The sequence below is a fragment of the Epinephelus fuscoguttatus genome, linkage group LG7 (genome assembly GCF_011397635.1).
Source record: "Epinephelus fuscoguttatus linkage group LG7, E.fuscoguttatus.final_Chr_v1".
In the NCBI taxonomy this organism is placed as follows: Eukaryota; Metazoa; Chordata; class Actinopteri; order Perciformes; family Serranidae; genus Epinephelus; species Epinephelus fuscoguttatus.
This window is the reverse complement of record NC_064758.1, coordinates 39,898,279-40,017,691: the sequence shown is the minus strand read 5'-3', so window position 1 is coordinate 40,017,691 and position 119,413 is coordinate 39,898,279. Positions and strand designations below refer to the sequence as shown.

The following is a 119,413-nucleotide window of genomic DNA, read 5'->3' as shown; positions in this document are numbered from 1 at the left end:
AGTTATGCTGACAATACTTCTGTGCTGTTACTTAAATTATATTTTAAACGCAAGACTTTAACTTGAAGTGGAGTATTTTGTAGGACTGGGGTTACTGTTGAAAGTCGACCCCAGATTTGCTCGTTTTGGTTTCGCTTAGCTATATTTGCTTTTTTTGGCACTGTGCCTCTTGGATGTGCTGCTGACAGTCTGGCACCTGGTCCCTACATTTTTATAGACCTGACATCAGCTGTGTGCTGCGGGGAACATGTCCCCAAATGTCCCGAACACAGAAAATAAAAAGGAAATAAGAAAATGTAGGCTGAGGGAAAAGTCTCTGCAGGAAAGAACAGCGCAATACACTTTCAGGATCATAAGTGATGTTTGAGAGGCATCACTTCTGTATAAGTCTAAACGTTGTTTGTTTTTTAAAGGAGAATCCTGCACAGTTTATCTCTAAGCAAAGGATCTGAATACTGTTTCCATCTCTGCTAAACTGAGTTTCTCATGTGTTGCTATCTTATTGTGTTAACTGGCGATCTAAAGGGACAAGTGTGCACCCTAGAGGTTACACTTAGAATAGCACAGGCAGTCAAAACCTTTATGTAACTTCAGTGTACCGTGCTGTAGTTATATGAAGGGCCAAGGTTCTGCAGTGACAAACAAAAAACCTGAAATGGCTGGATGTGCACTACTAAAGACCACAGAGCATTATCAGAAACATGAAACCTAAACATCAAAGTGCGTGATCTTTATTTGATATACTGTGAAGTTCCGTCCAGGTGGCACAAAATGGCAGCAGAACAATGAATGTATAAGGCTCCTTTTCACCAACAAACTGCTCTTTGTCTGGATTTCGGCAATTCTGCCAGCACATGAATAGGAACACCTGCAAATGATTAAAGATGGTAATTATAAATAGATGAAGCAGTCCGATAAAGTCTGTTTCTCATTTAACTCCAGATCCCCGTGTGTTTGTATAATACACCACCACTATAAAGAGCAGCCGACTTGTTGAAGGCCATCGGTGAAAAACCCCCAACTCTGACCCAAGAGGACTGAACGGTCGACCCCTGAGATTAACTATCCAACGTGCCAACGGGAAGAGGTCATGGTGAACAGGAGGAAATGCTACAAAATCCAAAATATTCATAAAGGAAAAAGCAACTGGATAATAAAATTAAATCTAATAACGGAATTTAATAGTTCTAATATTCTAACTACCTTAGTTTTTTTCTCCACCGTCATATTTCTAGAATTCAGTGTACAAATATTAAACATAGAATTATGATATGTATATATGTCATTGTGTACTGTAGCACTTATTCATGATGTCACAAGTAAAATAAACAAGAACATCAAAGTATTTTCAAAAACATCCATCCTGTGCTTTCAACCTAGATCTATCTCTAAAGTTCCAGAGCTGCTGCAGGCTCCACACCGCTGTCGTTTCATGCTGCGTAGTCTTGGCTTTGCACTTGAGTCACATGTTTCGGACACCAAAACCAGGTCAAGTCCCAGGCTGGGCAATGATTATTTGCTGTGTGGTTGTTGTTCAATAGTGCAGCACACACTCGGGATCCTTTTTCATTTGTGGTCTGTTGCTGTGACCCCACTATCAGTACAGGCAGGGCTTAGCCGGAGAGTTATTGGACACGTAAACTCAAAGCCTCAGATCCCCAGGCTTATGTCTCCCTCTAGGGGGCGGACTGCAACTGATGCTCACTCAGCCTCTGGCCCATAAGCCTTCACTCTTCCTCCCAGAGGGACCGCTGGTGGTGGGTTTCCCTCCGCAACAATTCTGTATCATCTTTGGCTTTGCAAAAGTTAAGTCTCAAGTCTGAAAGCAGCAAGTCTCATACACAGTAGACGTGAGTGCATCTACTGCACAGTACGTACAGGTACAGGTTCATGCAGCCTTACGCCCAGTGAACCTGAGCTCCTGCCTTTGAGTGCCGTTTGGCCTCCATGATGGAAAAGGCCTCCTGCTCCTCGCTTATCTCCTTCAGCCTCTTCTCCTCCAGGAACGACACCAGGGAGTCCCTCATGTCCACCACGTCAATCATCTGCTGAAGGACACGATCTTCTTCTTTCTGCTGCTCTGGTGTCTTATCTGTCAAACACATATGCACAGATTAAAGGAGCTGTGTGGGACAATCAGCGCATTAATATAGCATCACTTTTTGTTATGCAAGGATGTAATAAAGTAATGGTGTCTGGAGCAGAGAATGAAGTGACCCTGATCACACAGACAGCGTTATAGCAGTTGGAGTCAGCTTTTTTGTAATTGTTTTTAATGACAATGAAGCTTGTTGCTCGCTGTTTTTGTGTTGCAATGTGCCTCACGTTTCTGCGCTGTAGGTACCCGGTGTTTTTGCCAGAGCGCTCTGAACTCCTCGAGTTAAAAAGCTTCAACTCAGAGCAGAGGAGTGCCCCTGTTTTTTTCCCATTGTCCAATTGGATGATTTGCGAGTCGGCCTTCTGTGGTGGTCACGACAACAAGTTTACAGTTACTAAACACTGGAGGAGAAACTGGTGGTAGCAGTTAGTGGATACCCAGAGCTATACGCCCCAACAATAGACAGCAGGTTAAACTGCTCCTGGTCATCCTAAAATATGCCTGGAAACGTCCATGATGGAGGAGAAGCTCCTGGACCAACTGGTGGTGCTCCCCATGATCCAGCCTCTTTTTTAGGGTCTCATGTACCCACACAGATCTCTGTTTATCTGCTGACAGCCTCTCACCCTCAACCAGAGCTACAGACAGTACCCTCTGCCTCAACATTTTAAGAACTAGATACTAGTTACTGTGAGAAAACAAAACAAAAAAAAACAGCAGATTGATTACATGGGAAGAATAGGGTAAGGAGGTGATGAAATGGTTGCCTGGCAACAATAAAAAGACGCAGAAAGTGTTTTTTTGTTTTTTTTTTACTAGTGCCATTCAAGTTCCAATCCTGGCCCAGACTCTATGATTCAGACACTGAATCAAAAATTTGCTCTGACTGACACAAACAGCTCCTTTAAAACAGCTTCAATCAATATTTTTGTAACACTGATCAATGACAGTGTGAAAAAAATATGATGGGTGATGAGAATTATCACCTGAATCTGCAGCTCCGCACAGCTTTCCGGAGCGTTATAGTGTGTTTCACCTCATGGTTCAGCTGTGTGGCCCACAAATGTACTGTTTTGATTCAGTCTTACCACTGTCACAGGATTGTTTTGGCCGTGGCAGGCAGCTGGTTTTAGCGCAAATGCTCTAAAATCTAACTGTACACTACCTGCTCAGCATCAGACAGCAAACAGACACAGTTAGAGGCTAGCTGGTGAACACAGCTGAGAATTTAGCACCTTAAACAGCCAAATATTTCCCTCTGGAGTTGGTACAACCAAAAACAGAGGTAAAGGAGGTGTGAATACTAGACTAACATTCATCAAGTGGACACAAACATCAATACAGATGAATGCTTATGTTGTTCTGTATCTGCTTAAAAAGGTGATAATATGTCAGTGCTGGGTCCACAACTTATTTCAGATGCCCCCATGTGGCTAAAAAGATCAGTGACTGCAAGTTTAAATCACAAATATTACACAGATGTACATTTAACACAGAGGAACTGGTGTAAAGTCTAAAAACCAACTCTGACCCGCATCTCCTCAAGTAGGAAGAGGTCTAACTTATTCTTTTTGAAGATTTAAAGCACCCTCAAAGTAGTCCTGCTGAAAAGTCTCCCAAAGTTAAGTTTCCAAGAGATACTTATTTGTACTGGGATTTATGTATCGATGTCCTCCAAGGCAGAAATACTCTTTAAGGCCCGAAGCTTAGTGCTTTTTAAGTATTTTTTTTCTTGGCATCCCCAAATCACCTGTCCTTAGCTTAACTGCTGTTTGGCTGTGAAGTAATCTGTACCTTAAAATCTGCATAGAAAATGGTCAGGAGGACACTTTGGGACTGGACACAGGGAAATGTGATCCATGTGAGTTTGTGACCCTCATAAAGAGGACAAATCCTTAGATGTGCACTGCAGCTTGCCAAGTAGGGCAACGATAAAAGCAAGCTAACGTTAGCTTAACACAATATATGTACTCATTCTAAACTAGAAAAGCACTCGGAGAGCGCAGACCTCCACCAAGCAGCTCGGATTTCCCGCCATTTTATTATTTTATCCACTTCTGGTCCTTGTCCCATTATCAGCCTTTCCTGAAAATTTCATCAAAATCCGTTCAGAACTTTTTGAGTTATTTTGCAGACAAACAGACGAATGCCGGCGAAAACATAACCTTCCTGGTGGAGGTAATTAGTAATGTGATTAATTAACAGTTAATTAATCACATACATCAATTTTTGCTGTGAAAGTATTTAAAAAATTTCATTCAAATGAATTTTGGCAGATGTGTAGCAGATGTGTTGTAGTAAGGCTGTTGGATTTTGGGCAAAATTATCCTCCTGTCCTCTACCACCGAAACTCGTAAAGGAGTTAGTTAGTTGGTCACAGGCAGACTGACTCAGCTCAGACCTCTGTGTTCGCTGCTAAATGCTTTGCATTGAGGTGATATTTCAGGCTTTAAGTGCTCTGATAGTACAAAATTCCTTACTGGAGAAATAACAGAGAACAGTGCTCCTATCAACAGTTCCATCTGAGCGTTTTTTAAATGTAAATGTTCATTCACAGAGCCAGGCAGCGTCATCTTGTCTCCCTCCATCTTGTGACAAAGCCACTGTGGCCTTCAATGATGCACCAGGTCAAAGGGCACCACGGAACACGATTAATAAGCGTTGATTTTTTAAAGCATTATTTTTTCTGTAATACATTTTGAAAACCTTTCAAAAACCTTCTGTTAATTCCAAACCATTTCCAGGCCTGGAAAACAGTTTTTGTAATTACTTTTTCAGGAATTTCATGACTGTGGGAACCCTGTAATCTTCAAAGTTAATCAAATCAAGTTTTTTTTCCCCCCCAACAAAAGCTGCAGCCATTTGATTCTGCAGCAATGTGTGGGATAGTTTAACTTTCAGCAATAAATTGCAGTCAGAGAATACCAGCAGCCAGTTAGTAGAAAGAGTCCTTTGACTCCTGTGACATGTTGACTGATGTTCCAAAGAATCTCCTCCTGCCTTAAACACATGAACACACCTCCCTGCCACAGAAAAATACTATTATTATGGCAACTCGCACTTGGCTGCTGCTCTGTGTGTTTGAAGCGACTGCTGAGCCTCACATTAGCTTCAACTGACCTTTAGAGAGTGTGTTTGCAGAAGACAGAGACTGAATTTTGTCTTCCATCTCTTATATTGAAATTGCTTCAGAGACAGATGTCTTGTCCCCCCTTTGGCAGCCACAGATTTTGCTCTAGGACGATTCACACTCGTTCCAATGTAACTTCCATGAACAGATATTGTCTTATATTGGGGCCAATATGGTGGACAACAGAATGCAGAGTCTGTCTGCAGGATTGGGTGAACAGGGCCACATTGAAAAAGCACTGATGTTCTCATTAGAAGAGGACACATGCAGTAATTGTCTCAACAGCCTTGGCTAAACACAACTGCTGCTGGTTTCTACGTTGGCTTGCTCTCTGCTTCAAAATCAATAGGCCTGTTCAAGAAGCTTTAACAACAAATGTGCCTATGTGTGTGTGCACACTGAAGTACACACCAGTCAACTCCATGTATTTCCTGAGCTCCAACTCCAGCATGCTCTGCTTGTCTTCGAGCTCCAGCTGTCGGGACCTAGGAGAAAAGCAAACATCAGCTGAGTCATGTCGACATTGCATCCTGCTGTAGCTGCAGGTCATCATGAGGCTTCATGACAAATAGAGTCTGACTGTAAAGAAGATTGGTTGCTGCCGAGGTGAGAACAAACAGTAATCGCAGTGTTTTGATGTGGACGTCTGCTGTTATGTGTCTACACAGCAGCCACATAACAGCTTTGCTTCTACTCGGCACAAAAGCCGTGTTGTGTTCCCAGCGTGACTACACAGGCTTCTACTGTGCATTGCTGTATGAATTCAGAAGGTGTACACTCACGCCACCATGAGGTCAGACTCCTCAGACACCAACGCGTTCTTCTCGTGGACGAGTTGGATCCAGTGCTCTATCATTTCAGGGGAGCCGCTGCTGCCTGGAGGTAGATAAAACACAGTGTTTGGGTTTCTGTGTGTGATGTTTGTTTAGAAAGTTGGGGAAAAAAAACGACAGACAGGTTTTTATGGAAATTCTTCGACACAGTGGTGTGCTGTGTGTGACAATGCATCCATTAGTCAGTGAGTGTATCTATAGAGAAACAGTCCTCAGGCTAATATGCATCTCTACAACACTGGAGGCTGTTTCATATGAATTCAGCTGACTCAGAAAGAAGAGACACATTTTAACCCCATCAATATACATGCATGTATTTTCAGTACAGCATGTTCAGTGTGCATTATAACCAGCTTCTATGAAAACACCCAGTGTTTATGATACAAAAGTTTATTTACCATTTGCAGAGCACACACTCTTCTGTTTATCTTGTGCTTTGAAAAACAAAAACACAAATGAGCTGCTGTTGATTTTTTTGTCCAGAAGAAAGAAGACTTCATTACGGTTAGCTAGAAACGCCACCATCTTCTTCTAGCATTTAACAACTTTTGGTGACGTGGCGGGGACATAAAACCTGCGTTAAAACCAGGGCTGCAAAGGCATTGTGATTAAAAAAGTTATTTAGATGCAGTAACAAGTCAGAAAGCTATTACAAGGCACTGGCTCAAAGAAAAAACCCCAAAACAGGAACACTGGTGGGAAATTGTCCATGAAATTTTAGTGATGGAAAAGAGAATGCATTTAAAAAGAACTGGAAAAAATGGAACATTTATATGAGACATGAGAGACTTATTTAAATACTGAAACCGTCTCAGACAACCATACATGTACAGTTTTTTATTTGGTTTGTGTATTGCACTGTATTATTTTTGTGCCAATGTGTTTGTACTGTTGATATATCTGTGCAGTATACATGGCTTTTTTTAAAATTGTCATCATGATGTCAACATGCACGATAAACACATCACGAAAGGCTGTGATAGTGTAGTTGGGGATTTTTTTAAAATCAGCCCAAAGAGAGTCCATCTATCCATCCATTTTCATCCGCTTATCCGGGGCCAGGTCTCGGGGGCAGCAGGCCAAGCAAAGCACCCCAGACATCCCTCTCCCCAGCAACAATTTCCAGCTCCTCCTGGGGGACCCCAAGGTGTTCCCAGGCCAGATGAGATATATAATCCCTCCAGCGTGTTCTGGTTCTGCCCCGGGGCCTCCTACCAGTGGGATGTGCCCAGAACACCTCTAACAGGAGGCACTCAGGAGGATCCTGATCAGATGCCCGAGCCACCTCAATTGACCCCTTTCGATGTGGAGGAGCAGCGGCTCTACTCCGAGCTCCCTCCGGTTGTCCAAGCTCCTTACCCTATCTCTAACGCTGAGCCCAGACACCCCATGGAGGAAACTCATTTCCACCGCTGTAGCTGCGATCTCATTCTTTCAGTCACTACCCAGAGTTCGTGACCATAGGTGAGGGCTGGGACGTAGATGGAGCAGTAAATTGAAAGCTTTACTTTCTGGCTCAGCTCCCTCTTCATCACGATGGACCGGCGCAGCGCCTGCATCACTGCAGAAGCCGCACCGACCCGCCGATCCATCTCACGCTCCATTCCACCCTCACTGGTGAACAAGACCCCGAGATACTTGAACTCCCTCGCTTGAGGCAGTAACTCTCCCCAACCAGGAGAAGGCTTACGACCCGAAGAGAGTATCAGTAGAAAACTGCACTTTAAAATGTAACTATCATTCTTTTTTTATTGGTGCTGCCTGTCTTGAAGTGAAATGTTTGAGTTGTTCAATAAAAAAAATACTGAAATTAACTTGTTTTCATTACGTTGTAATTTACCAGTAAAATCAGTATGTAAAATCATTGTCACGATAATCCTTTTTTGTGTGTTTTTTTTGCCTTTAATGACAGGACAGTTTTGATGCGTTAACTGGGGAGAAAGGAGTCGTGCAACAGAGGGCTGCAGCAAGGACACTGCCTTTGTACATGGGCACCCAAGCTACCTACTGAGCCACTGGGCACCCCATCATTGTCAAGATACTCAACAACGTTATCGTATGTTCTCCTCATATCGTGCAGCCCTAGTTGCAATCAGTTTAAACCGTTCTGCTGTTTAAAAAAACATAAAGCTATTTCTTTTATTAATTAATGTGAACAAGGAGCCCTTAGTATATCAGGAATGAAAAACCACACATCTTACCAGCCTCTCCTCGCAGAGTTCGCTCCAGCAAAACACCTTTATCCTCCAACTCCTTGAAGGTCACCTCGATCTCCTCCAGTCTCCTCTGGATGGACTGTGGAGCACAGAGACAAGACAGAGTGAGAGAAGCACATTCTGAGGAGTTCATTATATGTCTACTGGGCAGGGATTGTCGTTTACTGTTTGTAAACAGTATCGCCAGCCAAAGTGAAAGCCAAACCCAGATTCACTGTCGTTTTCGGGTAGGTATAACCGCAGCTGGAGCAGCTACATGACTTCCCCACCACACCTACATGTCAGTCCGTGATCAGCCACCTTCGCTCTTTGGCCTGTAAGTTAGCGATTAGCTAGCTATGAAGTATTATGTCGAAAGAGAGGTGGTTGAAGTTAGGATAAGAGTTATATCTTGTTATTTATGAAGTCAGTCATATCTTAAGAATTATAAAGTGGATTACTGCTACATCTGGTCTCATTCATTCACCACAGTGTAGCATTGTAGCAGGGGTCAGACAGCCGTCATTATTGGTGGGTTTGTCTAAGAAGATGTACTTCATTGATCAATTTTTTGACTCTGTTGTCATATACACACAGGCTCAAAATACACACACACGCACAAACAGGACTTAGAGGAGGCCACCATGGATGGGTGACCCGAGCAGTTGGGGGTTCAGTGCCTTACTCAAGGGCACCTCAGCAGTGCCCAGGAGGTGAACTGGCAGCTCTCCAGCCACCAGCCCACACCACATTTTTAGTTCGGACTTCTAGTAGGAAGTGTGTGACGATGATTGAGAGGGATTACTTCTATAAGGGTCTATACATGTTCTTTTCTGTAGGAAAATCCTGCTTAGTATAACTTTAAAGTTAAATCAGTAAATCACACCTGTATTCATGATGGCATTTATGGTCACATTTTTCTGCAGTTGCCATTCAGTATATTTATATTCCATAATCATTTACCATGATGAGTAGATTTTATTGTTTCTTAGTTTTACTGTTTTAATTTTTATCTTATGTTAGTTATTTTACTCTTCCTACTGCCGTATCAGTTTATCAAGTTACTGCTAATGCTAGCTAAACATTCCCCCCTGCTGCAGCTTCACATTATAGCATTCAACTGGTGTAAAAATGGGAGACTTTTATTGTGAAGAAGCCACAGGAATCTAATTTGTCCCAGCAATTGTTCATCAATAGTGTGTCTACAAAACAGGACATGGTCATAATGAGCGTTTCTCAGCAACTCCTGGTAGTATGTTGTTGTGTGGAGAGCTCCTTACACAGTGTGCAGCATGAAATCAGACCATGGTTGCTCATGGTATGATGACAACAGGCTAATTACTGACTGACTTCTTCATTAAAACAACTTGAATTCATTTGGTCTACATGTACTTAATTATACGTTAAAGCAAACTGTGTCTATTTCTACTTTAACAAACAACAAATATTCTGACAACAGGAGAAATTGCTTCACTTAACCTCGATGAGTTGATAAATTTATGAGCAATAAGCGTGTATATTCATCCAGAAGTTCAATGCTTCATTTAGGGAAGTTGAGCAATTAACTGACTAATAAAATATAGATAGATAAGAAAGTTAGCCACTGACCTGGGCTTTGCGCAAGCGCTGTAATTCACTCATCTTGGCTCGCCGCTCCAGCGTCCTCATCTTTATCAACTCCATCTTCTCAGCCTCGACAGGGTCTGATGGCATCGTCTGAAACTACAGACAAAGGGTCAGTATTATAAAATGTAGCAGCTCGCTATCATGTATACTGAAAACATCATCTGTCCTTACTTTCTCATCAAACAAGTCAACATCATCTCGCCCAAACATCTCATCATCGTCGTCATCGTCGTCATCATCTCCATCGACACCCTCCTCTGAGGTGCTGTGAGCGTGTCTGAATGTTGTCTCTGTGGGAAAAATACAAGGAAGATATATAAAGTGTTACACAGCAGAGGTTTTCCCCCTGCAACCTTTTTCTCCACCAGAGATCACAGAGGAGATGAGTTCTTACTTACCCACTCTCCCTGGATGATTAATGAGGACACTGAGCCGGGTGTCTCTGCTGATCCTCGGCGAGGACAGATTCCAGGGAGAAAACTTGGACCGTACCCTGGTCTGCCCACTTGGCATCTCTTTTCTCCTGAAGCAGCGTCGATTCCTCTTCTCCCGAATGTGACTAGCTGTGCTCCCGCTCCAGTAGCCCTCCTCTTCCTGCCCATCCAGGCCTTCTGGCTTGGGAGGACTTGGACCTCCTGCAGTTGCAGAGGAAGAGGAGCAGGAGGAGGATCCACCAGGAGTCTCTGAGTCGGAGTCGGCGCTGAGGCTCTGAAGGTTCACGAGTTGGCTTTTCTCCTCATCGGTCAGCTGAAGCTTTCGGAGTGACTGCTTGGGTCTGGAGTCAGGTGCTGCCTTGGAGATCTCCTTTGTAGGGGTTGGAGATGGATGTTTTTCTGGAGTGGAGGGGTTAAAAAGGTGGACTGTGCGAGGTTTTGGTACTGGAGGGGAGGGCTGAGGGCTGGGCGTGGTCTGCTGAGAGAGGCGGGGCTTGGGGACAGGGTAGGGCACTGTCTCCTCCTCAGTTTTAGATGGAGGATGTGTGGGAGTTTTTGATTTATGCGGTTCTTCCGACTCTTCTTTGGACTCAAGTATATGGTGGTCCTGTCCTTCAGGTTTATGTGACTGTGAGTGAGCAGAGGGACCACAGTCCAGAGTGTGGTCATACTCCTCATCTGATGGAGATGGTGTGTAATCATCACTGGAAAGCCTGTTCTCTACATTTGTCCCTTTGTGGGTTCCTTCGCTATCCTAAATACAGAAACAGCATTGAAAAAATAATTAACAAGGGGAAAAGAAAGAGCACAAATCCCTGTTTAATATTTTTTGCTCCTTTAGACTACACATACTCTGACACAAACATCCTCATTAGTTGTGTGTAACTGCTCTGAGCCCTGCAGGCCGACGACATCAGACCAGACACCGTAAGGATGACATATCATGCAACAGAGGATTGTGTAACATGGGCATTACCAACGCACATGGAGTCTGGAGCAGCGAGCAACAGAACGGCTTACATCTGCTCTGCTCAGTGACCCACCTTACAAGATGTTTCAGCCCCGTTTTCCAGCTCCAGTTCTTCAGAGTGCAGCTCACAGAAAAACCTCCCTGAGGGGACATCACAGGCGAAAACAATGAACGGAGTTGAAAAGTCAGAGACAAGTGAATGTTGACGTGCTAAAGACGAAAAAGCCTGCTGTTGTCATAAATGATTAATGTCCTCTCAGTCTACACGGAAACCCCTTTAAAAAAGGGTCTTAGTGCAAATTATTAATTACACAAATAAATTAATAAGTGGTGCTTCGCTTAGTGCAGCAAACGCAAATTGTAGCAAATATTCAGATTTTGAGAGAACACATTATACCACAGGTGCGATAGCTGTTGAAACCAGAAATACAAGTGCTTTATACTCAGCAACAGAGCATTAAGTGCTTAAATTGAGGATTAAGCAAACAAGAGGCTGCTAAAAAGGGATAATAAAAGAACAGATATTACACCAAACATGGACAGATATTAGGAAATAATTGTGAATTACAATACCTATTGAGGACGTGATTTGTCAAAGATACACTACGACAAAAGATAAGGCAATACAAGATGTGCCAACGATATGAAATGGTACACTTCAGGTCTCCTAAGTGGGTGCAGTTGTCTCTCACCCACATCCCCCCCACCTCATTTTATGTGTTGTTAATGCCGTGTGGAATGGATGAAAACAGATTCAAAGCAATATTATTCTAATTGTTATTATTAGTGTGAGGCAGCAAAATCTGTGCAGCTCCTGAGTCCAGGACAAATTTCCCTACAGAGACTATAAAGTATATCGTATCGTATTGTATCGTATCGTAAAACTCTATATACAAAAAAAATGTAATGTTCGTTCCTTAGTTTGCCCCTGGTTTTTATCTGCTATCTAAATATCTGCTATCAACCCAGTACAACATCATTTTAATTGTTGCCAGATTTGCTGCTGAGACAGAGACAGGTTTCAAACAAAATTAATTCTCTCCTGATTTGTCTGTCCTAAAAATACAGCTATTTGGTGTCAAAATGTTTGTGAGATATGTGAAAATGGGCCAAATATTTACTTTGATTTTGGGAACGATAGATTGGTCATAGTCTGTGCCAACATTCACTTCTCCCATTGAAATGAATGGATGCAAGATGGCCGCTAGTAGCTCGGGCAATGGTGAACCCCAGTTAACACAGATACAAGAAATGACTATGATGTGAGCCGTGTTGTTTATCAGTGGTCTCTGTTTGTGTCCCATTAGATGCTGGAAACATATGATAGATATCCTTTTAGTTTTTTGGCTTTACCACAGCATGTGAGACTAGTCCTATATAGTAAATGTCAAAGTCTGTGTGTGAGTCAGTGATGAAGTTACGCCATTGGTGGGAGTGAATAATGATGTAAATGCCCATGTTCCACTATTGACCATTGCTCTTTCAAAATGAATAGGCAAAACTGAGCCGAGTCAGGGTTATAAATTAGCATCAGCCACCAGCCAAACGCTGGTAAAATATGCAAGTGGCTGCTAAATCTGCATCACTCAACAGCCAAAAAACAGCAATTCTTATCTAATGATTGACTTGTAGATTTTGGAATCCACCAACCACAGTGGCAGGTGGACAAAAAAGTTTGCTGACAGTCCTGTTTTACTGTATTTCTCATTTTCTGTAACCAGTGTAGCATGATAGCATGGTGGAATTAGCCAGCTACCTAGCTGCTACATGAGTAAAATTGAATAAAATGCTTCGTCCACACTCTCTGGTCACAGCGTAGGAAAACACATTGCTATTATCAGATGAGCAACAACTCAGAAGCAGACAGAGGGGTCTACAGTCTGTGTTTGAAGGATATATCCAGGATGTCAAACTGACTCAGCAGCAACAACAGGTTAAAAAGACAAAGATAGTTAGAAGCTAAAGCCGAACTATAGGCTACAGATCACAGTGTAAAAGTGAACCACCACATCACTGCTGATCGCCACACAAGACAATGAATATAAAGGGAAACTTTGCTGATATTGAACCAGCTGTGTGGCATCACAGTGTGTGCAGATGAACTGTGTTTGGCTTCGCCCCATGCTGCTAAAGTCAAACAACATTCATCTGCGCACACTGTGATGACACACAGCTGGTTGAATATCACAAAGTTTCCCTGCTTCCCTTCACTGGTTCCTGTACAGCAGGGTCAGTCTTTGTTTCACTGTTATAATCATTAAAAAGCAAAAGCAGCATGTGTATACATTCAGTAGGCTATATCTTCAGTAGCTAGCTAGCTAACCCTACACTTTTCAGGGTTTGATTTTGGGTTTGGAACAGGGAGGAAACGTATATCTTTTTCCAACCTCTCCACGTAACGAGTATCATTAATACACGACGTGCTCCAGGGACAACATTTAGCTCCAAATCCACAAAACCAGCCTGAAAATGAAGGAAATCTGAAATGACTGCATTAGAGTCAGTCTGGGTCTGGGGGCAGGACTTAGCGAAGGGTCAGTTTGTTTGAGGAAAAGCTGTCTGTATGACACAAGAATAGTTAAATGCATGATTTGATCACAATGTCGGACCAGGTACAGCCACCGTTATAAAGAGAGAAGGTGGAAATAAGATGTCTAAACGGGTGCCACCAGCTTAGTAACGACCTGCAACTAGAAGTCGACCACTGTTATTTTAACATGTATCTACCATGGATGTATAAAGAGACCTGGATACAGCGTAGAGGCAGGGGCCCCTGTTCATTCCTATGAGAGTTGCTCAGTGACACATGAAGCCAATAAGTCTCTATTTTTTTTTTTTTTAATTACCTAGATCGACCACACTGAGGGGCCCATAGAGCAAGCTCACTAGAGACATACAGAAGCTGAGCGGCTGGTTTAGCACTCTGCTAACCTGAATGGCGATAAAATGCCTCAATAGTGCGGTTCTTCTAGACTTTTGAAATGTTACCAGACCAAATGGATCAAATCCTGATGTGAGTTAATTTTGTGGGGGTTGTGATGCTCAAAAATGCTCTCTTTCCCAAAGTAAGTCATTGGAAAAAGTCTTTTTGGGCCCCATTGCATCACGTGACAAACCCAGACAGCGTAATTCCACTTTTGACCTCTATATAAAATTGCCTTCAAAGCCTGGTGCTGTTCCTGGGGGCTTGGTATGGACACGACAGTGGGGCAAAGCCTGTGACTGTGTGAATACCAGCACTTCTAGCGCTTCATACATGATCCAACCATATGCTAGGTTTTGACCTTGTCTTGTCTGATAGTAAGTTCTTACCTGTAGTCTGGTGGAAGGTGTATCCTCCCAGTCTGAGTGTGATGCCGCACTGGTGGCAGGTGAAGCAGCTCCGATGGAAGAACTTGCCCTCGGCACTGATGCGCTCCAGCACATAGACCCTCTGACCACAGAAGTAACACTCCTCACTGTTTGTCATCGGTTCAGGCTCAGGTTCAGGAGCAGGAGCAGGTGTAGGGCTGAGCTGAGGGGACACAGGAGGTACCGCCGTCTGAGGGAAGAAGATAAATTCAGTAAAGCCACATTAGAAAAAGAGAACAAATCAACACAGAGAGCTTCAAACACAACTCACACTGGCCTCATCTTCCATCCTTGTCTCTCTTTCTCTTTTCTCAGCTGCCAGCTTTTCCTGCAGAGCAGATAAGAAAAACTATTAACCTGATTATGTTGATTATATGGAGAACATTCAAACAAGCATTTCACACCCTTTTAATGACTGACTAAAAACCAATTCCCTTGAAATAACATCTATCAAATTGCCCCTGAAATAACAGAAGTGAGTCACAGACAGCGCGAGAACACAGACTGAAGGCCCAGACGTGAACTCCAGCCAACAGGCCAGCGTGTTTGAAAATATCTTTATCAAACATTTCTCTGTGCTGTGTAAACAGTGAACTCGCTGTCACAGTGGGCGTACCTTGCGTCTTTGCAGAGAGTTGTGCTTCAGCTTGTTCAGGAAAAAGACAGCTGACTGTGTCTGGGAGAGAGTCAGAGGCTTGGACGACGGCAGGAAGGCTGCAGGGTCTGTAGCCAACAGAGAATGAGAGTGAGAAAAATGTCAGAGAGGGACACACACCAAATTCAGTTTGTCTAACCATTACGCCAGGCTGCAAACCTGAAGACACCTGAGCGTTATTGTTGGCCTACTTGCATCTCTGCATGCAGCTGCTTCAAATACTCTGATTGTGCCTTCTTATTTAAAATATCTTCAAGGTACATCCTTTTATGTTGGATACTCCAGAAATATAAATAATCCCTCTTACTTGTATTTTCTGTATCGCCACAGCAGCTGAATTTAACTTGTCAATCCACATAAAAACTCTTCAGCTCCTGCTCTGCTCTACCACTCCCACCCTTTCATCATTCAGATAAGGTTACCGGAGAATGACAGCTCCCTCCTGCCTGCACATCAGTCAGCGGATCCCAAGCAGAGCAGCACAGCATCGCAGACACAGAGAGCGTATATCACACCCACTTCAGCTCATTCACTGCCTCATAACGTTGAGCTCACATTCAAGCTGCACAAACTCCTCATGCTTCAAAGACTGTAAAAATACCTCTGCTACAAAGACAATCCTCCTCCAGCGCAGGAATAGTAGATCCCCTGCTAGAGACGCTAGTCCCATCAGACCTGATAAGCCAGGTCCACACGGTGACTGTTTGCTCTGTCTGCTGCTGCTGGGCTGGCTCAGTGCAGGAGAGCAGCACAACCAGTAGAGGCTGGGCTCTGAGCACAGCACTAGCCACTTAAGCCAAATGAATTCTGGGTAATATGCTCTTAAAGAGACAGCAGCGATCTGATCACTTCTCAACAGCAAACACATTTCAGTGGGAAGGCACCTGACCCTTTTAAGGTGATGCTAATGCTGTGCAGTGTCTAAGCAACCAAGTTACGTAAGATAGATGCTGCTGTCACCAAATGCTATATTCAGGAATATATCAGAGCATAAATAGCATTATAAATTATGAAAACATTAACCGTACTAAGTTGCAAAGTGCTTTTTTGGCTTTTATAATTACGCCCCGGTTTGACATTCCCTTTACCCTTGCTGATAATACAGGCTTTACCTTTTGCTGGCACAGTGAAGGCACTTTGGACCTGTGTGAGGTACAGGACCATGGACAACTTGTCTATCTGACCACTTTTGGCCAAGTCACTGGCAGACATGACCGGTGGGACGCCCAGCTCCTTCTCCAAAATACTGAAGGCCAGCTGGTTGTTGTGAACAGTGTTGGACTCATCCAGGGAGGACATGTCACTGTGGAGGAAATAAGAAGCTGGAATAACTTTACAGTTTTAATTATGGGGTCTTTTCACAGCAGAGATGACCATTATATGTGTTAAAGGGACAGTTCACCCCAAAATCAAAAATACATATTCTTCCTCCTACCTGTAGTGCTATTTATCAGTATAGATTGTTTTGGTGTGAGTTGCTGAGTGTTGGAGATATCGGCTGTAGAGATGCCTGCCTTCTCTCCAATATAATGAAACTAGTTGGCACTCAGCTTGTGGTACTCAAAGTGTCAAATACATACATTTGAAAAACTCAACAGCAATGTCTCTTTGCAGACTTCATGACCTGGTTACCCAAGATAATCCACAGACCTGGGGCAGCACGGTGGTGCAGTGGTTAGCATTGTTGCAGCATAATATGGCCCGTTTCCACCGCAGGAACTTCGGGGTAATTTTATGGTGCCGGGGCTGTTGGTGCGTTGGAACTTTTACAGGGGCTAAACAAGTCCCTGCCTCGGAGTAGGTACACAGAACGGCCCTGAAAAACTCCTGGGTGGGGCTTGGGGTTTACTTGGTGCTGTTTGGATATACTCAAGGCGGGATGTGACATCAACAGAAAGCGACAAAATAGCCAGCATTTTTCAAACTCAGCAGACAAGGAGTCACATTTTTATAGCTTCCACCGCCATGTAAACGTGGAGGGACGCCAGAAACCCAGCAACCACCTCAGTTGATAATCATCTTACTTATGTCTTCTTACTTCTGCTTCTTCTTCTTTGTTTGTTTCTTTGCCGCGTCGCCCCGGTCAAAATGGCCGCGCAACGATTACGTCACATCCAGAGCCCGGTAACTTTACAGGAACCTTCCTCCTACTCCGCCCTCTCAATGGAGACACGGCGGTTGAGAGTGCCGAGCGAGAGGACATTCCTGTAAAGTTCCTGCCCCCCAAATAGTACCAGAAACTTCTTCAGTGGAAACGGGCCTATAGCTAGAGGGTTCCTGGTTCAAACCCAGGGAGCCCTTCTGTGCGGAGTTAGCATGTTCTCTCCATGTCAGTGTGAGCGTGAATGGTTGTCTGTCTCTTTGTGTCAGCCCTGTGATAGTCTGGTGACCTGTCCAGGGTGAACCCTGCCTCTCGCCCAATGTCAGCTGGGACAGGCCTCAGCCCCCTGTGACCCCCTAACAGTGCACAAGTGTAAGCAAATATTTTATGGTCAATTTGACTCCTTTGAATATGTTGCCACTCAGTTAAAATCCTCCTGTCGAGCAATTTTAGTGACCATCTACAGACTCCCCAAATATGATGCAAGGTTTTTTGATGAGTTTGCCAAATTGCTGTCTATTGTGTGCATGGATTTTGACTGTGTTGTTTTAGTGGGAGATTTTAACATTCATGTTGATAATCTTACAGATGGGTGTGCTAAGGAACTGTTAAATATTCTGGATAACTTTGGGCTCAGCATGTCACAGAACCAACACATAACAGAGGACACATATTAGATCTAATTATTTCCAAAGGTCTTAATATCTCTGAGGTTGTGGTGAACGATGTCGCTTTATCTGACCATTACTGTGTTTCATTCAAAATAACCACCATTGGTAATCCTATGAAAAGTGAAGCAGAGGTGATCAGAAAGTGTTATATAAATGATAACACCTGTACATTATTCACCCTGGGCTTTATACCATCACAAACCCTGCCCTCAGCTCTAGTTGATGACCTTGTAAGCAGTTTTAGTTCCAATGTTATGACTGTTATTGATTCTATCGCCCCAATTAAGACCAAAGTTATGTCAGGTAGGAAAAAGGCACCCTGGAGAAACGCCATACTGGTTAAAGAATACAAAAGAGTATGTAGACAAGCTGAACGCAGGTGGCGAAAAAACAAACTCCAGGTATATTACGACATTTATAAAGAGAGTCTTCATAACTATAACCAGGAACTGAAGAATGCAAGGCAATCATATTTTTCAGAGATTATCAATAGAAACAGTAATAATGCCCGCGCACTTTATTCTGTAGTGGACAGACTGACCAACCCCACAGCATCACTCCCTCCTGAACTACTGTCTAACAAGTCATGTAATGACTTTGCAGCCTTCTTCACAAACAAAATATTACAGATAAGACAGGCAGTGTGCAGCTCCGGCTCAGGAATGATAACACTTGTGCCTTCCTGTCCTCCGGTTAATCTAGGACATTTTAGCCTCACAACTCTAACAGAAACTGTTTCAAAATTAAAGCCCACAACATGCTGCCTTGATATTCTGCCTTCAAACTTTTTTAAAACCATTTTTAACTGCATAGCTCCAGATGTACTGCAGATAATAAATACTTCTCTTAAAGCAGGCCAGTTCCCCCTTGCCTTGAAGACTGCAGTAATAAAACCTCTCCTAAAAAAAATCAAATCTGGACGCCACAACACAAAATTTTGGGGAAAATCATTGAAAGGGTTGTCTTTCAGCAAATCCATACTTTTATGATGCAAAACAATCTCTTCAACACATTTCAGTCTAGATCTCAGTGCTGCATTTGATACAGTTGATCATAATATACTATTTAGCAGATTGGAAAAGTGGGTGGGACTCATCGGCACTGTGCTACAATGGTTCAAATCTTACTTACAAGGTAGGGACTTTTTTGTGTCAATTGGTAACCATGAATCTGAGCGAACTACGATCACATGTGAGGTTCCTCAAGGGTCCATTCTCGGACCACTTCTATTCAACATCTATATGCTACCCCTAGCCCAGATTATGGAACATCACAACATCTCCTATCATACGTATGCCGACGACACACAACTCTATATCTCAGTGTCATCACAAGACTACAGTCCTTTACTCTCATTGAGTAACTGTATTCATCAAATCAATGACTGGATGTGCCAGAATTTTCTCCAGCTAAATCCAGAAAAGACAGAGGTATTAATTTTTGGCCCTAGAAATGAAAGGGCAAAGATCAGTGCCCACCTTGGCTCTATGTCATTGACAGCTACAAATCAAGCCAGAAATCTTGGTGTTATTATTGACTCAGACCTGAACTTCAACAGCCATTTAAAGTTTATTACTAAATCTGCCTTTTACCACCTGAAAAAATAGCTAGAATTAAGGGGTTTCTGTCTAAACAAGACATGGAAAAACTTATTCATGCATTCATTTTTAGTAGGTTGGATTATTGCAATGGCTTATTTACAGGCCTTAACAAAAAAATCAATCAGACAGCTGCAGGTGATTCAGGACGCTGCCGCTAGAGTCCTTACAAACACCAGGAAACTGAACCATATTACACCGGTCATTAAATCGCTACACTGGCTTCCTGTGAGTCAAAGAATAGATTTTAAAATCTTACTGCTGGTCTACAACGCCCTAAATGGTCTCGGACCAAAATACATTCTTGATCTACTGGTTCCCTACGAAGCATCCAGACCCCTGAGGTCATCTGGAACTGGTTTGTTGTGTGTTCCAAGAACAAGAACCAAGCAAGGTGAGGCAGCATTCAGTTATTATGCTCCTCTCCTGTGGAACAAACTTCCTGTAGATCTGAGGTCTGCTCAAACTGTCAGCTCCTTTAAATCAGGGCTAAAAACACTATTGTTTACTGAAGTGTACTCTTAGATTAATTACTTACCTGCTGTATTCTACTGCCCGTACTTTTTAACTATACACTGCTGATTTATGCCTTTTATTATTCTACTTCTTTTCTTATCCTGACTGTTCAATGTATTGACCCTGTTTTTATTTTATGTTACTGTATTTTCTCAATTTCTATTTCCCTTTTTAATCGACTGTTTTTATTGTTTTAAATTGTGTCTTGTTGCTTTTAATGTCGCTGTAAAGCACTTTGAATTACCTTGTGTTGAATTGTGCTATACAAATAAACTTGCCTTGCCTTGCCTAACAGGATAAGCGGTTGTGGAAAATGAATGAATAATCCACAGACCTTGTTGTGAGCAGTTTCATGCAGTTACTATTTCTTTCATCTGAACCACACCCGCCAACTGTATCATTTTGCAGAAGGAAGCTTGAGAGACAATAGGGCGATGATCACCATATTGCAACACCGCACTATTGACAAGCCAACAGCAAGGGATGGCAAGCCACCACTATGACTGCTATTTGATGTTTTTATTTTTTCTCAGGGGAGCGTCACAAATTAACACTGCCACAAATGCCAGCAATGAGACCAAGTGCTGGGCATCTATTCTGCACTGAGTGCTGCATGTTTGCCCCCTTTTTTCTGGTTGTCAAGAGTTGAAAAATATTCAACTTTGGGTAAAACGCTTCAGCCTCTTGTTACCGTAACTTTTTACCCACAAAGACCAACAGTCAAGTTGCTGAATAACAACATTCATTCATTTTCCGTAACTGCTTATCCTGTTAGAGGTCGCGGGGGTGCTGGAGCCTATCCCGGCTGGCATTGGACGAGAGGCAGGGTTCACCCTGGACAGGTCGCCAGACTATCACAGGGTTAACACATAGAGACAGACAACCAGTCAATCTCACATTCACCAATTAACCTAACATGCATATCTTTGGACTGTGGAAGGAAGCCGGAGAACCCAGAGAACATGCAACTCTCCACAAAAGGGCTCCTCGCCCACAGGTTTGGACCAGGAACCCTCTTGCGGTGAGGCAACAATGCTAACCACTGCACCACCATGCTGCCTGAATAACAACAGTGCAGGAGCAATTAATGAACCCTGAACCCACATAGACTGGTTGGTTTACCCTTTCTCCCTAAGTGCAAGTGTTCTACCTTGTGCCCACATTTTTACTTCCATGGATATTCTGTATCATAGCAACCAGACTCAACTAAACGCTATGCCCCTTACTGTGCCCCACTGTCTTTCTGTATTCTGCATTTAACAATGAACAAGTATTAGCTTAAGACTGTGTCGCCTTTGTCATTTAAAAACAATATGATATCCTCACAATAAAGCCCTTTTATATAGTACTAAAATCAGAACAGATTCATTAATTTGCAAAAAACAAATAAATATGGTGAGATATAAGCTGTAATGGCTTTCTCGGCTGAGCTGTAACGTTAGCTAATTCAGTGGTGCTGGGTGAGCTAGCAGTAGATGCACGCTTCCTTCTGCACAGTGATACAGTTTGTGGATGTAGTTCAATAGAGAGAAAATAGTTCCTACATAAAACTGCATATCTTGAGTAACCAGGTCGCGTTTTCTGGAAAGAGACATGGCTGTTGAGTTTTTCAAATGTATTTTTTTATGCCGCTTTGAGCACCACAAGCCGAGTGCCATCTAGTTGTATTGTATTTGAAAGAAGGTAGACATCTCTACAGCAGATATCTCAAACACTCGCTGACTCACATGCAAACAATTTACAGAGGGACAGAGGGATGTCGTATGCTGTAAAGCCCCGTAAGGCAAATTGTGATTTGTGATATTGGGCTTTATAAATAAAATTGAAGTGATTGATTGACTACTGAACAACACTACAGGTAAGAGTGAAATATGTGTTTTTGATTTGCGAGTGAAATGTCCCTTCAGATGTAAATACCTGTTGCAAAGTTCTTTCAAAGAACCGCCAAATCACACAATTACAGCTTAACATGAATTAACAGCATCTGAGTATGAGACGAAAACCAAGCTAACTCACATGAGATGAGGTCTGAAGTGGTGGATCAGAGCACACAGGGCGAGTCCCGACTTCCAGGACTGCGTAAAATCCTTCACATTCACATTCTCATAACCTGCCGTGTGTTTCTGGCACCATTTCAACAACTCTTCTGAACCACTGACTGAATCTGAGAAGACAAACAGAGACAATTCATCAGACAACACTCACCAACCACAGTGGTTTGGTTTCACAGTCATAAATATATCCCTCTGTGCTGTGTAAATACAGCGTGAGTGATTTGGGTTTTTTCAACTATGTGTCAATGTTGACAACAGAGTGGTTCCTCCTTCACTCAACACAGCTGAATATAACCATCACACAGGCCTCGAGTGGCTGCATAATGAAGAGCAGCTGACCTTGACGCATGTGAGACAACCTGTTCTTCACTTTCTTGCTTGATGGGCTGAGTTTATCGACATCATACAGGTGCTGCACCTAAAGAAATCCAAAGGTAGATCAGTCAATGCATTCAGAGATCACAGACTAAAGCAACCTGTCACCAGTTTATCAAGAAGGAACAAAACAAGATCTGTAAAGCATTCCCTGGACAATACTCTGCTCAAGACTATTTATAAAAATGTAAACATTTTTAAAGTATTTTAAAATGCCTATGGGCAATTGTGCACCAACAATTTAGGTCCATTAAAAGTGCTCATTTTTGTCACTGACAGGCTCAGGTTATTATTAGAAGTGTCTGAAAACATTACAGAAAAGACCCTTCAAAGAATTTAAATGTTTTTCTTTACCCTCCGCTAATCCAGTCTGTTTGTTTTTGTGTGTAACTCAGTGGTTCCAGCCACGGGGTCCAAATTTCTCCTTAGTCATTAGTTCATGGTCCACAGTTTCATATATTCAGTGTTGTGTTTGGTCATGTGGTTGAGCTAGTTTCACTCACTCTACAGCAGGAAACAGCACTTCAAAATAAAAGCTTTGTGCTGGAAATTCAATGAACTTCAAAATAAAGAATGTTTTCACAGACTTGACACGTTCGCAAGTCACTTGCGGTCCATTCAGAATATACCTGCGAACCACTTTTGGACCGCAACCCACCAGTTGGGAACCTTTGGTGTAACCAAGTCTAGCTCAAGGAGAAGTCTCATTCTGAAATCTCACTGACTTTTCTACATTGTTGAAATCAGATAAATATTCAGCCATAACTGTGACAATCTCTTAGAGAACACTAAGCTCCACTTTCTGTACTCCAACACAGGAAACTCTTCCCGACACTCCTCTCTCCAGCTCTCACCAGCACAGACATATCAAAAGTCCAGCCTGGAGGCCGACCGTGGCCAGCTGACCAATTTTCAACAGCCCGCGGCTTGTTGTTCAAAATTTACTATATGTGGCCCACCACACATTATCGGTTCCTCAAGCAAGATCACTTTGCTGTCATACAGTTTGTAGACATGCACCAAGTAGGAACCACGCAGGCTGAACTAATATGTGGTCATAAACAGATGGTAAACAAGCAAATGAATGGTTATTTTACAGCAGAAATTCCCTGCTAGGTTGCAGACATAGCCATTACAAAGAAGTGTAGTCAACAGAGAGGGCTGGTGCATTTAGGAACAGAGGATTGTGTTTGTCTCGTTTGTTTGTGCTTTTCTTTTTTAAATACCTGTATGACGTGAGAAGCAGCTGGTCCAAAAGTTTGGACATCCCTGCACTAGCACCTATGTCTTGCAAGATTTCAGAACGAGACCCCGAAAAAGACATGTTTAATTTCTCAGTAAGGTCATTACCGTAATGTTTTCAGACACTCTGACAATCTGAGCCTGTCAGTGGCAAAAACAAGCACTTTTAATGGATGTAAATTAACGGTGCACAGTTGCCCACAGGGATTATGTTGCAGCCTGGTTGTTGCAGCTCCAGCGGTCACTCTCAGTGCTTAACCATGTTCAAAATTATTGTCTCCATTAGTCATTTAGACTCAACATATGTTACCCTTTAATGCCAAAACACTTTTTTTTTAAATTAACTGTAAACTATGCAAGACCTTCAAATAATTACACTTTTTGTCTACTCGAAGAAATGAACAGCTAAAACTGAAGAAAACAACTCGCAGTTTCACACATTGAGATTGTAAACACTGCTTTACTTTAACGAGCTGTGTCTACCCGACTGTAATCTGCAACCTTGAGTGACCTCCCTGCAGATTAAAGCGACTGTGATTTAAGTCTCTGTTGGGTAAATAAAGGCTAACAGTCCTGACCTGGTTGGGCTTGATGGCGGAGAGGTTGACATGTGTGTACCGCGTTTTGGGGTCGATGCTGTACCCAGCGTAGTTTTTGCTGGTGTTTTCTGGCGTTGTCTGGGACAGGACTTGGTAGATACTCTCTCTGTGTGTTTGTAAAGAAACGAGAATGGAGGCATTTAGAGAAAAGAACAACCTTGAAAATAATCAACAGAGATACATTGAAATGAAACAGGACAAGGAGGAGTGTAATGAGTTCAGAGATCACTCAACAATTCATCTTTTTGACTGAGGCTAGATCAGAGTTAGGCAACCTGTGGATCTCTTTTGCCCTTCTTCAGTGACTCCATGTGGCTTTGACAAAAAGCTATATAAAAATGAATAATGATTTTTTTTTCATTTATCTGTGTCACAGGCCTAAAGTGATTCCTACATTCTCCAACTGTGAGAATGTGTGACCCATATGCCATGTAAAAACAATGTTTTTAAATTTCGTCAAATGAAATGATCGTCATACGTCTACACCCAGGCGCCTTATTCTCTACATTTTGCCGAACCTCCTTAGCAGTGGCTAATCTTGAGTCTCCCTAGCTAGCCTAGGATATGAAATCCAAATCCAAAGAAGGAAAAGTCTCTGAGGAAAATAAAGAATTTAATATTGCATGGACAGATTTGTTGGCTTTCTCCACCAAAGCTGAAATGTTATTTTACCAAAAAATTATGACACGTTAACGAATGCCCATTTAGACCTTTTAGTAATAAAAACTTTATAGGCTGTGCTGCCTTCATTATACGGCTCAAACATTTTTGTGGCTCCAGACAAATTTTTTTGTTGTTATTTGTCCAAAAATGTCTCTTTTGATGGTGAAGGTTACTGACCCGTGGGCTAGATGAACAGAAACAGCACTCTTCAAAGTAACTGGCATGTAAAAAAGGTTTTGAATTGTCCAGTATTTAATTAATCTGCATATACACCCTTTTATTTTGGACTATGTGGAAAAATGACCAGTGTTTATTTAGTTGAAAATAACCAGAGAGGTTCCTGGCACTTTATTCTGTACTCTCATCAGGTTTTGTCATCAGATTTTCTACCTTTAGAGTCTTAAATTTGGCACATTTCACAGGCACACCTGACATCCTTCAAACACCAGAAGCCTCATTGTTTTATTCTTGTCACATCAAGGAATCATGCTGAAATAATTCTTATACTATGCAATCAAAACAACTACTCATCACACTAATTATCTCAGGATGGGAAGTGTTGCTGATGAGGAGATCCACAGGCATACTAATGAATGTTGAAACTATATTTTTACACTTTATATTCAATACCTGCAGTGGCCTCCACTCTTTTTCTAAACGTTTAAATATGTAGTTTTCCTAAAATAGTAATAAAATACTGTACTAAGAGTAGAGCCTGTATTTTTCACTGTGTGTCTGGAAAACAGAAAGTAACACTGTATTGCATTAGCAAACAGAAATATGGCAAGTAGTGAAAAAACAGGAAGTAGCTGCATCATGACGTGAGGATGAAATGTGATTGTCTGTGTCATGTGCTGCTGCAGTTTTATGAAGCCGACTCACCGCTCAGCCAGGACCTTGAGATGTGGGACCCCCATGCCCCAGCTCCTCACCATCCACGCTGTGTCAAAAGAAGCTAGAAACCCACGGGCAATACCTGTACCCAGAGGCCAGAAAGGCTGCAGAGAGCAGAGAGAAGAACTCACTGTAACATGTTAAGATAATTTCAGCATGTCACTCATTAAACAGCCCAGTTGTCAGAGGAAAATGTTAGCATGATATGTTTCTGCAAACCACAGATGTATTACATTTGTTCCCGTCATGCTGATCATACAAATGTTTCTAAAGTGATGTAGTGTATGAGCTGAAAATGCCTGCCAAGCTACCAGTCGAGGTGAACACACAATGAAACCTTTTGTTTGTTGGCAAGTCATTTCTGTGTTTCCAGCGGCTTTTTAGCCGCCACACTTGGGTGTTTTTTAGTGACCTGTTGCTGGGTTTCCAGCCAGGATAGTGCCACCAAAAGCAGGCATTTTAAGCCAAAATGTGATATTTACCGCACCATAACCAAGTGGTATTTGTGCCTAAACATCATCCCATGGTAAGCTAAGCATTTCTGAAATGGAAATTGACTGTTTCAATGTATCCGCTACAATTATAACATATACATGTAATGTAACCATGGTTTGAAGAAACGCACAGAGCCAACATTTATTCTGTCCGTTAAGTTGTAGTAAAACTTATGAGACAGAAAAAGAAAGTTGCCCGATTTTTCACACAGATTCTACAAGATCATCCGAAGCTTCTAAACAATATGTAAAACTATGACTACAGCTGCACTAGTGGCTGCATAAGGATGGAGTTAGACAATGTGGTGCTTTATTTAAACTATAAGCCATGAGAGGGAGTGATTTTAGAAAAGATAGGGGGTGTTGTTAGGCAGAACCCATAGTTCCAATCCTTGATTATGATTGGCTGAGCTGTGTGTAAAGTTTTTTGCACCCTGATGAAGATCTCAGGGTTGAAACCGGTCGGTGTTTTAATGTAAGCAGCCATGTTTTTTGAATAACGGCCTTTTAACTTAATTCAAGTGCATCTGTTCCTACTCCACGCACTAAAAACCACTGACAGGCGAAGTGAATAACTTTGATTAATTTGTTCCAATGCATTGTTCTGCTGGGAAACCTTTGGTTCTGGCATTCATGTGGATACCACCTGACATGTTCTACCCACTCAAACACTGTTGCAGACCAAGTACCCCCCCTCATGGCAACAGTACTCCACAATGGCAGTGGCCCCCCAGCAGGAAAATGCACTATGCCACACTACAAAAACTGTTTAGAAATGGCCTGTGGAGCGTGACAAAGAGCTAAAGGTGTTGACCTGGCTTTTAAATTTCCCAGGTCCCAATCTGCTCAAGGATTCTTGTGATGTGCCGGTACCCCAGATGTACCCCTAATCCAAGGTGGGGCCTCCTTGGATCGGACTTGGCTCTGATCTGTCGAGGCATGGACACAGGATCTCTGGGAGTGTCCTGCGGTGTCTGGCACCAGCGCGTTGGCAGCAGATCCATTTAGTCCAGTGGGTTGTGAGGTGGGTTAATGGCACATGCCACAGATGCTCATTCAGATTGGGATCTGGGGAATTTGGAGGCGAGGTTGACACTTTGAGGTCTTTGTCACATTCCTTGGGCCATTCCTGAGTGTTTGCAGTGTGGCATGGTGCATTTTCCTGGGGGGGGGGGACTTAGTCCGCAACAGTGTTTGAGTGGGTGGAACATGTCAGGTGGCATCCACATGAATGCCAGAACCAAAGGTTTCCCAGCAGAACAATGCACTGGAACAAAATAATCAAAGTTATTCACTTCACCTGTCAGTGGTTTTACTGTTTTGGCTGATTGGTGAATTATATATATCTATATCTATATATATCTATATATAGATATAGATATATATATTCATATTTTTACATAAACATTTCATTCTAGATCAAAGTGCTGGCCTGGGAATGTGAGTGAGAATTTGCACCAGATCTCTAAAAATGTTGCCCCCTACCTCCACCAGGCAATCTCCAACAAGAGCCATCAACAATTTCTTGCCCTTCCTCTCCCTGACCAGAGAGGCATTCTCAGCACGGTGCATGCAGGTAAAATCAAACATGGCCACGTCTGGCTGGCCGGCATGGTTCTCAGCGAACTGCAGGTCGGGCAGTTTGCCACCTGTGGAGAAACTGGCAGCATCATGGGCGTAGCTTCTCAAAGCCTCATGATCCACGTTTGCAGAAGCCAGCAGCTCGTCCGCATCGCTGTAGTCCTGTAGAGACAGAGTGAGAGGTGTGATCTGATGAGTCATGGCACCTTATTCTGACTGTGAATGACATGTCTAATAGATGGGTTTTTACTGCTTTAGCTAATGGGCCAGACTGCGGAGACAGAGGAAATGATTGGCAGTTTATCGCTTCACAGTGGAGCAACTGCATCTGCTGCTTCATCCATCTGGTTTGTATCTTTTTCTTTACCGGCCACAGATGCAGCTAGTGCCAATAAGAACCACACTTTTTCTTGGTAATGGATGTGTTGTTCTCACCTGTTTAATGACCCCCTTCTTCAGCAAGCTCTTCTTCTTGGCAGTCATGACAAAGTAGTGGGTGTCGTCTTTGTAGTAGACAATATTCTCCAGATCAATACCTGGAATAGTAAATGGAGAGTGAGCATGGTGGGCATGGAGAGAGAAAGCAGTGTAGGAGAAAAGGAGAATCAGGAGCTCTGACATCAAGAGCATTTGTTATTTAGGAGTGACATTTTTCTATATCATTAGCCTGTGTGGTTATGTCTTTATGCTGGATTCACTGTAGGGAGGAGGCGCAGACGGAGACACATGCTGGATAAAAAGTCGTTCAGCTGGGTGCTATCAGGGTTGTAAAAGGTGACACATATTTCCTGGACGGTTTGTTCATAAATGAAAGTGCAGAGTGGGTCAAAAAGGCAGGGTGGATTTCATCACGGTTTGCGCTGCCACAGGAAATTAACTGAAGATTGGAGCACAGATTAACAGCCGTGCCACCCTTTTCACACTTCACATTGAACCCGACCCGACAGTGTGAACATTCATTTCATGCCTTGAGGGCTACATTCAGCGAGGCCTCAACAGCACAACAATACAATGAAAAAAAAAGAGTGCTGATATTCTTATTAGAAATGTTACAGTTTGGTGATTCTATTTCATAAATCATGTTCTCGTTTCCTCTTTTCTTACTTCAATTTCTAAACAGTTAACTGAAAAAGAGCACATGGTTCATTGCAAATCAAGATGTCCTCTTCCATCCAGCTGAACGTGACTGTAGACGTCATATGGACTCCTACCCGTCTCATTGAGCAGCTCTTGGAAGAACTTCTGGTTGTAGATGCGGGCCACGCCACTGATCTCTGCTACCTGGGCCTCTTCAGCCGTGTGTCTGTTGATGAAGTTGGCCGTGATGCCGATAGCCAGCTTCCCTCTCAGCTCCTTGTGTTTAAAACCTGACAGTGTGGGATAGAAGAAGGGAGGAAACTGGGCTGATGAAAGTTGACTTATTGAAAACAGCTACTGGAGGAAGTTTGTGACTATGTGTAACCGCCAGGCCTTGCAAAATTTGTAGCTGCAGTTGTGTGTGTCTCCGGTTGCAACAGTGGTAACAGAAGTGATTCAAGAGTACTCAATGTGTGTTTGTCTCACCATCAGGGACAAACCTGCCTCCTCCAGCAGAGATGAAGACGTCAAACTGGTAGGATGCAGCAGGATGAGACGCAGGCTGCAGCTTTGCCATCCAACCTGTCAGAAACACAGCAAACTTTTTAAATAACTTTACTTCTTTACACGCTGCTGCTGTATAAACACTATTGGTTCATATAAACAACAGCTGATGATGATATACTGAGCATAATTAGTGTGGAGGGTGTTTGCTGGTACCGTTTTCTCCCGAGGGCTCAATCAAGCCCTGAAACTCCACTCCGTTGTGCACCTCCACCCCGAGGAGAAGTGACACTTTCAAGAGAATCAACTGCAGCTGACGGATGCCTGAAAACACATATGTATATTAATTAAAAAAGTGTGAATGTGGGATATTCAAGATACAAAATACAAAGTCAGTCATGCAAAGAGAATAATAATAATAATTAATAAGACCTGGGGCTGCAACTAATAATTATTTTCATGACTGATTAATTAAATAAATAATCAGGAGATTCATATATTAATTGTTTAGACTTTGTAATGTTAGAAAATAAAGAGATATGTCCATTACAATCTCCCAGAGCCCAGTGTGATGTCTTCAATTAGCTTGTTCTGTCCAAACAACAGTCAGAACCCAGAGAGAGGAGCAGTGAATCACACATTTGAGAAGCCATTGCGGCTAATAATCGACTTAAGGCTGGAGCGCGGGACCTTTACACATTAATCAACATCTGTACACTCAAGCCCTTGCCAAACAAGTTCACATAATGCTGATTAAGCCAATAGCAGCCAGGGAAAGCTCTCTGTATTTCACAGTATAACTGAGTTGTGGTGTCTTTTCTGCCCTGATGCACCGGAAATGATGCATTTTGTGTCAACCAGCCAGGTCTAAAGGGGGCAGGAAGAGGGGAGAGATTGTAACAACAGACAGCAGCTAGGAGTGTGGAAGCTATGGTGGAAAATCCTAAGAAGCATCCCAGAGAAAGTTTCTGAAGTGGATGCTCCAGATTAGGGAAGTCAGTTAATTTTGCTTTTGTGACTAATTGGTCACTAAGAGGTCATTTTTTGAGATTAAAAAAAAAAAAGCAAAATGACGTAAAGTCTTTTCATTTTAGTCCGCCGCTCCATTGACTCAGTGAACTTTAGCACCACATTTAAAAATGCTATCCATTTAGAGGAGGTGAAATTTAATGTTTAGTGATGTAAATGTATTTTATTTCATTTTCTGCTGACTTAAAGGCGCTGTATGTAAGAATGTGGCCAAAACGGTTACTGCACTCAAGTTCAAAATACTGCTGCGAGTCGTGTCCGCCCCCCCTCCCCTACAGATTCGAGGTTGCTGGACAGCGGCACGCTGGAGACTGATTTGTTTGCCCACAGACGACTGCCGTGGCAGGGCTGTGTCGCCACGTCCTTGATCTTCGGTTTTCCAGCGGACCGTTCGAGCAAGTCCAGCTTCTCTGCTGCTAACGCTGCTGCAGGGATACAGCTGAGGAGGAGCCGGCTGCTAATGCTATGTACCGGGACACTGCTAATGCTGCTTGCTGTGCTGCTGTAGCTCAGTCGTAACTGTAACTGATGCTGAGACTCTACTGACTGCGTGACTGGTAGATGGTGGTGGGTGGCGCAACAGGCCAAAACACAAATTCAAAACATAAACGTGATTTGCGGACTGCAAAAATTTTTTTTAAATGCAAATATTCTGGCTGTACTATTGTTGTCTGTGAGATCAGTATGTTATATGAACATTATTCCTTAGTCTCTGTGACATATTAGGAGGATTTTACAACTATTTGCTTTAGATTTCTTACATATAGCTCCTTTAACTGACAGACTGGCGGTCAGCCACATTAACATGTGGAAACATGTGTCCACTGCACACCTTCTCGTCTCTACTAGTTAGCTACTGTTAGCATTGGCAGCTCTGCACTACCTGAGTCGGGTGGGAGCTAGCTAGCAGCACTATTTCACTGGCGATTACCGCTGGTAAAACCGTCCAGATAGTGAAAGGGCTGCAGAAACCCCCAAAGCTGAGCAAGTGGCTTCATTTTGAGCCACAAACCCCCTTTGGCATTGTTAACTATGTTAGCACCACTGGCCGTGCTGCCATTGTTAACAGCACAAACAAAGCTAACAGTAGTCAACACCGCTAAAGGGGATCTGCAGCTTAATATTGGGCCATTTACTCATTGGGGTGACCTGGGGAGAGACCGGAGGGTGGGTACAATATTTCCGCAGCAATGCTGTTGGGTCAGAAAGATGTTACAAGCAGTAACTTCAGCATGAGCAGAGCCACTAGCTAACATTAGCTTCCACCAGACCTGGGTGGTGCACAGTGTAGTAAACTGAAGAGTAACAAAATTAAACTATCAACCTATGTGGGAAACTGGTCAAAAATATTCTCAGTGCTTAATTGATTAATGGTTGACTACTCCAGATAAAAAAGAAACCTGGCGTTCAGAGGAGGGAAATTAAGAAAGAAATAATTAAGACTTGAAGGGAGCGCTCCTGGGGGCGAGGAAGATGCGGTGACCTCGCCTACATACGTCAACAGTGTTGTGTAATTAGGCAAGGCAAGGCAAGGCAAGTTTATTTGTAGAGCACAATTCGTACACAAAGTAATTCAAAGTGCTTTACAGAACAAGAAAATGCATTAAAATCACAATACAAAATAAAAACATAAATAATCATTATAAAATGAACTTTAAAAGAGAAGAGTGCAGATAAGATCCTTTCAACCATATGCACAGTGAAATAGAGCTGTTTTGAGCCTAGATTTGAACATTGTCAGAGTAGAGGCCTGTCTCACATCTTCAGAAAGACTGTTCCAGATTTTAGCTGCATAAAACTGGAATCCTGATTCCCCATGTTTAGTCCTGACTCTGGGCACCAGCAGGAGGCCGGTCCCTGAGGTCCTCAGAGTCCGAGATGGTTCATATGGCACTAACATGTCAGAGATGTACTTTGGTGCTAGGCCATGGAGAGACTTGTACACAAGCAGAGCTGCTTTAAAGTCTATTCTCTGAGCCCCAGGAAGCCAGCGTAGAGACCTGAGCGCAGGACTAATGTGCTCGTACTTCCTGGTTCTGGTCAGGACCCGAGCAGCAGCATTCTGGATGTACTGCAGCTGCCTTACAGCCCGTTTGGAGAGGCCAGTGAGCAGGCCGTTACAGTAGTCTAACCTACTAGAGACAAATGCATGGATAAGTCTCTCCAAGTCAGGTTTAGACACTATACGTTTGATTTTGGCAATGTTTTTTAGATGGTAAAAAGCTGCTGATGTTATTGATTTGATGTGGCTGTTAAAGTTCAAGTCTGAGTCCATTATTACCCCGAGATTTCTAACCTGATTTGTAGGTTTTAGAGAGAGAGACTGGAGGTGACTGTTGACACTTTCTCTTTGTTTCTGTGGACCAAATACGATGACTTCAGTCTTGTCTGAATTTAGCTGGAGAAAGTTGTTTTGCATCCACACACTGACCTGTTGGATGCAGTGACAGAGTGAATCCACTGGTCCATATTCACCTGCTGTCAGTGAGACATAGATCTGAGTGTCGTCTGCATAATTGTGGTAGGACACATTATTACTTTGTATTAACTGGCCTAAAGGCAGCATGTAGAGATTGAACAGAAGGGGTCCCAGGATTGACCCTTGGGGCACCCCGCAGGTCAAGGCCATGTGGTCTGAGACACAGTTACCAATTTCAACAAAGTACTTCCTGTCTTCTAGATAGGACTTCAGCCAATTTAGGGCAGTGTCAGAGATGCCCGCCCAGTCCTCTAGTCTCTGTGAAAGGATCTCATGATCGACAATGTCAAAAGCAGCACTCAGATCTAGCAGGACTAAAACTGAGACTTTGCCTGCGTCAGTGTTCAGGCAGATGTCATTTGTCACCTTAATAAGAGCGGTCTCAGTGCTGTGATGGGGTCTAAAACCTGACTGGAAAACATCAAAGGAGTTGTTCTTTAGGAGAAAGTCAGTAAGCTGTTGGTAAACAACTTTCTCAAGGACTTTGCCTAAAATCGGCAGATTTGAAATGGGCCAGTAGTTGTTCAGTACTGTGGCATCAAGACTGCTCTTCTTTAGGAGAGGCTTTATGACCGCAGTTTTCAAGGCCTTTGGGAATGTTCCAGATTGTAGTGACATGTTAACTATGTGAGCGAGTGGTGGTAACAAACTGCTCAGCACAGACTTTAGAAATCTAGTGGGTAACACATCGAGGCAGCATGTAGACGAACTCAGACTGGTGATAATTACTCTCACTGCCAAAGGGGACACACAAAAGTTTCATACTCCACCTTTAAATGTTTAGATTTTATAATGTCAGGAATTAGAGTAAGATGCCCATAAAAATTTCCCAGAGCCCAGTGTCATGCCTTCAGTTTGCTTAATTTTTCTGATCAACAGTCAGAAACCAGAGAGAAGCAGCATATCTCAATTTGAGCAGTAATTTTGGTTGATAATCGACTTAAAGTATTGATCAGTCATTACAAATGTTGCTGATTATGGTAATGTCTTAGGTAAAGTACTTTTCTAAAGGGTGTGCCCAGAATGAATTAATCAGCTAATCAGAATACAGTATCCTTTCAAAACAAACATCAGATCTGGTTCACTATAAAGGACAGTCCATTGATAACAGTCATTAGTCACTCACTGATGTGATCCAGAGACCCAGTGCAGAATTTGCCGTAGAACTTCTTGGCTCCGAGCCCGCGGAGGTCATAAATGGTGTAGGGCCACAGATGGAGAACGTTGTTCCTGGAGAAAGACTCTCTCTTCTCCAACACCACCACCTGTGCCCCCAGTAAGGCCAGCTCAATGGCCGTCCTCAGCCCACATGGCCCAGCACCCAACACAAGACACTATAAGAGAGACAAACAGCCAGCGTGGAGATAAGATGCCAATCAAAGGACGAGAAAATCAAGTAAGAGTCCTGCAGGGCAATCAGTGCAACGTTAAAATGGAGCCATGTGATAAAACAGGTTTCATTAAAGTCCTGTTGTTTTTTATCTAATCAGCAGCAAATAAAACAGTTGTGAAGCTGTGTAAATGTAAATAAACACAAATTGCAATGGTTTACAAATCCTTTTAGACATCCAGTGAGGAAAACAAGTCTTTGTTTCTGGTTACCAGGGTGTCTACAGATATAACCAAGCAATATTTAAGACTTTATAAGACCTTTTTAATACCGCCTTTTATGAAATTTAAGACCACACCTGAAATGGAAATACACATTATATATGGGTGTGTGTGACACGTGTTTGTACTTTTTCAAAGTAAACACACTGATGTCAGTTCAATATGAACAGTAAGGGAAAATGACAACAGTTGGGTGAGTTTAGGTTTAATGTGTTAAATGTAAAAAGAAAACAAAATCTCACTGCTGTCATAGATGCTATTCATTACTGCAAATCTTTGGTCTGTCCAATGCTTGTAAACAGTCATTGGCTCTGTCAGGCTGGAGAAATTTTCGTGGTAATGTGACCGAAAATATTTCAAGACCCATCGAAGCTGAGTTTAAGATAATTTAAGACTTTTTCAGGCCTTTAAGGACCCGTAGACACCCTGGTTACACTTATTTCCAATGCAACTATTAAGACTAGACATTGGTATTAGCTCAATAAAACTACACGAGTGACATTTGAATCCATAAAAAGTATGTACGACAAAGTGTAATGACACAGAAAGTATTGAACATGCAAGCTGAAATTTATTAAATACTTGGGGAAGCCTTTTTTTGCAAAGCCAGCTTCAAGACGCTTTCGATAAGAAAAAACTCATCTCTCCATATTTTTGTGGGGCCTTACTTGTGAGTCTTAAGAGAGAAATTTCACTTTCAAATTTTCAACAATTAGTGTCCTCAGTCCCCAAACGCTCGAGTGTTGTCAAAAGAGAAGGTGATGTAACACAGTGGTAAACATGTCCCTGTCTCAACTTTTTGGAACGTGCTGTGGGCATCAAATTCAGAATGAGTGTATATTTATCAAAAAAAAGTAGTTTACCAGTTTGAACATTAAATAAAATAATAAAAATAAATATTTATGGCTCTGAGGTGCTGGCATTTTGCACTAACATTTATAACAAATATTTAAATCTGATAATCATCTAATATTAGGGGTTTCCTGTGTTCTCCCAAGAATTCTGAAAAGCCTTAAAACAGCCTTTAGATCGTAGAATGACAAAAAGTCACCTCTGTACCTGTTTAGTAGTGGCTGAAATTATGTGGCGCATTGTCATTATGAAGAAATAAAGAATTAATTTGCACAACAAAACAAGAAAACAATAAATAAGGACAGAAATGGAACCTGAATCAAAGCCACTGCAGTCTATGTCTAGTCATCATTGAAATAAAAAGAACTATCAATATAAAAAGCAAGCAAAGACTATCTTCAACATGCTATTAAAATACAGAAAAAGACGAACGCCGCTACCTTGTTTTTGGTGCAGACTTTTCCTTGCTTGTAATCTTGGTGAGAAGCCCTTTTGTCCAGCTTGGTCCACAGAGCTTTGGCCTTCCAGTAGTTCAGTCTTTCCTTTAACTTAGAGTAGAAGCTCCTGTAATCCTTCGGACTGATGTCCAGTTGCTTGCAGAGCACAGCAAAGTGATGCTTCACATCCTTACAAGTCTGGGCTTGGACGAAGAGGTCGAACGTAGCATGTGAAGGGTTGACAGGGTCCTGGCTCGCCATAGTGGAGGATGCTGGCTTCCCCTGTCCTGTGGTCACTGGGTTTGTTGGTTAACTGTGAAACTGGAGGTTATATCATGGTTTTAGAACTTCCTTCCTGGAGGTAACTGAGCTGCTGGGAAAAGGTTTACTGTAAATGATCAAAGGGTTACAAAGTCCTTGTTGTTAACGTTTATAGAGGTGGTCCAGTCTTCCACCTTCTGTGCTGTGTGAAGTTTCCTTCCTGTGTTCCCCTAATTATAGTCCACATGAAACATGTAGGACTTATTTGTCACCTAGTCAGCTGAGTCATTACTAACTTCCTCGATGTGGTTTCTGCGGCTCACTGTATCTTTTTAACGCCTGTACTGCACTAAAGAGCCCGCCCACAGCTGATGTGTCATTCTGACACACTGCCTCAGGAGGTGTGCCTGTCATTAGTTTGAGTACGTACACAAAGTACACAGTTTAATGGAAACATACGGCTCAAACACAAAGTGAAAAGGAAACTTTTTCCATATGGTTGGACTGGAATAACGTGTACCACCTCAACCAGACAAGAAAAACTACAGGTTACCTGGAGCTGGGTGATACGGTTAAATGAAGTTTGCAGGAATGGTGGGTGCATGCAGTTCATAATGAAACACATGTAATATTTTAGATTAAACTGACAAAAGTAAGGCTGCAACTGATGATTATTTTCAACATTAATTAATAATTGGGAATGGGTTGGTCTATACAACATAAAAAAACACCGTTCACAATTTATCACAGCCCTCATGACGTCTCCAAAGTCTTGCAACCAACTCTCGCCCAAATATACTACATTTACTGTAATGTTAAACAAGGAAAACCAGATAATCATTACGGATAAGAACCTAAAACCAACAATGAACTCATTCGTTATCCGTAACTGCTTATCTTATTCAGGGTCACAGAGGGGCTGGAGCCTATCCCAGCTGACACTGGGTGAGAGGTGGGGTTCACCCTGGACAGGTCACCAGACTATCACAGGGCTGACACATAGAGACAGACAACCATTCACACTCACATTCACACCTATGGACAATTTAGAGTCACCAGTTAACCTGCATGTCTTTGGACTGTGGGAGGAAGCTGGAGCACCTGGAGGAAACCCAAACTGACACGGGGAGAACATGCAAACTCCACAAAGAAGGGCCCCACCGGCCTGTGGGTTTGAGCCCAGAACTCTGTTGCCACGAGGCGACAATGCTAACCACTGCACCACCGTGTTAGCTGGGCCAATAATGAACTGATTATTAAAACTGCTGCAGATCAATCTCCTGTCTATCGACTAATCGCTGCCAGGTCGCGGCTAAGCAAAGTATTCCAGACGTCCCTCTCTCCAGCAACACTTTCCAGCTCCTTCTGGGGGACGCCGAGGTGTTCCCAGGCTAGACAAGATATGTAATCCCTCCAGCATGTTCTGGGTCTGCCCCAGGGCCTCCTACCAGATGGAGATTAAAGAGTCAATATATTGCGATATATTGGAAAACTGTCCTAGTATAAATAACACACCATGACATGCAATTAAATGTTTACATCGTAACTGTGGCATCTGTACTGTATTTGTATTCATCACAGTCTCTACAATATCCAACATCGCAGCATGACTTTCGGGCAATCTGAGCAAAGAATTTAACATTTGCCTAAATCAGTAGCTGGGGTGCAATGGAATAAGATTTTCATTGTACTCTAACCGTCTGAGAGAGTTTTGCAGTTTCGCGGTATAGGAGTGCTCCAGTAATGAGTCAGCACTTCCTGCTTCCTCGTCTTTAGTCAATGGGTTTTCTTTTGAATGTGTTTGTGGTTAACACGAGCTTAACAGACTTTCTTGTTCTCCAATGTTCTCCAACATAAAACGCAGCAGTAAATCCCCCGCTTGTTCATTTTGAAGCTTCTACGTGTCTTAAAAAGGCGGCTGCTAGCACGTTGCTAAATGAGACTACAGACCATCATCACACCAACACAGCTTTACAGCCTCAATGGGGTGGCGACGCTGAAGTCATGCAACTATGGTGTAGTTCGTTTAAAGCCTAATGTTAGCTTTTTACCTCTGGCAATTGCATTTAGGCTTCAATAATCATGAAAGTGGTGTTAATTTGTGACGATTACCTTGCTGAACAAAACACGTCATAAACATTTGTTTGCCAATGGTAAAATCCCATTGGCCTTTGGACGAGGGAACCAGGGTGACACTAACTTCCGCATCGGCCTACAATAACTAACCTACTCTCTCCCAGCTATATGTCCGACCCCCTAGTACCGTACACGCCAGGACATACTTTGAGGTCCTTGAGGCTCTGGAACAATCAGGTCGGCCAAGTCAGTGATCTCTCACTGCCTCTCTGTACAGGAGCTCACATGTGTGCGCTTGCGCAAGACCGTGAGACATGGGCACTGCCTTCATGTGTGTTCACGTGCTTTCGCTGGTCTTGCGCGCAACTGCGCACATGTGAGCTCGGTGTACAGACGGGCAGTCAGAGCTACAGGCTACAATGAGGCTTAAAACAGAGTTCAAATGACTTTTTTCCAAACAACTTTTTATGTCGGGGCTTCAGGACACTTGGATCACTACAGACGAGCAGTATGGAAATATTTTGTGGTTTCAATTCTGTGTTTTTGGACGTTTGAATCTGGGGCGACGTCAGTCTCCATTAGGTGGAGTTGTGTTGCTACCTCCTCTCCCCTTGGATCTCCGCAAGGGATGTGAGGACTCTAAAACTTCACCTGAGCCTCCCTCGGCATATGGGTGAGTAGATAATGGCTGAATTTTCATTTTTGGGTGCACTATCCCTTTAAGTCCCTTCTTAAAACATACTTTTATCAGAGAGCCTTTCCTGATTTTACTTGAGTTTTAAGTTCATTTAAACTGTCTTTAATTTCCTCAGTTTTTACAGTTTTTATCAGTTCTTTTAAAAGTTGTTGTTTTCATGTCTTGTCTGTTTTAATTACTGACAAGCACTTTGTAACTCTGTTCTGAAAAGCGATTTTTAATAAAGATTATTATAATTATCACTCCATGATGGTATCCATGTAACACAATTAATATTATTAGGGTTACAATCAGCTCCAATGATACTTGAAGGAATGAAAACAGAAGGTTTTTTTGGTTCTCCATCTGGTTGCATTTTCTTTTCAGTACTGTAGATATGCAAATGTTCCTGGTGTGATAACCATCAATTTTCATATCAGCGTGCAACTTGAAACTGTCATAACATTGCAACCTTAGCAGATATTACAGCAGCTTTTTAGACAGTATCTATAACTACAGGAACAAATACAGCACAATTGTTTTTAAGTAATTGGTATTCACTATAAGCTCTCATCTATTTGTCAACATTTACTTAAGGAGGGTTTTTTTTGGCAACTTATGGCACCACAGGCTAGATGCTAATCTTTTACGTAAATATCACACTAAAACAATAAACTCACTGTTTCAAAGAACAGCTCCTGCAGTTCACATCCACCATCACACTTTGTCTAGCAGCAGGAAGAAAATGCAGAAACATGTACAGTACGTGTGAAACATGTTTCTAGTGGCTGACATTTCCTGTAACGAACAGTCATGCATCACTTCCTGACGTTAACATCAACCTCACAGCAGCTCCCCCCTCTGCTGCTAAATCTGCAGCCTCTGCCGTCCACCTGAGACACACTGTCTATAATTACAGACCACTGCAGCATGTGTGTGTGCATGACCGTGCATGTCTGATGGAAGCTGCATTTCAGCTGCTGTTCATTTTTGTTTTACCAATAATGATCTGTAGATATTCACTGGAGGAGAACATCATGGTGACACAGCTTTTAAAAGAAGCTTAAAGGCGTCTGTCTTCCTGTTTTGTTGCATTACAGCCTTTCACTCTGTTGCATATGGCTCCATTTACTCAAACAAGTTACTGCCTACCATAAATCCGAAGACAAACAGTGCACCATGGAGACCTAAATGATCCCGACACAGAAGCCTCAACATAAAAGCACAGCTCTGGTGAACATAATCCAGCTTTGATGCAACCAGTATTTCTCACGAGCACCCAGAGGCATTTAAACCTGAGATTTTTGACGGATAATTACCTTCAAAATCATTAATTGCCCTACCAGCTACCCATTAATCGCAATGTGGACAATGCAAGAGCAAGCAAATAAGCTTCCTCACATGTGCACAGTAGAGATACCTTTGGTCTGAAATGATTAATCAAGATTGCATCAAGGTGAAAGTCTCCTGGCTGCAAAATGGAGCCGCTTTTCCGCCACGTTACAGCGAGAATCAAACGGCCTGTGAAGACAAGACAACCTGTCAAAACTAAAAATAACTCGGAGGACCGTCTTTTATCCAACTCTCACGGAGGCTGCTGTATTTATGCTCCGCTCTGATGCTGCTGTACACTCCTCAAGCTACCTAAAACAGAAAATAAAGCACAGACATAAAAGCACAAACAAGCTCCTCGTGGTTAAAATCACCTTTTGAGACACTGCTAAATATATTCTGGAGGGTGGTCATGCTTTAAAAGAAGCGTCATCTGTGGTAAAGCTAGGCCCCCACACACACACACATACACAGACACAGAGTCATCATCATCTGACTTATGTTAGGCAATTCTGGGGAAAGAGATGAGTTTTAGCAGGAATGTTGTGGACAAGATGAAACAGAAGCAACCGGGATTTAAAAGGTGAATTGACCTAATTTTCTCCGGAGCCAGTGGATTGGATTGGATTAGACTGACCCACCTTATTACATGTGTAAGCTCTGCGCAGTGTGTCTGGCAACGCTGTGTGTATCAGGATGTTGGATCAAACACTGATCTCCAGCCTGGCAGGTTTTGGAAAGAGAGAGATAAAAAAAAAAAAAAAATAGAAGGGAGAATGAGAGGGATAGAGAGAGGAGAGGAAAGAAAACAGATGTAATTTCCTCCTTTTATCTGCCTCTAACAGACCTCCACAGTTTGTACTGAGACATTAAGACCTTTAAAATGTAAAGACCTCACAATGATAGGAAGCTGGTAAATGAACAGGAAGGTGTGGCACTGAGTGTGAGTTGCTGTGCCAAAGCAGGCTGCAGTCACAACATGTTACCAAGTGCAAGCAGCCAGATTTAAGAGAACACTCAGTGCTGTGAGAGCTGACAGAAAATATGGTCACCATGAAGCTCTATGAGAAACACATTCATTCATTCATGTGTGTTACAGAGAGGGTGAGTTACAAAACATACACTGAGTGTCACCAGAAAGCACCAGCACATCATTAGGCAACAAAACCCCAAACTTTTAAACTCACAGAATAACTTACAACATGACAGAAGAGTCTCTGAATGAAGCCAAAGCACCGACACACTGGCTCTGTCCTCTTGAGTCGAATTATAAAATGTCTCCTGAGGTAACGTTACCGGCTCTGAAGTCCTGCTGTCACCGCCGAGTCTCCGTGAAACTGTATCCTGGCTCTCGTTTCCATGTTTGTGCGCTTTGTCTTTGTTTACAGGTACAGAGTGCGCGCTCGTTGGCTCACCTGCGTCTCGCGCCCCCACTGCACGAGTACAGCCTCTTCCGGGACTTTCTGGTAAAGACACAGCGCGAGCACCGGCGGCACGTGACGCCAGGGTGGGTCGGTGATTATGGTGATATGGCTGTCATGAGGGCATCACGTATGATGACTGATAACCATATCTCTGCTTCAACTATTGTAGTAACAACAACAATAATAATGGCAATCTGTACTTGTAACAATAACAACAACAATAATAATAATAATAATAATAATAGTAAAACATAAAAGTTTATAAAAAATAAAAAGGAAAAAAGGAAATAAATAAAAAATAAGAAATAAATGAATAAATAAATAAATGGTTGCCCAGGCATAATGTTTACAATAATAATAGCAATAATAATAATAATAATAATAATAATAATGATAATGATAATGATAAGGATACTACTACTACTACTACTAAAAGTTTATAAAAAAATAAAAATGAAAAAAGGAAATAAATAAAAAAATAAGAAGTAAAAAATAAAAATAAGAAATAAATGAATAAATAAATAAATGGTTGCCCAGGCAGAATGTTTACAATAATAACAATAATAATAATAATGATAATACTAATACTACCACTACTAATAAAAGTTTATAAAAAATAAAAATGAAAAAAGGAAATAAATAAAAATAATAGTAATAACAATTATTATTATTTTATTATTTATCTCTTTTTCACACAAATGATGGAAAGTAATTAAGTACACTTACTCAAGTACTGAACTTGACAACACCCTTTTGTTTTGTTATATATACAAACAAATAAAGAAATAAAAATAATAAATGAATAAATATGATTACAACAACAACAACAACAATAACAAACAATTGTTCTTCTTATTATTTATATTTTCACATTATTTTCTTATCTATCTCTTTTTTACACTGATGATGGAAAGTAATTTAGTACATTTACTCAAGTGCTGAACTTGACAACACTCTTGTCAAAGAATAAAAAATAATAAATAAAAATAATAAATAAATGAATAAATACATAAATGTGATTACAACAAAACAACAACAATAACAATAATAACAATAATAAATAATTCTTCTTATCATTATTTATATCTTCATATTATTTTATTATTTATCTCTTTTTTTTACACAAATGATGGAAAGTAATTTAGTACATTTATTCAAGGTACTGAACTTGACAGCACTCTTGTGTTTTGTTGACAATGACATGATGTTACTTTGTCATTTTTTAGGGTCCACACAGACCCCACTGCTGTATGTGTAAAGGATAACAATTTTATTTTATTTTTTTTAAAAAGGGATGAATAAATAAATAAATAAATAAATAGTACTCTACTTGACAACATCCTTGTGTTTTGAAGACACTGGAAATAATAGATAATAGTAATGGTAATAATAGAAAATTATTATTCTTTAATCAGAAAAAGAGCATATGAAAACCCTGATTGTATTTATCCATGTTTTATAGCTGGGTCACTAAAAGCCAGATCAAAACTAATGCAGAATTTTCTGTATCTGACTTTTGAAACATCTCACCCGTTCAAATCATGTTTATTAGCAGCGGTATGAGATTTTCACGGTACAATAACTGTGTCAGAAAATATCGCTGTTTCACAGTATTACAGAATGAATGTTAGTATCCCTCAGAATGACCCCTAACAGAATGAAAATGGAAGGGTTATTGTTGGATGAACAAACGTTTTATTACTATAATTGAAACTTGAAATAATTTTGTTAATGGAAGTATGTGTAAAAAGTCTAACCTTTTGAAAAGCAAATGTACACAGTATGATGACCGTCAACTTTTTTTTTTATCACGGTTTACCTTGTATATTGATGCAACCCTACCTAGCAATGCTCATAAAATTAGAAAAAAAAAGGTGATAAAAAACTGTGCTGGGTTTCTTCCCCCCTTGTGAGCTGTTAAAAGAAACCCCAACAAAACAGTGTCAAACAGTTTTGAGATTTTGTACTTTCACTGGGTATTTCCATCTTATGCCTCTAAACACGTCTACTCCCCCACATTTTAGGTGCAAACATTTCACTTTTAACTGCACTTCATTTATGTGACAGTCATACTGCAGACTGGTTACCCTAGAGATTGAGACTTTGCACACACATATTAAACTACCCAAAAGTATATAAAAATAGTTCAAATTAGCTCCAGTTCAACCAGATACAATATTAAAACGCTGTTTACATGTTAATGGTGAATGCTAACAGAGGCCTGCACAATGAGCACTGTTACCTTACCTTTTATATTTTAAGGACATTTTGCTGACAAATCTTTTGTGCTTTGTTAGATTTTTAATTTTAATATATTGAAATACATCTTTGAACCTTGCATTACACCACATTATATCAAACATAGTAGAATGTCTCCTAATACTAAAGGCCACAGTTGATAAACAATAACATATTCATAAAGTTGATATTTCTTTATAGATTTAATCTGGTTGTCCTGCTGTCACCAAACACGTTACTGACTTTCTGCTCAGTGGTATTTTCTACATCTTTTATAACACTATAATCAACCCAGTCGGCAGAAAAAATGTTGGCATTGTATGTTTCTGCAAACCACGGATACTTTGCATTTGTACTTGTTTGGGGCGACTGTGGCTCAGAGGTAAAAGGGATCCTCCACCAATCGAGAGATCAGCGGTTCAATCCCCGGCTCCTCAAGCCTGCATGTCGAAGTATCCTTGTGCAAGACACTGAAACCGAAATTGCACCTGATGGCTGTTACATCAGTGTGTGAGTGAGTGTGAATGGTTACTGAGCAGCGGGTGGCACCAGGAGCAGACTCGGACACCTGTGTGTGAATGGGTGAATGTGACGTAGTGTAAAAGCACCTTGAGTGGTTGGAAGACTAGTAAAGTGCTATACAAGTGCAGTCCATTTACCATGTAGCATATACATTGAAAATGTGTGTTAGTATGCTTTGGTTAATGTGTGGTTAGATTTAAATGCAAAAAAACCCACTTTGTTATGGTGAGGAAAAGATCATGTTCGGGCCTAAAATACCTGCTTTTAGGGGCACAATCCCTGCTGGGAAACCTAAGATGTCTTGGTCAAAAACAACCGCTTTTCATGCCACTGTGCCTGATGGACAAACAGTGATAGTTTACCATAAAACACCCATGTCTGTTGCCTAAAACACAGCAATGACTCGTTAAATCACAGCCAGGTTTGTTGTTTGTTGGTCTCGAACAGTGGTCCGCAGCTTGGCAGCTCGCCTGGAGGTCACACCATCCACCATTCCCTCCTCCTCCCAATTGCAAAGTCAGCTCATGTACGTCACTTTATAAACACTGATATGATAGATATAAAATGTGCATATGTTACTTCTTCATGGTTTGCAGAAACGCCCTCACTGAACTGACAAAAAAGAAGCAGGTCTATTATCGGTTATGACCTTTGATCACAGACTTGTTGACTCACTTCAAACACAAACTCTATGAGTTCATTGTGATTAAAGACACAGAACGTTATTCAGTTGATAAACACGATAGGATACGGTTGGCAATATACAAATTTTATTCAAACGTACTTTCAAATTTGAACAATATTCAGTAGGATTTAACAAAGAGCTATTTATCTGAAAATTCCCATTGGATACAGTAGAAAAGAGTATATATAGGAATATCACAGATTTTAAAAAATATCTGCATAGCCAGAAAGAGGACCCACAGAACCCCACAGGAAATGTCCTTGGCTTGTAAGCAAGGCTGCATACAAACAATATGATCTTTTTTTTCATGCACTTTTGCTCATCAGCATTCAGTGAGACAGGTCGAGAAAAGGAAGTGGACACCCAACCTGACTACACCCATGCAGCTCAATGCATTCATTGTGGCATAACCCATGTCCACAGGACACAGTAGACGCTACATCAAACTCCTCCCATTCGTGGCAGTCACATCATCTTCTTCATGGAGTTATTAAACCATAAGGAGCTTTATGAAAAACAAGCTGGAGATCAAACTGTCGAGCGATCGTGGAAGCACAGAGGATGGCAGCACACAAACAATGTACCCAGAAAAACAAACAATAGTGACATTTGATTACCTGCTCATTAACCAGCCTCTGAAGCAGCACCAAAATGATTCGAAGATTATCACGATGTAAACATTTGTGGTTTTGATTGTATTATGGGAAGGAGTAACGCTGGTAGAGGATCAGTATCTGGCAGGACAGAGGTGTCGGGAGTCAGGGGACATGGAGCTGATCTCACCAGTTCTGTCAGACTGAAAATGTACAACCAAGATACGTTTCACAGAAATACGTGCACAAAAAATAAAGACATACTTGTAATGTAAAAGTGTTTCTATAATATATACTTATATCGTTATTGTCAAATGTTATTTAACCCATAAAGTACCATAAACATTAAAGTTTGAACGATGACGCCAAAGCAAAATAAACAATTGGGTTATTTTTAAAAGGAATAAATTATAAAGATGATATATACAAAAATATTAGCATAAAGGATATTTACAGTTAAGTTTCAAGATGCTAATTTATTTGCTATACATGCTGTTTATATGGGAAGGCGCACTGGTTGGCAGACTCAGCACAGGATCACTCTGATGCTCATTTATGACAGAAACATAACCTCCAGTGTACGATCGTGCACAAAGATGCACCATTTGATTCAAGATAGAAATCTTCATATTCAAGCGAGGGTAGGCAACTTGTTTTAAAAAGCTTTTCTTGTTATATTTGTTGAAAATTCTCTTCACATCCTGACCACAATCAATAAATGAAAACTTGTAGACTTGTAGTAAGCCCGGCCAGTCATTTCATTCACACCAAATGAAATGCCAGTCATTTCATTCAGACCAAATGAAATGACTGGACAGTTTACCCGTCTGCAACTGAAAGGCATTCCTATTGGCTGTTCTACAAATGCAGATGCATGTGCATGTCTCCTTCGGGACAGCCTGATTCAATTGTGGAGTATTCTGCAGAGGAAGTTGCTATTCCAGCACTGGCAACAACTGCCTACACTGCAAAGCAGCCCAAAAACAGAAAGGCAAAATTTCAAAAGGAGTCTACAAGACAGTTGACACAAAACTAAACAAAATATGTGTTAGTATCGGCATAGTCTGACTCATCCAATGTAGACTGTGGCCATAAACCTGCCGTGGGCCGACTATTTTGGCCGGCATTCTCCTTTTTGCTCTCTGTCTCTTACCGTTTTTAAAATCCCCTTTGCTACGGGAAGCAACAACCCTGATGCGATCAACCCACACACTGAAACTGGCAAGTTATAATGGAGATTTGGATCATGCAATAAGTCTTGCCTGCTTTGTTCTTTTGGTGAATTGATGTACAGGCCTACAACTAATAAAACAACTTGCAAATGCCCCTCTAAAAAGCCCAGACTCTGTCTCACAGGACACTCTTGCCCGAAGTTGCTCCGTTTTCTGACATGGCCGGTCAGAGTTGATTTGCACATCCTCTCAAACTCTCAAACAGTCAAATGATACCTGAATGCGATCCTTTTGAGCCAGGGTTCTGATCTCAGACCATCCTGATCAGCAAAATTTCTGTTGCCACTCTTTAGGAGCCATTTTCTTCCTACAGAGTTCGGCTAGTTAGCACAAGCTAACACAGCAGCAGCACTAACACCCAACTCTGAGCTGTTTAACAAACAGAAACAGCTCGACTATGTTGTTAAACCTGTTAATAAGTGTTAAGTAATGTTAGCCATGTCATGCTAACAATTAACCTTGTCACTGACTATTTTACAAGGGCATCGTCACAGAATTGATTGACTGTGATTGATTTAGAAAAACAAAAACAAGCGACTGCCTCCCCTATAGCAGGATGGCAATTCTAGATCTAAGACTAATATAAGCTAAGTGTTTCAGAAATGGAAAGTTGCTAATAATTTAGACTTCTGCTAACCAGAGCTAAAGGCTCACAGCCGTGGCTTCATGTCTATGTAGCTAACGTAAGCCAGAGCCTCGAATCATGGTGTGTCCTCCGCCTCACTCCCCGCCACTACAGACCACCTCACCAGGAGGAAAGCTGGCAGCAGCTCTGGAGACTGTCCCCAGTCAGCTGCTGCAGCAACACAAATCCAGCCAGCACAAACACCCCAGGTCCGTAGGGGACCGAACAGCCCGATTCCCCGCCAGATCGGCTGACAAGTTAGACCCTGCTGCTGGCCACCAGGCCTCCATGACATCTAGCACTGGGGAGTTTGTGCTGGCCATGTTCGAGCAGCTATTGCTCACAACCGAGGATTCATCTCCTGAGCTGCTGCCAGTTTTCCTCCCGGGGATACAGTCCACAGTGGCGGGCAGCAAGGCGGAGGGACGGTGGGTGGCTAATGTCTTGTCTCATTTGTGGTCTGATAAACACAGAGAGAGCAGCGCAGGGAGGTGGGTTACTGTTTAAAGTGCGTGCATATGCCCGTGGTCATCTGGAGGGGCTTAGGATAGAGATGGGACAGCTGCAGGAGGAGGGTGTATATTCAAATTTTTTTTTTTTTTTTTTTTTCCCCTTTTCCAGATTTCTGCCTACCCCAGCTTTAATGAACGTCAGAACTGAGAGGAAACATGAAAGAAGATTCACCTGATTTTAATTTGAACGCTTGAAAACAAATCAACACCTTGAAACCAATGCTGGTGGGCCGGCTGGTACTGTACACGCAGGATCTCAAAACAGTGGATTATTCCTTTACGAAGAAGAACTGCTTACACAACTCAAACTTCATTGTAAGAAAAGTAGAGTAGTAAAATACACTTTTACACAGTAGAAGAGAGTACAAAAGAGAATTTCATTGGCACAAAAATCCTTGCAGCAGAAATCTAGTCTTCTCCATCCTGAGATGACTGTTAGTGATCAGTAGCCATTTTGTTTTTGTAAGAAAAGTCACAATTAGAAAATAGAGAGGCAGACGCTGCCTCATCTCTTCTTTGAGTTGAGCTGTATGTTGGTCACAGCGATAAACCAATTCGGCGAGTGAGACTGCACACTCTTATGAGAATCAAGGGTGTTAGTCTCCTACTAAATCTCACAGCAGTTGGAAAACTAGCCGAAATGTTGCACAGGGGAAGCATTGCTATAAAATAAAATCGTTCACCTGAATATATTCCAGTTGATCCAGGTCTATTAAGAAAATAAAACCCACAATATCCTGGCAAAATTATTGTACGTTCCCAAACAGTTGCTTCTCAAGTGGCAAAATGGAAGACAGACTGTTTCAAATGGAGTCCCAAAGGAAACGCAGTAAAAAATAGACATCCTGAAGTGATGCTTTCAGCAGGACCACACTTGTATCCAACATTCATCCTCCCATGTTTGACCAGTATGCAGTCTTTTATGCCACAGTCAGTTGCAGTGTTGAAACTGGCAACAAGATCAGCCAGGTGAGTTAACGCAGGAAGAGTGCATGGGGAATGTATATTATTCGGGCTGTTCAAACACAAAGAAGGTAGAAAGACCCGCTTGGGTGTGTCGGGTGTTGATTGACTGACAAACAAAAATAACACAGTACCGTATGATCAACTCAAAATAATACCACAGTTTAGTCTTTTAATTAAAAACAGCCCCTCAGAGCTGAGAGTGTGACAATGACTTTGGAAAGAGGCAGGAACTGAATGTTGCTGATTGGTTTGATGTCCCACTGATACTCCTCCATGTCAGAGAGTTACTGATTGTACCCAGAATGCAGTTGGCTTTCTGCCCCGTTACACTGTACATACATACCCTCACACATACTTGTCCATGCACTCTGAAGTAGATGCACATGCTCTGTTTTGCACATGCATGACGCATGCACGTTTCACACGCTCGGCCCAGTTACAGGTTCTCTCCTGGCTGGTACTGAGGCTCCGTGGAGGTGAAGTAATCCTCCAGGAAGCCCTGCAGGTACTCAAAGGTGGGCCTCTCCTCGGGCTCTTTTCTCCAGCAGGTCAGCATGAGCTCGTGCAGGGATTCGGGGCACTCTGCTGGGCACGGCATTCTGTAGCCACGCTCCACCTGGTCTAACACCTCCCGGTTCACCATACCTGGGTGAGCAAAGGCATGTTAGCAACACATAAATTAACACAACTGGAATCATATGATTGCTCATGACCAACAGACTCCCAGTCAGAAATCTTTTTGATGATGGATTGGTGGAGCGTGACGTCAGTAACTGAGTCTAGGTGACTAAACAAAATGATCCTTGCCTGGATAGGGTACTCGGCCTTTAGTGGCCAGTTCAGTCAGCAGGACCCCAAATGACCAGACATCAGATTTAATGGTGAAGCGGCCGTACAGAGCAGCCTCAGGAGCCGTCCACTTGATGGGAAACTTGGCTCCTGTAAGAGGACAAGTATCAGCAGGTTAAAATGAGATCGGTGTAGCACAGACTGAAACAAAAGCAGTAGCTCCCCACTATCACAGAACAATGTATGAAACTCTTTATTTTCCCTCTCCCATCAATTGACGACAGCAATGTTGCAAGTGATGACAAGCTAAGAATATGAGGAACCACTGTGCTACATAAAGACACAGTCTACAAAAATAAATAAATAATCAAACCCTAAAATCTAACAGCACCCTCTTGTGGTCTTACCTTGCCTGGCAGTATACTCATTATCCTCAATGAGGCGAGCCAGACCAAAATCAGCCACTTTACAAACCAGGTTATCTCCCACCAGGATGTTCGCAGCTCTCAGGTCTCTGTGCACATAGTTCATCCTCTCCACATAAGCCATCCCTGAAGCAATCTGAGAGAAACAGACAAAGCTTTGTGATGATCTACACAGAAGGAAAACACTCAAGATTTTAATATGGGATGATTTACTTGATGCAGCAGTAAATTATTAGTGCTGACCTGTGAGGCCATGTCCACCAGCTGGGGGAGGCGGAGAATCTTACCCATGTCACCTTTCAGGAAATCCAGTAAGCTACCTGTTGGCGGGGACACATACCACAGGTTAGAATGACACTGTTAGAGTAGTATCTTCTATTCATCAGTTTTTGTACATACATGATGAAGTTAATTTATTAAAATTAAGTTTTGTTATGAGAAAATATAACATTTACAAAATACATTTGTTTTTACAGGCAGTATATGCACCAAAGCTTGATTTGGTTTTGATTGTCTCCTGTGATAAACAAATCCTTAGTTATGTAGGTTTTCAGTATTTCACCTGTAAGACTCCATTCAGTAGGGACATTTACTAAAAAACTGTCTCTAATTGATGATTAACATTATTTGTTTCCGCAATTTTATTGTAAAAATTGTTTAGTTCAGTCAGAAAAACTTTAGTCAAAGAAAACTGTATATCCATTTGCAATAATATATTTGTTCTGGGGCCTCTCTGCCTTTGCTAGGCCCACGCAGAAAGCCTAAGGTGGAGAGAGCAAACCTCCCTGCCCTTCCATGTGCCTACAGGGAAAGCGTAAGGCGGAGAGAGAACACCTCTCTGCCCTTCCACATGCCTGTGCAAACCTAAGGTGGAGAAAGCACACCTTTGACCTTTTCGTGCATACGTGGAAAGCCTAAGGTGGAGAGAACACACCCCTCTGCCCTTCCATGTGCAAACAAGGAAAGGCTGAGGAAGAGCAAGCAAACCTTCCTACCCTTCCATGCGCCTACATCGAAAGCCTAAGGCAGCAAAGACTCCCCAGGAACAGAACAGAGCATCAGTGACCAACAGAAATGACATTGATGAATCAGACACAGCATAAAAAGGAGGAGCTGGGGTGGAGGCAGGTTGCAAAACAGTTTGCAGAGGAAGCAGCAACAGTAGACAGGCCAGAGCAGTTTAAATAGGGCACCCTGAATGCTGCTCCATCGGTTGATTGAGCTGTTTGAGATCAGCTGATGTAGCTGGGATGAGAGCTGAGCTTGACATTGTGTCCTGCCTGAACAAGCACTATGCTCAATATCTGAAAATGTGATGAGTCCACGCTGACCTTGTCCCATGTATTCTGTGACGATGTAGATCGGCTCCTCGGACACCACGGCGTAGAGCTGAACCAGCTTTTCATGTCTCAGTTTCTTCATGACCTGAGCTTCTTGGAGGAAGGCCTCAGGGGACATAGTGCCGGGCTTCAGAGTCTTTATAGCCACCCGTGTTGTACCGTTCCATGTTCCTGTTAAAAGATTTTTTTTTAAAAGAGCAATAACAGACATATCAGTATTGATTGTTAGAACTCAATTATCAGCTTCCACCTTAGGGTCATGTAAAACCTAATCAACAACAGTGGACAGGACAGAATAATGCCTGCTCCAGTTATTTCCAACCAGTGGTACCTGTACTTCATGGGGTACTTCTACAGATGTCAGGGTGTAACAGGAAAGACTGTGCTGATGAGGGGATAAACTGACATCGTATGCAATGTCTCTTCAATTACATGCCTTCTCTTAAACCTGCTTACAGTACTATTTACCAGTCAAACCCCATATCAGAACAGACAGCCACCAACTGTAAACCTGCTGAGGTAAAATTTCCATTGATTCTTCTTCACTTTGATCATTTGTCAAACTGACAAGGGCCGTGAAATACAGTATTTCCCACTGAGCAGGGGAATGTCCGTTATCAGCTACAGCAACAACAAAAGCATTAAAGGGATAGTCTGGATTTTATGAAGTGGGGTTGTATGAGGAACCTATCCATAGTAGTGTATTAAATACAGCCACAGGAGCTAAGCAAGGTACTGCTGTGCATGGGGGCAGCAGACAAACATATTTAGCCCAGTTCAGACCAAAGATTCGTGACATGATAAAACCGTTTTAGACTGAGAAAAGTAGCAGCGGTATGAACTGGCCGTTCTGAGCTCGACTCAAGCCGGCTGATGGTGTCACCTGCAACTCAGCTGGTCAGATCCCTGGCTGCTGGTTTTAGAACATAAAGCATGTCACCTGTTTCTACAGCCAATCGGCTAGCAGTAAAGTCTGCTGGTCAAGTCAAAATGACCGTAGACGGCGTGTTGGCTTGCTGCGGCTGGTGCTCTGTCCCCGCCAAGCCTTCCGTTTCCATCACGGTGTGCCGGTGTCGAACTGATGCCCGTTTGTGTCTGTTTTTCGCCATTTCATCACTGCTACAAATGCAGCTGTAGCCAGTATCTCGCTATCACTATCCTCATTCATATTTTATGAGGCTAAAAATTATATTCAGCCACAAAATAAGTCTGAAAAGCTGCAAATCAGAAGTTCAGACAGTTATTGCATAGAGATGATAAACCATCTCATCTAGTTGCTAGTTAGACCAGCAGCTCCTGCGTTCAGCGATGTAAAATCACAGTTTTTCTCAGTGGACTCTGGCTTTGAACAGACTGAGTTAACAGTTTCAGTTATCTGTTGGAAATCACTGCATAACAGCAAGGTATATTGGTGAAAAAATACAAAATATAACACACACTTAAACTGATGTTTTACATTTTTTTGGTGGCGAAAATATGTTTTGTTGTTTAGGTAATACACTGATTATGGATGAGGCTCTTGTACAACCCCACTTCAAAATATCCAAACTTTCCATTTAAAGAGAAAAGAAGAAGATCTGATGCATTTTTTTGGGGTAAAGATTTAGAAAGAGTATGAAAGAATAGAACTTCTATGTTCGCCTTGGTCTTCACAAGGTTTGTTAATATTTAACTGGAAGTGTGTCTTGAAACTTCCTCTTTCAGTGGGCAATAAAAGGAAATGTCTCCACAGGAAGACAAATATCAGCAGAAGCACTTTCTCCTCTTATTATTTTGGGGTTTTGGAGATATGCAGGGTTTGTTCAGAAAATAGATCAAAGCGTGGCTTACCCATCCACACCTCTCCAAAGCAGCCCTGTCCGAGCTTGAGGTCAAGACGGAGAGACTCTCTTGGGATCTCCCAGGCGTCCTTGGATAAGCCCTGAGTCTGAGGCTTCAGCACAGGACAGATGTCTGTTAGACTGTGACACAGTCCATCAGCATGCTCTGGGGGACACAAAGAAGACATGGTTAAAAAAATCCATCTTCAAAATCACAGAATAATCATCTGAGGGTGCAAGAGGGAGAGACTTTCTTAATCAGATTTATATCTTTTATTTAAGGGTCGTACACCAGAAGATGCCCAGCACACATGGGAAATTATACCATGGTACAAACCATACACTTATCGGCCACTTTATTAGATACACCTGTTCAACTACTTGTTAACACAAATAGCTAATCAGCCAATCATGTGGCAGCAACTCAGAGCATTTAGGCATGAAGACATGGTGAAGAAGACCTGCTGAAGTTCAAACTGAGCATCAGAATGGGGAAGAAAGGTGATTTAAGTGACTTTGAACGTGGCATGGTTGTTGGTGCCAGAACCTGCTGATCTACTGGGATTTTCACACACAACCATCTCTAGGGTTTACAGAGGATGGTCCCAAAAAGAGAAAATATCCAGTGAGCCAAAATGCCTTGTTGATGCCAGAGGTCAGAGGAGAATGGCCAGACTGGTTCAAGATGATAGAAAGGCAACAGGAAGTCAAATAAGCACTGGTTCCAACCAAGGTCTGCAGAAGACCATCTCTGAAGCAACAACACCTTGTCCAACCTTGAAGCAGATGGGCTACAGCAGCAGAAGACCACCCCAGGTGCCACTCCTGTCAGCTAACAACAGGAAACTGAGGCTACAGTTCACACAGGCTCACCAAAACTGGACAATAGAAGATTGGAAAAACGTTGCCTGGTCTGATGAGTCTGGATTTCTGCTGCCACATTCAGATGGTAGGGTCAGAATTTGGTGTAAACAACATGAAAGCATGGATCCATCCTGCCTTGTATCAACGGTTCAGGCTGCTGCTGGTGGTGTAATGGTGTGGTGGAATGGGAGATTCTCATCATGATGTGCAGCCGACAAATCTGCAGTGACTGTATAATGCTATCATGTCAATATGGACCAAAATCTCTGAGGAATGTTTCCAGCAGCTTGTTGAATCTATGACACAAAGAATTTAGGCAAGTCTGAAGGCAAAAGGGGTCCAACCCGTACTAGCAAGGTGTACCTAATAAAGTGGCCAGTGAGTGTATATTTAAAATGTCAAACATAAAGTGCTCTCATATGCAGATGGTAAGCATTTGACACAAACTGAACAAAGTGAAACAGAATCTCAAGTCTACATTCATCAGACGAGGAAAACAAATCTGGACATTCAGGAAAAGTTTATATCTAAGACTGTAATAAAATGAACAGTAGAACAAAAAGTGTATTTCATTCTCAGACTCTCCCAGGTGAGGTCATACAGGATTACACTGTCTCAATAAACAAATATGAACTCACTGCGATAGTGGCTGACAAGCTGCTGCAGGTTACTGAACTGCGTGCGTGATGTGATGTAGAAGCCTCCGCTGTCCAGCTTCCTGATCTTGTAGTGCTTCACATTCAGCCCTTTGGTGTTGTCATAGTCCAATACAGACAGACAGTAGGCACCTAAGGAGGAATATGATAATGCATGATGAGAGGAAATATACTCCAAGAATATATGACTCTTATAATCTGGACAAAAACATTATTTAGTGTGCATGGATATAAAAGGAGGAATTACTGGTGACTATGTGCTCATTACACCACCAGAGGGCAGCGTCAGTCAGGTGGAAAAAAAAGTGTGAATCACAGCGGCTCAAGGCGATGCCTCCCCCTTCTGTGAATGTTTGAACTGGGTGAGATGGCCCGTGGTTGTACAGTCCTCAGCTTCAGCTCCACACTGACCTAATTCTGTCGGGCTCACCCACCCAGTACCTCCCCACTCACTCCTGCTCACTCACTTCCCCTCCATCCTTCCCCACCTTGTCCTCTTTCTCATTCTATGCAGAGCTTACATACAGACCCAATAATGGGAAACTACAGGAATCCTGCAATGTACACATGAACGCAAATCACACACACATTCACACAGAGCGAGCTGAACCCGTGGAGACTGTGCTGCTGCTGCAGCAGTCGCAGCAGAGCCGCAGAGCAGCTGCCTATCAGAACTATCTCCAGACTGAGTCCCACAGGCGGCACATCCAACCTTTTCCCATCTGCCTGATTCATCTCTCCTCTGTACCCACACCGCCACACGACTGACACACAGCAGGGCGCACAGCAAACAGCAGGATGTCACGTCTCAATGCTAGACAGAATTTACTTTCTTTTTTTTGGCGCTTCTTGGTAAGACATGTCGTGAAATGTTCTGATCTCTACATGAAGCTCATAAGTTCATTAAAGAAAGGAAGTGAAGAGGCCGACATAAACCTTACTACATTTGAAATAACACCAGTAATCAATGGTATGTGCTGCAGCAAGTGTGATTCTCATAAATTTCCAGGACAAAATGTTCTCTGGGTGGGACTGTACACCAGAGACTGAATAATTAGGTCTACTCCCAGGTCCTGAGAGCTCTCACCTTTACAAACCTACTTTCCCATACTCTGTGTTAAACCTTCAGGCTGTTGTTGGAGGATGCCAAAAGTCAAAACACTCCTTAGAACCCCTCTGGCATACTTTGACTGTTTAAAGGGACAGTTCACCCCTAAATCAAAAACACATATTTTCCCTCTTACCTGTAGAACTATTCATCAAGTGAGATTGTTTTGGTTTGAGCTGCCAAGTGTTGCACATATCAGCTGTGGAGATGTCTGCCTTCTCTCCAGTAAAATGGAATTAGATGGCACTCAGCTTGTGGTGCTCAAAGTGCTAAAAAATACACTTGAAAAACTCAACAGCAATGTCTCTTTCCAAAAATCACGACCTGGTTATTCAAGATAATCCACAGATCTTTTTGTTGGCAGGTTCATGTCGGAGTTATTGTCTTTCTACTGAACTACAACTGTCAACCGTATCACCATGCCGAATAACTGTGTACCTACTCATGGATGGGAGAGGGGGCCTCCCTAGGGTAGTGCTTAGAGCACTTGTCTTCCATGCCGGGTTCGTATCCTGCTGGGGTCGACGTCAGCAAAGGCAGGTAGTCGCAAGAGGTTCCCACCAACAAATAAAATGGGATCAGATTCCTTAAGGGGGATTCAGGATAAGAGAGTAACTCCGGAATCTGAGCCAAGTCCTCAACGCGGACACATCTCAAGCCCACTGTAGACGGGACGTTCTAGACTTAACAGCGGATTCATTCTACTCATAGATGAGACTCGGGCTTGTGACAATGCGGAATATAAACATTAATGGCGCTGCTAGCTAGCTGAGTCATGCTAGGTGAGCTAGCAGTAGATGCATGCTTCCTTCAGTGCAGTAATAGAATTGGCAGATGTAGTTGGGTAGAAAGAAAATAGTTCCTACATGAAACTGCTCACAACAAGATCTGTGGATTATCTTGAGTATCTGGGTCATGATTTCCGGAAAGAGACATTGCTGTTGAGTTTTTGAAATCTATGTTTTGGGCACTTTGAGCATCACAAGCTGAGTGCCATTGAGTTCCATTATATTGGCGAGAAGGCAGACATCTCTACAGCTGATATCTCCAACAATCTGCAACTGACACCTAAACAATCTGGATGGTAAAACAGCACAACAGTTAAGAGGAAAAAAATGTGTTTTTGATTTTGGGGTGAACTGTCCCTTTAATAGGGTTTTTTTTGCTACAGTTTTTCAGTGCAATATTAAAATTATACTTATGAAAAAATCTGAGTTATCCATCACGAGGCAATGAAAATTTGACATGTTCTTCTCGAAACCCCTTTTTTAAATTTTTAAGGCACTTGGATACTTGATACCAAGAACACATTTTGGTCCAGATTCAAGACATACTGAGGTTTGATGCCCAACCCTATGGTCTAGAGAAGCAGAATTAGTGATGAGGTTGCTCCTTTTGTAGCCACAAGACTCCACAGACTCACCTTTGGTGGTCTCACTCTCTCGCACCAGGAAAGTCCCCCTCCTGTTCTCTAAACTTAGCAGCAGCCTCTCCGAGTCGCGGCGAGTGATTTTGCCAAAGTACCACCTGGTGAGGTTGAGATAAAAAAACAAAACAAAACATGGGACACAGAGGGAGCAGGTTGGTGAGGGGGAGAAGATGCATGTGGGTGGAGGAGAAGGAATGATAGAGCGAGGGTGAGTTGTTGCTCATGGTTTCAGAAAGAGCAGTGAAACTGTCTTTGCATTCCAGATGCGGTGCATACTAATGCCTACAGTGCAACAGCTGCTTACCTGGACTCTAGAGTCAGTCTGAGATGACTGGAGGGGCAGGAGGAAAAGTGAGAAATCAAGTTGTTATAAAAGTATAAAAGAAGTTTGTGTGGCTTGATTGTATAAGCAGGCAAGTTAGCACGTAAAGATCAGCAGTGTACGTCCCCCAGGAGAAGATAACAGTACACGTACCATAATCATTTAAAGGAGCATGTCCACATTTTGGTAAATGTGCTTATTTGCTTTCTTGCTGAGACGTAGATGTGAAGATTGATACCACTCTCATGTTTGTATGATCATTGTGACGCTACAGCCAGAAGTCATTTAGCTTAGCTTAGCATAAAGCCTGGAAACAGAGGGAAACAGCTAGCATGGCTCTGTCAAAAAAAAACAAAACAAAAAACTGACCAACTAGTGGATTATGAGCGGGACTATTTCTTGGTCAAGTGCAGTGACTTCCTGGAGTGTTGTTATCATCTTTAGGTTGCCAAGCAACCAGCTGGAACTCCAGGAAGTTACTGTGCCCAGCCAAGAAATAGGCTTTTTTTGTTTCATTGTTCACTTTATCTTTTTAAAATGTGGCCATATCAGATTCCAGTGTGATCTGGTCATAATTCTGTTCTGTCCCGCATGCACAAAAGAACAACAACAAAGATATCACATGCAGCAACCCATCACACATGAGTCAGCCACTGAAGTCAGCATTTACAGTTCATTTATAAGATGATGTGCAGTGGAAGCCAGCGAATTCTTGAGCAGGTGATAACGAGGACGAGGATCAAGAGAAAAAGAGAGACAAATCTTTAATTGAGCTTTTTGTGGAGCAACAGCTGCTGCCTCTGTACGGAGGTGTGCACAGAGCCAGGAGCAGCAGAATCGTGACGTAAATGGCTTCACTGAAACAGATTCCATCCAACATTTCAGGATGTCAAGGGCAGCTTTTAACAACATCTGTCAGCACCTCTCCACAAGGCTCTTACCGCGAGACACTTAGTTTAGGCAAGTGATGTTTAAGTTGCATGAATTCCAATATGATGGTTAAAACTGGAGGAAACCAGGTGAGCCCTCTTTAAAGGAATGGTTCACAGAGTTGCATCATATGAACAAAGCTCTGTCAGTTCTAAGGACAGGGCGGAGAAATCTGTGGAAAAGTTGGGAAGCTGTTTGGAGTACATTGCTGGTGTATCTGTATCTTAAAGTGAATCATATGCCATGTGCTAAAAATCAGAGTTGGGTCATTTTGCTTGCAGTCTGAACACTTTGTGAGCTTTATAGGTTTAGATAGGTAGATTTCATTACCTGGACAGAGACCAGGGTGGCTGTTTCCCCATGTTTCCAATCTCTATGCTAAGCTAAACAGCTGCTGACTGTACCTTCATATTCAAAAGATAGACATGAAAGTAGCATCAATCGTCTCGGCTCTCGACAAGAAAGCAAGTAAGACTTGCACTATCCCTCTGAGTGCTCATTTAAAATTCACATTGAGATAAAAAGCAAGAAAATTCTGGAGAATCAAACATTTGAGTGTTAATTCGTTCAAGTCCTTGATGACAGATAGACAAGAGACAGAGCAAGAAAAAAACAAGGTTTACTCTTCTGCCTGGATGGAGTCAGATGGAGCCACATAATTGCTGGGGATATAACCGCTCTCTCCAGTGGTCAGGGAGCGCGCCAGCCACCAGTCGCCTTCCCTGCACAGATGAAACGATAACACACAGCTTCACTGAGGCTCATCATCACACATCCAAAACACAAATAAAACAGTCTCTCTGACTGGAAGGGCTGGTGTTTATCAAGTGTCTCTGAATATAAATAAATGGCTGCTGATTATTTTTGCATTTTCTGTCAACAAAATGTAGTCCCCACAGTAACTGAGCTCTTGGCTCCTGGAGAAGCTCGATAAACACAAGCCCAGGTATCTCTACTGTTAAAAAGTATATATTTGGAGGTTATGTAATTATAAACAAACATGCATTCATGTGGGTATGACAACAGGGAGGGGTGGGGCATGTATGCTACATATAATCAGGGGGTGGGAAGCTTTGCAGCACTATGTTCAATCAGAGAATCAAAAGTAAAATTACAGTTTGATTCAAGGCCACAGTCATGGAGTCAACACTGGGGGGACCAAATCGGCAGGGAGGGTGTGTGGATCAGAAAAAATGTATAACATCCATTGATAGTGGTCGCTACACCAATATAACGTGATAAAGACATTAACGTAAATTGAAAACGCCTGTAAGCTGTGTTCTGCTTTGGTACGGCAACACCATTTGGACAAACCACACGCAGATCTGCAGTACACCGTAATACCAAAACTGGTAGTAATAATAACGGCAATCTGTTAAAGGAACAGTGTGTAAGATTTATGGGGATTTAGTGGCATCTAGTGGTGAGGATTGCAGATTGCAACCAGCTGAAACTTCTCCAGGTTAGAATTCCTTCAGTGTTCATTATTCAGGAGGTTTTAAGCGGGAGCTGAATTATCCACAGAGGTCTCTTCCTCTCCAAAACAAACAGACCAGGTGATTTAAACCAGTAAAAACACTGAATAAAGCAGTTTTACATTTTATAAAGTCTGTGTTTTCCAACACTTTCCTCGCAGAGGGGCTGCCAACTACGACGGCCGATGCGAAAACCAAAATGCCAGTGTTTGGTTTGTCCATTCTGGGCTACTGTAGAAATATGGTAACCTGGAAATCCAGAGTTCTCGCGAGAGCACAATTTGAATTTGCTCGGCGAGTCCCTCTGGCAATCTGTAATGATGCTCATTACCCATGCCGTTGGAGCCGAGCTGCACCAATCACATTGGTGTATCTGATATAAGCGGGCCAGAGGCGAGCTAAACAGATGACAACAGCGCTGTGACGACGAAGTCTGGAATCAGTCAGTAAACATTGCAAGATGGCTACAGATGAACACCAGTTGTTTGAAACAGCTTTGGCCGCTACAATGAACGAGTTAGACTTGGCTTTATCTCTAAAAGAGGAACAGAAGACGCCGCTCGAGTCTTTCCTTTGCAAGAAGGACGTTTTTGCTGTTTTGCTGACCGGATACAGCAAGAGTCTAATCTACCAGTTAGCTCTGCTGGTAGCTAAGTTCTGGATATGTCACGCCGTGTATTGTTCTGATTGGTCGTAGTGTTATCCAGTTGCGCGCAGTGACATTTTCATTTTACAGGTGATTCTACACTAAAGAAAACATACTTACTACATTATATTCCATTTCTGCCAACATATCCCCTTAAATCCTACACACTGAACTTCATTTATGATTATGATTACATCTATTAATAATTATTTCAGATGGTGTTGCATGGTTGCCTGTTGTGGTATAGAAAAAAAGATTTTATTTATATTTTTTAAAGATTATATTTTGGGCCTTTCCCCCAATACCTTGGCGTCTTGTCTGTCTGAGAATCAACTTCAAAATACTGCTGTTGGTTAACAAAGCACTGAATGGTTTAGGGGCCAAATACATTTCTGACCTTCTGCTACACTATGAACCATCCTGACCTCTCAGGTATTCTGGTTCAGGCCTGCTTTGGTTCTCCAGAGTCAAGACTAAACGTGGAGAAGCAGCGTTAATTTTTATGCACCACATATCTGGAACAAACTCCCAGGAACTCTCACTTCTTTTAAATCAAGGTTTAAGACTTATCTTTTTGCCGCTGCCTTTTATTAAATCAAATATTTATTCATTTCTTACACTGCACTGTAATTTTTATCATTCAAACACTTTCATTAACAGCACTGTAACTTTAAGTCTTGTATTTTAAACTGGCCTTAGTGTATTTTAAGTTTTCAGTTTCTATTCTCCAGTTCTTTAATGAATTGCTTTTACATGTTCTTTTATATTGTGTTTCTTTTGCACCTTGTCTTGATGCTTTATGCAGAGCACTTTGAATTGCTTTGCTGCTGAAGTGTGCTATAGAAATAAACTTGCATTTACTGATAGAATAGCTTATGATAAACAGGAAAAGTGGGAGAGAAAGGGGGTAATACATGCAGCAGAGGCCCACTGGTTGGATTGACCCGGGCCTCAGCTTTTATGGGGCGCACACTCTGCCAGATGAGCCAGAGGTCGCCCCTGCATATTTGAATATATATCATAATTACTGCTGTGGTTATTTTACAGTAGTTACTTCCAGATGACCTGTATTGATCATAGAGCTGCAAGGCTTCGCACCAACTACTGTACCGAGGGTTCATGGGGCAGAGTTATGCGGTTTGCGCCTTTCTAGTGAAGTGGTATTACAGTGCATAAGTACTATATATGCCTCAGGTGATACAAACACACACGCACACAAACAGCACATTGAAAACGCCAGAGAAGCTTCACAAACCTGCAGTTCACCTTCCTCCTGTAAAAAAACATGATGGTTTGTGATGGAAAAGGAGAGAGATGAAAGGGAAATGGTGGAAAAGAAAGGGGTTAAAGAAATACAGAGAGCACGTTATGAGCAGTGGAAGAACAGCAGAGTACACAGAACAGACTGATAATATAGTGCATACAGCTATGAGTCTAAAATATTTAAACCGTTACATAACTTGCAGACGAGGGAGGCACGATGATGAGGCGAAAGGGTGAAAAACATGCACAGTTTTATCATAACAGAAGCTCATCAGGTCGCTGTGCACGGCTGCATCGTTTAATCAGAAAGCTAAGACGAGCCTGACTGACACCTAATTTGAGTGTGCTAACCCGCGGACTAATCTTAGAGATGGTTAATGGATCCTGGGTGTACTTGACCCAATAATGATCCAGGTCTTTGGCTTAAGGGGCCAGATGCAGCGCTAATCCACTATTGTCCTCAGCTCCTGCCTTCTAGGTCAGCAGTTTGTTAGCGGGGGTGCAGCACTACAATATATGGTTCACTGCACCTCTGTTGATTCATAGAACAAGCCCTGCTTTTAAAAACAAGCATGACTCCCCTTAAACAGGTTAGGATGGTGTGGGGTATCTGGGTCTCGCACTGCGTCTGCTTCTCAGGAAAAGGCAATAAAAATAGCCGTGTCCTTTCTGAGGTGTGCTGAGCCGCGGAGTGTTATCAGTCTTTTGTGAATGAGGCAAAAATTGTGCAGTTGACACAAAAGTCAAGCTCTGCTGAGGGAAGCCCGTTCCTATGGTTACAGGAGGTTTCAGAGAGACGACAGGCGACATGCATTTCGGGGTGCAAAGCAGCCAGTCAGACAACTGAGCAATAACTCAGACAGACAATCTGTGGACGTGTCTATGTGCAGTTATTCATCGTTCACACACAGTATGAAGAGAGTGTTGTTGGACTGGTTTTGTTTACTTGTGTGTGCACTGATAAACAAGAAAGGCCATGTGATTTCTCTGTGTTCCTTACGTGTTGTTGACTATCTGGAGGCGTTCACCCTTCCTGAAGGAGAGGTCTGAGGCCGTTCTGGACTCGTAGTCATACAACGCCACGAAGGTTGTCACACCTCCTGTCAGGAGAGAAAGTTTGGCTGTTACCAAAGACATACTGGACATACTGGGGGCATACAGTTAAAACAAACCATTGAATCTAAAAATTAGAGCTTAGAGCTGAGGTTCTAACTTTAACTGACATCTTCTGGTCGGTTGGTTGATTGGTTGGTTGATACGTTCTTGTCCAAACCAAATGCTCATTGGTCGGACAATTGCTGGTGTTACATTCACAGGGTGTCTACAGATATAACAGGTTAAATTTAAGACTTTTTGAGATCCTTTTAATACCAAACCTGCAATGGTAATACACATTATATGTGTGTGTGTGTGTGTGTGTGTGTGTGTGTGAGTGTGACAGACATGTTAAATGAACAGTAAGGGAAAATGGCAACAATTCTCAAGTGTGAGTTTAAGTTTAATGTGTTTAATGTAAAAAAACAAATTGTCATCGCTGTCATAAATGCTATTTATTACTGAAATTCTTTGGTCTGTCCAATGATTGTAAACGGTCGTTGGGTCGGTCAGGCTGGAGGAATTTTTGCGGTAATGTGACTGAGAATATTCAAGACCCATCGAATCTGAATTTAAGACAATTTAAGACTTTTTAAGGACCTGTAGACACCCTGCATTCATGAGGCTGTGTGTCCACCAAGGCGTTTTTTTTTTTTTCTCTGCTAAAAAACACAACTTGTTGTTGTTGACGTTTGGTCTTTGTGGTATTTGTGGTATTTGTTTCGCCCCTTCTCCTCAGTGATTGGATGGCTGGGTAAAAAGTGATAATGATGGGCACAGCGCTTTACCCAAAGGTAAACGTGTTCCCACTCTAATTTTTCAATTGCAGAAATGGAAAGATAATCACAGAAGACATTTAGCGCTGGATTTATCATTATGGATTTATTCTGCAAAGTCTCGCAAAACAAGGGAAGTCTCTCAAATGCAGCGCTCTCAAGATATTTAAAGCTTTTTTAAAAGAGGGGTTGTATGGAGTGCTTATCCATAGACAGTATATTACATACAGTAGCTGTCAGCTGGCACATCCCCAGTTTGGAGAAGCATGCTGGAGTCTGACATGGAAGCTAAGCAATGTACTGCTGTGGAGGGGTCAGCAACAAAACACATATAAGCCACCTAAAAAACAGTCCCACTGACAATAAATTTTAATTTAATTATCAGTGTTAGTATACTCTATATCAAAGGAATTTTCACTGCTTCACTTTAACATCAGACAGTGATGTCCAACTGGAAAAATTAGCCGTTATATTGCTTTCTTCAAAGCCAGACTCCATTGAGAAAACCAGTGATTTAACACTGCCGAACACAGGAGCTGCTGGTGTACCACTGACTCTAACAGTTATTTTGCTTGTGTTGTTTAAAGAAGGGTTAGTTTGGATTCACCAAAGTCACACAATAACACAAACTGACCGATGAAGGCAGCAGTAGACGAGCAGCTCCTGTGCTGAAATTACTGTTTTTGTCAATGGAGTCTGGTGGCTTTGACGACAGCACAGATGGGCAACTGAAGCTGTTAATGGCTGTCTGACAGAAAGGTAAAGCAGTGAAAATACTCTCAGTGTAGCGTACCCTTAAACTCATACTAATTATTTTTAGGAGGGACTTTGTTTAGGTGGCTTAATTTATGTTTTGTTGCTGACCCCATCCACAGCAGTACTCCAGCCTGCCTCTCCAAACTGTGGGCTTGCCGACGGACATCTACTGTTTGCAGTACACTGACTATGGATAAGTAAGTTGGGTTTTCTCATCGGTCCTGTTCAGTGCTTGGTGGTAAGACAGACTCACGCAGGAAGCTCAGCTGGAAAAGCTCCACTTCAGTGCTACAGTATGCAGCTTATTTTCAGGTAATGTTACTTTAGACATCACATTTTTTCACCTGCCCAGTCAGACAACTGCATGAGGCATTCACTTGCCCAAACACAGAGTATGTTAGTGTTAACATAAAAAAGCTTTGGTGGTCACATAATGCTACCAGGTCAAGTGTACTCAGTGCTCTGTGGCCAGTTAAGTTAATCCAGTCAGATATTTTTCCATCTTTGACCAGTTGAAGAGAGGGTAGAGTTTCAGACCACAATTCCCTGTGGTTGATTACAGCCCTAATTCTCACCTGCTAGTGTGATTCTGTTGGGAGAGGTGACGCTGTTATTGTCCACGCCTCCGAACAGGGCCAGCTCCGCGTTATTGGTCATAGACTGATTACCACCCAGTCCTCCATCCATAGTAGGGCTACGATTGGGTGTTAAGGACTGTTGATTGGAGCTGTGGTGGTGGCCGCCAGCCCCTCCACCGGAGCTGAGGTTGCCATCGAGGCTGCGGGTTCGCTGACCAACATCCTTGGGCTTACTCTTGGATCCCCCCATGGCCAAGGCCTGTGATGCATTCATGGAGAGAGAGAGAGAGAGAGAGAGAGAGAGAGAAATAAAGTTAACTGAAGTTGCATTTCAAGGCACTGTAAATAATTTTGCATCAAACAGACTTTCTAACGTCACTTTCGCAGCACACATTCTTTGGAAAAATACCTCTGACTACCACAACACCAGATGCAGAAACCAGAGACGGAATGGAGAGCACGGCTCTAAACCCACTGAGACGCAGTGTCATGTAGACCACATGAACCACAGCTTCCCAACGGATGGTGGAGCAGCTGCCACTCCTCGCTTTCAACACATGAGATCCACTTCACCCCGCTGCCACCAGCCGAGCACATACACACACATACAGCAGACATGTCGCACATGCCTGCATGCACATGTGTCAGACACAGATGCACATATGAAGACATCAGCATTTTGTGGTGTCATGGTCCGAAGCTTTATTCAAACTGATCATTTAAAGATGAGTCAGTTTGTTTTTTAGTAAAGCCACATCACTTTAGTCATTAAAGGGAAACTAAAGGGTACGTGAAGTCCTGGGTTCTTCCTCTTTGTAGCAGCGCTGAATGAATCAATAATTAAACAGAAGATTGATCACCAATAACTGTGATAAACAATTAATAATGTATGTAATTTGCAGTTGCAGTAGCAGTTCACAAGGCTGTGCTTCGGCACTGTGTTGCCAACACCAGAATGCTAACATGCTCACATGATGATATTAACATGCTGGTGTTTAGCAGGTGTAATGTTAAACATATTCAGCATCTTAGTTTAGCATGTTAGCATGCTTACATTTGCTAATTAGCACTAAAGCACAAAGTACAGCTGAGGCCGATGTGAATGTTGCTAACTTTCAGGTAACTGGTCATAAACATAAAGTATTGGGCATATTTTCATTTAATTTTTTTTTTTTTTTTTTAACATATTTTTTTAGATGAAAAGTGAGGGGATCATCAAAGTAATTGGTGGTGATGAACCAACAGATCAACCAATATCGCCATCACTAAAGCCACGACTAGGGCTGCAATGAATAATCCATTAATTAATTGGTTGTCAACTATTAAATTAATATCATACTTATTTGATAATGATAAATCATGTTTAGTTTTTTTTTTTTTTTTAAAGAAAAAAAAAGTCAGAATTTTCTGATTCCAGCTCCTTAAATGTGATTATTTTCTGGTTTCTTTATCCCTCTATGACAGTAAACTGAATATCTTTGGTTTTTGGACGAAACGAGACATTTGAGGACGTCATCTTGGGCTTTGGGAAGCACTGATCGACCTTTTTCATATTTTTTTTAGTTTCAGTTGTCAACTATTAAATTAATTGCATGCTTATTTGATAATGATAAAATCGCTTTTAGTATTTTTTTTAAAGAAAAAAAGTCATCATTTTCTGATTCCTGCTCCTTAAATGTGATTATTTTCTGGTTTCTTTATCCCTCTATGACAGTAAACTGAATATCTTTGGTTTTTGGACGAAACGAGACATTTGAGGACGTCATCTTGGGCTTTGGGAAGCACTGATCGACCTTTTTCACAATTTTTGGAACCTTTATAGACCAAACATTCAATGCTTTGAGCCTCTCAAATGGGAGAATCAACAGTTTTAAACCACTGAAATTGAAAATCTTTGGATTTTTAGACTGTTGGTTGGACATTAAAGTTAAACTGGGGACATTGTTAGGCTCTGACAAACATTTGCACATTTACACATTCAGCAGGCACAAAACAACGTCATGATTCATTTGGAGACATGTCTCTTGCCACCTGACAAACATAAGTCCGATATCATATTTGCCGTTAACCAACTCCCACGAAAGATATGGTACCCATTCACACACACATTCACACACCTTGCATACCACACATGGCACCACCTGCTACTCAGTGACCATTCACATGCTCTCACACACCGATGAAACAGCCATCAGGAGCAATTTAGGGTTCAACTCGCTCTACCTCTACCGCTGCTAAATCCTTCACTATGTTCACCTGCAAGTTGAGCTGAGTCAGTGTGCCACATTACACATAGCTCAAGTGATTTAAAGCCATTGATTAGTGCAGCTTTAATGGTAAAAATAATCAATAGATTAATTGCTAATGAATCATTACCTGCAACTATAGTGATCCACTGATGGGCTCCGAGTTGATTACAACAATTAACAGCACATTACCTCAAAATAGCTTTTGTGTTTTAATGTTGCTGAGAGTTAAACAGCAGCAGTGAAGTGGTCACAGATAGATACGACCAGTGTGGGCATCAGTGAGTCATCAGATCACTGTGCTGCAGTCAGTTTTCAGCAAAGAATAAAATTTGAGATACTCAACCAAAACCTAATGAGAACAGACCAAAGGTCAAGAGGGCAGTTTTGGATTGGATTTGGACTCTGCGTCTCTTCATTACTGAAGCTTCCCCGCCTACTCAGGCTCATGAAGTGGCTCTAATAACAGCTTAGTGCCGGGGAAATCATTACACTAAGCCAAGGATAATTTAGAGACTCAAGCCCGTGCTATCATGGATAGATATAGCTGCGGGGGTCCACTAGGAAATGCTAATTTACAGAAAACACTAAGGTGGGGTGGCTCAGGAGCCCCTCTGATAAGCAGAGGAGGGTCGGGGTGCATATGGGAAGTGTCAGGCTGCTCAGCCTTCTGCTGACATCCTCTGCCTGGCTGTTGCCATTTAGGAGGCCATGCATCTGTTGGATCCGACATCGGAGTCAGCCAATGCTTGAGCCCACTCTCATTCACAGGCAAACAGTCTAATCCTGAACAAGAGACGAGCTACGGCACACTAGTGGGCATGCTTGCAGTCAGAGGGATGCAGAGACATATGGTGGAAATGCACGGCACAAAGAGGAGCACAGTTTGCTAACCACGCAAGGGATATTAGTGAAGCTGTCACTGGTTCTTGTCTGTCATTTTGGATGCCAGAGAGTCACCACAGGAGACAAGGGCTCTCAGTCAGTTTTAGAGCCGCAGTGATGCAGCTCAGAAATAAATATTAAAACAGACAGAAAGCAGCAGCCGGAGAGATGACAGAGTGGAGCGAGGGAGGAAGGGAACATAACAGGGGGGTTCATTTTGGGTTGGCATCGTGAATGGGCGAGATGGGGGAGGAGGGCGAGGAAGTGGAGGGGTCAATGGGGCCGGACAGTCGATACCACCCCCGCCCCCCGGGGCATGTCTGCGTAAAGGGGGTCGCATCCCAGCAAGTGTAACATACATAGCGAGCAGGTTGACACACACAGACACAAGAGAGCAGACACAAAGGTGAAGGGTGGCTCGGGAGCTGCTCTTTGTGTGATTTGTGTCGTCCCCGAGCAGACTGGGTGAATAGTTAATAAGCAAATCGGAGGCAGAGCACAGCGGGGACGCCGCCTCTCTCATCTCCAGCCGTTGGATGTGTAAAAGCTTTCCCCGTTTCACAGAGATGATGCTTTCACTTAAAGGGACAGTTCACAGTTGTATTAAAAAATACACATTTTTCCTCAAAGTGCGATTGTTTTGGTGTGAGCTGTCACGTGCTGGAGACATTGGCTCTCTAGATGTCTGCCTTCTCTCCAACACAATGGAACTAGATGGCACTCAGCTTGTGGTGCTCAAAGCATCAAAACAATACATTTGAAAAAACTCAACAGCAATGTCTCTTTCCAGAGATCATGACCTGCTAATTCAAGATAATCCACACATCTGGTTGTGAAGAGTTTCATGTAGGAACTACACCCACCAACTACATCACTGCACAGAAGGAAGTGTGCTATTAACTTGGGCAGTACCGAGATATTACAGTATCCATACCATCAAAAATAGAGACGTTCCTCTTTTTTTTTTTATTAAACTGTTACTGAGATGCTGTAATGGGGCTTTGTTTTGTAGTGCACAACAGGCACCACCAGAGGTCAGTCTAGCCTGGTAGAACAGGCTACTGAGCTAAGAAAGATGGAAACTGTGAGTAGTGGGGATAACGTTACAGGACTAGAAAAAAGAGAGAGCTAGGGAAAACAGCCACAGAGCCAGCATACTTTCACCTATAACCCAGTGAATTGAGAGTTCATTTCAACCGACAGAGTTGGTGGCTGTTGGGACAATGGAAAGAAAGAAGGGGTGAAGAGGTGTAACGTTCTATTCATGGACAATAGGCTCGTGCTTGTGACAGCATGAGGTCTGCACATTAATGACATTCTCCTGGCCTGAGCTGCAATGTTAGCTATTTCAGTTGTGCTAGGCATGAATGGATTGATAAAGAGGCCTACCAGGCACAGGACCAGGGGCCCAAAGTGTCAGGGGACCCCCTGGCCTTCATTAGCAAAATGTCATTCGTACATGCTGTCCAGGAAGAGAATTAAAATGACAACAAAGACACCCAAAAAGTATAGAACGAGATGCAAGGGAATGACAAAGAGGCACACTACAAAAATTGGAAAAAAACAACTACAAAGAGACATGAAATTACCTCAAAGTGAACTACAAAAAGACCCAAAAAAACACAGAAGGAGACACAAAAGGACTACAGAAACACAAAATGACCAAAAAAGACAAAAACATTACTTCATAGAGAAACAAAAGACTACAAAATGAAAAAAAAACAACAACCACAAAGACACTGAAATGACTACAAAACGACCCAAAACAACTAGAAGGAGACACAAAAGGACTACAGAGACACAACATGACCATAAGAGACAAGAAATTACTTCAAAGAGAAACACAACAACCATAATGAGACACAAAAGACTACAAACTGGGAAAAAAACAACCATAAAGGGACTCAAATGACTACAAAAAGACATAAAACAACCACAAGGAGTCACAAAGAGACACAACATGACAAAAAGAGCCAAACAATGACCTCAAAGAGAAACAAAACAACCGCAAAGAGACACAAAATGACTACAAAATGGGAAAAAAAACAACTACAAAGAGGCCGAAATGACTACAACAAGACACAAATCAACCACAAGGAGACACAAAATGACCAAAAAAGACAAAAAAAATTACCTCAAAGAGGCGAAAAACAATGAAAAGATACATGACAAGACGTAAAACCACCACAAAGTCCACGTGTCTTGCTCCTGTGTAGAGGAGCTGGTGGGGCCCTTTACATATCTGTGCCCAAGGGCCCACTGTCTCATAATCTACCCATGGTGCTAGGTTAGCTAACAATAGGTGCACGCTTCCTTCCACGCTGTGACACCGCCGGCAGGTTTCCGGAAAGAGACATTGCTGCTGAGTTTTCCGATTGTATTTTTTGTCGCTTTAAGCACCACAATGAGTGCCATCTAGTTCCATTATTACGAACAGAAGGCAGACATCTCTAGGGCCGATATCTCCAACATTCAGCGATTCAATAGAGACACCTAAACAATAGAGTTTGATAAATAGCACTACAGTTAAAAGGGAAAATGTGCATGTTAAGGGATGTCGCCTTAATGAGATAATTCAAAGGGTGCTTAAACATTATGTGAACAGACCACTGCTAAATAATACTCGTGACTTGTGCTGAATATGCTTGCAGGACAGCAGCTGTGCATGTAACATGACATCTGACGTGATAAACAAATGAAAAAGACCCTTTTTAGCCACTCAAACATTTCAAGGTTGAATAGAATTTGGTTCATTTGGCCAACAGCATCCTAATACTGTGACCCAGACTGCGTAGCCAGACAAACACACAGAAAGCTCCCGCAAAGAGAAGACCGAACCGAGTAAACACCAAACAGAGCATTAAGAGAGTCTCAGGCCTTTCTTCACACTCCGTTTGCAACAAAGCCATCTTTTGTCGGCTCACAGCAGGCAGCATAAACAAGACACAGAAGTGGCCTGTGGCTTGCGGGCTGCCAGATCTTAGCGTGTTTTAGCTCTAACAGCCGGCAGGAAATATGGAAATGAAGGAAGTCGTGAAGCCAAACAATGTCATGTTTTGCAGGAATCATGTTTGCGTGTGTGTCATCAGTAGCTAATGGTAACGAGAGCCTGATTCTGGCCTAATAGGGCTGAGGTACTGTAACAAGCACCCACTGTCTGGGGGGGAAGGCAGGGCTGCATGAAAATCCCTCTGGCTAGGCGGAGGGGGTGTGGCAGGGTGGATGGGGGATTTGCTTAATTATGCATAAGATCTGACAATGAATTCCAAATCCTTCAAGTCTCCTGGGCTTTTGGCAAATGGGAATAGTCTTTAATATAGCTGCCGGGGTTGTTTTCCCTTTCAGGATGCTGCGTATCCCTGTTTTGCTTGCTTTTTCATTTAATATAAAAAGAAAACAATTACACTCCCTGAATGGGATCCTCTCACTAAATAAAAGAAAGAAGGTGGCGTCATTCATCTATTAACGAGATTTAATGATGGAGTCTTTGTCAGGGTGGGATCGTGACGCTGGTCCGTTTCCCCAACAACACAGGCTTTGAAACGAACTGTGGCTCGTTTATAAAAAACCTTTCATCTCTGGGGAAGGATCAAATAGTCATGAACATCAAAATTGAACAGTCCGGCTTCAGATGTTCAGTCTGCAGGCTTAATGAGAGATTTCCCACAATGGAGCTAAAGTAAACTCACTGAGGGAGGTGGCGAAGCTCTGCTATGTGAAGTGGCGTGTCAGGACTCGTGTGCAGCAATGACAGCTACAGTAGACCCCTCGCTACGACCTCACAGGGCTCGCTGTTATTGGCCCGTGGTCTAACACATGCGTCGGGCATGTACTGACAATCTACCTTCACCAAAAGACCGAACTAAACGCCTCAGGCTGCAGGTTAAAGGTCACAATTAAGCCTTTGAAGTAAGACTGTAATTACACCAATTTAACTGTTGTCTGAACACTTTGTCACATTGTAGGAATAACAAGTGTTCCTGCATAATGACGGTCTTTCACTTCTGCCTGTTCACATATGATAAATGGATCACAGAGGGAAAGCAGCGTGGGATTAGTCTACAGCCCTCTGCATTTTCCTCTGATGCCTGAGTGAGATGAAATACATACAGAACGTGCAGTCATCAGTTTAAAAGAAAAAACAATTCTGTCTGTCTTGTTTAATAAAACATTGCCTTCGACTGATATTCTGTCTGACTTTTTTTGGCCAAATATTATTATTTACATGGCATGACAAAGATATAGTTCTCCTTAAAAACAATGTATAGACTCATACAGAGGTAATCCCTCTTAGTCATCACTTATGACTCACTGTGAGCGTGTGGCGGTGTATATTCCTGCAGAAACTCTGGTCTCTGCCTGTATTCTCTTATTTTCTTCTTATTTTCAGTGTTTGGGACATTAAGTGCAATTACATAGACATGAATAACCCGTTTATGGGGCATAACCTTTGTACATAAGGCGCCAGGTGAGCTACTCGGTGCCCTGGTTATCCAAGACAAATATACAGCTTTGATTTGATGTGCGCATTGATTGTTAGGAACGAAAAATTACTTGGAACAAGCCTGCTCAAGTTCAGGGAAGACTACTGGGTACCCATAGAACCCATTTTCATTCAGATATCATGAGGTGAGAGGTCAAGGGGCCCCTTTCAAGATGGGCATACCAGCTATTTTCTCCCCAAAACTTATCCTAACTTTGGTGCGTTATGTAGCCTGCTTCCTGACAGGCTATGTTTGTCGGGAAGGGCTATCCATCGGTTGCAACATTGGTTGATACCAAGGGCTGTATAATAAAGATGGACGACGTGACAGCTCCCCAAAGTGAAGCCAAAACATCTTGATCGCCCCTTGGTGGCTGGCTGCAGTAAAGGTTAAATAATTTTTCCCAAAGATGGTTTCTGTCATTTTCATTCGTCAGTTCATATCACAATGCTGTACATTTAAGTGTTCACTTTTCTGACAAGTTTGGTTTTAATCAATCTGGAAATCCATCGGTAAAAAAAAAAAAAAATTACAAATAATTTTTTTTTTCTTCCTTTACCTCTGGAGGCACAGCCCGGAGTTTTTCGACTAATGGCCTTGGCGATCGCTCACGCCCTCCACTTCCGGCGTAGCCCCCAGGGAATCGCCATGAATAAAATATTTTTCCAGCAGATATCTTAGTTACAACATGATTGAGCTAGCAAAGCAGTTTTGTGTTGCTATGTGTGGTATGTATTCAGTTATGGGAAATCACAATGTCTAGAAAGCATCAGTGGCTGCAGCTGACAGGGACAGTTAGCAAAGCTAACATCAGGACGTCATCTGTTAAAAGCCTCCCGTTGTCGGATACGACATGAAACTACTCCAGTTAGCTCAATCATGTTGTAACTAAGACATCCGCTGGAAAAAATATTTTTTTTCACGTTGACAAAACGGTGTTTTGGGTGGAGCGGTCATTATGGACGCGGAGCTTGCTGTTTCTGTAGGTACACATTTCCTGGGGACACCTGCACGTCTCAGTAACGCCCCCTCCATTGTGATTGGCTAAAGCGCAGCATCGTTCAAACTCAAAGCCCCCCCCCCAGTCATCTTTCACACAGGGCTGCCGACAGATTCTACAATGTAAACTGCAGAATCTGTCTTGGGAGATTAGCTTTTAATTAGTTATTTGATGCCAAAAAAAGGGGGTTTTATGTCATGATTGACAGCTGTGTGTGCCAATCAGCATGCTTGTGATTGGTCGAATGAGTGAATAAGTGGGAACTCAATAGTGCGGAGACCGCTATTGCCTACACTCTGGCTCCAAATTACATCACCAGCACAAGATGGCAGTGGTTGTATCCGTGATATTTTGGCTTCATTTTTGTACAGTGAGAGGAAGCAGAGATACATTGTCCATCTTTATATACAGTCTGTGGCTGGTACCAATGGATTCTTTGCATTGTTTAGTTTCACAAGGTACTTCTACCTTTGTGTTATCTAAAAAAAAATAAATGAGGGTGCTACAGCCTCTTTGTGACAGTAATGTCAGCCGGTGGGGAGGGGGGCCGCTATTGTATCGGGGGCCAAGTAATGGGAATTAGATTAAGCAAAGAAGACCATCATTTAATTAAGTGGAATAAGAGACAAACTCAAGGTGTAGCTGCTTAACATCTTACTGATCTGATGCTAACATCGCTATGCTACTTACTGGGTTTGTGTCTGTTTATAAGTCGTGTACAAACAGCAGCGATGGTGATTACATTCCAGGCTCAGACAGTGATGACCCGAGCTTGACCACTTAAAAAGAAGAAGTCAGTTCTGGATCAGAAAAAGCTCGATATGATCCTGAATGTGGCCATTGTGCACGACATGTGCCGCACAGCGCAAGAGAGGCACATTAACATGTAGTCTCCATAGGCCTCCTCTGCAAGTCCTCTTTAGCGAGCTGAGAGAACAACAGTGCCAGACTACGGGGAGATATCATCTTGTTTTTACTGCATTTGCATAAGCAGACTTCAAACGTTTAAAATGGTGTGTGTGTGTGTGTGTGTGTGTGTGTGTGTGTGCTCTGTTCACGTGTGCTTGGGAGCATGAACAAAGTGAAGGGACGGACAGTATGTACTCAAAATCACAAAAGTGCAACAAAAAAAAAACCCCCGTCACACTTGACCGATTACAACCTCATTCTGAGGGGGTTTTCCATTTAACAGTGGGGGAAAAAATCAGTCCAGGTTTCCTTATTTTTTTAAGCATTCGTCTCTTTGGAGTGAAGAGGGTAGACGTAGTTCAGGGGAGAGGAAGTGTGTATGTGTCTGCAGGGAATGTACACAGTCCATGCCTGTGTGAGCGACTGATCCTGATGTCAGCCTGGCGGATGTATTCCTTCATCTCAGTGCTCTCTATGTAATTACTACGGAGGGGGGAAAAGTGGGGAGGCTTTGGTTCCTGCGTCACCAGCCACCAATTGTAGCATAATCCAGGCCTGCTTGTTCCGTCCAGATTATCAACATCTATTCCCTAATCGTATTCGTCAAACGCTGTGATGACATTCCATCTGGGGCCTGCAAACAACTCAGGCGCTGTAAGACAGGATCGACCGGTCAAACTACTACTGCTGCTGCTGTTAGGCCTCAAAACACTTTTCTTATCCTGTCTCAACAAATCCATCTGCTGTGGGAAAAAAAATCTCCACCTAGAACAGTTACGAGCCAGTCACACAATTTGTTAACGTAACACAAAACGAATTTTGCACCACAACAGGTGGGCTGGTTCCTGCTTCTGAACAAACATCAGTTATAGCTGAATGTCATCTTGTTTCTCTTCTCCTTCAACAAACATGAATAGAGGAAATAGCTGCTTGGATGTGTTTGCACACCGGTGCTACCCCCGCACAGGTTTCAGCGACTGACTCCTTCCACACTTCCCATTTGCTTCCCCATTAAGCCAATCATTACAAACAGCTAGGATGAAGTAACACAGCAGAGAGTATGTCATAAAGCTTGTCGCATTACAGCTCCTCTGCATTGTGAGTACACACTGAATCAAACCACTCAGCGTCAGAGAGCTCCTCCATGTTTGGAGGTCTGAAGGTAAACACACGCCCCCGATGGCAGGACTTTGCTGATTCCTGGATAAAGTGTGTGTACCGACCCCCCCTCTCCTCGTGCTCCTGTCACGGACAGACACAGGGATGGGGAGGTGGTGAAGTCAATATTTACCACTCTACACACACACACAGCCCGTTGCCATGGAGGCGATTCCAAGCATTCCACAAACCAACAAACTGCACAGATGTAGGATAGTTGCACAAAGACTTTCTGGGCCAGAACACTGCATGCCTATCTGATGAAGAAAAAGACGAGATTAGCGGAGGCTGCGTCTCTCTAAATTATGTGGGATGTCTGTCACTTCCTGAAAGCGTTTGGGAGAGAAACAGAGAGGAGGGGAGGAGGGTAGACAGAGAGAGAAAGTGACAACAGAGAAAGACGGAGAGAAGGTGAGATCACCTGAAGAAATTCTTTCCATTGTGATATTTTCGGGTCTCCCACAGGAAGATTCCCATAAAAACATCATGTTTACCCATTTTTCCCAGCCTCTCAGGAGCTTGCAGTGCTTTGGCTTCTATAATAGGATCAGAGGCTGTGAGCCCTTATCCCTTTCACTGTGCGATTGTGTGTGTGTATTTCTCACCACTGGTATTTGTGCTAAAAAAGCGACCTACAGTGTGTTACGATCACCTTTTGTTTGCCAAACGCCACAGCTAACCCCGACCTCTAAAATCATATGACATCTCTGGACTCGCAGAGCTGAGCAGCTGGCCGCTCTATCTTAAACCCCGTGCTTACAGAGGAATTTTTTTGTCCACTTCCAAACAACAAACACTGCTGGCACCCACAGTAGGTTCATGGATTTTCTGTTATCCCCTGCTCCTAATCTGAGTATGACATACATGAAATTATTTTGGGATTGAGGCTCAGGAAGAAAAATATCTGGGCCAGTTTAGATGAGGTGATGTCTTGGCTTTTGCGATGCAGGGAGCAGCAGCGGTGAAGGGAGCGACCGTACTGAAACATGTCTGTTAAAGTAAGAGTTTGGCCATTTGGGAAATGTGGTCATTTGCCTTCTTGAGGTCAGATGGGAAGATTGCTGCCACTTTGATGTCTGTTTGCAAAATATGCAACCTTTTCTCATTTCCAGGTCATTGAATACGGCAGCTTGGTCAGTGGCCATTGGTGTTTGATTTCGATGCACAAGGCACCCTTTAGCATCTGTATGAGACAGAGCAGACTTTGAACTAACTCCAAATACTGTAAAGAGTGAGAAAGTCCAAGAAGGGTGGGAGGGAGTGCTGGTGGATGATTCAAACAAACACAGGACTTTCACCCAGAAGACCGCTGTTTGTGCCTTGTATGGAAAGTGTTTTTTTTTTTTTTTAGTAGTAACGTCATGTGACATATGTGCCATGTTACACTGACTTACTAGGTTTCACAACAAACCTAGTAACTTTTACCAAAACTGTGATCTTTTTTCTAAACCTTACAAAGTAATTTTTGTTGCTGAAACCTAAAGAAGTTTTGGTGACATAACCTATGTTTCTAGTGAACAGAGAAGTTTATTTTGAAAAGACATGAAAACATGATATTGATAATGCCGTCCCTGATTGTCTAAAATTGACGCTACAGGGGTATCTTCGGCGTAATAGTTTAAAGCATAGGGCCTCTGACTAAATTGCCTTATTGACAAGTTGGGAGTGAGAAGTAGGGATGAGCATTTTAAGTAATTTCCAAATATCAGTACTCGCATTAAGTTATTAAGGAGTACTTGAGTACTCTAAAAAAAAAAAAAAAAACCCTTAACGAAAGACTAGGACTGTAAATTAGCCAACAACGGAAAATAACTGCAATTTGAAATTCATTTATTGAACTACCAGGCTTAAATTAGCCTATTAAACCAAAACTTCAAAGTTAACATAAGAAATATCAGCAAACTTTCTGTTACTGCCATTACATAGGTTAGATGGAGTAGTCAAGGACCATCTCTGGAGCTGCTCTGGACTCCGGGGTTTTTTCTGACCTAATTGTATTGCAGAGTTTTGCACAGCGGCAATCGGATATTTGCTCTCAAACCGCAAAAAAATGTGATGGCACAACAGTCTCCTTAAGTACATTATTCTATGCTCTCTTTTGATTTTCACATTGGCTAGTCATCCTGTTTCATTTGTCTTCTGATTAAATCAGAACCGTTGAAACAAGTTGTAGGAAGCCTCTGCAATCAGCAGTGCCGTGCACTGTAGAGCCGATGCGCTGCTGGTTCTGCCAGCCTGAATAGAATATAATGTCTATAGCCTTACTGTACAGCCTTATAGACTGAGCTGAGTAGTGATGTGCAGGTTGACCCGTAACCCGCGGGACCCGCAAATGGACCTGCGGGTCGGGCAGCAGTAATCGTCTGTTAAATTGGTCTGTAAATGATATTTTGCATTATTATTATAATCTATTAATCTATACTCTATTACTGTCATTGCATCCGAAGGTACTGATGCGTTGAGCAGGTGACAGTCCGCAGTCGTTTTAAAAACACACTTGTGTCACGCACTCCAAAAGAAACTTGTTGAAACTTTAAACAATAATTTATTGTACAAAACGGGGGAAACAAACGTTGACAAAAACGGTTCCATAATTCTTTTAAATTCAAAAGATAACGAAAAAACAGCTACTAGTTAGAGGGAATAGTGATAAAGTGGTAAAACTTGGCATTGATCCACAGCCTCAGCTGGATGCGCTCAAGTGTGCTGTGCGCACAAGCTCAGTTGGTAGGATACTATATTTTCACATTTTTAACAATGCAATTTAAAAGTTTTTTTATTGATAACCTACATTTACCAACAACAAAAAGACTACATTTAGCACAAAAAAAAGTTAAAAAAAAATTAAAAAAAAGTATACGAAAAACGAATAGCGAATACCAAATTTTCATAACGAATACCTACCCATAGAAACGAATATTCGAATATCCGAATATTTGGGTACAGCCCTACATTCAGGAGAAATCTGGACCCTGTGGCGGGACCAGTTGGGAACCACTGTGTTAGGAAATGTTAGCATCTAAGGCTAACAGTTAGCCCTGTCACTCTGTGAGTTTGCGGGTAGACTGTCCCTGGCACAGAGCTCACACTCTTGCAGCAGTAGTCTCATGATAAGCGAGAGCAACAGTGGGGTTAAGAGGCGCTGAGTGAAGCAATACGCTTCATGCAGCTCAACAATGAAGGTTTGAAACATTTTAAATAGTTAAAACATTTGAAAAGTCATGTTCACATGTGGGAGGTTGGGCAGCGAAATGGTGGTGTCCAAATCAAGTACTCGAGTGCTCATGCCAAAGCCCAGTGAGAACGTGTTGAAATATGAATCTAGAGACAGCAGACAGTTAGCTTACATTAGCATAAAGACTGGAAATAGGTAAAAACAGCTATGGATGTTAATTAGTGAGCTTTAGAGGTGCTGGTAGATGAATTTTGTTACCTTAGGACCAAGCCAGATTAGCTGTTTGCCCCATTTCCCGTCTCTATGCTAAGCTAGGCTAACAGGCTGCTGGATTTAGCCTCATAATTAATGGACAGATGTGAAAGTGTCATTGATGTTCTCATTAAACTCTCAACAAGAGAGTGGATAAGCATTTCTCAAAGTGCCTCTGCTCCTTCTACAGCTACTCCTTTTCTCAGAACAGGAAGAGACGTGGACTCTACCGAGACCTTTTCCCTCTGATTATAATTCATCTCCAGTGATATCCTCCTTCTTTCCGTCCTCTCCTTCAGCTCTTCTGGATCCAGCTAGACCCACCCCGTCCCCAACATTATGTCAAATCCCACACGGCACCACTTGAGCCGAACACTTCTCAGTTCCACAGGCAGCACTGTGATTAAATATGGAGAAGAAGCCACGTCACGGTGGGACACATCTAGACATGTCATACAACATTTTCCCCGCCTCAGTGACGAACAGACCAGTCCAGTCATATGACACATATCTGGACCAAGGAATACAGTACAGAGTAGGAGTCTGGTTGCACCTGAGAGTGTATGAGTTTACACACACTGTGTTTGTCTGTGTCCTCATCCCACAGTCATTTCACACATTTCCCTGTCAAATGTTTCCTGCTTTGAAACCCCCACCTCTGAGATTCTTGATGTCCTTGTCACTGTTACCTTCAAATCACAAAAACAGTTCCTACTTACTTGCACAAAAAGTCGTCCCCTGATTTTCCTGAGACCTTCGACTAACCTTCCTAGACTGGGTGTGACAGGCATGGCTTAGTTGAGACAGACGGAGGACATTACTGTAATTTCCTCCGCTTAGCTCATCAGGTTTGTTGCAAAACAGCAAATAAATTCCAGCACATTAACCAATAGTTACCATTGCACAATTAAACATTTAACAGTCTCGTGTTTATAAGGAAGGGAAAGCATAATGTCAAATGGAACATTAACCAACCTCATGTTAACACACATGCCACTGTTTTGTAGCCCAAGGTCTCTCAGCTGTTCCCTGATCGCTTGTGATGAATACAGACAAGCATCCAGCAGCAGCAGCTCTCCCTCTTCCTGAAAAACTATGAAATCTGAGGCATCTGTGGCATGCACAATACCGTGACTGTCGTGCAGGGACCCCAGGGTGTTCACTGTATTGTGCTGACGGAGTAAGAAGCTGTGTATTGTTCCTCTGTGGCACACTTAATACCAAGAAAAGACAGAATACTTTACTACTGTATTAGTGATTTCCGCTCTACTGCTTCTGACCGAGTGGCAACCTCTAGGGCTGAAAAATGAAGACAACGTCAAAGTACTAAAAACTTCTGTTAATCTAATGGCTCCTAGAGTCAGTCAATACCCATCGACTCCCATATTAAAATGCCCAACTTCACAGCAGAAATAGACATGTTTACAGCCTGGTATAACAAACAGGATTGTTCCCTATTTATTTCCCATTCATGACAGCTGTGTGTGGAGGTGAATTTTTTATATAACTGAACTGTTAAAATGTTATAAATGTATAATTAAGGGCATGGCCGCTTTCAGTGATGGGTGGTTGCCGTCCGTTGACAAGTCACTACCACAGCGTCAGTGTAATTACCATGGTTTAACCCCAGGGTATGGGTGAAGATGTAGCTGTAGCTGCCTGTCACTATTTCAGTGTTTTTAGTTCATGAAAGTTAATTGAAATAAACAATAAGTCCTTTTCAGCATTTGGTTGTTCTAAAAGACCTTCTAAGGAGTCAGATGTTCTGTTTTCCAGTCAGTACCTGAAAATTGCTGGCAAGAATTAGCATTAGCATTCTCACAATTAACCATAACTGTAAATGCTTATTTATTTATATGCATAATTAAGGGCACGGCCACTTTGAGTGATAGGTAAATGCTGTCCGTTGGTATCGTAACATACATTTCAGTGTGTTTTCAGTTGACAAAAATTCATCGTAAAAGTTTTTGTTGCCTAAAAACATCTTGATAAGCGTTTGGTGGTTAGGTAATGTAACCATGACGTAACCCCATTTTTAGTTCATGAAACTTAAAGGTAGCATTACTGTTGCCTAAAAGTCTTGTTCAGTGTTTGGTTGTACTAAAAAGATGCTTTAAAGGAGTCAGATGTTTAGTCTTTTAAGTCAGTACTTTTGTTTTTTAGCCTGTTGCTAGCAAAAATTAGCAAAAGCATTATCACAATTAACCATAGCTGTAAATGCTTATTTATTTATATGCATAATTAAGGGTGTGGCCACTTTGAGTGATAGGTAAGTGCTGTCCGTTGACATGTCACTACCACGCAGCAGTGTTGGTAAGGTAACATAACAGACCTACATGTTGCTATCTCAATGTGTTTTCAGTTCATGAAAGTTAATGGTAACATTTTAGTTGCCTAAAAAATGTTTTGTTCAGCGCTTGTTTGTACTAAAAGACCTTCTATGGAGTCAGATGTTCAGTTTCTCTGTACAAAAGTACATTTTTTTCGGTTTAAAGCCTGTTTTTCGCTAGCAAGTAGCATTAGCATTAGTTTTATCAAAGATAACCATAAGCCCTTTTTACACTGCCTGTTTAAGGTGTGAATGTTGTAGTGTTATTTCTCATATTGTGGGATGGGGGGTGGGGGGGTGGGGGGCAGAGTTGTATCACCTTTATAGCAGCAGCGGAGGTCGTAACAACACAGAATCGACATCGATGTAAAAGGGTAAGCCAGCAGGACGGAACCATGGACAGGATGTGTGTGATGTTTTGATGTGTATTGTGTGTGACCCATTAAGGTTGAGCTGAATACTCAGATGAAACAAGTATCTGGTACAAATAATGTACTTGTTACGAGTACGAGTATCATACGAGTTAAATGTGCCATTATCTGTGCTCGTAATTGGAAAATCCTCATTTGGGTATGTTTAATCTGTTACTCTTCTGATAAAAAATGATCTGAAGCTCAACTCTGAGGCTGTTCTTTAAATACTTTTAAATACAACTTCTGATCAATCCATGTAAATTTTAGGCTTAAAATAAGACCTTCTAACTAGGCTCAACCCACGCATGAACTTCGCCCATTCTGAGTACAGATACAGACACAAATACAGACAATGGAGTACTTGTTCATCTCAATGACCCATAACTGGAAAATTTTAAAAAGCAGTTAATAGCAGTTAGCAGCTAACTCAAAAAGAAGAACAGAAGCAAAAAATGTCTGCAAATTGGCAAGACAATGAGGTCCAAGAGCTCTTTACCCTCCGAGCAGGGAGCAAGATCAGCTACCATTTAACAAGGACAGTAAACGATTGTTATTGCTGCCGATACGCATGCTGTCATACTAGAAGCTGACCTGTTGTGCTACATGTCATGCCCTTCATGTGTTTTTTTGCTTCCAGAATGCTGGCATGCTGTCTAAAATCACACACTGGGGTGGCATGATGCTGCTGTTCTTTGGCTCTGTGTAAAAAATTATCTCTCTCTGTAAAAAAGGCTACAGTTGTAAACGCACTGTGCAAACTAAGCTAGCAGCTAGCAATAGGGCTATCTCAACCCTTTTGTTTGAACATGGTCAGTCCAAATATTCAAGATGGCGACAGCCAAAATGCCAAACTTGAGGCTCTAAAGCCGTAGTTCACAAATAAAGGGTAACGTTTCTGTGGCTGCCTCCATTATTTTAATGTGTCTATGCTTCAGACAAACATCCAGGTTGTGTTGTTTCTGGGCTTCACTCAGACATCCGCCTCGTGTCCTTTTCTCTCTGCACCCTGGCTCCGCTCTCATCTAAATATGGTCATTAAGTGAACTGCGGCTGATGAGCTGCGGTCATGTGTTCAAACAAGAAGCGGGGAAGAAAGAGAGGGAGCGAGATGGAGGAGAAGGAAAAGATAATCCTCAAGGGCTCTGACTACCCCCCCTGCAGTCTTCCTCCCTCACACTGTCGTCCCCCCCTTCTCCTGCACTCTCTCCCCCATAATTTCTCCAATCCTTTCAGGAGCTTTCCAAAAGGAAAAAGGTGGAAATAAAGGATTTCAATTCCTCTGATGTGTCAGCCACATGTCTCATGAGGAGGAAAAACATCCTTTTTCTACTTCCTAGATATCAGTGAACTGGTAGTCAACTCAAAGAGGTGGAGAAACATTTAGAGACAACAGAAGCTCTTCAGCTGGTACATGACAAAGATACTAAAGATGCAGCATCAAAATCCTCTTCAGCTATTGTGCGTTATCACACAGGCCTATGTTTTAATGCTTCAGTATGTTGCCAGCTCAAGCTCCATGATAGCAAACCCTCAAATTCACCCCCTCTCATCACATTTCAAAGAGGCAGCATTTGATCTGCTCAAGTCCGCAGAGACTTCCAAGTGCCTCATGCTTCAGTAACCCAGGGCTTTCACCGTTTAACTTCTTGTCTGCACAGCCAGGCAGCGAGAGAAATCCCTGCAGCCCAGAAATCTAAGGCCCAACCCAGAGGGAATACATATAGATATAGATATATATATATAGATATATATCTAATCTATATATATATATATATATATATATATATATATATATATATATAAATAATACATAGAAGAGTAGTTCTGATAATCAAACAACAGGCTGGATCACAGTATATATACATCGCGATATAACTGTAAACTAGTTCTAATATGAGAAAGTGAGCCAGGTGTGCATGTGTACGCATTGTCACATGCCCAGGTTTGTTGCAGCAGTGCGACTGAGCCAAGTCATGGTTGAGGAATGCAGAGCGGAGGAAAAAGGCGAGTCGCAACTCCTCTCCTGCTCGAACAGCCCAAAGCAGGAATGTACAGGGAAGCAGGTAGAGACACTGTCAGATGCCCGGGCTGCCCCCGAGCCACAACATGCCACCCACCCCAACGCATTCCCTTCACTGTCTGTCAGGCAAAGTAGCAGCCACGTTGTAAGAACAAGAATGCGAGTCAAGGTCACAGCACACTGTGGTTGTTCATTATGCCGTGAAAAAAGCTCTGGACCAGATTGTGCTTATTGTTAACACAAAATTAAATGCATGCTGAGGGTGGGATCATCAGCTCAGTCTGTGTCTCCAAGAGCATCTCTATTATTATTATCTAAATGTATATATTCTGCGACAAAGACTGACAAAACTGAATATTCGAGCGGGGGAAGAACAGTTCGTACAAATCCTGCAAAACATTTTAAGATCGAAAGAACAGCACAACCTCTGTGCTTATGTGCAGATGCAGGAGTATAAATAAAGCATGCTGTATCAACACTTCTATGGCTGCTTTGGCTGTATTGAAACTAAAAACAAGACACAAAGATCCCAGCCCCGCTTCCTTGGAGATAGACAAATATGAGCTGCAGAAAAAAAATCCAAACACCCGCCAGCCATTAAAATTTTAAAATGTGCCCATGTCACGCTTCATCATCAAAACATAACTGCTCCCAGCTCAGGACATTTCCATAACAGATTGGAGGGCGAGACCCCCCAACACTGGAGTGATTTCCTCCATCGCTTTTAAACCACCCCTTTGTTCACAAGGCACTGATTTCAATATTCAAATACGACTCAGCGGGGTGGTGAGGCGGCGAACAAGACGCTGACTGCGAGGCAATCAGCGCAGAGCGGGAAGTTGGTGGTGGGGCTGGAGCTGTCTGTAGGATATGGAGGGGTGGGTTGACTCAACTGGCCCTGCTGACAAAGAGGAAGACGGCCCTGGTCTGTATCTGATCCAGACTCACATCAGAGGTGAGGGCGGAGGTCAGAGCCGAGAAGAAACAGATTCTGTACCTGTCACATTTAATACAGCTGAGTTCAGAAACAAAAGGTACAACAAAGAGACGATACATAATAATGATAACAATACAGCTTTTCATTTGACTTCCCGTTTCAATAACAAAAATGGTGGTGTTTGCTTGTTGCGCTAATGTTCTCATTGATTAATACCTAAAATTAAAGTAGTATCAAAGTGAATGTATTTTAAAAACACCAGTGAGTGCAGGATTTTTTGCTACACAACAGGCTTTGAGCTGTAAAACTAAATTTGAAGTGATCACTGAGTCATTGGTATTGTTTAGCAACCTCCCACAGACACACGATGGTCATTCTGTGATACCAGAGAGTAAAAATATTGCACCTTTAATACTGATGCAAGACCATAAAAGCAGGTGAGGCTGCAACTGATGACTTTTTCTGTTATGGATTATTCAAATAATTTTTTTCTATAGACAGTTTGTTTCATGGACCATATATAAAGATGGATGATGCGTCTCCACTTCCTCCCAGAGTCACAGTATTGAGGTCTTATGCATACACCCGTCCTACCCAATGCCAAGCAACGCCATTGATTGCAAGCACATAGATTTACACACACACACACAGCGATCAATCATGACACCACACCCCCTTTTATAGCATCAAATAAGTAATTAAAACCACACTTAATAGAAAAATTCAGGGCTGAGTTGAATGTTTTGACACGTTAATTCTTGCCATAGTAATCGATGGTCAAATGCTCCGTTTTTCTATACCATCACCCCAAAAATCCCACATAGCCCATAAATAACAAAAAATAATCCAACATAATTCATTATGCATCAACAGTAAATATTATTAGTTATTCTCAGACAAAGAAATTTAAACTTTAATGACTCAAACGCGCTCACATCTAACGTCAGTCACCAGCAGCCCAGCACTACTGAAGCTGGGACACTTTGACCATACATGATGTAACTGGCTTACAGTTACGTTAGCAAGGTATCGAAAAAGCCAAGCATCTGAAATTGTTTTAAAACTTGTGAAGATGACCCCCAAAAAGTCAAGTGCCAAATATGCCAAAGGAAACTGGTATGTCAAGAATCTACAACGAGCTTGGCAAATCACCTGAAAACTGTAAGTAAGAGCTTAATGGGGGGTGGAGTTTATAACCTATACTGCAGCCAGCCACCAGGGGGCAATCAAGATATTTTGGCATCATGTTTACGGAGCTGTCATGCAGTCCGTCTTTATATACAGTGGTTTGTTCAATAAAACATCAGAAAATAGTGACAAATGCTCCTCAGAATTTCTTAAACAAAACACTTTTGTTCTTTCACATTGCTTGTTTTGTCCAACCAACAGTCTGAAACCCAAAGATGTTCGGCTTACTATCACAGGAGAAAGTAAAAAAGGCCCTTACAAACCTGCCAAGCACCAGAAGTAAAAAGCTAACGATAGGCTGTAACCAAACTACACCACGGTTGCATGACGTCATAGTCACCACCACCACGAGGCTGTAAAGCCGCGTTCAGTGTCATGACGCTCTCATGAACTCACGACACATACAGAAGTTTCAAATCTCACAAAACGGGTATTTACCAATGTAGTACGTTTTATGTCGTAGCACAAAAGTCTCTTGTGTTTGTGTTAACCACAGATCTTATTTCAAGCATCGAACCAAAAACCAAATACACAAACCCAATGAATTTACGACAAGGGAACCTGAAGTGCGAAAAATGCTAACTCAATTTTAGGCTTTAGGTCTCATTCCTGCACCACTGTATCGTGAACCCACATGCAAAAATGTGTATTTTGAACAAGAAATTCTATACAAATACGTGTTTGTTATCAGGTTTTGGTCAGATTATAAGATCCACCCGGGGCAGAGGCTGGGTCTGACGGGGTTGATCATCTCTGCAAGCATTGGATCTGTATAAAAACTCCCATGTCAACATACACACTGCAGTGATTCTCAGAGGATGGAGAGCCTTGTGTATAAAAGAGGGGGGAGAGCAGCATGCGCTCTTCCCAGCATCTCATCATCCTGACCAGGCTCGCACAGCTGCGCCTACACAAAGCCGTGCATAGAGGCATCTCTCTAAATGCCAAAGACGCTTTTCCTGTCACAAGAAACGTGCACAGAGCGATGGGAATGAGGGTGTGAGAGTGATCGCTTTTCCACAGAGGCAACAGTGGGTGGATTGAGTGGAGCTGCGTGGCCTGTGTCACCCTGGCCTGTTCCCAGAGCAGAGGGACAGGAAGTGGCGAGGGATCCTGGGAGGATACAAGCCCTCCTCTGTTTTTCTGTATCAAACCACTATCAGATACTTCATTCAAATGACCAGCAAGCACAGGCCCCTCTGACAGAGAGCTCGGAGGGCTATGTCAGAGCGCTTCAGTTCTGCATCCTTATCATTCAACTGCCTTTACTGGGCACAGCCGAGCGGCTTTGTGGCTTCATGTTTGAACATGCATCTACTTTACTCCTGCGGCCACTAATACAGGCGGTAATATAATACAGTAGAATTAACGTGGAAGTGAAACCTAATGGCCGACAAAGTGTACACTGTAAAGAAGACAACAACGACTGACACAGAAGTAGGCCACTGACACATAAAGCTTAAACAGAGAGACAGACAGATGATAAAGCCTGACAGGATGGGAGGAAGAGTAAGAGAACAGGTGGCACTGGCATTCCCATGCTCAACTGTACGCCCTTGAAAGTGGCTGGGCACTAATTAGCACCAAATCTGGGCCAGAGCGACAGAAGTTTAGTATCAGCCACATGAAAAATTCAAAGGCTTTTGTCAGCAGGAAGCCATCACAAATCTCATGCCCCCCTTTCGTGTATACTCCCTCTTTCTCTCCCTCTGGAGTTTATCGCACATCTCGCTGGCAAACTGAAGAGGGGTTGATGCTGGCATTAGACAAGTGTTTTGTTTGTTAAGTACTCCGAAGCCAAAGGGGAATAATGTGTTGTTTCAACAAAGACGAGGCGCGCTGCTACTACTAGCCCTGACTCATGTACAGTCGTGCAGTTTGGGAGCCCTCCTTTTGTTATATTCCTCTGGCCAATAAGCTAGTTCCTCTTTACAATATCACAACAATTACAATATGTCCTCAGTGCTCAATGCCAATTAATCCTCATCTGACCTACAGGAAAGTGGGCCACTCACTAGATCAAATGATGAACTCAGCAAACCGCCAGCTAGAGTGGAGTCTGTTTAAAGCAACTGCTCAGTTCACTTCAGAGCAGAGGCAAATACACACATCACGATCAAAATGCTTGGCCGGGATGCTTGAGAAACAGTCTCTCTATAGACCACCACTAAATGGTTCCCTTCCATCTCCCTGAATAGGTGCACAAAGGCAATTTTGAAAGTGGAAGCGACTTGTCTTAAAGCCGCCGATCCTCCAGGGCCGGATAGCTGCGGAAACAAGCAGCTCATTGATGCCAGGCCCAGTGTATCACCCTGACAGACAGACCACTCCAGTATGAGGGGAAACAAAGGGGGCCAAGTCCACAGCCACGTTGCCAATTAGCAGGAATTTCGGCCTCAAGAGCCACTTTCCACCAATCGCGTTGGAGCTGACATAAACATCTACGGCTTTCACTGGCGAGCATTCATGGGATTCCAAGGAGCATTAGGTTCCCTCTGTGGAGCCTGAAATCTGGCAGTTAGAGAGTACAATGGACCATCTCGTACCACTTTGAGAAACACTTTGTACTGGTTGGCTGCATTGCCCAGTGCAGAAATGCTAATAGCCTTGTGACACTGGCAACATATTGGTCCAGTCCCATTTCTGATGGAGCTGGAGCAGAATTACAAGATCAAGTGGTTGAAATTTTCCCCTATAAAATGGGACTGCCCCTCAAGACCCTGATACATCATCTGTACTGTCACTGATGGCATTCATGTGATGGTATTAATGACACTTGCCATTTATCTGTTGGAGATAGAAAACCATGGATGCTCATTATTTGTGTACGACTTGAGTTTCACACCATCATTCGATCAAACATGGAGTGCTCCAAGGATGGCCGACGCAGAAGTTAGCGTAGCCCTGATTCCCTCAATTAAAAGGCAATGGGATTTTTCCATTAGCTTTTGGTTTATTGCAGAAAATACATTTTGTGGCAAATGTTTTCTTTGGCAAGATAATCTTCACAAGTGAACACCACTGTTATGATTTCTGAAGCCTAAATGCAACAGCCAGTAGTGAAAAGCTGACATTAGGCTATCAGCAATCGAAATACACCATGGGCGCATGACTTAACATTTGTTCTACAGCGAGGCTGCAAAGCCATGGTCCACGAGATGATGTTCTGCAACCACCTTTTTAAAGACACCTAAAGGTTTCAAGATTCACGAATGGGGTATTGACTTCTGTATTTGCTGTAGATCAAAATGTGAAAGTCTCTTGCTTGTGTTGACAACAGATCGTATTTCAGGCATCTTACCAAAAAAACATTCGAATAACCCATTGGCTTTGACAGAGGAAACCAGGAGTCCTAGAATGCTAACTCATTTGATCTCTCTTGTATAATCGTGGACTATGGGAAAAATGCTTTTTGGACCACAGGGGATTTTTTCGCTGCAATACCATGAATGGCCACTTGAAACAAAAATTTGCTGCAAGGCTGAGCAGCTTTGCCCAGGGCCTAGACAGAATGGGAAAATGTCAAAATGTGGGAATGTCATGCACAAATCATCAATAAAAATGTTACGTTTGCTAGCTAGCTCATTAGCTATTGAGACTTCAACACAATATTGGCGTTTATTTTTTTTGCTTTGTATGTTATAAAGAAAAGGATCATAACACACTGGTTGACACACAATTTGACGGTAATCGTAATTTTCCAGTCTTAATTAATAAAGAAAAAAAACATTGTGTGGCCTTGTGTGTGTGGCTATCTTGCCGATGATTACTTATAACACTCGGTTTAGAGCGTGCCTCTGAAAAAAACTCAATTTGGAGGGCTGTGTAGCCCTTACACTTCGCCCTAACCCTCTATTCCAACAATTATGGCGACACCCAACTCTGTGCAAAATAAAGGGGTAAAAGCTAAGTGGTAGAGGCAACGGGTGTTTTGGCCTTGAGTCTTGGCTTTACAGTAGGTGGAGTAACTATCATGAACTGTGTATGCCTTTGTGACCATGCTAGATGTGTGAACTGAGCAGAATGTGTGACAGAAACAAACAGCAAGCATAAGTGAGAATCATGCATTCATGCCCTGGGGTGTTTATACGCAACAGGGCTTCATCCCCAGCATCAGTTTGCACGTCATTGGCCTGATACGCAATTTAAGGATACTGAATCCATGGGATGTAATATGTTTGTGCCTGCCTGCTGCCAAACATCCTAATTCCTTCAGGAACATATTAAAATATATATATAAGCACAAGCGAAATCTGTGGAGGATTAGCCTAATGCATGACTGATAATCAAATGCCTACAAATGGCAAATTTATTTCAATTTTTTTTTTTTTTTTTATAAATTGATGCCACAGTGAAACAGGTCTCTGGTGAGATGTTTCAGATTTCACAAAGGATTACAGAGACAGTACAAACAAGCTGCGGGTTTATACACAATATTTAGGTTTTAGGCAGCTCAAAAGCTCCGACACACACTGCAATAGTGGCACAGCAGGTACAACTCTGTGTGTGTGTGTGTGTGCCAAGAGAACAAGAGCTGTACAAAGTCAACTGTCACTATAGCAAATGTGTCATAGCGTGACGCACAAATGTCTGAGAGTACATCAGGCCTAGACGCTAAATCAGGGTTACATTTCTAGATAGGTGACAACAGAGTAAGTTGGCAGATCTGTGCGTTGATCCTGGATCAGCAGGCAGGACTTATGTGTACAGTGCATACAGGCCAATGTCACAATAAAGACACAGACAATATGGACACAATCTATACGTTCAAGGACACGGCTTACAGTAGCAGACCGTACAATTACTCTGAGGTCTATACAGTCTTTTCTATTATTAGTTGCCACCACATTGGAGTCAATATTTGGGCCTTTGAGTCATGTTGAGTGGGAGAGACTAATCCTAAGCATATGACAGCCGTGTCTTTAAAGTGTGTGGGCTCCTGAGGAGAAAGAAAATCTGTGGCGGTCTACGTGAACAAGCAAATTTAAGGCAAGACACACAATATGTCTCATTCATCTGCTCCCATCTTCTCACTCACACATAAAAAGTCCAGCAGGTAGCCCGTTAAAAAAAACTCTCACTGCAGAGCCACCACAGCTGCCAGCTTTCACTTTGTCTTGTGAAGGCTTCCACCCAGGGAGCCATTTCTCTTAAAACTGAGAAGAAGAGTGCTGTGTGGTTACGCTCCTATATGTTCCCCAAAAGTGCTGCTGCAGAGCAGGGACTGTATGGCTACAGTATGTGGCCTAAATCAAAGGCTGCAGCTTGTGTCTTTACAAAAAAAGCTCTGATGAGTCACTGTAACTCTCAGACTGCTGTTGTTGCTTTGATTTTGGTGAATGAAAGTGAGGAAATTACAGTGACTTTAATTTACTGATCAAAATTAATCATGTTTGCAAATGTCACTGGTGATAATCTAGGTCATGGAGGTGGAATTGAAGTAAAAAAGAAACATGCAAACAACAGTATTCTGCAGCACAGTTGAGATCAAACCCCTCATTCATTTTTAATTAACCCCTGTCTGCCCTGCCTGTCATTACTCAAGTCACCCGCACTGAAATAACAAGTTTGGAGCCACTCACCCTGACGCGCAGGCTACCAGAGATTTGGTGTCGTCGCTCTTCTGACGATCAGACAGGCGGGTGTCGCATCAAACCATCAATGAACTGATCAGAGGAAGCAAAAAGCTCACAGATCCTAAAATCAGGGTGTTTGGAGCAGCAGCGGCAGCAGCAGCAGAGACAGTCGGTGCCAAGACGAGCGACAGGAAAGCGATGAGGAATCCCATTCAAGTGGAGGGGCGGCCCGGTGAGGTCATGACGGGGAATGACTCCGAGGCTCAGAAAACATCTTTCAGTCACGCATCAATCGGTCACATGAAAGTGGAAATAGCAGGATTCCCGATCACAGATGTGAAGCTGCAGGTTTTCCACACAGTCGGCTTCCGTGCAGGAACACCAAATCAAGACCAAAACACTGGGAGGTGATTTTAGAGGCAGGCAGGGGCGGAGACTCCTGCGGATTGTCGGGCTCTGATTGGTCGGATGCTTTCAGGCACAGTCGAGTCCTGATTTAGGTGAATGGTGTTCCAAGGAAGTCCCTGCTCACCTGAGGGTGCAGGTTCAAACGTGGCTCAGTGTGTGGACTCATTCATATTATAACCTGTGATTTTGTTTGTGCATGAAAATCAGCTTCACATCAGACATGTTGTTTTAAAATGAAAGTAAAATCTTTGTTTCTTGTATTTATAGTGTGACTTATATTGTGAGCTGTCTGCTGTAGCCATCATGCAGACTAATTAAAATTAACTGGACTCTGTGACGGTTAAAAAGAAACATGTTGTACCATATCAAAATCAGAAATCATATAAGTCCCTTTGTACTTTTGTGACACAATGCTGCCACCTGCTGGTCAAATCAGGCAGCGTGCCTTTGAAACCTGGAGTCACATCACTTTCTTGTGCTGCTTTCAGACACCTTCCGCAAGTATTTAACCTTTGAACCCTGAGCTGTTTTGTGCAATGTCCTTCAGAAACATGGGGAAATAAGGCAATGAGCAACTCGTTAAAAAGTGTTCCACAAACTGCAAAAAAAATCATATAATTAGAAAGATCTAGATTTAGATTACTTTTAAAAAGCTGGGGGAAATTATATTACAGATTATGATAATGTTCAAGCTCTTTTTCCAGGTCATCTCCTTGTTTGTTTTTAATTTTTCACATTTTATTAAAATTAGAGATGTACCGATATCACTTTTTCCTTCCTGATACCGATTGCGATCCCTGAGCCTTAGGTATCTGCCGATACCAAGTACTGATCCGATATCAGCGCCTAAAATAAAAATGGATGGGATATGAATCGTTGTATGTCTCAACTCCTAAAACTCTATGTAAAATATTAAGAAATAAATACATAATAGTAGAATGAATGCCATAAATCTTTTTTTAATCATTATTATTCAGTGTTGACACAGATCAAGACACAGGTTAAAGTGCAGCCACACAATTTGGTAAAAATAGACATTTTAAAGGCTACAGTAGAATGCTTTTTAAACGCCGCTCCGTTTCCGTTTGCCTGTAGCGTGCGTGTGCGTAATGACATGAGGCATTACGTGGTATCGGATTGGTCATAGGCTGTACTCGCTGATACCCGATACTGCCTAAAATGCAGGCGTTTCTGATACTGTATCAGTACAACTCTAATTAAAATCTAAGAATTGGCATCTTACCAGAGGTCAGCAGATGTTAGTCAGTCCTGAAGAGGTATGTTGTAGAGGATGAATGTATGTATCTGATTTTAGTAATAATCTATTTGAGGTATTTAGTTAAAGAATCAAGGGCCGTATTCCCAAAGCTTCCAAGTGCTAAGAGTTGCTCCTAGTGACAAAAGTCTGAAAACATTTTTTTAGAATTGTGACATTTTTCCCCTTAAAGTTAAGATTTGTAAAGATAAAAGTTATTCACAAAGCATCTTAGACCTTAAAAGAGCTCTGAAGTTGAAAAACTGTTCGGAGCAAGGAGGAGGACTTTTAAGAGGCTTAAGAGTTTCTTAATCAGAGGAGAAACACAAAGTGGTCAGAGAAATATTCTCCAAACACTGGATGACAGTGACTCAATGAAAAGATGCTACAGATCAGATCATGCAGGGATATGTGTGGTCAGTCTTTTTGGGGACACACAAACACACATTTCTCACCTAACACTGTAACACTAGAAATAAGCCGATCACAACACTAAGATATTTGGAAAACTGGGAAAATCCATCAGTGCAGCAGTGATGACTTGTGTCTGTCTCAACCATCCATCAGCAGAGAGATCACACTAACAGTGACAACACTTTCACAGTCAGCAGTTCATTTCATTATGTTCACAGCTTAAAGGCTAACACAAGGTTTTGTCTTTGACAACCAATCACATCTTAGAATATAATGATGAAAACTCTGTCTGTGTGTCTGTTCCATGTTTTTCTCCTCACTGACTTGGTCAATCCATGTGAAATTTGGCACAGTGGTAGAGGGTCATGGGAGGATGCCAATGAAGCAATATTACATCAATTGGCCAAAGGGGGGCGCTATAGCAACTGATTGAAATTGCAAACTTTGAATGGGCATATCTCATGCCCCGTATGTCGTAGAGACATGAAACTTTGCACACAGATGCCTCTCCTCATGAGGAACACATTTGCCTCAAGAACCCATAACTTCCAGTTATAGAGATTTTCCGCCATTTTGAATTTTTTGAAAAACACTTCAAATGGATCTCTTCCTAGGAAGTTTGACAGATCTGCATGAAACTGGGTGAACATAATCTAGGGAGCAATATCTAAAGTTCCCTCTTGGCAAAAGTTGGAAAACTTACTAAAACTGAGCTTCTATAAGGCAATGAATATTGTGGAGGGCGTGGCTCATCACATAAAGGTGTAGAACATCTCAAGGGTTTCACCCATCACCACGCAACTTTGTAGGCATATGACCACACATAATCTGAGGGGACCCCTCCATTATTGACCCCATCAAACAAAATGGGGGCGCTAGAGAGCTAATTTCTTATCTAGGCCTAACCGCCATATGGATTTTTACTAAACTTGGTAGATATGTAGAACAGGACGCCTCAAGGTGACTGGAGAAATTTAACTCTAACTGGCAACTGGGTGGCGCTATAACAACAGAAAAATGCTTCAAAATGGCTAAAATGCGACCGATCGCTGTGGCGCCCCCTGTGGACCAATGTTTTGGGGGTTTTTTTCTAATTTTTGGTGCGACTAAGTCATGGTATGGTATGCTGTACTCAGTGGGTATGGACTAGTCTCTTAAAAGAATGCATCATACTTACTCTGCATTTCAATACCCACACTACCACACTATATAGTATGCCAGAAAAAGATTTAGAATGTCCAAATACATAATATGTGAAAAGCACCAGGATCTTCCATTTCATCCGGTCCGATTCTGCAGTATGCAAGCCAGCATGCTTTTCTGGCCATTCTGACCCACAGTCCTCTGCACAGCGGATGATACATTATGTCAACTGAGCCACAAATAGATGACAGCTCATTGACAGCTCTCAGAAGTCACAATGACAGATGACTGCGCATTCAAATAAAATAAAATAAAGTAACAACGACAGAGAAATGCAGATGTAATTTCACTGTTGCAAATATAAAATGTTAGAATTTACAATCTGTGTAGTTAAAACTTTAAAGTTAATCTACATGCATTGCAAATAACAACAACAGAGCTCTCCGGGTTGATCTCGTCTCTAGAGAACTCGGTGAGTGGCGTTTGTTTTATCGTCAAAGTAACGGATATCCGATATTCCGATCTTGGGCTTTATAAATAAAATTGACTTGAACTGAAAAGGAAGAGGGTCAAAGTTCAGTGTGTAATGTTATGAGACAGTTTATGTGCATACTGCATGCAACAGTACATATTTTATAAGGGCAGCTGCAGTACCTACTGAGGTAAAAAGAAAAAGCATGTGATTCAAAACACAGAAAGGGGTCAGCCACACCTCCTCACTAAGGCAAAACTTTCTGTTCCTTCCTTGCTCAGAGCTGCTCTGAGAGCTTTCCTAAATCCCTCCTGGTCTGAGACTTCTTATTAAAACATTTGAGGCTAAGTTAGGAGCTCTCTGAGAGTGTTCTGTGCCCCAGGTTTTTATACTTTTTACAGAGATTTTTTTTGTTTGTTCTGGCAAGATTTACAGAACACTGAAGGCAGAAAAGACTGTCTACACCAACTGGTCCAGCCACAGGGTCCAGATTTCACCTTAGTCATTAGTTCAAGGTCCACACAGTTTAAAATATTCAGCATCATACTTGTGTTTGGCCATGTTGATGAGCCAGTTTGCTGTTTCTGTTAAGTGGCTGTCTATTATACACCCACTCTACAGCAGGAAACAGCACTTCAAAATTAAAGCTCTGTGCTGGAAATTCACTGTACTTCAAAATAAAGTGTTTTTTTGTTGTTGTTGTTTTGTTTTGTTTTTGTTTTTTTTTACAAACTTGACACACTCACAAGTCACTTGTGGCCCTTTCAGAGTGGACCCTGACCCACCAGTTGGTCAACACAGTATTCTTCAAAACAGGGCACTCATGTAAATGATGTTCTTTTTTTTTAATTTATGATGATGACTTGTGTTTTGTAAGCTCTCTGTGTGGCACAGGACATTCAAATACACAAATGAATCAGTTAACTATTTTACATAATGTTGGGAAGTTTAATCCTTATTAACAATCTGTGTTAAGTATGAATCTAAACAGAATAAACAGTGTTATTGTAGTTTATTATTTGGTAACAAAAAATGGAAATAAGTACCTCAAACCTTCCCACCACTGATTGCTGTACTGTTTCTGTATGACACCATATATGCTGTCCCTGGTACTGGGTGTCTGCCAAGCATGTACTAATGTATTTGACTGTTTTCATTTTGTTCAATTTTGTCCCCAAACTGTGAAACAATTTCCCTCTGCGGCTTTAAATTAAAATGAGAAGCAACAATGACACAGACAGATTTCCATTTAAATCCACTTTAAGGAGAGAAATAATAATTAGAAACAGCCATGGACAGCGACTGCAGTAATTATAAGCACAATAATAATAATAATAATAATAATAATAATAATAATAATAATATCTCCAAAAAATGTGTCCCAAAAATTGCATATTGAACCTCAAGGAGTAGAGTAGAGTAAGGACTATTAATACATCATAATTAATATGTGGATACGGGCAGGGATATTAGGGGACATAATTCTCAGTTTGCACAGTCACTCAGGAAATAATCAGTTTATGAAGGGTCATGTTTTAGCATTTGGGACTGAACACACAGAGATCATCTTCCATTAAGTGACACTGGTTCACTCTCCAGAGCACATGACACCAATAAAACCTCAGAAGAAATCAGATGCAAAAAACTTCATTACTATGTCATTGGATCATAAGTGAGTCGTGATCTTTAGTTATTTCTTCTGTCATGTCCTCCTGAGACCCTGTGTCCTCCCATGAGGACGTCACTTTTTGGGTTTCCTGCACCTTATACTTCATCTTACCATATAATGACGAAAACTGGGTGTGTGTGTCTGTTCCACGTTTTTCTCCTCACTGACTTGGTCAATCCATGTGAAATTTGGCACAGTGGTAGAGGGTCATGGGAGGATGCGAATGATGAAGCAATATTACATCAATTGGCCAAAGGGGGCGCTATAGCAACAGACTGAAATTGCAAACTTTGAATGGGCATATCTCATGCCCCGTATGTGGTAGAGACATGAAACTTTGCACAGAGATGCCTCTCCTCATGAGGAACACATTTGCCTCAAGAACCCATAACTTCTGCTTATATAGATTTTCCGCCATTTTGAATTTACAATACGGACATTACAAATGTGTGCCAAACAGTAGCTGAGTCTCAGGAGGTATAACATATTTCATGTCTGAATTACAATGTATTTCAATAATACGTTAGTTCATTGTTACACTCAAATACTTTGAGGTTTCTTGTTTTTCTTCCTGTAAATTGGACTTCTGTTTGATATTGTGTGACAAATGTTTGATGCATTTTATCCACAGATAATACAGTTTTGATGGAAACATTTATTTAATACTTATACTAATCCTCTCCTCTACTTCCCTCTGTCATGTTTATCCAAAAGTACACTGCTACAGCACGGCTGCATTTCTGGGAAGAAAAATAATCCCTTTTCTTCTCTGTATCTTGTTTATAGAGACTTTATATTCCCTCCTCCTCACCCCTGTTTTCCTCTGAGAGGATCTCTCTCTCTCACTCTCCTCTTCAGTCTCATTTGTAGCCTCCCTCCTCTTCTCTTTCTGCCCTACTCCCATTTTCTATGTCCGTCCCTGTCCAACAGTCTCAGTCATCCAAGTCTCTGGCGTCTGACCCTATAGGAAAGAGCATGTCGCTCTCCAAGGAGAGGTTGCTGCCCAGGCCGGCAATGCGGCTCCGCAGCAGGAAGTGTGTCCTCCTCTGCAGCAGCCTCTGCTGCTCCTGCTTCAGCTCCACGTAGGACCGCGAGAAGGTGTGGAAGATGGAGGTGACGGGGAAGGCCATGAGGAGGATCCCGCTCAGGATGCTGCTCAGAGCCACCACCTGGCCCGGGATGCTCCTCGGCACCATGTCCCCATAGCCCACTGTCGTCATGGTGATGACAGCCCACCAGTAGGTAGCAGGGATGCTGGTGAACTCCTGCGTGGTGGCCATTTCATTCTCAATTAAGTACAGCAAGGGGGAGTACAGTGCGATGGCCACACACAGAAAGAGGAGGAGCAGTCCGAACTCCCGTGTGCAGCGGCGTGCTGTCAGGCCCAGAGTCTGCAGGCCCAGGGAGTGGCGAGCAAGCCGCATCACGTACAGGATTCGCAGGGCTCTCAGGACGCGCAGCACCAAGCCCACTTTGTCCAAGTAGCTGCTGCCGGAGCCCAGACGCTTCTCCCCTTTGGAGGTGCTGTCCACCACCAGGGTGATGTAGTACGGCAGGATGGCCACCACGTCTATCAGGTTCAGGGGCTGCCGGAGGAAGGCCAGCTTGCTGCGGTCCTGGATGAAGCGCAGGGTGAACTCCAGGGAGAACCAGGCCACGCACACCGTCTCCACTATGAAGATGTTGTAGCACATCTGGGAACATGTGCCCTGGAGAGGAAAGACACACGAGTGAGCAGGTTCATCATTAGCATGTGTGAGTGGTCGCTGTAGTCACTAGAGGGAACCACTTCTATGTGAAATCCAGGAGCTTTGCATGTTGGGAGGCTGCAGCAATAAACACAACGTGCAAAATATTTCTACAACAAACAAAATAAATCAAGCTCACACACAAATCTTTAATTATTTGGATAAATATGTTGGCAAGAGAAATATTAGGAGTTTAAATTTTGATTTGATGTGTGATCTGTGCCATAAAGCAGCAACTTTTCATGCTCTTCTTCATTGTGCATATTTTAAAGGGACAGTTCACCCAAAATTTCCCTCTTACCTGTGTTATCAGTCTAGATTGTTTAAGTGTGAGTTGCCAGTGTTGGAGACATTGGCTGCAGAGATGTCTGCCTTCTCTCCAGTATAATGGAACTAGATGGCACTCAGCTCCACAGACCTATCTTTCTTTCTACCATTCTACACCCGCCAGCCATATCACCTTGCAGAAGGAAGCATGCACTAAATGACTGTCACCAGCTCACCCTTTTTCACCCATAAATGTGGCGGCCTTGTGGGCAACCTGTGAGGGTGTGACGTGTACATGTATGTGTGGGGAAGCAGCTCTCTCTGGGTGTCGTGGTGAAGACAGCAGGCAGCAAAGACTGATGATAGCAGTATAATTAAGTGTCTGGATGAGCTCAGGGCCACATCTTAACCTCACCATCCTTCCTTCTGCAGAGTGGTGCAGACCACTAGAAGCTAGTTAGCAGCTAATGACGAGCCAAGCTAGAATTAATGTCAATAAGCCAGCGCGTTCCCAACTACGGTTCAGAGCCAATAAGAAGTCACTGAGAGAGAGGGGTATCATAAAGTAGAGCAGGTCGGCTAATCAACCAAATAATGATAGTCTATACAGCTGAGATTTGAGCAACCTCCCACTCTTTCTCCACCTCTTCTCTTTACCCCTCTCCACCTTATCAAAACATCGAAAATGAACGTCACACACGAAAAAATCAAATTAGATAAAGAAAAGAAAAAAACTTTTTGTCCATTTGCGTTACTTGTATGCGTGACTACCCACTCAGCATGAGATGTAGACATTAACAACATCCTCCTTGGCTTGTAGCTCAGTGGTGCTAGGTGAGCGAGCAATGATGCACTTTCTTCTGAGAGCAGCTGTCAGGTGTAGTCTGTTACAAGGTCTGTGGATTATCTTGAGTAACCAGGTCATGATTACTGGAAAGAGACACTGATGTTGAGTTTTTTAAAGTTGTACTAAAATCTAAAAAAAAGACCTTCCTGTGCCTCCTGAAAAACACAGAGACCTCCACTTAAAAAAAACTCCTCTTCTAACCTGCAAGAACATTGAAGTACGTAGCACAAGGTGAAAATGCAGTTAGCCAGCTAACATTATCTATGACAATTCTTTAACACAGAAACAGGTCCTGTTTCCCTCTATCATGTAGACAGAAGATCGTGGGGAAATTTTCTGCTAGATTATGGTGATATAATTTATCGCCATGTGGCAGCCTCCACTTTCATGGCGCTGAATGCTGTCCACCATTCAGCCCTTAGATTTATAACCAGACACAGCTACAGCACTCATCATCAGAAAGTGGGTTGGCCTTCTCTTTCTATTAGAAGGGACTTTTCATTCATTTTTAAAGGACTTCTTCAAAGATTGCCCTCATATTTGACGTCACTTATTGGCTCGAGAGCTAAAACACATATATCTTCGCAGGACTGGTTAGTGCTGCAGGTTTCTAGAACTAACACTGACTTGGGAAAGATTGCTCTTAGGTTATTTGCACCATACACCTGGAACGAATAGCTGTGTGCTTCGAAGCTTGATGCTTGATACTGTGGTTCCAATGGGTTAATTCATAAATCTAGGCAAAAACCTGACTGATTTTAACTGTTACTGGTTTTAACTTGTTTTAACTGACTCGATTTAATATATATATATATATATATATATATATATATATATGGCATTGGTCTGTTTGTTTGTCTGTTTGTTTGTTTGTTTGTCTGCAAAATAACTCAAAAAGTTATGAACGGATTTTGATGAAATTTTCAGGAAAGGTGGAAAATGGGACAAGGAACAGATGATAAAATTTTGGTGGTGATCGGTTGAAGCAAAGTGGATAAAATAATAAATAAAGTCTATGGTCTGACAGCAATTACGACGGTGAAAATGGCGCCATCTGGTGGCCCGGAAAGCATGTCTTGTTCTACTTCCTAAATATTGTTGTAATTCTAAAGTTGAAATTTTGTAATTCTAAAGTTGAAATGAATGTTCTGTGTTGGAAAAAAAGAAAGTGAAAAATACAAAACAACATATTATATTCTGTGTTGGTACAAAATAAAAACTAAATAAATACACCACAGTGTCTCCATGGTGAAGGCATATATAACGTAATAATGATAGTGATGCAAATAACCTAATTGTGATGCAGGCTGCAAAATCTGATGCAGAGGGGGAGGGAATATCACCTACTTGGTGGAGGTCTGCACTCTCTGAGTGCTTTTCTAGTTATTTATGTACTCAGGTCTCTCTTGGAAATGAGATCTCAATGTCAAGAGACTTACCTGACTGAATAAAGGTTTTTATAATATAATTGTTTTAAATGTGTGATGTTAATGTTTGGATGTGATGTGATGTAAATTTAAGGAAGAGAGGGTAGAGACAAAGAGATGGAGAGATGGTCATATCAGTTTTATAGTGTATCGTTATTTGGTTGATTAGCTGACATACTCTACTTCATTAAAAAAAAAAACTGACCCACACACCCTAAAAATATACTACAGTAAAATGAAAAGTAATTTGCACTTTGAGTGATTTATTGACCAGGTACTTTTTGACACTACCTTGAGGAGGTTTCTAAAATGGCAATTTTCACTTTTACTTGAGTCATTTTTTACTGGAGTAACTGTACTTTTACTCAAGTATAGTATCACCATCTACGAGGTGATACAGTTGGCGTGTGTAGAACGGTACAAAGAAAAAATCTCCTACATGAAACAGCTCACAACAAGGTCTGTGGATTATCTTGAGTAACCAGGTCATTGCTGTTGAGTTGAGGTTTTTTCCATCTAGCCATCTAGTTCCACTGTATTTGAGAGAAGACAGACATCTCAAACACTTACCAACTCAGAACAAAACACTCTACATAGATAAATAGCACTACAGGTAAGAGGAAAAATGGGGTTAGGGTGAACTGTCACTTTAAGCTTTTTTTTGGAAAGGCGGATGTTTTTCTTAGATACAGTAATGATGCTGATTCAATGCGTGGCTGAGAAGGTTCAAAGCATTTCAAAGCACATAGCACACAGCTTTTGAATGTGCTCCATATCAGGGCAAAATATCATTATGAAACACACTCCCACAGAGGAGGAGATGGTTTGAGTAGACCCATACAAGCACCTGCAAACTCCGGTACAGCTCTTCTCACTCAGAGAGAGGAACACTTGCACACGTTTAATGCAACACTTTGTTGTCTGGCTGCAAGAAATTAGAGGCTGCGGAGCTGTTAGGATGCGATTACTGGCACTTTTAATTAAAAAAGCATAATTAAAACATACTGAGAATACTGGCGTGTGAATACAAAGTGAGTGTGTCAGGTAGAATATAATACAGCAGCTTCATCAGATCGTTAGCATCATTTCAGTTCTTTTATTTCATTTTGAATACCCTTTATTTTCCCAGAATGCAAATTGTGAGTTTGTTGGAGTGACTTTGTGACTGAGATGATGTTTAACTCAACATCATATGTAACATACAGAGTCACAGTGCGAGATCAAAGTAGGCCTACTGCATCTGAAACTTGAGTCAGCAGCAGCATGAAATGTGGTTCAGTTACTCCCAAACAAAAACCGTTGAGATTTTGGTTTTGCCCTCCACCCACTGACACTACCACACATACAGTATCTGCACTTGATTTCCTGGGTATATACAAGAAGTGAAAGCAGAACATTTGAAAACCACAAAAAACATTTGTTTGAAATGGAAAGTAAAGCGGTTGCAGTTCCTCTTAGCTTAAATCCAAAGAAGACATTCCTACAAAAGCATCTAAGAGAAATAAATTCATTAAAGGTCCAGTGTGTAAGATTTAAAGGATAACTTCGGTATTTTTCAACCTGGGCCCTATTTCCCCATGTGTATGTGTGCGTATGATTCATAGGTACAACTCGTTTTAAAATTGGTTTAGTATTGAGGGAGGCGGATGCAGCCGGGAGCCACGAAACGAGCTAAAACAGTAACAGGGGCAAATGCTTCCCGTATAAGTTTGCGTATTAAAAGTGTTTTTTTCCCCACTGACTGGTTCAGATCGCCAGTGCTATCTCTGTAAGTAGCATACTAAGCGTTTCCCTTACCTCTGGGCTGTGACGTCATCTTGCGAGAACTTTGCTTGTTGCCGGAAGAAAACAGAGGAGCCATGCTGAGCCCCGCTCAGAGTGGGGCTGGTTGTCCCAGAGTACAGCTGAGAGTTTTACTGCATCGATTGAAAACAATGGTTCGTGTTTGTGCTTATCCAAATTGCAAGAACAGGATGTCGTGCAACACCCCGTACAGCTCTCATAGGCTGCCTTTGTCGGACGGCAAGATGCTGAAGTTGTGGCTAGTTGTGCTACAAATGGATGCTAACACTCCTGTCCAGACACTGCGCCTTGCAGACCATCGGGTCTGCAGTGTTCACTTCTCCCAAGATGACTACTGCCATCCGAAGAAGAGAAGACATCCAATCCTGAAACACCTCTTCCTCAAGAAGAGGAAAGGATACCAAAGTTATCCTTTAAAGGGACTAAGTGGCATCTGTTGGTGAGGACTGCAGAATGCAACCAGCTGAAATGTCTCCCTGTTACAACTGAAAGTTATTCAAAAGCATCTTAGACCTTAAAAAAAGCTCCTAAGGTGAAAAACAGTTAGGAGCAGGGAGGAGGACTTTTACTGGGCATTAGAGTTTCTTAATCAGAGGACAAAATGATGGATAGACAAAGAGGTCACACAGTGAGTAAATGAAATGCTACAGATTAGATCATGCAGGGAGAATATGTGTGGCTGATGTCATTAAGGATACGCACACATTTCTCACCTCACGCTTTAACATCAGAAATAAAATGATCACACTAAGACATTTGGAAAACTGGAAAAATCCATCAGTGATGACTTGGGTCTGTCTCAACCTTCCAACACATTCACAGTCATTTCATTTCCACTGGGTGTCCACACCTTGCAGGCTCATGAAAGGTTGCGTCTGTGACAACCAATCACATCTGGTAAAGAATGCATCGTGCCTGGCAACGGGGTCGACCACAGCTCCTCACTAAAGCCCCGTTTCCACAGTGCAGTACAGTACAGTTCAGTTCGGTATGCTTATTTTCCGTTTCCACTGTGAAAAGTTGTGGATGGTACCGATAGAACCGTTCTGTACTGTCCCCATTTTTGGTTCCCCCTCTGTTTTATTAGTAAACTGTAACTATAAAATGAAAGGATGTTTTGCTGCCTCTCACAGCAGCTGGAGTCTGAGAAAAAATAACTTCATTCACTTTTACAGTGGAATGTTTAATTTTAATGTAACTCAATGCATGAGCTGACGATATGAATCCATCAACACACTTCAAATTTAACTGTGACAACTTTGACCATCACTTTAGTTTTTATATGATTCACACTTTCAGTAATGAGCTGATCTCCAAGGGTTCATATTAATTATGGCCAGTATAGAACGTCTCCACTGGTACCATCCACAACTTTTCAGAGTGGAAATGGGAAAAAGAGCGTACCAACCTGAACCGTACCACAATGCTCACTGGACTCGTAGTCTTTCGAACGATTTATTAAGCCAGCTTTAATTTAATTATACCAGTAATTACTTAGTAATGAAAAAAACAAACTTTTCATTCCAGGCTTTTCACGAGCCCTCCTCCCTTTGGGGTCCTGGGTAATGAGTCCCACTTTTCTCCCCACTATGATGTCCCTGCTGCTAGCCAGGCAGCTGCTAATGTGTGCTAATCTTTTTTCTGATTCAGACGTTCAGTAGGTTTTTACCGGGAGCCGCATTACCCGCAGACGTCTCCTCCTCTTCAAAGCAACTGTTTGCAGTTATTTAAGTCCCTTCTTTAACTTCCTACTTTGATCAAAGAGCCTTTTCTGCTTTTAGCTGAGTTTTAAGTGCATTAAGTCATTAAGTTCATTTCTGTGCATTTTTAAAACAGCAGCTCCCAGTTTAAAAGGCTTGTCAACAATGGATTTATAAGATCTGATGTATGTTACATATGCTACATGATTACTGTTTGCTTTGTACTGTTTTGTTTTGTTCTGTCTTGTCTATTTTATATTCTTGTGCCTTTCATGTCTGATTTTTCCTTGTTGAATGTGTGTTAAATCTAAAAGAATAATATTATATTCCATTTCTGCCAATGTACTCCCAAATCCTGCACACTGTACCTTTAAAAACCAATTTGCACTTTACTCTGCAAGGAAATAATGTGTGCGGCTCAAATATTCCATTTGGCTTTGATTTGACTAAAGAGGCCAGTGTGCTAATTACGGCTGTGACTGAAGTCACACAGAATAATGAAAGCACACTGAGACGTCTTCAAATATTTTTCTCTAATCCGGCAAAACAACCTGCTCTCTCAGCAGTCTCCCTTTCCTCGCTGCGAGGAGGTTTTAAATGACATGACAGATAAGACATGCCATCATTAGAATGTTTTAATGACTGCTTTTCACAGTTACTCGTCAATTAACCTCAGTTTAGCTTTTGAATACAGCTCAGACAAAGCCAGTCTCACCACAGGGCTCAGATGTGGTGAGACATTGTTAATACTCTGGTGTCTCTTTATGACAAATTCCCAGCAGAGAATGAGGTTGTGTTGGGTCATGTCTTCGTTTTTTCTTCTCCTCACTGACATGAAAACACGTCTGCTCTGGTATTAATGTGTTTTTGTACACAGTAACTTTTTTGTGGTGTGTTAAATGTCATTACTCACCGCCTCCTCTTCCTCCCTCATGGCAGGCATGGTGCTGATGGATAGGTTGATGGCAGTGATGGTGACAAATAACACTGACAAGCAAGCAAAGATCTTCCCCGGCAGGCCCGAGTGAGGCCTCTCCACCATGTCTCTCAGCTTGCTCATGCACTGATTGAGCTTGGACTCTGCTGCATGCTCCCTGTGGCCACTGTCTGAATCCAACAGATTCTCCAGGAGTTCCTCCTCCTCCTCTGCTCTCTCCATCGCCTCAAACTCCTCCACGCGCTGCAGCAGTCGCCGGCGACAGCACCACTCCAAGCTCTCCTCAGGGACCCCCCAGTAGAGCAGCTCCTCCCTGAAGGACAGGGCGCACATCTCCCTGAGGGACCGCAGCTTCCCCGCACGCAGGTAGGTCAGGATGGTGCGGAAGGCACAGGGGCTGCGGTCGAAGAAGAACTCATTGTGCGTGACATCATAGTCATCGCAGATGCGCATGATCTCATCAAAGCTGCTGCAGAGGTGCAGCTGGCCCAGGCGAGACAGGGGGAAGTCCTCTAGGGTGGTCCAGGGGAGCTGGTAGCGCAGGCCACCCACATTGATGATGGCGTGGAGTTTGCGGGCGCTGGACAGAGGTGTGTCGTCCTGGAGGGAGCTGAGCTCAGGGGCACGCTGCGCCCGGTTGTAGAAGGCCCCCTTTTGAGCCTCCTCCTCATGCAGGGGAGGTGGGTTGAGGGAGGAATCAGAGGCACAGCTCAGGGCACTGTAGTCATAGTCGGAGCCATCGCCCGCCAACAGGGTCATCTTTACTGGTCACTCACATCACTGGGCTCAGCCTGCCACCATCACTCTGTCACCTGTAGAAGGGAAACAGAGGAGTCTTACAAATCTGGCATAAAGGGCCTTATTGTTTGTAATAAATCAGAGGAAAACATTTTTAAAAATGAATTGAATACAAGAAAGTTTATGACTTTGATATACTGAGAAGCTTCAGCGCAAACCTTTGTGAGTTACAGTAAACTGGAGCAGCACTGACACTGTGTCTTTAACATCATGCCACTGTGCTTTACCACTAAAAGCTTCTACATTGCTCTTACCCGAGGATGAGTAATACCACAATGCAGCATTATTGCAGCAGGAGCCACTTAGATTATTGGCATTTTAATTCTAATGGCCACTTGTCAATATATGAAGGCAGAGCCATGTGTAAACAATCCCTGCCTGCAGAACAACCCACTCACTGAAGAAATGTAACGAAAGCATGAAACCCGTTTGAAATATTCCACCACAAAGATGCTTTCTGTAAACTGTAATGATATTAATATGAGGACTGAAGCATTGTGAGCAGTCTATCTTTACAGTTACAGCACAGTTAGCTCGTCTGTTTGTTTACTGTAAAGCAGTTCTTTATGGTGGTTAACCCAGCCGGCTGTTAGGGATTATAAACAGGGACAAAATGTTCCACCCTCATCCACACCCACCACCACCCACCCTTATCTCTGATACCAACACAGGCAATTTCCACTAGTCTCACTTCAGTGAACTGGCTAGTGTGGGGACTAACATCATCACACATGAATGCAGTTGGTCTCATTAAATCCACATGAAGGGCAGCACGGTGGTGCAGTGGTTAGTGCTGTCGCCTCACAGCAAGATGGTCCCTGGTAGGAACCCAGGGTGGGGGAGCCCTTCTGTGTGGAGTTTGCATGTTCTCCCCGTGTCAGCGTGGGTTTCCTCCAGGTGCTCCAGCTTCCTCCAACAGTCCAAAGACATGCAGGTTAACTGGTGACTCTAAATTGTCTGTAGGTGTGAATGTGAGTGTGAATGGTTGTCTGTCTCTATGTGTCAGCCCTGTGATAGTCTGGTGACCTGTCCAGGGTGTACCCCGCCTCTTGCTACTGTAAGTGTCAGATGGGATAGGCTCCAGCCCCCCCACGACCCTTATGTAACTAGTTTTTTTGGTCTAACTCCCTCCTGACTTAAGCCGTTTGTTTACTTTCCTCACTTCTGTTTCTCCTCTCGTTTGCTGAGCATAACTGCCAGTCAGAGTGGTTTCATTCACCGATAGACTCCGCCATTACTGACATTTATTCAACATGTGAATCGGCCAAAAATGCAATGACAAGGGAGCCAATAAGGGCTGCACTGACTAAGATGACAGATGCTCAGCATCAGCCCAACACTGATCGAAGGCCAACTGACGGCTTGGTGTGTCAGGGCCTTAAAAGCACTTTGAGTCCATTTACTGTATTGTCAGTGACACAAGTCAGTAAGGAAATTGTACTTGATCCCAAATCATGGCCCCCAGATCTGTACCCTTTGACTGGCACTAACGGCAGGCCTGTGGTTAGCCATACTTTTTAAATCAACACATATATCAGCCCAAATTTCAGGCAACATCAGGTGACAGGAAAACATTATTACAGCTCTGAAAATTCAGCAGTGTTACATTGGTACAATGGGACATTGGTGTGTTTAAAGGAATAGTTGTAGTTTCTTACTTCTTCTAACATGTGAGTCAAGATAGCTCAGTTGTCTGCTTCGTGTGGACAACAGCAGAGGTGGGATCAAGTCAATGTTTTGCAAGTCACAAGTCTTAAACTTTGAGTTTCTGGTCAAGAGCATGTCATAATGCAGTCTTCAATAAAAGTAATGCCAATGTCATATACACTAACCATAAATGCTTTTTAAAATTTGAATTAATCTATAAAAAGTCACTTAGCTGTTAAGCTAACGTTAACTCCTTTACTATATTAAAATTAGCCTCAGCTTACTGCTTACTGTGCAGCTACAAAGGGCAAACTAAGTTGGATATTGTTGCGTCTTCATCTGTAACTTTCAACCTGCACTTTCTGCATATTGCAATTTGTTTTTTTTGTTAACCCCCAAATAGTTTTTGTACGCAAACGAAATTATCTTTGGTATCTTTTTTTAACCAACTGGCGCTCAGTAATGTAACATTAGCATTCGTTTTTCATGGTTCTGTCCTGCAGCTTGAGTTGATGCTGATGGACCAGTTTAAACAAAGTGGGTCTGGTATTTACGTGTTGACTTGCAGGGAACTAATAGTGTGTTAATGATGATGAAAATAAATTGATGCATGACACACTTCTAAATAACATACTTTTTAAACTTTGGGCTTGAAGGAAGGTATCGGGTGTTTTCAAGTCTCAAATCCAAGTGAAGCGAAAAGTCAGTGGTGTTAATGTCCAACTCAACTTGCAAGTCTGTTTTGATTTTGTCAAGTTGAGTCTGAAGTCATTTCATTTGCTAACTCTAGTGTAAATCCTGTGACTCGAGTACACGGACAACAGTGAAAGGAATAGTTTGACATTTTGCTTTCCTGCTCGGAGTTTGATAAGAACATTGATACCATTCTCGAACATGGCAGAGGCATCGATCTTCTCATCTCACTCTTGACAAAAAAGCAATTAAACATACTCCCCAAAATGTCAAACTATTACTCTTGGGCAAACCTGACAAGGAGAACCACACACTCACAAAAACTACAACACCATTTCTCAAAGGACAACAGAAGGGTGCTGCAAAGGAGAATGTTTGTCTTATGATTGAGACAGCACATCAATATTATCTATATCACTCTCATGAGAGCACCAACTGAAAATTGAATTAAACCTCTATACCTTCACAAAGTGCATCACAAAACAACATGTCTGTGCCATTATCTAAGCAGTATGAGTATTTCAGTCGAGCATCATTAAACTTGATCACTGATCTGGATACAACACGCACCGAGGGGTAACAGTTTCACTCCCAACTGTGTGCATGAACATCTGTTACCCACAGCAGCCTGGGAATTATAAATGATGGCCTGATGTTACACTGGCTGTTGTTAGATAATTCACTGATGTAACGGCTTTGTGTAGCCGCTGAACAAGCTATATTTAAACACTAAAATATCTGTCTGTGTGTGTTCTCTATATCTCTTTCCGCAGCTAGACTGGGTGGCTTTCAGACAGGTGTTGTCTGAAGTGTGTGTTCTGACTTCACGCCAATATTTGTACATATATATTGAGATCTTTTCAGGCAAAACCAGACAGACAGATCAACAGAGAGATAGAAAGAACAGTATATTAAAACAGGAGAGAGAAGGAAAGAGAAAATGTTTACTGTACGTCACCAGTGCAGTGAGGACCTCGTGGCCTGTGTCCAAACTAATTTAATCAATTACAGTAATTTAGGGGGAGGCAGGTTAGCCAGCCGGGAATTAAAATGTCAGCGCCTGGATTTGCTGCACCACCAATTCTGGGTCAGGAAGGAGGCCTTGGCTTCTAAAACGGGGACGTGAATGTGTCACTGAATGGTTATTAGGCACCTGCACTGTCAGCCTCTGTGAGCCGCTGATTACAGTCAGCACCATCCTCCACCCATGAAATTAGAGCAAATCCAACACGAGCTCTGCTCTTAAACACTCTGCCTGGTTGTATTAATCTATTTTGCTTCTTGATGGTGTTTCGTTTTGGGTGATATATGATATTTCACATGTGAAAATAGGTCATCACATCTAGAGAAATCATAGAGATCTCTAATGGGTCCTTACATCTGCACATTTTCTATATTTTCTATCACATCAACACTCGTGCTGTGCAACAAAACCAAAACACAAGAATGAAAATCATCTCTCAAAACAGTAAATCCCTCCTTTTTGCTGCTACACATCCGTAAATTCTCACATTCTCCCTCCGTGTGGCGGAGGTTATCGATACGCCTACAACACATCACCAGTGTGGATGTGCACAGGCCTCCGCCACTCTCCTACTAGATTAAATCACACTTAACCCCTTGAGGCTGTTTGATTTCTCACTTTGCCTTTAAACCGACTGTGCTTTTGCCTTTCTACAGTCACAGGAGAGTTTTTTGGGTTTTTTTTTTAAACTCTTGGGTTTTTTTTTTCTCTTCTTGTGTTGTGTCTCAGATGTCTCCTCTGGGGGACGAAGTCTATCTAGGAAGGAGAGATGAAACACTGCAAAGACAGCGAAGCCTGTTCCCCCCACCAGATCGGCTGAGGTCTGGCCTCTCTCTGTGCCAGCGTTATCACAGCTAAGCCACAGGGCATGTTCTCCAGATTGCCTGGTGAGTCACCGGGTTGTGAGTCTCTGTTGCCTGACTGCATTGAGCATGCATTACCCACAGTGCCCTCCTCAAGAGTCTTTGGAGAGCTTTGCCGCCGCCAGTGTTCATTGAGACGATTTTAATGAGCATAATAATGATAGCGATCACTGCGAGGTCGAAGCGTAGCTGATCTTCAAAGAATTCTGAAGCCTTTAGCAAGTCGAAGTTCAGTCTGTAGAGAAATGTGTGCAACCTTCCTGTTCAGCGTGGAGGGTCCTGACTGATGTAAATCTATCTCAAATGAACACGTGCGGAGTATGTACCCTGCAAAGAGACACGAATAGCTCATCTATTAATGATTACTATTTATGGCTGCATATCTCCACATTGGTGGATGTGACGTGTCATTTGCAAAGAGTCACAATCAGACAGATTTTTCCAATCTGTCTCTGAATCAAGGATTTGCAATTCAACTCGACCCAGTCTGTGAAACACAAACACATGGTAATTAAATGGGTGATCAGTATTTCTGATGAAAATCGGAACCTCAGAGACGTACAATTAAAGTTAAACATAATTTAACAGCTGTTTGCCTTCCAGTGACAGCTGTTCACACTGCAGTCTTATTTTGCTTTTGTTTTTTGCATACAGTCTAACAACCTTTCTTATTGGCATAGCAGTGATGCAACATTGTAAAACAAAGCTCTTAATCAAGATGTTTCCGAATGACGGATGTCATCATGCACTCTTTCTCTCAGGCTAAATAACCATTCAGCTCACACTACGTCTCTTTGTTTTCCCCACAGATTGTGTATAAAAACAGCTCCCCAAAAGGGAAGCCAAGACATTTTGATTGCCCCCTGGTGGCTGGCTGCAGTATAGGTCATAAACCCCACCCCCTACATGTTAGTTGATGGGACGTGGGCCAAACTAAAAACTAGTTTTCCATCGGTGAATGAAATCACTCTGGCAGTTAGCTCAGCAAACGAGAAGAGAAACAGAAGTGAGGAACGTAAACAAACAGCTTAAGTCAGGAGGGAGTAAGACCAAAAACTTGTTACATAGGGGTCGCAGGGGGGCCATCCCAGCTGACATTTGGACAGGTCACCAGACTATCACAGGGCTGACACTTAGAGACTGAAGTACAAGTCAAATTTTTCCCAAACTGGTTTCTGTCATTCTAAGTATTTCTTATCATGCTGATGTTTGTTCAAGTGTTTGTTTTTTGTGATATGTTTAGTTTTATTCAGGTTTTTGATGCTATAAAAGGGGGTCGACAGCTGTTTGTGCCAATTGGTTTGCTCATGATCAATGGCGCTACTTGCTATTGGTCAGAGGGGTATATAGGCTGGAGCCTGATACTGTGAAGATCTCTATTTGGTATGAATTTGCATTTTCTTGGATAGTGAGGGCATGACTGGCCCTACTCTGCCTTACTCTGCCTCTGATTGGCTTACCCTGATATTCTTACCCCTAACCTCAACCAATCCAGCCTGTTCTCAATCGCAACTTGTCAAATACCACCTCTTTGCCAGTGATGTCAGCGTCAAACACCAACACACAGGCAACTTTGGAGGCGGTTTGATATGCACCAGGTGCATCAGTTTTAGAGGCGGCAGGCAAAACCCAATTAATCAAATACTGTTGCTTCTTCAGTGAACATCAGCGTCAGTCATGCACAGAGAAACCTTCTCAGCGGTACAATATGCACCGGGTGGCAACGAGTTGTAATGCTGCCGCCAATTACTGCAATATAAAGTGCATGACAGCCTGGCTGGGGAGCGTGGGTTGGGTGGTGGATGGCAAAAATGAAGTCTGGGCTTTCACGCTGGAGCCCCCTGTTTGTTTCCCGCGTGAATTTTAAGCCAAACCATGTTTTTTTTCTAACAGCACGGTGGTGCAGTGGTAAAGTGAGGCATTATCACCTCACAGTAAGAGGGTTCCTTGTTCAAACCTAGGGTGGGGGAGCCCTTCTGTGTGGAGTTTGCATGTTCTCCCCATGTCAGAGTGGGTTTCCTCCAGGTACTCCAGCTTCCTCCCACAGTCCAAAGACATGCAGGTTAATTGGTGACTCTAAATTGTCCGTAGGTGTGAATGTGAGTGTGAATGGTTGTCTGTCTCTATGTGTCAGCCCTGTGATAGTCTGGTGACCTGTCTAGGGTGTACCCTGCCTTTCGTCCAATGTCAGATGGGATAGGCTCCAGCCCCCATGCGACACTTATGTAATAAGGTTTTTTTTGGTCCTACTCACTCCTGACTTAAGCTGTTTGTTTACTTTCCTCACTTTTATTTCTCCTCTAGTTTGCTGAGCTTAACTGCCAGTCAGAGTGTTTTCATTCACTGATGGACTCTGCCAATAGACTCCCCGCCTCTCACCCAATGTTAGATGGAATAGGCTCTCGCCCCCCGCCCCCCCACCCCCCAATACACGTAACATGCAATTTGACACGCCGACCTTGAACGTCAAAAACAGATGCAGATACCTACATGTTATATATGACGTGTACATCCACTGACAAAGTGATGGTACTTGACGAGTTGATATGACAACATGCTGACCAATCTCACTTCTGTTGCCTAAACCTTATCAACCCAACTAACGAAGGCAACAAGCACTAGCCAGTCAGAAGGGAGCGTAGGGTCAGTCATGCCTTCACTATCATAGGAAATGTGAGTTCGCCTTGTGCATAGATACAGAAGAAGGCTCCGAATGATGTTGCTGGTGCAAGATGACAGTGGCCATATCTGGGATAATTTGGCATCGTTGTTGTACATTGGGAGTAAGTGGAGATGCATTGTTTTTACAGTCTTTGGTTCTTCATAACGAGCAATTCTTCTCATGTACCCTTAACTGCTCAGTGCTCTCTAATGGACTATAAGAGGGTGGTTATTCCAGAAATGGACTTGAAAACACCATGACCCTGCTTTCTCTCCCTCTCTCTGTCTGAAATCCGTTGAAACACTGAAACACTCAGGCATGCCAGAAGCACTTCTACCCGAGAAGCCCTTTCCTTACAGAAATTCCAGCAGGAATAGTTGTAAACAAAAATGTCTCTTTTTTCTTGTGAGTGGGCGGCATTAATGCAAACTGAAAACCCTGGAAGAAGCTATAGCTCCGGGGCAGTAAATGTCTCCCTAACTCTCGATGCAGTCCACCACAATGTGCTGCTCTCCGCTTCTGAGGTGCAGAGAAGTATGCTGTGTAGACAATACACTTTAATAATGAGCTGTATTAGCGTTAATGCTTGTTTATGTTGTCTTCTGTTAACCGTTCGATTTCAAATGCAGCCCACATGTGCCTTTAAAAGTGCAGCAGAACTAATGCGTCTCTCCTTTTTTTTTTTATAGCTTTGAGATCATATTCTAAATGCTGAAAAGGCACTAACCTTTTGAAATGCCACTCAAATGTTTTTTGTCTTCTCCCTCTTTGAGAGAAATGCCTCCCTAACAAAGAGCAAATGACAAGCATCACACCTCTGTCATTTTCTGTCTACAGTTTGTTTCCCAGCCTGTCCCCAGTCTGTCCTTCCTCTTAGAGCACTCAATCCCCCAGACAGGCTCTGAGCCGACCCACCAAATCCCCACATTTCTGCATCACCGCTCAACATTATGCCACAGCACTCCTCATCCTCTTCGCTCTAACAAACTGTGACATACAATATTTAATCAGCTCGCAAAACATCTCACCATCACCTCAACTTTACACATGCACACTCACATTCACAGTTTTTTTATTCCTTTTTTATCCCAGGCATTCTTCTAGCCTGATAGGATGATTGTACACTCAACATATGTGAGCGCTCAACTAACTTGATTATATAAAGATTGCATAACATTAAGTTCCCCGCAGTGTCTGTGTGAATCAACCAATTCTCACTTTTCATCTTTTGGTGCCCTTTTCATGCCGAGCTGCAATCATCCGACCGTCTAATCGCTCTGGGCTATGTAAACAATTTCCTTTTCACAGGCAGCTGTTATAAGTGGCGCTGAGGCCGGGTATGTGTGCGGGCAGGCACAGCTTCATAGCGGTGGAGACCTGACTGTGTCTGTCACTCTGAACTGAGTGTTTCGAAGGATCTCAGCGCAGGTCCCTGCAGGATGAGGTGACAGAAGGTACAAGCAACGACAGATCAAAGAGAGGTGATGGAAAACTCTTAACACTATCAAGCTGTGAGTGAAAAAGTACTTCAGTTGATGAAATGGAATGAATTGACCAGACAAACAGCCACACAGGGCTTTCGTTCTTGTTGGGTTGATGGATAAGAAGTGAGCTTACATGAAGAAATAAGATACATCATTTGATGGGTAGTATTTAAAGGGACGATGTGAGGACAGCAGATTGCAATCAGCTGAAACTTCCCCCACGTGTCAAGCACGAACTCCTGGTTAGCTTTCCTTCAGTGTTCATTGTTAAGGAGGTTTTTACTGGGAGCTGAATTGTACACAGAAGTCTCCTCTGCTCCAAAACCAACAGAGCAGGGGCAGACCAAACTTTGACCCATGCTTATGATCATTTTGAAGACAGGAAATTGGCGATGCAGATGTTGAGGTGGCAGCCTGATTGTAGGAACTGTTGAGTATTTTTTGCCGCACACCATTTTTGGCTTGTGTCTGTAGGTACATTTTTTGCTTGGAACCTACACATTGTTTCATAAATGAGCCCCCGGATGAATAAAAATTGGTAAAAACACTGAACAAAGCAGTTTCACGTTACAAAACAGTGTCTCTCCGATGCCCTTCAGCTTGTCGCAGAAAGGCGGCTATCCCAGCACCTGCTTATATGTGCTCACCTTTTGTCTAAGATAACTGAAGACCCAGATGTTCAGGAGGTTTTTACCAGGAGCCGCATTGTCTGCAAAGGTCTCTTCCTCTCCAAAACAAATGGACCTAGTGATTCAAACTGCTAAAAATACTGAATTGAGCAGTTTCATATTAAAAATCGACGTTTTTCCAATGCTGTTCAGCTCATTGCGTAAAGGCCGCTAGCCCAGGATCTCTTAATATGTGCTCACCTTTTTCTCTGACATCTTAAGATCCAGATGTTCAGGAGGTTTTTACTAGGAGCCGAATTATCCTCAGAGGTCTCTTTCACTCCAGAACAAACAGACCTGGTGATTTGTACTGCTAAAAACCACCGAATAGAGCAGTTTCATATTAAAAATCAATGTTTTTCTAATGCAGTTTGGCTCGTTGAGCAGGGGCTGCTATATACGGTTACCTTTGTAAAAACACCAATGGCTCTATCTAGAACAAGGGTTTGGTTTGTCCGTTCTGGGCTACTGTAGAAACACGGTGGTGCAATGTGTTGATCTCTTTGGCAGGGACTTGCTCCCTATGTAGAAATAAACGTCTCATACTAAGGTAACGAAAACACAATAACTCCTTTTTTCATGTGATTAAACAAAAAAGAAAACATACTTATTATATTATGTTTCATTCCTGCCAATATATCCCCCTAAATCCTACACACTGGACCTTTAAAATGTTTGCGTTTGAGTGCAGAAAATTATAACTTTCCTGTCACATGATATGACTGGAACTGGAATTTGTTGTGGATTGGTAAAAATCTGTAGCTCAGACTGGATATGAGAGATGCAGTCTTGGTGAAACATGGACCAGCCTCCAACGTCTTTCCAAAAAGCTGTGATTGCAGAAAGAGAAAAGAACTTTATCCTACTTACACTTTCAAAGCACATCCATCACTCGATTTGTGTTGAGTCTGACGCCTGAGTGAAGATCTTTGTGTAACCACCCGTGCTCCTGGGAAATACAGTTGCTGGCGGGGCTGTGGCTCTTCGATCCGCTCTACTGACACTTCAGGATATGTATCTCAGATACCTTACATATAGACACATGGAAATAGCAGATTATAATTAGTTTGCGGGCCCGTCTTTGTGGGGTAGAATCAGACTATTAGCTATTAGAACGGGAAAAAGTCATTAGTTCATCTCATTAGAGTCACAATTACCTGGAGGAGGGAGAGAGGATGATCTATTACGTATCATATATCACTGATCCAAAGTCTGAAAGAGGCATATGCGTGGTGGACTCATAATCACATCATGGGGCATAATCTAACATCATCCTCAAAGTGAGACCATGTACTGTGTTGCAGATGATCTCTTTATGCGTTCACTAAATTATAACATCAGCCATGATTCAGTGTTTGAGGACTTGAAGTGGCTCTCACATTCAAAAGTTTCTCTTGCATCAATTTTCATTTTAATTTTTTTTTTTTTTTAAGTGGCTGCCAATTTCAAATGCCTCTGCAAACACACAGAGAGCGTCGTTGAGAGAATGTCTCTCTACAACAGTGAACCTTGTCTCTGTCTGATATCAGTAAATGTTGACAGATAATAACATGCTGTAATGTAGCTGCAGCCGTGTTACCATGGTGTAGTGCAGGCAATCCAGCATGCAAATCACTGTCATGTGTTAAAGACATTTTTTTAAATGGGTCGAAAGATCTAAAATAAAATAAGATGCCTGTTTATCAAAAGTGGAGTCTGGAGGATAAATAAATATAAATCTTACTGTATTCAAGCATTGATAATAATAATAAACTGGCTTTGGAAAGCAGGGCACTGCATACTTGCACAGATCTGATTTTCTTTTTTGAAAAGTGAGAACAAAACCACAGGATGACTTCTACAATAACCTTCAATAAGTAAATATATTATCCTGATATCAACCCCTGGGAAATCTGATGCAAAAAATATTAGTCAGCTCTGCCATTTCCAACTTCTTACTGCTAAGACAAACACTGTGCTGCATGTGACAAACTCTCAAAGTGTGACTTACAGCTGAGAGAGTGTGTTTTAACGTACAATGGACATATAGTAAAGACTTTGAATGCATCAATACTGTAAATTAAATATGAAAAATACTCACTGTGTGTCTGAATCAGATTCCCAGCAGCTGTCAGTTTGCCGAAGGCGCTCAGAAGAATGCACATGAAGGAAAAAATATGGAATGTGTTTTCAGCTTGTGCTGCTTCTGCCTCGTTTAACTCTGCTCCATCTATGCACAGGCACCAGGCTTGGTGGAGTACGAGGAGGTTATTTGATGATCATGAGCAACAGGCTGCCTCCCCTTCCCTCTCTTCCCCTCCCCTTCTTCCCTTCCCTTTGCCCTCGTCTCTCCCTCTCTCTCTCTCTCAACTCCTTCCTCCCCCCCTCTTCCTCCAGCGCTGACATCAGAAGTGGGTGTGCCATTATACAAAAAGGTTTTGAGAGAAATCCATGGCAACCACCATCTAGAGAGCCGCGCTGCCCCTCCATCCTTTAAATGAGAATAATCCCCATCTTTTGATTATAGATTCACACAAAGGTTTTTATTTGTCCAGTGGGTTACCCGGCTGAGGGGGAGGGAGAGGAGGGGAGAGGAAGGGAGGGCCGCTGTAGGCTGGCTCAGACTCACCAGGGTGTCCAATTTTAGACAAGTGGTGGGAAATGCTATCATGAGGTATGATGATAAGGAGGGATGGCTCATACAGAGAATGTTTATCTTCAGCAGAGCAAATGCTGCCTTTATGATTTTTTTCTTATGTTTTGTTCCCAGTGGCCATTGAAGGGATGTCAGGTGTTCAGATGATATGGCAGATGATGGTGATCACATTACATACAACAAGATAGTCATAATGTCTGAAGCAATTGAGGAAATGTAATGGAAAAGAGAAAACAATACAAAAAAATTGTCAGTATGTATGCATGGTAAAACATATCTGTTTCAGTATGTGTTTCATGTCTGCATTTTGTCTGCTGACCATTAGCTGAAACTGTGTTGGGGTCTATTATGCCTTTATTGATCTACCTGTCTTGAACTGAATGGAAACTGCAAAACTAAACACAATTGACAGGTCAATCTCAGTGTATTACGTTCACTTCAGTGCTATTACGACTCATAATAGTGAAGGAAAAAAACCTAAATGTGCATCATTTTTTTGGTGCGGGTCCAATTTTCCTCCCCAGCCTGCTGTGTATGAGTACAGTGTTTAAAAAATGATAACTCTTTTATGGCTGTGGACCGAGCACTGTGTTTTCAGAAGAGATATATTGTAAAGGAAGGAAAACATGTAATTCCTGTGAGCTATTATGTCTCCAGAGCGGAGTTGTTTTCTAGCTGAGTGACTGAGGCTACTGAGGATAATGATTCAAACCGAGAATGACAATACAAACCAACGCAACATTTCATAAGAGCAAAACAGAGAAAGAAGTCACTGCAGCACACAATCATCATAA

At 42.4% G+C, this 119,413-nt stretch overlaps 3 protein-coding genes across 6 annotated transcripts; all 3 read right to left on the bottom strand.

Annotated features, from left to right (window-relative positions):
* Nucleotides 1-715: 715 nt before the first annotated feature.
* On the bottom strand, nucleotides 716-41,865 carry mical1 (microtubule associated monooxygenase, calponin and LIM domain containing 1). 4 transcript variants are annotated; one of them, XM_049581341.1, is made up of 26 exons: nucleotides 41,614-41,865; nucleotides 41,056-41,137; nucleotides 40,503-40,603; nucleotides 36,073-37,774; nucleotides 34,296-34,503; nucleotides 29,878-29,985; nucleotides 29,644-29,739; nucleotides 29,292-29,447; nucleotides 28,516-28,616; nucleotides 27,985-28,242; nucleotides 25,994-26,109; nucleotides 24,428-24,554; nucleotides 22,572-22,650; nucleotides 22,195-22,342; nucleotides 16,405-16,595; nucleotides 15,254-15,360; nucleotides 14,909-14,965; nucleotides 14,599-14,827; nucleotides 11,360-11,427; nucleotides 10,281-11,070; nucleotides 10,054-10,172; nucleotides 9,865-9,978; nucleotides 8,263-8,356; nucleotides 6,011-6,104; nucleotides 5,640-5,713; nucleotides 716-2,092 (listed from the first exon to the last, which is right to left on the bottom strand). In XM_049581341.1, exons 4-26 carry the CDS (start codon nucleotides 36,328-36,330, stop codon nucleotides 1,899-1,901), a joined length of 3,786 nt encoding a protein of 1,261 aa, XP_049437298.1. In that variant the 5' UTR covers nucleotides 36,331-37,774; nucleotides 40,503-40,603; nucleotides 41,056-41,137; nucleotides 41,614-41,865; the 3' UTR covers nucleotides 716-1,898. The 4 variants fall into 4 exon arrangements, with proteins under 4 accessions (XP_049437298.1, XP_049437299.1, XP_049437297.1 ...); XM_049581342.1 differs by having other exon boundaries at nucleotides 36,073-36,390; XM_049581340.1 differs by lacking the exon at nucleotides 40,503-40,603 and having other exon boundaries at nucleotides 36,073-36,390.
* A 3,481-nt stretch (nucleotides 41,866-45,346) lies between these two features.
* src (v-src avian sarcoma (Schmidt-Ruppin A-2) viral oncogene homolog) lies at nucleotides 45,347-92,460 on the bottom strand. Its single transcript, XM_049581391.1, has 12 exons — nucleotides 92,062-92,460; nucleotides 65,481-65,742; nucleotides 63,279-63,378; nucleotides 59,518-59,616; nucleotides 57,637-57,740; nucleotides 55,088-55,237; nucleotides 53,596-53,751; nucleotides 51,757-51,936; nucleotides 50,669-50,745; nucleotides 50,408-50,561; nucleotides 50,019-50,150; nucleotides 45,347-49,856 (listed from the first exon to the last, which is right to left on the bottom strand). Exons 2-12 carry the CDS (start codon nucleotides 65,731-65,733, stop codon nucleotides 49,648-49,650), a joined length of 1,614 nt encoding a protein of 537 aa, XP_049437348.1. The 5' UTR covers nucleotides 65,734-65,742; nucleotides 92,062-92,460; the 3' UTR covers nucleotides 45,347-49,647.
* A 4,032-nt stretch (nucleotides 92,461-96,492) lies between these two features.
* kcng1 (potassium voltage-gated channel, subfamily G, member 1) lies at nucleotides 96,493-118,251 on the bottom strand. The gene is made up of 4 exons (XM_049581393.1): nucleotides 118,065-118,251; nucleotides 116,855-117,011; nucleotides 106,122-106,957; nucleotides 96,493-99,125 (listed from the first exon to the last, which is right to left on the bottom strand). The coding sequence occupies exons 3-4, from the start codon at nucleotides 106,902-106,904 to the stop codon at nucleotides 98,349-98,351; spliced, it is 1,560 nt and encodes a 519-aa protein (XP_049437350.1). The 5' UTR covers nucleotides 106,905-106,957; nucleotides 116,855-117,011; nucleotides 118,065-118,251; the 3' UTR covers nucleotides 96,493-98,348.
* Between the last annotated feature and the right edge of the window lie 1,162 nt (nucleotides 118,252-119,413).

Excerpts from the sequence above, each read along its gene's own strand:
- mical1 (XM_049581341.1), bottom strand. The coding sequence starts at position 36,330 with ATGGCGAGCCAGGACCCTGTCAACCCTTCACATGCTACGTTCGACCTC. Across the intron at positions 29,740-29,877 it reads TGAGCCCTCGGGAGAAAACG|GTTGGATGGCAAAGCTGCAG; the intron begins GTACCAGCAAAC and ends TGTTTCTGACAG. Across the intron at positions 5,714-6,010 it reads GAGTCTGACCTCATGGTGGC|GTCCCGACAGCTGGAGCTCG; the intron begins GTGAGTGTACAC and ends CTTTTCTCCTAG.
- src (XM_049581391.1), bottom strand. The coding sequence starts at position 65,733 with ATGGGGGGATCCAAGAGTAAGCCCAAGGATGTTGGTCAGCGAACCCGC. Across the intron at positions 53,752-55,087 it reads GCTTGTCAGCCACTATCGCA|AGCATGCTGATGGACTGTGT; the intron begins GTGAGTTCATAT and ends TGTGTCCCCCAG. Across the intron at positions 49,857-50,018 it reads AGGCCGAGTACCCTATCCAG|GTATGGTGAACCGGGAGGTG; the intron begins GCAAGGATCATT and ends TTGCTCACCCAG.
- kcng1 (XM_049581393.1), bottom strand. The coding sequence starts at position 106,904 with ATGACCCTGTTGGCGGGCGATGGCTCCGACTATGACTACAGTGCCCTG. Across the intron at positions 99,126-106,121 it reads TGAGGGAGGAAGAGGAGGCG|GGCACATGTTCCCAGATGTG; the intron begins GTGAGTAATGAC and ends TTTCCTCTCCAG.